At 39.9% G+C, this 112,105-nt stretch overlaps 1 protein-coding gene across 3 annotated transcripts; it reads left to right on the top strand.

Moving 5' to 3' along the window:
* The first annotated feature begins 16,074 nt into the window (after nt 1-16,074).
* SLC28A3 (solute carrier family 28 member 3) lies at nt 16,075-55,211 on the top strand. 3 transcript variants are annotated; one of them, XM_027670813.1, is made up of 19 exons: nt 16,075-16,315; nt 23,284-23,385; nt 26,754-26,906; nt 28,010-28,092; nt 30,659-30,750; nt 32,063-32,252; nt 34,156-34,300; nt 35,641-35,754; nt 37,198-37,275; nt 43,175-43,255; nt 44,199-44,279; nt 44,974-45,099; nt 45,396-45,526; nt 46,317-46,485; nt 48,109-48,306; nt 50,958-51,039; nt 51,867-51,965; nt 53,594-53,717; nt 55,019-55,211. In XM_027670813.1, the coding sequence occupies exons 1-19, from the start codon at nt 16,259-16,261 to the stop codon at nt 55,119-55,121; spliced, it is 2,208 nt and encodes a 735-aa protein (XP_027526614.1). In that variant the 5' UTR covers nt 16,075-16,258; the 3' UTR covers nt 55,122-55,211. The 3 variants fall into 3 exon arrangements, with proteins under 3 accessions (XP_027526614.1, XP_027526615.1, XP_027526616.1); XM_027670814.1 differs by lacking the exon at nt 26,754-26,906 and having other exon boundaries at nt 16,076-16,315; XM_027670815.1 differs by lacking the exons at nt 16,075-16,315; nt 23,284-23,385 and adding an exon at nt 26,355-26,461 and having other exon boundaries at nt 26,752-26,906.
* Nucleotides 55,212-112,105: the final 56,894 nt, after the last annotated feature.

The raw sequence follows: 112,105 nt of genomic DNA, 5'->3' as shown, positions 1-112,105 counted from the left end.
AACTCAGAAAGAAGGCAGTGGCCTTTCGACAAACCGCAGGCCCAACAACCCCCATAGCTGGAGGAGCCATAGGGAGCTGCTTTCCTCAAGTCCACCAGAAGAGAAGAAGAAGGATCCTCCTCCCTCTTTCTTATTTATACTCTTGCTTATGTAAAAAAATAGGATGGAATACTGGGAATGGCCACTTCCCTAGTTCTGACCTGGTTACCAGGAAGGCCTAAAAAAACCCAAACTACTGCATAAGGTCACGTTTTTATATTTTCCTTTCTCCTTTTTTTGGACAAGATTCTGACATAGCCAGGATTCTCTCAGAGACCAGTGAGCCACATGAATCCAGAAACTCAGTCGTTTTCTCAGTTTGGTTAGAATAATATGTTGTTGTACTCTCTGAGCTTGCAAGTGTTTTTACTTTGATCTTTCATATTTTGCCCTCCTGAGCTTCCAAATAAGACTTTAGAGGCCCATTTGCTCTGAGACATTTTAACAGATTATTGAACAGAGTATTATTTCCTCACAGAGAACTACTGCATAATATATTTATGGATTTAAAAACTGATATCAGCTCAGAGTGTATGGATTGATGTGCTTGAGAAAAGAAGGACCTAATGGATGTAATTTATAGTAAGTATGTGAGATTGATACTCTTGTTTATTGATGGCAATAATCTGTTAATATTTGAAATACAGTTGCATTCCTATTATTTATATGTGTTTTACAACATAATTCATTTTTATTCTGTGATGGTTTATCAGTAACATCTACAGATTTCTACTAATTACGTTTTTACAATGATACATTTTAAGGCTATACTGCATTTGTCTCCACCTTTGAAATCTATGGGTAACCATAAATTCAGAAGTTAATGCAGTATTTTAATTTTTTTTTAAGAGAGTAGAGTAGGTGTAGGTACAAAAAACCTACAATTCAAAAAAGCAAACAAATGTGAAGCAAGAAATCAAAGGATTTTAAAGCCACACTAGACTGTTCATGGTGGGAAAAAAGAGTAAAACATTACAATATACATTGTAGCTGCAAATATGTCTTTGAAACAAGATACCCACACTATGTTGTTCATCTTGCTCACCTCAAACTGTGTAACACTAGTATAGAATCAGAACTCCTTGCAAGATATCTGTCTTATGGATATACTTAAACAGGATTTATACCCAGAATCTGGAGTGAATGTATCCACATCTGAATTTCCATTTAGATGGGAAAATGAAGCTACAAAAGGTATATCAACTATCTTGTTTGACCTGAAACTTTTCAAGACCAGATCTGTTTCTGTTTCTAAACTTGACCAGAACTACTGTCTCTCTGCCGTAAAACGTTACAAGAAAGATACATCTTTGATACGTCTTGTCGTGTTGGATATTGCAAGTGCATTTCTTGCACACAGATTCTGACCAAAGTTAGTTGTTAACTGCTTTTTCTCAAAATGCAGCCAAATACAGTTCATTTTGAAACAATCCAGCAAATAAAGCAGTCACATAGGAGACAAGACTGAGTTTGTAAGGGATCTGATGGGATTCATGAAAACACTCAAACTACCATCATCAAAAATCATCATCAGAAAATGTGGGAGGCAATTGAGCTGTGGACAGCTTGGGCCCTGAACTTGAGTGGTTGCAGCTGTGAAGTTGTGAAGGAATGTAAACAACGAAGATGAGAAGGTGGACAGGGAAGACGGAGCTGCAGGGCACCTGCAGAAGCTATAGAGCAGCCAATCTTAAGATGTGTATGTAGTAAGGGCACCAATGGTGGTGAAACGCGCTGGCTAGGGGAGACTATAAATTGGCCATGTTTGTGTGAAATAAAGGCTTTTCTGCGTGAAACCCCAGTGTGGTGTCGGTCCCGACAACGACAAGAAAATGTACAGAGAAACTAGGAAAATGAACCGGCACTCCTTTCTCCTATCAACTTAACCATAAAGCTACCCTTTTCTGGTCCAAGACATTTTATGATTTTCTACCCAATCATGACATGTGCACAGGAGAAAAGAACTCATTGGAGACAATCACAAAGTTGAGGAGTACATTGTTGAGGACCTGTACAACCCAAGCCATCTACACTGGGGAGTCCTTTAACAGTAAGCACTGAGAGTAGTCTAATGTATTAAGATAGCCCCTACCAACTCCTCAACCCCTTCATAAAGGGATAAGATTTCACTACACCGCTGTTTTCAGGTATTTCCTATTGATTTGCTCAGACTTCTGGAGTACTGCTTTGAAATACGCATTGTCCTTACAGGCTATAAAATGAGTAAGGGCCTACAGCTCTAAGGTTTATATTCCAGTCCTGCACCACAACTTTGACTTCTAGGTGTTCATATTTATTGGTTTGAATTGTTAAGTGGCATCAGGTAAGCTTTTTACAGAACTCTCATAGAATACGCCAGAAAAGCACTGAAAAGTCTATCGTTCAAGAACAACCTGATATGAATATTACAGTAACTACTACTTTATTTCATATTGGTTCCATGTTTACCTGGCCTACAACTTGTTTTTAATGAGGTGATAAGTCTTTTAATTAAGGCAAATACTGCAGAGAGATCTCTGCTCTTCACAGATGTGCTACTTTAAGATTTCTATTTCTCCACAACCCAGCTGTTAGCAACTGCCTGATTGCTGGAGGTAGCCACTCTTGCAGAGCGATGTGTGTGAATGATTCCTAATTCACTGCCATCAAACCAGCTGCATTAATTTCAACAGTTCATATAATAGTTAGAATTAACTTTGTTTGTTTTCCCTGATCTGGATTAGGAAGTATTCCAGGATCACTTTAAGCAGTCACAACTGTGGGAGGTGGAAACTTCAAACCATCCAAGAAAGACACCCAGAGGGAGAGGGCAATGACATCTTCAGCTGATGCTGCTACACTAAAAAAGAAACATCTGTCTGTAAAATAAAATGCAGTTTCAGAGCCAGTAATGCTGGAGCTTTTCACTACTGAATTACCAGATATTATGAGTTTAATCTGAATCAGGTGTGTACACATAATTGCATTTTTATCAAATTAACCATAACAAGCAATCTCTGATCCAATAAAAAGTTATGACAAATTACATTTGATCCAAAACAAAATTGACCTGGAAAATCACAGGTAAAATACATTAAAAATACCTTGGGAGGGGAAAGTAAATCTATATTTCTTTGGTATATTGTATTATGGTAATGCAGTTCTTTTAATCCATATACAACTACCCCAAATCAAATTGACATCTTATGGAATCACAGTTTGACAGAAGCTTATTTTGACCTATTTTGTTTTGGTTTTTTGTTTGGTTGATTGGGGGTCTTCTATGGTGTGCTGTAGAAGAATTCATGCTTCCTGTGGTTTTGAAGAGTTCAAAGATCCCCTTGTATGGGAACAAGGGCAACTTCATAGAATAAAAAGAGGAGAGGTTGTCCCTGTGTGTCAATGAAGCTGTGGAGTCAGTAAAGCAGATTACATTACCAACTGAGATAAAGCTTTCTGCTTTCTGGCTGCTGGTTTATAGTCCTCTACCTCCGTGCAGATTCTAAAGCTAAAAGAAAAGAAAACCATCAATCAAACCAACACACACATAAAAGCCATAAAACAAACAAACAAACCCCACACAACAACAACAAAACCCCTCACAAAACAACAACAACAATAAAACAAACCAAACAAAAAATTCCAAACCACACATAAACACAAAAACGACTCGAAACCAAAATCTTAAACCCCACCCAATTTTAAATCTGTAGATTACCTTCTGTCTGTGAAAAGTGGGGAAAAAATAACTAGTTCATGACTGGTATTTGCACTGCAGATATTCCATCCTCCACTCCCTGAACTGTTTCAGTTTGGGGTTTTTTTTGTTTGTTTGTTTGTTTGGGGTTTGTTTTTATTTTTTGGTTGCATTTTTTTAAAATTATTTATTTTTAATATTATTTCTATATTTCTCAGAGGCACTAAACAGAATCTGGACTTGAGAAAATCAAGTTATTAAAATACAAAAGAAAATCTCAGAAGACACTTGCAAACTTGCAGCCATTTTCTATAGTTGGGTTTTGCACCTCTGCTTTTAACTACTGGGAGCTACGTATTGTGAACATCTTTGCAATTCAAGCATGATCATCTGCACACTCAAGGAGATAATGGGACACTCTCTGCAAGAATCCTTTTTTACCATAAAAATGCAACAGATATTTTTTCTCTTTGAGTATAGCAGAAAATAGCATTACATACTCTGGAGCACCACCTGCTGGTACCTGACCAACTCTTTATCTACTACAGTGATTTTTTTTTCAATGAGCAGCTTTGTATTTACTGTGATTTGGAGTCTTGGAGCGAGTGGGGGGGAGCAGAGCTGGGGGGAGAGTTCCTGTTTTAATAGAAAGTGAAGAAGCTAATTGAACTAAGAAAAAGTGCTGGTTTTTTACAGAAATCTTCATGTCACAGAATATGCATTACACAGCTATCTACTTTTTTTACAGCTCACCCTTACAGTGCACCAGTATCTTGGAATGCACAGCTCAGAAGCTGTAATAACCCAGCTTTTACCTCTGCAACCCAGGGCAACAGGGGCTTGGCTATGTAGACTCACTTGGGAGGACAGCAAGAAAAGATTACATGAGATACCGGAGTATAAATGTAGAATGGGGTGTTAATAAACTGTGTGGGTTTGTCTTACAGTGGCCATTCTCGTTATAGCTCCAGTATGAAGCAATAATCCACTCTTCTAAAGTGGTGCCTTGGGAGATGGCGGCAACCACTGTTAATATGTTGTCCTTCCAGCGTCTCCAATATGACTTGCCTATTGAAAACAGTTGGCTAGGAGTTTCTACAGGAAATGGCTCATCATAAAATATTTTAAAATGTAGTCTGTGAAAACTGAAATACTTCATCACCAGAGTCTAACAAAACAGGCATGTCTGTGTTCTCTCTGGAACCTACCAGCTAGCTCAGAGGACCGTCTAAGGCAGTGGGGGCACCATGGGCTGCAGTTCTGGGCTGGTACCATTTTCCTTCTGGGTGTCTGGGGCTGGAGAAAGCCTCAACTATAGGTTTCAATACAGCTAACCTTCTCTCTGGGAGATGCATAGCCAAGTCATTAAGTTCAGAACTCGGATTCCCAAGGAAATAATAAAAAACTATACCCTAAGTATCCCAAAACTATACCCTAAAAAAATTACTTTAATCACTGCTAACTAAAGGTCCTCAAATTCTTCATCCCACTGGAAATGCTGGAAAACTTATTTACCTTTTCCAAACACAGAGAATATTTTTTTTAAATTTCCATGGTGGGGAATTCCATTTTTCAAAGTGTTCTGAGCAAGATTACTTAGTGCATTGCTGTCTTCCTAAATCCTGCAATTGCTAGTCATTCCTTTGGGAAAGTAAAAGGGGCCAAGCTCTCCTCTCTCTCTCCCTGAATACACATATGCACGCATCTTAATATCTCCTGGAGCCATAGTGACTTCAGCAAATGTTTTCAATGGGTCCTGCAACTTTTGAATTCTGATTAGTTCGACTCCCAACTCCCAGCAGTATTGCTTCACTTAGCATAAATTATTAATTTATTACAGAACATTTCAAAGGGACAGAGGAATAATACTGCTTGATAAAGACAACTGCAAGAAGAGTGTACTTCCTATGTAGTAAGAGGGGGGAAATTTCTGTTAACAGCTTTTCAAATGAAAACAGATGGAAGGATGACTCAATTGGACATGAAAATTCCCCAGCTTCATCCCTAAAATTATTACTCAGTGGATCAGATCCGCAGTCAGTAAAACTAGGCAATACTAAATATATATTGCTTTATACCAGTTGAGGACGTCTCAGCATTTGAGGGAGACTGAGCTGTTTTCTAGTGTGATTCTTTTTTTAACATACTGACATCATTTTTTAGAACAAAAATCCAGAATTTTGAGCATCAAGAAGAGAGCCATATTACGACATGACCTTATTGAACACCCAAAGCTGTTAAAACCAACTCATGAGACCAACAGGGTCTCTCCTCTGAAACAAACAGGAAAAGCAGAATCAAAACTGGGAGGAGGGGAACCCTAAAATATTTTTGTTGGTTCTAATTCACTGTAAAAAGATGATTTCATTAAAGAAAGAAAATATCTACCCAAAATAAATGTCTGGCACGTCTCTGTTTTCCTGGAACATCAGAATGTTGCCTTTAGTCTTACCACAAACGCTTTAATCTGCTGTTCACATGTACCAAAAAAAAAATCCAGAGAAACTAAAGAAAAAACGAAAGCAACCAGTGAAAACCAAACCAAAACCCAAGCATTTACACAAATTTTGTTTGATAATAAGGAGGGTCTCATACAAGTTTCAGAACATAGAAGGGTTGAATTTAGTTTTGGTATACATGTGCCAAACTGGTTTATGCATTCTTGTTCGACACAGTCCTTGAATTAAGCTAGGGTGCAATTGCCAACACACCCCCGCCCCCGACGACTTTATACCTCTGCCATTTGTGTGCAGCATTAGCAGGAGATTACTCCTGTACAGGCTAGGTACTCTCAGATAACCACTTCCAAGGGTATCACCAGTGGCAGATAAGCAGGAAAGTATGTAGGAGGCTGCTCTGCATTACACTTGCAGACTGCTCTCAGCTACTCACCTCTTTAGAGATATTCTGCTGCACCAACAAGTTGCCAAGTGCTTCAGCTGCTGCTGAAGCGTTGTAGTCTCTTGAAGGTAACAATTATTGGAGGCTAATGCTGTCATAACAATCCTACCTTCACTTTTAATCAATAGAAACCACATCAATGTTATCAGCTGCACTGTGATAGATTTCAAATCTGTTCACTTAACTTTTGTTCTGAGATCAAGCAGACAGGGTCAGTGAGAGCTCCCAAGACAGAAAGGCAACAATAACCAGGAAAATGAAATAGAGAAAATTCGTTTTTGACAGCTATGCCAGTAAGACTGAAGAGACTAAATCATATTTACTGTCCTTCCACTCTTCTGCTGTGATTCTCTCCTCGCACCCCCTTCCCAATCAGCCTAAAATGCCCACAGCTCTTCAGAGACTGCACTGGCAGCAATAGAGCTAATGGAGTTACCGGGGCAAGAACCCGAAGCAAATACTGCCATCAAGTGTCCGGCAGACCTGTTCGCAGTGCAGACTCTTCCATCTACATCAGCGAGCAGAGATGTGGATGTTAATATGCCGCATACAACGATCGTGGCTGCTCATAGACAAGTTTCTCTGGTACAAGGTCAAGCAGTTAACAAATCTGAGCAGTTAACCATCCTCCTAGAGACAACAGAGCTTCATTAGCGTTTAAAAAGTGTAGCCAGGATGGGAAATCATTCTCACTGTGAATTGGCTTCTGTAATTGTAAGGCCTATTGCATTTCCTGGAATGCCTCAAAATTAAATTTAAATGCTCTGTCTTGATTCACCACTTAGGTGTGTTGGCAAGGGTCTTCAGGAGAAAGTACACTTTAACACATGGTATTGCTACCACAACCCTCGCGGGATGCCATTAATGTGGGTGTCTCAGTCTGTGTTACTGATGACAGTGCAACAATGCCCTACAACACCTGCAAGGATCCCTCCAGCCTGCTGGGGACCTCCAGGGCACCTCCCACGCAAAAACAGGGACTACCTCCTGGGCCTTATCCTTTCTTCTCTCCTGGTTACCTGGGAGGTGACACCATGCTGCCTGCCTGGCTCTCTGGCTCACTGGCACCAAACACCTTTCCCCTCCTTAACTCTTGATCTTACTGCTCAGTTTTAACTAAATCTAACTGAATGTTTAAAATTTTTGAAAATTGGTGACTTGCAATGAAAAAGAGAAACCTCAGGTGAGTTTGAATCTTATTAATCTTGTGAAATGGCGGATCCATAAAAGGGATAGCAAACAGATGCCTACTCATTAAAGATAATTATGCTTGAATTTTTCACATTTTATTTGTTACCTTAAGCAGGTAATGTACAAATAGACCATTGCGTCCTCTGGCCTTCCTTGCTAATTTTAGCTCTGTAAATTACAATATAAACAGTAAATCTAAGCTTTGAGGGAACTAAGTGCAAACAACAGTAATCAGTAAGAAAGCAGAAGCAGGAAGGTTTTCCAGCTAAACCATCTTCAGAGAGACTTGAAGGGAACTGATTGTGGATAGAAATTGTGCAATTTCTTGAAGCTTAGGAAGCACCAGGGCAATACATAGGAAGTTCAGAGATAGAGATGAAAAAAAGATCAAATTAAAAGGTTAGGAAAGCCAAGTGAACTTATGAGGAATTTACAGTAAATAAAGCTGGAGATTGAAGCAGAAACATGACTGTATGGGACAACCAAGGTAAAAACAAAGAAGAAATTAAATAGAATACATAGCTTCAATATTGTATAAGCCACAATGGTGAGAACTAAAAGCCTGAATATGACGTAAGAAGATATTAATATAATCAATGTGATGTTTCCAAATGAAATCAAAGACTCTGATCTAGAATATTATTTTATAGGTAGCAGTGGATTAGATTATTCTCTGTGTGTAAACTATCAGTGTATAGTAATTAGTATTACTGGCCATAGTTGAGCATAAGGGACCCTTATACTGACAAAGAGAGAAAATCCTTATTTGGGAAGACTAGGTGAAAACAAGCCAGGGAGTGATTTAATGTAAGTGTTGGAAAGAAGAAGATTACAACTAACTCAAGTAGGAGATACCACAGCAAAACAGAGGGAGGGATTTCGGTGTCACCAGAAGAGGAGGTGGGCAGGGAGCTGGCTGTTGCTGTGGCTCTATAGAGGATCTGGGCCCAGGGATGACCTCTCCATCTGGGAGCCCTCACAGGCAGTAGTGGAAGCTGGCACTGTCTTTCAAGTCAAACTTTGACTCTTGGCAGGAAAACTGTTATGAATGTACACTAAAGAATGCATCTGTCAGTAGGTATGGACCAGATACTTTTGTTCTGTTATTTCATCAGGCAATCAGGGCATATGTGTGAATAATTACATATGAGAAATAGGAAAAATAATGCTTATATTCACTTTTCAGACCTCAAAGACAGCTCAAAAGACCAGTGCTTACTAATACTGTCACTTTAGGATAAACAGAGACTTCCTGCTCTGACAGTCTGGTGTGCGGCCTATCTGGATAACACCACATATACTGAATTTCTGCTACAAACAAATGCCACTCCTCTGCTTAAAATTAGACAATTTATGGGAGCTTATTTCCTCTTTCCAAGAAAGAAAGAGGTCAGGGAGTGCACCCAGCATTTCATAGTTCTACACATCAATCACTACTAGGACTGTAATATGATTCTCACACAGTGTGGTTTGGTGCTGCCTAACAATTAATCTTATGTAGAGCTGATGCAAGGCAGCTCTGTGAGGTAATTTGCTTCCAGTGGAATTTTTGAATATGCTTTAAAATACTTAAGTGTAAAGCCTTGTAAAATGAATAATCCATCACAAATAATTAGAGCTGCCCCTGGAGGACTCGGCTAGTTAGTCAGAAACAGATGTGTCATGCGTTTAACTTACTAGTTAGGCGTGGCCTGAAGAGTCAGCTTTTCTAATAGGCTCTGACTTGTATGGTAGTTAGCAACTCCAGAGGGTGTCAACGGACAGTTTGTTCATGTGAAAAAAGGCCACAAAGGATGGCAAGAATTGAAAACGAAGTAGCAAGTACTTTTCCAGCGGTCAAAGAAAGATGTGACAAGTTATTTACTTTTTTTTTTCCCATGTGGCATTCACTATCCAACTGGGAATTGCTAGTTTTCTGACACATGATATCTTTTCTCTGATTATGTTCTGCACTCAGTTCTGTAATTAACTAGAACATCTTGCTCAGCTGCATGGTTGCAATTCCTTCCTACTTTTAAACTAATTATTTACTTTTTAGTCCAATGGTAAATAATTCCTTTTCCCCTTCACTACTTCTTTTAAGCAAGGTGCTACTTCTCATACATACTGAATTTGCCCCTGTCTCACCCTACTGTGATGTGTTTGGCCACACAGTTCATGTTTGGAAATGGAGCCTGGAAGGATTTGAGTTTGTCTTTCTTTATGGTATGCTCCTTTCTCACCTACTTTTTCAAAAAGTCTCATATTTATTCAGCAGTAACCCTCAAGGATGCTGTACACCCATACAGGATGAAACACGTGGAATTTAAAGATATGCAGAGAAATTGCAACCAGTAATGAGATCTGACAAAATTTAAAGGAATTACATGAGTATGGGGGATCAGAACACTGAAGGGAACAGGATTCTTTTTGTAGAAGTTTTGTGCATATCTACCCTCAAGTTTCAAGGGTGTTTCTAGTTCAAGCTATATCAAAGTAGCTAATTCTTCTGCAACAACATAGATGTCTGTCATCAGTCTTCGGATCTAGGTCACATAACTCTGCTAGGGAGACCTGTTGTTGAAAAAGCTGGGAAAAAATTATACTTGTGATATGGTGAAGTGAGATAGATGATGGCTTTGTCTGTCAGAAACACAGGTAAAAATTGTCTTTAGGATATGTTGTGACAGTTTTATGATCAGGTTGCTCTATCTAGCAGTATATTTAAAAAACTCCAAAATGTCTCTGGGTCAGCAAATATTTAGCTGAAAGGGTACTAATGAACCATCAAGTAGAGAAAGCCTGTGGTATAGAAACATTATAATAAACATTCAAGGCAGAAGCTTTGGATTTTTGTTTTGGTTTGATTTGTTTTTTTCTGAAGCATAGTCAAACAAGATCTGCAAAAAGGAGACTGCAAATATAAATTTCCCACTAACAGACTAGTTGTATGAACACGGGATCTGCTGGTGGAAGGAGAAGTCATTTATGGTACTGGTTGTTCAAATCCTCTCACACCCTGTTAAATCCTTTGCCTTAACAGACAAACTGTACTTTTGTGTCCCTTGGACCTTAAAGATATTTATGCCAAATTCCTAAGTGATGAGTGGGAGGTTGCAACTACTTGTACTAAACTGTGCTTAGAACACATATTTTTTATTCTTAGGCATAATTCTAGGCTCTTTGTCTTGCAAGATGAGTTTGACTGTTTCCCAGACAAAGTGAACAGTGCAGGGGATGGATGAAATGGTCCTGTTGGGATGACACAGGGTGCAAGCATCTCCAGGCTCCAGCACTAATTTAATTTCAGCTGGAAGAACCGGTCTGGGTAACACTACTGTGATGCTGGGAGCAACCTAGCCCCAAATTGTGCTCTAGGGCAAGCCCTCTCTGAAAGTGATCAGGATGATAACAGCTTTAGCTGTGTTAATAGCAGTATGTTGAGAGTGCCATTTAGCCACTGTTGACCTCTTCATCTCCTCAGCTGCTGCAAAGGCTTGAACTTCTAAATATCCATTAAAAATTCAAAAGAGCATTTTAAATAGTGCCTCTCCCTCCCCAGGAGGCAGCAGTTCTAAAAGAATGCCCTGGAATTCAAACCGAGTGCATATGTTGTCCTTGAGTGGTGTAATATTTCAGAACACAGGAAGGTATTTTCTCTTCTGAAGCATATTTTACTTCAACTTCTGTTTCTGGTCAATAAATGTAAAATGCACAGATAAAGAAAATACTAAAGGGTGCTTAAGCACATTTAAGTATTCCAAGGAACTAACTTTATAATATTCAAAGGGGAGGATTCTTTCTGTTTTAAAAAAGGCTTTTGTTATTTCTTTTAAATTGCATTCAGCACTCAAGTGATGACTTTTAATAGAATCATGCTGCATGATCCTATTGCATCGAGCAGAGAGATGCTATATCATCTCTAGTATACCTAGGGAACCAGCACGAAGAAGAGATTTAGCACAGCAACTTAGAGTTAATAGTTCATATTCAATCTCACTTGTCTTCAAGACTTTTTCCTCCATACTGGTCTCATTTCTGGCAATTTGTTATCACTGTAGACTTACGGAATATTTATTCAACACCACAGTATGTGCTGGGCCAGCTTCCAAGTCATCCATTCCACCAAAATTTATGTATATAATTAAAGTAGGATTGTTTAGTGGAAGTGTATGAGTAGTGTATTTGCCATTCTCTTAGAGGAAGTATCAGTATCACCCAAGCAAAAAAGCTAATCCCAAACCCAATCCATATCAATAGACCAACAAACAAAACAAAGCTAATGGGTAAGAAATTTGCCCCAATAGAGCTTGTATTAGTATAGTACTTCAGTCCGATAAAGTCCAAATTGTTTCTTTACTTCCTCTTGAAAATGCACGCACAGTTCATGTTCTTGGAGAGGGCTTGTTATCTGTACTAGATAAAAGGTACTTCTAGTACTAATAAACTAAATTAAAGGTACTCAGGCTAGAATGCACCCCAGTCCTCTTCCTCCTGCCGTATTTTTTGTGTTATTAAGGAGACTCTGATGCCAGAGGTGCAGTAAATTAGGACACAATACTTAGCTTTGTTATTGTGAAAATATAAGCCTGCTGAACTGACAGTGTGACTGAGTGATGGATTAAAAAAAAGGAAAGATAGGACCGCTTGCTGACAGATAAGACAATCTTACAGAGACTTCGAGGTTAAATCTCTCACCAGTGCTGCTTTTCAAATCTGGGTGACTTCGACTGCAGGTTATCAGGTAGTTTCCTTATTAGTATTCTTTAATGTAATCCTTTCTGTTACCTTTAAGTGTATACCTTTCTTCTTTTATATGCTTTTATTCGTTTGTTTGTTTTCATTCTGTGTTCACATGAACATGCTATGGAAGCATCTATGTAGTGTTATTTTCTTTTACTTAGCCCTAGTATCATACGATTAAGGAATGACATAAAATCCCTTTTCTATGTTTCTCAGAAAGACTGCTCCCTCTATGGTGGTCACTTTGAACTCTTCTGAATTTATTGCTACACTCTGAGAATCAATAGATGTAAGATTCCTTTTGTTTAGCCTTACATGGGTACTTGTCACAAGGTAAAACACAGTAGTTCTCAAAGGCCCTTGACTTTCGTCTAAAAAGTTTTTCTTCCTCCCTAATTCATTGCATTTGTCAAACATGCACTTTTTTACAGTGTTTCCTTTCGTGAAGGGGAACCTTAGGACAACTGGTAAGCATGAAACAGTTTCATTTCTACTGCCACAGAAAAACTAGAAAGTGAACAAGAAAAGATAAACAAGAAAGATAACAATTCTGCTCAAAATCATACAGATTTCAAAAGATCCCAGGATAGCTGGAAGCCAGAGTAGGGGCTGGAGATTTACTGGGCAAGAGGCTGTGAATAGTGAGGACCAAAAACTGAACTCATGGCCCAGCCTGGGAGGGAAGAAGGCCACTCAGCCATCTCATTTACAGTCACTTTGTACACAAATGCCCAGATTTCATCACACTTGACAGCATTCTGATTTTTTTATGGCTTTTTTTTATCTTCCAAAGAGCTTTTCACTGTCTTCTTTTCCCTAAGAATGCAGGACCGGGAAAACCTCCTGGAAAACTGGGAGGGGAAGTTTCCCTCTGCTAGAAATGAGTCCCAAAGACATATTTTCCAAGAAAAGTGTGTGTTGAGGGACAATTTTACACACATAAAATTATATTTCTTTCCCCCGAAACAGTATTTTCTTCCCTACGTCCTTCATTCTTGTGATAATGTGGAGGTTTAGAGTTTATCTTTTACATTAGTATCAAAATGAAAATATTTCTTAAAACTGAATAGGCCACACTGCAAACACTTGAGATTGGAGATTATAGATGTTAACAAAATATGGTGGTTTTGGTCCATGTATTTTCAAATATGGAAGGCATTTTTTTCACTCAGAGAAGTCAGTAGAGGGATAAGCAGGACTGGCGCAATAAATGTTAGGATATATAGCAAAATGTAAAGGAACTGATCTTCTACTTGCCAACCACTTCTCAGTGATAATCATGCTTTTCTTCCATTGACTTTTCCACTGAGGAGCAGTTTACTCAGGGTATGTAAGAGAGACAGATTGGTTTATCTCAAAGCTTTTGAAACTTTGAAATGAAATGTTCTTGAAACCACTGCTGAGTATTATTAGCACAACTATAGACAATTAATAGGATCAATTAAGTGTGTAAAAAATTTGATTTTTTGAACAACTTTACAAGTCCTAACTATGAAGTTGCTTCTCACAGTTCAACAATGAAAAAAACCAGAATGATCCTACTCTTTTTTGGATACTTTACTTGTTTTTAATACTCCTGCTCATCTTTTCTATGCATCTAGCAAATTAGCATGAATCATATTGCTATGCATTTGCCTGATATTTATACTGTAAGCAGTGCTGTTGATTAATATTTCTATACTACCCAAAAAAGCCTTTCTGGCCTAACCAAGCTGCACGAAATTTTTATAGTAGTTAGGGAGTTCACCCATGTGTTCATGTAAGTATTTAAACTAACTAGAAACAGGAAGGGGTTTTGCTGTTAGTCAAACATTAAATATATTTCTGACCAATATATTTTATATATATATATATATATATAAATATAAATAAAAATATATTCCTGTCCAAAAATATCAGTGAGTTTCCACCTTTCCTTTAACTGTATGGTCCTCTGTCCACAGGGAAATGGCACATTTAATTCTTTTTATAGTGATTTCAGGACTTGTCTTGGATATGTGGATTTTGTTTTCAATATCCTCTGAGTTTTTTAACACAACATATACTTCAGAGGAGGAAACTGCACTGAAATTATTGAGTCAGTGTTATTCTGAGATTTTTCAATGAGAAAATAAGTTTTGAAAATTATCTAATGGGTTGTCAGAAGAAGAGGAATAATAACAGAAAATACTCACATCTTGTAATAGTTAGCAGGGTACACCTTTCTTCGAACCATGCAAGTGAAGACTACATATTTTAAAACCGCATGGAGTAGATTTGAAAATAATTCATTGTCTTGTTTCCTCTGCCTGCTAATAGTAAAAACATGTTCAAAATTGGAAGGAAGAGAGAAGGAAGAAAGGAAGAGAAAAACAGCTGAGGTATGCAGTAATTAGCAGGCACTTATATTCAAACTTTAAAGATATTTTCAGCTATTTCTTGCTGGAGAGTATTGTGCAGAGAATCAATTAGTCAGAGAATTTCCTCTACTCAAAGGGAAAATACAAATAGCAACAAACATGCTGATTCCAAAACCTGGGGCACCAAAAATATTCTGAACATTGAAAACCATAGTAAATCATTAAAAGTCATGCACTTCTTACTGAAAAAAAACCCCAACTATCTCTCCCTCTTGAGCAATAGTTATGAGATTCATAAAATATATATTGCAACAGTATGATTTATAATGTTAGTAAAACATAGTTGGAAGATTCCTCAGAAAGATGCATCTTATTTTTCATGTAATTGTTCTTTATTCCAAATAATATATTCGGTCCTGCTAATCCGTTCCATCTTTAAACGTAAACCTGGGCATAATATTTTGCTTTTCACAGGATGAGGCATAACTCATGGCAGTTTCAATCTGTGTGTAGAAAGACATGAATGTTGGCACCTAATGAATACATAAATATACTTTGCTGTATTTCAAAGAAACAGAACACTATCATTTTTGTTGCTCTTAAAGGCAAAATTTATATTCACACAAATCCTATCTGACATCAGTGTCTGTAATAGTGCTACTGTTTTCAAGACTTAGAACAATCTGTATACACAAAGTCCATAGTCAACAAAAAACATAGGTAAGAGACCCAACTGATAGTTCTAAGAATGCATATTTGCAATACTGCAAATAGTAAGCCTGAAAAGTGTTAGAAAAACTCTCTGGTTAAAGAGAGTTATCTGCGGACAGATAACCAAATGACTCCATGCCATAAAATACAGGATGCCAGCTGAAAATGCGTAACCAGTATTTGTAAGAGTTTTGGGAGTTGTTCGCATTCTGATTTTTTCTCTTCCTGGGTGAACTCCTTAACTGCTATAAAAATAGAGCTACAATGATTTCACAAAAATACTTACTTGAGAATACCTGTAAAAAAGACTAAAACTGTGTTGACCTCTCAAAATCTGAGTGTGGAAGATTTTCCCCTACACAAGTGAGAAAAGCCAGAAGTCATATGAGTACACCCATTTGCCTTTGGACTCACCCAGACATATACCCGGTAAGATATATTTCTGGTGCCCCTAGGTATCCTCCCTTCTGAAAACACTGAATGCCATTTTTCATGCTGGCCAAAAGGGCTGTACCAGGGGAGCGAGAAGGTGGAGCTAAGAGTGATCAAGAGTAATCTGAGAGGGCCTCCAGCTAACTAGGCTTCAAGTGATACCTGTTCTGTGGATGGATTAACCAGGTTCTGGCTGTTGTTGTCCTGTGCTGCAAGTAGCTTTCAACATTCCCCCCAGATTAGGCCCATGGAGCTGACGGAGACCAACTGTGATCCCTCAGGAGTGCACAATTTGGCCTTCCAGGTAAGCACAGTTTCCTTTGTTTGTGGGGAAGAGGAAGGACTTAAAACCAATGAACAATGCTTAATTCAGTTCCTGAAAAAAGAAAAAGCAATTTCTTCTCTCTACCTGCAGATATTTTACAACACCTTACATGCTTTGCTCTGATATCCTGCTGAAGTACACGGCTCTTGTAAAAAAAGCTGGAGCACAAGTGACACATTCAGGAGCATGCTCCGCTCACTGCATTCATCTGCTGCCCGGTATGCAGCTATCTTTGAAAAGTCTCCTGACTCACTAATATTTCATAGGCTGATGGATCTCACTAGCTTATCCAGCTGCTATATCCTTTACTTGTTTTTCCTGAGGATAAGTGATTTACAGTTCTGTTGAAGAGAAGGGTCATCATTATGCAATGGATAAATAACTCATCAAAGCAATGTATATTAATAACATGAGAAAAATAATAATTTAATCGGTGGGGCATATCATTCTCCCAGGCATAAAAGAAGTGCAATTGTCTTGTTCTGCTCCCAAGAGAGAAGGTAAAGAGCCAACCCAAAAGATTCTGCATTTTATGTGCATAAAGTAATATTAAAAGCCATTTGAAAAATGCAGATTTCGAAAGCAGAAACACAAAAAAAACCCCAAAAAACAAACCCAAAGCAAAAAACCCAATCCCAAGAAAACTGAGGTAGTTATTGTTTCTCAGTGCCCAGCATCCGTGTGCTTTCACTGAAATTAGAGGAGGGACAAACAAAAATTTGCGACCCCACGGCCAAGCTGTGTCACTGCACTTGTTGCCAAAGGTGCAATAGGTCTAGAGGAGACAGTGCTTTTAAGTGTCCTGAAGAGTGCTGTGTTAGCAAAGCCACCCCTTGCTCTCCTCTGCAGCCTCTCATCCTTACCCTGCCCCTGAGCTCAGCTATCAGGAAGTGGGTAGTGGATTGGAATATCAGCCGACACTATTCAAATAACGCAGAAAGGTCTTCGTAGAAGCTAGGCATGTGGAATATTGCATAACATCAGTGACATCCAACCACTCTGTATATTTATTCATTGCGCTATAGAGACAGATAAGCAACAGACTGATGTGAGAGTCTGCTGGTCAGGGAATATTTGTGGAATGTAGGCGCGTCAGGGTGAAGTCCCTGCTTCAGTCAATAGTTAATAATCCATGCTCCAAGAGGAGACAGAGAGATAATTCCCTTAAAACATGATAGCCCACTGGTTAGGTCATTTTCCTGGGTAATCTGAGAAGGTGTCGTGTTTTCACATAAAATGTGTGCCTAGGCTAGTGCCATTGGCTTCCAAAGTCTGTGCGTATAAACCCAAAAAGGAGAGGAGCCCCTTCCTAGCTGGAAGCTCGTTGAATGCTCTTGAATAACATAAGCTGAAAATCACCTTTTTCCTTAGCAGTCTCTGTGGAGCACAGTAGAGTGATCTGGGTTAACCCTCTGCCTTGCACAGCCTAGCTCACCTGGACCGTGTGCAGGGAACCCAGGTTCTTCCTTTCCTGTCTGTTGCAGAGTTTTGCAAGAGCCTGCAAATCCTCTCTGATTTAAATAATTCAAATGCCAAATCACCGAGGCTATCCAACAATGAAACCTGGTCTGACCCTGGTGTTTTGGTTTTTTGGTTGGTTAGTTGGTTTGGGTTTTTTTCCTGGAACATCAGCGGGTGTTCACAATTACATTTACACTGTCTATCTCTGACTCAATATGTAAGCCACTCCTTAGAGAAAATAAGCCACAGAAGGAACTAAGTAAACTTCTGCATTTAGACAAATAAATCACTTCACAGTAGAAGCCACTGAGAAGTAATCAATCTCATAATTTTTTCCTATTTCTTGTATTTAAACTTTTCTTGCATAAAAAGTGAACACTTGAATTCCTTCAAGATAACAATGTCTTACAGTATTAAGCAATGAATATCTTACCTAAATCACAAAATATAAGTGTTCTGGAAAAGGGTTAATTGAAACCATTTTAAGTATCCTTGTAAGTATCATTTGAAGTATCCATAAGTGTCTCCAGATGTACCTGAACCACTTCATGATCAATGCACAAGGGGACGGAGTAAGAGAGGGACAAAGTAAATCCAACTTAGCTAATTTGTTTTAGAAAGTACCTAAGTTAACAAAACAGCTCTCAATGTAATACTAAGCAGCTCAAGGCTAACAAGCGATAAATGAAGGATCATATCAGAGGTTTATTAAGTCAAGAATGAGAAACATAGTGCTTTCTTTTGTAGAGGGATCCTTAACGGGATGTAGGGATTGTAATATAGAGCAATATGCCTTGTGATTTGTCATAGAAGTGGTCGAAGGCAGTATAACTATAAGGTCTTCTCAATTTCACGTTTGCTATTGATACAGCAAACACACACGTCCATCTCTACTCTGATAGGCTCTTGTATCACAGAAGCACTTCATGGCATCATCCTTTCCAATGGTACTCCCTCAGAAATTAACCAATGTTAATTCTCAGACAGGACATACAGACTGTAGAATAAAGTTATATTAATACCACTAATTACATTTTCAAAAATGCACAATCCTGCAAAATATCACCTACTTCTTTTGTACATTATGCAGTTTCCACTTGAACTAACATTGAAGTCTGTATGTCCTGCATTATTGCCTTGTGATAATGCCAGTACGTGGGAGACCCAGAAGTAAATTTTCATCCTATCAGCAGCTCAAAATTGTCTCAAAACAGAAAATAAAGCCTAAATGTACAGCTCTGCTGTACCTCTTGTTTTCTCTCTCTCTTTGATATTAGGGACATCTTAGTTACTAACAGAACAGCCGTTTGGGTGACTTACAACGAGTAAGCTTCTCGTATTGGTTTTAAGAGGATACATAGCTCTACCCACACTGCCAATCTTCCTAGCATGCTCCTATCCTTCAGTCCAACATAACATAATGCAATTGTTAAGACCTACATGCTAAAGTTACTTGCTTTGGATGCAACGTCATAACTAGAATCAATGGATCGCTGCAGTATTTGTAATGAGACATTCAGGTTGTTAATATTTTTCCCTTAAAAATGTCATGCAACTTAAGGAACCTAAATCATTATCCTCAATTCAGAAAATTGACCATGTTCAGCGTCTACCTGCTAATGTAGTACATTGTGCATCTATAGTTACCATAATGTCACACATAATGTATGGAAACACTATTGTGTCTCTTGCCTTCAACGTGGTTCAGTTAACTTCTCTCTGATGGCACTGGCTGGAGCACTGCTACAGTTGTCCACAGAATTCCTTCTCCGAAACCCCGTAACACTAACAATAACCCTAAAATTGAGATTGGATTCACCTAGCTTCTATTTAGTCCTCATTTAAAAGGGAAAAATTTTATATAATCAGTTCTGATGATTCAAATCTCTGGTAACTTTAAACATTAAATAACACTTACTCCTCAAGGAATGACAAAAGCTGCCTTATAAAAAGGAAAGGTAGGTGGGATGAATAAACTCCCCTACATTTAAAAACAATATGGAGGTAAACAGAATGAATACAATGCAAAGTAAAGGTAATAGGTAATAAATATTTATTTTTCACTGGCCTCCTATTGTCAGTGTTATGATGCAATAAGCAATCTGTACTAATGTCTATAGCTGAGCACACCATGCTCTTAAGAAGCTGACATAAGGAATGATCCTCTTTAAAATTCTGCCTTTTACTCATAGTGCATAGGACATTGTTATTGCCATAACACATGCAGTATTTGTACTCCATTTCATTCGAACAAGCTTAAAATGTATCCTAAAAATTGCCATTTGTTTCTGTGTTTGCACCATTCTCTACTACTTCCTAAATACTTCCTAAATATCTGGTTTGTTAATTAAGACTATAGGCACTATTAAGAATTTATGTTTCATGTAATTTTTGTAATTTCCCTTGGAAATGATGAAGGTGTTGCACTGCATTACTTCATCAGATCCAGACAGGAACTTATGCAGTCCTTTTCCATGTTTTCAAAACTTGCTTTTCAAAGCCATGCTTGTTTTTTAAGTAAACCTTGCATTTTAGGATACTATCCAACTCTCCTATCCAAGACTAACAACTTAAAATTTCTAAAAAAACACCAATGTGCTCAGAGGTGGGGAGTCTTATTTACAGCCCTTTTCAAAATACCCCATGAAGATTTAGCCTGCTAAATTTAAATCTGCCAGTACATGTTTCTTATCTCCTGTATCTGCAGCTCATTTGCTGTGGTTTAGCACATGGATAATGAACATTAATCATCCTGCCCTGTACACAGGTACAAAGAATTTTATCATTGGACAGGAAATTATGAATGCTATGATTATTGATTGAAAAAAATTGTTCCTCCACGTTTAAAATGCCTTGTAACTCCTTCGGAATCATGACACTGGCTAGCAAAAGATGGTACATGAAGAAAAGCTTAGATAAATGATCTTCAGTTCAGAGTACTTAAAGAAAAGCAAGTTTTGAACTGTAAATCAGATGGCTTCATTTCAGCTAACCGAATACAATTAAAAATCTAATGAAATGCAACAAACCCCAATATTAAACCATTTGCTTTTGTAGTGTCTGTTTTCCACCGAGTTCCATAAATATTCTGATTCTAATCTGCCCTTAAACCATAAACAGTTTAAGCACCTGCCTGCATGCACTGATGGCCAATCTGTTTTCATCACTAACTAGCATGAGAGAAAAAACACCTACTCTAGCGTGTTTTTTCACTCTAGAGTGAAACACCTACTCTAGAGTGGAAAAAAACCACCTACTCTAGAGTGTCTGTTCTTGTTAAAAGCACAACAATGAAAGTTATTACCTCTTTGCAGAACCCATCCTCCTTCGAAAGTTGGTGACTATGGCAGGGAAGGTCAATGAATGTGGTTATGCAAAAAGACTTGGCAAATGAACAGCTCAACATGAGGGAACTAAACAAACACTGAAAGAGTGCTTCACTTACACGGATGATGCTCTTGCTCTTTAATATTTTGCAAGAGGGGAATTCCAGTCAGGAAAAGTAAAGCAGCATGTAAAAGCAGAAGCACTTGCTTCATACCAATTTTCATATTGTAAAACTTTAAAATAACCAATTCTGTAATCCTTCAATTGTGGCCTAAAATATGAATGAAGCTGTTATGTAACTACTGCAGCTGAATGGTGCGTTGGACAAAATGACTTCTAGAGATTTCTCCAAATGAAAATTATTCTGTACTTTTGTAGTTTATAGACAGCAACTCGCATGCTTATTGTTTTTCACATGTTCACTGACAAAAGTCCTAAGAAATCTCTACTTTTTCTTGCTCAGCAAGAAGTGTAGAAATCTTTAGAGACTATTCCCAGAGGCACGTGTCAATTACAGAACCATACCACTTTGACTTCATTATGCTGTCCTGTAGTATTTTTAATATATTATTTCTCAATGCTACAGTTAATCACTACTTCTTTTGATTTTTTTTTTCCCCTTGTATGCAGTGTTCAGTAGACGCTTTCATTGTCAACTGCAGGGGCAGCTACAGAAAACTCCTGTGACAGCACGGTTAGAAGAAATACCTCCCTCTTAAGGGAATGAAAAGATACTCTTCTCTTAGAAGGAAGGAACTAATGTATCAAGGCCACAACACGTGAATAAACAGCTAATTGTGACTCCTCTCTCCCCCAGACACACAAGGTTACAGAACCACTTTTACTGAAACAGAGGTTTTTTTGTCAGGTTTAGAGTCAAAGTGTCTTTAAGGAAAATATGTTACTGAACAGTGTTGCAGTTGTTTCTAATGTCATGTGTCTGCTAAAAGGGAAAATTCTATTTATTTTTAGTAGTACTGCTTATTCCTGCCTTTATCATAATTTACTATGATTATGCTTATTTTGTGTTGTTCATTTGGAAGTGATTGTTTTATTAAAAGGCTAAATGCAAATAATGAGATAGTTAATGCAATAAAACCCAGTGACATGGCTGTACTGTAACTGCTGCCATAAGAAATCACTGAAATATAAAACATTCATAACAATTGCAGATATAAGCTACCTGATATTTCGTTTAAGCAGATTTCTTACAAAACCAAAATAAGAACTAGACCTTTAAAGACCATTAAACAGAGATAGTGGATCCTTCATAACATTAAGAAACAAGAAAAGTAATCTTCGGAATTTATTTTAAAAAAAAATTAGTAATAGTGGAACTGGTTATGGCTGTCTCAGTATACTCTGATAAAAGCTATACCTCAGAGGATTAATGCAGTAAAGCTAACTCTTCTCTTTAAAGTCACCCTGAGCGTTTTATTCCAAGAGCAATTTGGAATATTTGGCATATTTTTTTAAAAATACACATTTACTGCATGTGCATAAGGAGTACTGGAACAAAGGTACTAATAACCAGGAAAGTCCCAAACAGTCCATTTTGCCCTTGGTAAGAAGGAAGGTTGGATCTTTGTTAACTTGTTGAACCGATTCTGAGACGAAGGGCAGCAGCTCAAGGACATGTGAGTTTAGTCAAGAAAATAGCAGATACCCATTAGCTGAGCACCATCCATGGCTGATGCAGCTTTGGGCAATAGTGCAGGGACTGGAACAGTCAAGCTCTGTACACCGAGTTGGGCTCTCTGTATTAGTAAAGAAACAAACAGAATTGTAGAATCATTTAGATTGTAAAAGACCTCTGAGATTATCAAGTCCAACCATTAATCTAGCTCCACCCTTTTCACCACTTAACCACGACCCCAAAGTGCCACATCTACAGGTTTTTGGAACGCTTCAGGCCTGGTCATTCCACCACTTCCCTGGGCAACCTGTTCCAGTACCTGACCACCCTTTCAGCGAAGAAATATTTCCCAGTATTTAATCTAAACCTCTGCTGGTGCAACTTGAGGCCATTTACTGTCATCTATTCACTTATTCATTTGGAAGCACAGGCATCAGATCATAAATCAGTTCTTACCACATACGAGAAAGGCTTTCAGCTTCTGATTTGAACCAACACAATTTCTGGTCTTGTCATGTTCTAGAATGACAGTGAAAGTATGGATGCTACAAATCTGAAAGGCCTCGAAGACAGTTCACAGAAAATCAAGAATTCACAAAATAAGAGAACAGGACACACTAATCAGGTATGGTTTTTTCTTTTTTTCTTTTTTTTTTTTTTCAAAGAACTTTATGTAAGTTTGCAGACCTAAAATTCAATGTCAGTAATTGGCTGTGACAATACAACCAAGACAAATATTTTAACAAAATTTGAATTTCATTTAAAGTGTATAAACTGACAGAGAAGTGAGTTCTGTTCTCAAAATAATAATGGCCAGTCTTCGCGAACGAAGATTTTGGGAAAGGTCTTTTACCTTTCCAGCCTGCGCAATGGATTTTTTAGGTGAGACACAGCATGCGCTGAACTGAGCCCACCCTTTAATCCTAAGGTTCATCTGCCGGGGCCAAGCGAGCTTGGACAATGGCAGTGAGGTCCTCAGGACGTAGGTTTGTTTAGAGTGACCTTCTCATAGATGGATGGCCTCACAGGGCTAACGGGCTCCATCTGCCCGGGGGACTGGGATTTGAACCTGGGTCACAGCGGTGAGAGTGCCGCATGCTAACCACTAGGCCACCAGGGCTAGGTAAAAACGTGTTAAAATGTCAGGATGTATAGGGTTCAGAAAAAACGTATTCTTTTGTCATAATGGCTTCATACAAGATACAAAAGAGGCATGAGAAATGGCAGTCAGGGGGAATAGTGTGGACATGGAGTTGACATATGTAGTGTGCCACGTGGCCTCTGGCTTTATATAATAAAGAAATCATGGTACACTCCCTGTGAGATAGTGAACAAAGAGACTTTATTCGAAACTCCCGCTCCCTTTTATATCCCATAACCATGTGACCCCTTTATCCAATGGGTGTTGTAAACCTCGGCGCATGCTCTCTGGCCATCTCTGCCCTGGTACATCCCTTTGTACCTCAGACAGGCCCCTACAGACATAGAACCATTTTCTCATGAGAAGGTAGAAAAGGAGAATCTTTAAACATTGGGTTTAGTGATACAATCTTTCAGTCTAACAGAGAATACATATTATTAAATATTTAATAATAAATTAAGCAATATTTAATTATTAAATGAACATCCAAAATAGGGGAAATTTCAGACAAACATGAACTTGGGACAATAGCTCTGGTGTAAAACCGACCAGAGAAGGAAGAAAAAAACACATTACAGATTACTTTAATAATAAACATATTCATTTTGACTTCTTTTGACTGTATGTTTGTTTAAGCCCACACAGTGAGTAGCTCACTATGAAAACACGAGAGTCAGGTTAAAAAAATCCACAGGTGTTTCACCAGAGTCTAGTATTACCATTTTCACATCCACAGTCCAGAAATAAACTTCTGTTCTAAATGTTCCATTATGTTGTAATCATATCTACTTGCCAGTTTTGGTGACGGTACTTGAATGAGCACATAAGAAATATCTGATGCAGTGGTAGTCATTTCTATCTTCCCTTGGTTTTTTTGGCTATAATCAAAGGCAGCAAAGGCATGCTGCCAAAATAATGCTCCTGATTTCAAAGTTAAAGTAATTCCAGATATACAGTGGTAGAAAGGATCAGTTGGAGTGTTCCGATATGCAGTCCTGGGAACTAGACTGGGATCTGAGATCCTAGGAGAGAAAGGTTGTAGACGATGCTTATAATTTTCTCTTCAAAAAAAAGCCAGGAAAAAGGAAATTTTTAAAACAAAGAGGAAAAAAAAGGACTTTCAGAACTGATTGAAACTGTAGAAAATTGGAGAAAAGTAGTGGCAGTCAATGAAAGCTTGATTTTTATCAGAAAAAACAATTTCCCACTGAAAGACTCCATCTGAAAGCACTCAACCTCTACTTGGTGCAAGTTTAGCAGAGATGAGTATACCCACACTGACACTTCCCCAGGCATATTGTGACTGATGCATAAAAATTTATTTTGAGGGTCTGCAGCGGATGGATTTTGCTGTGGCCTAGCTGGCAGAAGTCCATAAGCTCCACACAGCCCTTGGGTTACCCTCAGCAAGGGCCAACACTCGCCAAGAGCCAGATCTGATATTATATTTGTTCGTGAGAAAAAACAAAAGAAGAAAAGGGGTTTGGATCCATTCTCCATTTTCCTTGTGTATCTGCCCAATTTCACACAAAGTGGTCTTTTATTTCAGATTTTCTGAACACCTTTTAATGTCAGTGTAGGAAAGTATTTGTGACAGTAAAATAGTGACATAATAATATTCTGAGCATATTTAAATACATTGTAAAAAATGTGAAAATATTTGGATTGATTTTTTTTTAATTGAAATACTCAAGAGGAAAAATAGGTTATATTCTCAAGACAAACCATATATTTCACAAAGTCAAAGAGCCAGAGCCCAGACTGTGGGTGATCCAAGCCCAGGGAGTATGCTGTGGCATGAAGGAAAGTGATGGGGGAGTATGGTCTGACCTTGAAGTAGGGGCACTGGGAATGGTGGTGGGGATGAAGGAAATACCTGTAGGACATGAGCTTCAGGCTGTGACTGGGAGAGTGGACATAGTGCCAAAAAGAGTATAGATGCCTGCAAATGTGAAAGCATGGCTCTTCAACACAGAGGGATGGGACTCTTCTGGTTTATAATGTAGGTTCAAAAATCTGTGAGAAACACTGCTATGCAACAAACCCCAAACTTAAGCCCAGGAATAAATGATATTTACATACTATCAACACTCTTTGTCCCTCAGGCGACAAGCCTAACTCCTGCAACCATTGAGAAGAGTTACTGCCACTTACTAAAAATAATAGCAACTTAGTAGGCATTTTTCAGGCTTGCCTTATCTCACAGTCAAGACGCAAGAGAGAAAGAAATTGAGTTTAGCAAAAATCAGCCATAGGTATTAGTGCAGCTTCACAGAGCTGCACAACTCCTCCACACACACCCCTCCAAAAACTGCAGTCAAGAGGAGCAAGAGACTCCTCTTCGTGTCAGGCTCAACTTTCCCTAGGGGAATGAACAGCAGCTTCCACATACGTACTGCTCCACTCTCTCCATGTTTCAGATCATTCAAAGTCTGAAGACAGGCTGACAGTGATGGGGTTGTTCAGCTGGGAGAAGAGAAGGCATTGGGAAGATCCCATTGTGGCCTTTCTGCACTTAAACGAGGCTTCTAAAAAAATGAGGGAGAACAACTGTTTATAAGGATAATGATAGGACAAGGAGGAATGGCTTTAAACTGAAGGAGGGTGGGTTTAGATGAGGTATCAGGAAGAAATTATTTACTGTGAGGGTGGTGAGGCACTGGAATGGTTTGCCCAGAGGAGTTGTGGATGCCCCATCCCCAGAGGTGTTCAAGGCCAAGCTGATTGAAACTTTGAGCAATCTGATCTAGTGGAAGGTGTCCCTGCCCATGACAGGGAGGTTGGAACTAGGTGATCTCACGGTCCCTTCTAACACAGGCTGTTCTAAGACTGTGGTTCAAATCTTTTCCTGGCAACTATCTGAGGGCTTTCCAGGACTTCCGGCAGCCCCTGCAGCAGGAAATCCAGACAGAATGCAGGGGCCAGGGCAAGGTCTGTGGTGGGCCTTGCTTTCCACAGCAGATTGGGGAATGGAATTAGAAACAACAGTGACAGAAAAAGAAAAGGTAAACCTACTTGCAGATTGCCACTGTTCCGAAAGTGGCTGGGGGTACTGTGGGCCACTCCTCTCAAGAGGGTAGAACATGTCCACTCGATCAGGTACCCTGGTGCTGGCCGGGCACTGTAGGGTAAGCAGCTGGTCTTGCTGCCCTACCACAGCGTTCAAAGGAGGAGGTGGGAGCGTGGCCCCCAGGGGCCCAGCTGGGTACACCGCTGTCTGAACGCAATGGTCACCTACTCTGGGTCATCAGCCCCTCCACAGGCCCCACCATGAACATGGAGGGACGTAGCCATGGGACAGGTGCTTTCCCTGTGCCCTGCTGGACAGGGATGGGGGAAGTAATGCAGTGTGGGTATGGCAGCCCCCACAGGTGTGCCAAGGAGCTTGGGGGGGTTGTGCTGCTCCCGGCCACCTCAAGACAGTCTTCACACAGAGTGGATGTCACTCAAAAGCTATAATGTGGCCAGATTTATGTGGATTCAGATAGCAAAAAGCTATTTTCCAGATGAAAGTGCACTATCTGGCCAAATTTTTTGTTCTGCTACAAAGCCTGTGGATGATAGCTCTCTTTAAAAGATTGTTAGTTGTTATCCTTTCAGAGCAGCTTTTCTTAAGAGTAAATTTCTTAGCTTCATTAAATTTTTTAAACAATAAGCCTCCCTCAATTTAACCATTATCTCTACGCAAAAGTTCCATCCATATTGAAGTTTGGAATGTCTACATGAGGTGCTGGGCAAGCTGGCTAAATAGCAGCTCTGCTGTCCCTACTTGCTGCTCTGCAGGTCTTGCTTTTTGCCTGTCTGCAGTGGTACTCTGTATGGGACCCCACCCTCTTTAGCTCTGAGTAACAGTGGTATGTCTTCCCACTTTTATTTCCCTTTTGAAAATGGTGCGGATGGCTTGAGAACGTTCACAGCTAGTCGAAACACTAGGTTTGCCTGATACTGGTCACAGAGTTGGTGGCAGACAGGAGAGCTGGAGCCATGCATGCAGTGCAGACTAGAAACTTGAAACTTCTTTCAGCAATGTGCCAGTTGGGATGTTTTTTATACTTTGTTTAACAAGAATACACCCCTCTCACAACCTCAACACCAATCTGTTTTCCAGGGGGATGAATACATCAATATTGAAAGTGACCTCCTTGAAAACAAACGTGCCTCAGCAGACGATGAGCAACCACGCTCGAAAGGGTATGTATTACAAATGAGTAAGTTTTGCACTCGCTTCATCCTGGCCTAAGCAAAAAGCTGCTAGTGTATCTGCTTCTGGAGTGACAGCTCTAAATTTCACTGCCATACCCCTGTGCTACATAGATGTTTGTATCACCTAACACTTTGTGTAATACAGGAACACAGTATGTTTAAAATTATTATACCTTACAACTGACGTGGGTGACTGTGGAACTATCCTTTTAAAGCTTTGTAAATTAAAGGAGCAGTATTTTTAATTTTTGTACAATAACTGCTTTTCCAGCATTTCCATGACAGTTTTTTTAAGTGAGGTCTCTTTAAAACACAGTTAAACAGTGGTCTCTTTCAGAAAGTTAAAGATTCATTATTGTCTTTCAGTTTGCATAGTCATTTACCCAGCTGTGGAAAAGCTATTTTGATGGAGCAAAATTATTACACTTCCTTTGCACTGTTTCCAAGTGACCATGGAGTGAAAACATACATCTACATTTTACTTGAGGATTAGGTTTTTTAGGTTTTTGCCTTTTTTTTGAGAAAACAACAAACCCTCTATAGAAGATACAATACTTAAAATTATATTTTAATGCAGTTTTCTTGTATTTTCTTTTTCTGTCATACTGAATCTTCATTTGTGTCCTTGACTTCTTTCAATGACAGATAGTACTGAATAGCCTGTGGTCTGAGACAGCCCCTTTGAAAGATCAGTCTATTGATAACAACGATTCACTACAAGTGCGAGGTGTTAACATTCACTTCTGGAGTACATGTGCAATAGAAAATAGATTTCTGAGTTGCAAAATGCAAACGAGAATAGTTTTGGCGTATACAAATATTTCATATTAATGCGCTTAAGTGAGATCTGTTTTTTCAACATCTTCAGTTAAGTAAAAGCCACCAGCAATGTGCTGCATTTCAAGCCTCTAGGACCAGCTTTTAGGAAATAATGTTTCCTTCGTAAATTAAGAAGATTTCATAAGGAAGATTTTTTTTCTGTCATCTTTCAGAAGGGAGCTGCGTATTTATGACATATGTCTGGATATTTAAGATCTTTTGGTACCAAAGTGATAATAGCCTAAATTAATAAAACAAAAAGTAGATATGTTAAAGCAAATAAGAGATTACAAGAAATTGTAATCTGAAAGTAACAATTTTAAATCCCAAAGGTCTCATAAGTAGCAGTAACAGATAGTAGATATTATTTTTTTCTTCTCTTGGTTGACAAATGAGCCATAAATTTCATAAAGTAATTGACTTTTTCATACATCTGTCTCTCATTTCTCCTTTTTTTCTTTTTCTGTTGTATCTAACCTCTCTGCTGAGATTGGGTAGGTAACCTAATGTTCTTATAAGTTAAAAAAAAAAAGATGCTGTGATTTGTGAAGCAACAGGAATTCTCAGAACTAAACTTGAAACATCAAAAGCAATCACGATTTCTGAGAGATCGTATAACACTTTTACTGCTGAAGGCAAGTGTTCCTGCTCTATTCTTTTGAGTGCTGATATGAATTAAATTAATATTACTTATTTCACCTGAATTTCATTTAAATTAAATCAATTTTTTTTAAGTGCAGAAAAGAAGGATATTTTTGAATTTTGGTATGTATCTAACTCTGGCTGCATTTAGTTTCCGAACAAGTAGAGTGTAGATAATCAGCATCTCTAAATATAATGTTGCTTTTATAGAATGAGGGTGTGAGCCACTGCTTCAGAGATGTGTCTTTCTCAAGCAGTGCCTCTGAGATGACAAAGGTACAGCTGTGATTTCTTTTTCAGTTTGCACAATATGAGGGTGTTTATGTAGCTACAGCTTTTGTAACTGAAATATGTCTGTATCACCAGCATACTTATAACTGGAAATCTGTGTTGAATTAACTCCATTTACTGCTATTTCTCTAGATTTCAATCTCCTTCATGAAATCACTCTGTGTTACCTTTATCAAGGTGAGGAGACAACGAAAGTGAAACACATATAGTTGGAAGAACTGATACTAGAGCAGGATGTTCAAATACAACATAATTTTAACTTCCATGAGCTGATGAGGTGAAAAGTTAATGTGATTCACAACCAAATTTTCAAAAATCCAGAAACATCTATGCCCACTGTAATAAGGTTTTAGGTGGATATCGGTTATTTTACACAAAAAATGCAGCCGTAGGCCTTCACAGTTGTAGCAACCCTACTGCTCCACATAGTAGTGCTGGGCTGGTTGTATTAACAGACTTCGTGGGTCTACTAATGGGCCCAAAATCTGTACCTACCTTAACAGACCCCTTTACAGAACTGCTGCACATCAGGGGCTAGTGGAACTTGCCTGCTGATTTTGACCTATTAGGTAATTAACGGATTGTCCAGTTAGATATCTGCCATATTTTCTTTTTTACTTGTCCAACATCAACCCAAAGAAGTCTTGCTCAAAGAGCACAATTTTATTTGGCACCTGGGAAGACAAATTTAAGCGTTAACAAGTTCCAACTGCAGTGGAGAAATTTTGACCAACTTAACCCAATTTTCTTCTGCAAAATCTTACATTTTCTGTTCTTCATTATTTTTTTCCTATTTTTCTAGGCATTTAGAAAAGAACTATGATAAAATCTGTGAATTTTACAAGAAACATAAAATCAGAATTCACTATGCGATCTGTGGAATTTTAATGACAGGTACAGTATATATTATACTCAGGATTGCTGAAGTTTGCATTTCAAAGGAATTAAAAGTGAATTTAGTACCAGAAAAAAACTCCAGATTGCAAAACTTCCTCTCATTTCGAAACAAAACCCACAAATCTTGCTAAACTGCTCCTCTGGCATGTTTCCACTCTGACTAACAATTACGTTTGTGATAGCAGGATAGTTCAGTCTTTATGTCTACTCCACTGCCAGCTGCCTCCAAAATTATAGTTTCAGGAACTTGCCCAAAACTATGAAACCACATTAAAAAAAAGAGTCAGGCACCAAATAGGACTAGACTTCAGTCAGTAGGAGTTTTCTTTTCTGACCCATATCACTCAATATCCACAAAAAATGTTTTTCAGAAGAAATGTGTTTATGACAGCACGCACTGAAGAATCATTCAGATATTCTTCTTTCTCCCTTTCCTAATTAACCAGTAGGTTGGTTTGTTTCACCAAGTTTGCTTTTGTGATTTTCTTACTAATACCACTGAGAACATATAGAACTGGAACACATTTGTGAGGTAGGCACCAGCATACCAGAAGGTGGTTATAAAAGTGCTGTTTGCATGCTGCCCTTGTAATGTCAGCTTTTCTTGCTTTGTCATAGTACAGGCATGTTATGGCTCAAGAGAACAAGTGAGTGCTAAGGATATGTCAGGGTTACATACAGTAATTACACAAAAAACCAATTTGCCATAAAAATCTGTAGTCTTTCTACCTTATTTGCCATAGACAAAATCAAATTATTATTTACAAGAACTGAATATTTCTTTGGCCAGCATATATCAGCAATGAGACTGCCAAATGACGAATAATTTCACAGCTTTTTTAAGAAGTAAACTACTTTTAAGCTTCACAATTAATTCAGAGGGCCATCAAATCAGTCAATTTACATATTTCTAGGTGTTTTTTTCCAGCTTTGTTGGATACACTCATTCTCTTATGAAAGAAGGAATGAGACTCACACTTTTACTTCACAGTTTTACACAGGAAAAAGAAGTTCCATGTTTTTCTTTGTATTTAATTTTGTCAAGTGGTTAATGTGTTTGATATGAACTTGGCCAAAGCATATAACCTTCTCTAACAGAATGAAAGCCATCTTTCATATTGTGAGCATATCACATCACCATTTACAAAAGCAAAGTTTTTCAGTATGTCGCCAAAGAGTCAGAAAAGCACTGAAAAGATCAACACGGGCCTGACTTTAATCACATTCTATAAATTTAAGATTTGATCCTTATGATTTGTTTTTAAAAAGACCAGCCTAACAGATATGTATATTCTTGTTTCTATGACAGCATACTTGGCAGTACTTATTGCAGCCTGCAGTTCAAATTTTCAGAGAGCCTTGCCGCTCTTTATCATCACTGTGGTGGCCACATTCTTCATCTGCTGGGATTTTTTAATAGCTAAGTATGAAGACAAAATTACTGCATTCTTTTCCCCTGGAGAAAGATATCTGAAAAAACAGTGGTTTTGGCTGAAATGGTAAATATTAATTACTTTCTATTTATGTAGAAGGACAACGCATTAGTCAAATTACTCCTATAGTTTTATTTCAACTTACACCCACAGGAAGATGGGTCAATCACACAAATTTCAATAAGATCACAGAATAATTCATATTTTCCAGTATATAGATATGAGAGACACCTTTAAGTTTGAAATGCAGTAACTAGATATCAAAACTCTTGACATAAAGTGTACAAAAATACCAAAGATTGAGATAGAACAAGTTTATAGTTGGAAGAGAATACATTCACAGAAGTTCAGGTGTGTTGCATTCACTCTGCAAACCAGAAAGTGCCTCACTGTCATTTGTTCAGAGAACTGTTAGGTTCACAAAAGCCTTAACTCTAACATATGCAGACTGCTAATGACTGGAGTGTGTTACCTAGACACTGTTTTTCCATGTATCCCCATAGCAATTTTTACTTGGCCTTCAAGAATCAAAACATGCCAGCCACAATCAGTGTCATAATAAGGTCATATAACCTTAATTTGAGATGGTAGACATTCATCTGGCAGATAAATGGTAGATAATTAAATCTGACAGATGCTTATTTCAAGTATTCCTGAGCATGTATCAGGAATGTTGAAATTATCCCTGGGAAAATGAGGAGCCAAAGGAGCCTTGTAGACTGGAGAAAAGACCACATGAAATATCATTAAAAAGGAAAAGCAAATTGACCAGCTGCATTCTGTTTCAGCAAGGTTACTTTCTAGCTGAGAGAGAAAGAACTCTAAGGTGGAGTCATTCTCAGTTCAGGAAAATGTCCCATTTTATTCTTAAGATTTAGAAATGGTTTTGCTAAGAAAGGTGCTATAAAGATTGTGATCCTTCTGCTCAGGAGCCACATTAGAGATCAGTCACAAAGACACATCTCCATTAGGCAATCTGGCAGCCTCTTCGGGAGAAGAAGCAAAAGGAACAGGAGAGCCCCAGGTAGCAGATGGAACAAACCGGGGGCAGTAAGTGCTGTATTACCTGGGCTGCAATCCACATCACAGATTAAGTGCTTAACCATATTCCTCCAAGAGACAGAAAATCTCCCAGGTGTAGAAAGTGCTATCCAGCTTTGCAATGGCCAAGCTATTTTGTGGAGTTTACCTGCAATGTTTTTTAATCCAGGTCTAAAAATGGAATTTGGGTGTCCGTTTCTGAAATCAGTGGAAGCTAACTGTTAGACACAAGTAGCACTAAAAACTTGTGTTTATTTTCCCTCTGTATATGGGATGATGTATTTTGCTGCCTTTCAGGCTGTTGTTGTGGTAATTACCTTCAATATGTAAGTTGAACATGGTTTTGTCATAGTGGGGACCATAGAAACACTGAAACACAGATGTACACATGGCTCTCATCAATGTTTCTGATATAGCTTAACAGATTACATGTGGTTATGGAAAAATAAACCATTTATAACTTACTCCTTGATAGAGTGTTCTTCATAGACCCACCAGTTAAATGGCACAGTGCAATTTGTAAAAACCACAGCCTGTCTTGCCCAGAGCTAAGGAAAGATTCAACAAAGGAAAGGAAGGAAGGGAAGAAAGCGGAGGATGGAGTGAGAAAGGAAGATATCACACTTCGTTTAATAGAAATAACACCCAGACAAGAGTCACTTATGCTTTATTGGGTTTTCTTCTGGGTTTTTACTCTGGCTTGAGGGACCCTGTTAGAGGACACTTCTTTGGAATGCTACCAAGTGATGTTGTTGTTAGAGGTGCATCAGCAAAGGCATATTCCTGCTTGTGTAGAACTATATGTTTCAGTCTACAACATTGCACAGAGAGTTCATTCACAAACAGAAATGTAAGTGTTGTGGGTAGGGGAAGGGAAAGGAATATCTGGTCTTTTTCAGGATGTCATGATGCTTTTTTTCCCCCCCAGGGTGTTGCGTTCAGCTCTTATTATGACTATCATCTGCTGGCTCATCTTTGACACAATGGAACAGGGATCCCGCCAGCTAATCTCCTTTGGTGGACTTGTGATGTATGTTCTCCTGATGCTTATCTTTTCCAAATATCCAACCAGAGTGAGTATTTAGTCCATGTTGGCTCTTCTGGGATTTTTTTATTCAATGTCTCAAAACCTGTTCCCCTACGCTACCACCAAGTTTAGTAAGAGTAACAGATGCTTACTAAAATTTAAGTAAAAATTTAAGGTTGCCCAATACCAAGTGATGTATTTAATTTCTGAGGTAAGTAATTTTGCTCTTATTGAGCATGTGTGGGGCTGTACCAGCACCTGCCTCTCATTATTTTGGGAAGCTGCTGCCCATCTTTTGTTCCAGCTCTGATGTGGGTTGGAACACATTTGCTCCTGGAGAGGTAGGCCTTCTCCATATTTTCACCCACAGGAGCCTCACCACAGTCCTCTGGACATGACAGGTACTTATTTCAGGACACTGTTATCACATTAACACAAATTGCATGGAACTGAAGATATGATTACCTTGTATAGCTCTTAATCCCTCACAAGTTTGCTTCCCACTGCAAACTCAGAAACTGAGGCCAAATGGAGGTTTTCACTTCTCACTCACCTATTCCCATAGGTTGGTCAACGCCATTTATTTTAATCTTCCATCAGAGATGACCACTCTGTTCTGCTGTGGTATTACAAAGGGCTTAGTTCAGCCGCCACAACTCCCACCTCGGCTTGTACTCCTGTGTGCATGCCTCACATACCAGTGCATGCTTTTGTTAGTCATATATCCACTGTCCAGGTCACGAAGTTTCACCAACACTTTCCACCCTTCTTGCATCAGTGCTGAGACTTCCTTAAAGGGTGAAGTCCTCTCAGCAAGGACTAATGAAACTGTCCTATTCTCTGCAACTGCTGCTATCTCCAGCTGAGGTGCAAACTACTCCAAAGGCATTGTACTCTCCCATGAGTCCTCATTGCACCTAATTGATTTGTATTATTCAATCTGAGCAAATTAGAATGCCATTTCAGCTCCTTGTCTTGTAAATAATTTGATCAAATTTTCACAAACCAAAGATGTTTTCTGAGACAGCAGGGCAGGAATCTTCAGTGTAGTGAAGAGGAACTCATCACAGGTAGCCACAGTTTTTCTTACAACTGCCTTATACGATGAATCACAATATATGACTGAATAGTTCTCAAGTATCAAAAGTCTTTTAAGCTGGGGAACAAAAACAGAGTTGAAATTACCCAAGGAGAAACCCCGTAACAAAATCTCCTTATTCTCTGTCCAGGTATGTGAAGATCCAAGTCCATTACAGCCTGGTTTGGCAGCTGCTTCTATCCTGCAGTATAGTCAGACAATCCCCTTGCCTTATTTTAATAAATGTCTGAAGCAAATTATTATTTATTTAAATAACAAACAGTTTCTTTATTTTTCTGTCTATCTAGGTTTCTTGGAGACCAGTACTTTCAGGAATAGGAATGCAGTTTATTCTTGGGCTTCTTATTCTGAGAACCAAAGTGGGTTTTGATGTATTTAACTGGCTAGGCATTCAGATCCAGGTAAGCTACTTGGCAAAATCCTTAATTTTTTTACTATAATTTTCTGTCTTGAGACTCTCATATAACAGTCAGTCTGTTCAAGGATCTGTTTCCTCCTGAATATTTTCTCCTCCTAAGGAAAACTGGGTTCTCAGAATGGTAATTGACTACCTGAATTCAATTTTCTCATTTTTTTTGTCCAGTTAATACAAGACTATGGGGGACAGACTGATGAGTAATGGCCAGAATGACCCCAATTCTTAATGGATTTACCATCCTTGGGCTGAAGTTAAAACTTGCATCCTTGAAACATAAAACCACTATTGTGCCAGGGCACAACTCTTAGATGTGGCCCAGCTCCAAAGCATCCTTGCAATTAAATATGACATGCTGAAAAGCCTTGAAGTTTAAGACGGAAACACTGTTGTCTCTAGAGTAGCAGCAGTCCTGGCATGAGGGACATTTCATAGTTCTCATGATATACAAGAAAATTAATTTAACTATGTACAGGTGGCAATAACCACATCTGCAAGCAGAAAAATATCTCTGGAGAGTGGATGGGATCTGTTTGTAGGTGTCCCTGCAGACAAAGTTTTTTTAAAAAACCCATTACTGTAAAGTAATGAATAAGCAATATCCAAAATGCAGATCAGAGAGTACCCACTGAAGGACATTCAGAATTTTCACCCCAGGGATACTATTCTCACAGCTGCTCTTCACAGGTAATTAAGCACATGTAAAACAAGACAGTGCAGAATGTACTGTCTCTGTGGAAGCAAAGGCACAGGTCTGACATCTGTCTAATCTGCAAGCAGTGAGAGTCATCTGGGTTTTGTCACCAGGTTCTCAGTCTCTAACTGAAGCAGTTCTGGTGCTCCCTTTCATTAATGTCATACGGCTTACGGTTGCTCCTGTTAGAACTCATTACTATAGCTGTTATAAACTGTACTTTAACTCCAGTTTAAACTGTATCATTAATGCATATGTTGGTATCAGGAGTATAAAAACGTACCACCAGATCTAAATTAAAAAGTAGATTTCTTTAGGTTAGCTTTTAGGTACTCCTTCCAAAACTCATTACTTCAGCCATTAAATCTCTATTTTAAACTACATCATATATTGCACTTACTTGCATGATGGTGCATAAAAATGCACCACAGTATTGGGATGAAAAAATAAATGTTTCTTTTAGTTTACCTTATGGCCTCTATGGTGTTGGATACTCAAGGAATTTGTGCCCTATGCCCTTGCCATTTCCCTACATACCCTGAAGGAGACTGCACTATTGCTAGAGCAGGGCAGGGATCCTCAGTTCAGCCAGACACAGTCAATGAGGCCTGGATTCATATAGACCCCAAGCTCCTTGGACTTCACCAGATCTCTGTAAGACAGCTAGCAATATCTGCTTAGTTTTTGGCAGGTTCCAAGAGCTTATGGCTAATTTCCTTTGCGTTCTGTCCCTAGACTTTTCTGGAGTACTCTGACACAGGTGCCAAGTTTGTGTTTGGTGAAAAATATAAGGATCATTTCTTCGCTTTTAAGGTGAGACAGTTTTTATACATGCTGCATGTGGCAGATAGACAACAGAAAAAGGAGCAGTACAGCTAGGACATAAATTTATTATATGTCTTGTGGTACCTGTGTAGTCACCAGAGAAATCAGCTAAGAGGAAAATTATTCCTTACTATTTGACATTCTGAATAGAAAATTTGGGAAGCTGACAGGAAGCCTTTCATTTACTGCTATACGCTGAGTTAGATTGCACTTATTTAGTCCAATTATAACAACATACGTTGCATGTAGACAGAACTTTGGGGTATCTTTCTACAAGGAACAGTTTAAAAGGCTTTACTTGGCCACTGACAGAAATATTACCTCCAGTCTATCTTTCCCACCTCTCCATGAGTAAAAGTGCTATACCATGCTATGTTGTCATATCCTCAAATGCTGTGTAGACCAATGCCTCACAGACATTGCCCCTGCAACAGCGGAAAGCCTTGATGTATATTTATATATACCTGGTAAAAGAGATAGAAGCTGCTCATGCATAACCAGGAAGAATTACATTACATTGTGTTATTATTACATTAGTAAGATCCCAGGGAGATTTCCCATTTCTCTCCCTTAGAAGACCTTGTTGGGAAACTGCTGGAATACAGTTTGTGTGCTCTGTGCTCTCTAATCTGCACCAGTATCCTTCCTGGTTTTGCTTCAAGAAGTAGCCCAGGCCATAATACCTGCTTAGGGTAGAATCAAAAACATATAAAGCAAAAAACCCTCAAACCAAACCCAATAAAAAAACAAGCAAAAAACCTCCCAAACAAACACAAGAAATTAATCAAGACTTACTCAGAGATCATTCTTTGGATGTTTCAGAGACCTGACCATGGGCTTACATGCCTTTCATCTTCTTTTTTTCTTGAGGTGATATTCCAAACTAGATAGTCTTCAAATGTAGCTCTTTCACTACATGAAAACTAAGGTGCTATCTGTAGAAACACTAAAGAAGGTGCTATCAGTAAAATAGGTTGCTACTAAGAATAGTTGGAACATCTTAGTGGTGAAAAAGAAATTAAGAATTTTATCAATAAATATAAATTATGTTTGAAGTTCAATATTTTTTGAAATACTAAACTGAAACCTTTCATTTCACTTTCTAGGCTCATCTCACCTTTACTCTATTGAGTACTCAAATAACAATTTGTGTTCCCAATTACATATTGGGAAATGATTTAATTCCCACCTCCCATGTTATTTTTCCTGTGGTTTTTGACAATGCCTTATGAATATGATTATTTCAAGGTGATTTTTAGTGCTTCAGTGGTGATGTAAAATACTTTGCTGACTAAAGCCATAACTAGGGACCAGACAGCCAAAAAGTTTGCTTCTGTGTATGCAAATATCCATCAGTCTTATTCTATGGTTCAAGCCAACAAAAGACGTGGAATATCTAGAAGAGGATAGCAGGAACAAGCAGGTTATTTTCACACTGGAAAAAACCAAGAAAACAAAACTCATGAGTTGATTTCCAGAGTTGCATATGCCTAGGAATACATATATGGTAAACAGAGTGGCAGACAAGTGCACAGCAATACCAAAACATCCTCCATCTGCTCCTTCTGTAGAAAGGGAATTCTCTCTTCCAGTGACAGTGAGTGACAGCCAGCCTATTCTCTCTTGAAACACTTGTCATTTATTTACACATTAAGGTGGTCCAAAGTGCTTTTTTTGTGTCTTTCAGATATTTTATGAGGTTTGCATGTTACTCTGAACTCTCCAAATCTTGCCACAAGTTATTTCAAAGCATCCTTCAAAAAAGGAATTTCTCAGTATTGGCTTAGCTCTTGAGAGAGTAGACAAGGGATAGGGCATGTCTTTGCAGAAAACCATCAGAGTCCAGTTGGATCCATACTGCATCCTCAGCAGTACGCAGGGACATATCAGTGTTTTGCTAACTTAGGCGGACATTGTTACCAGAGCAGACACAGCCCATAGATGCATATGCACACCCGTATGGGTGTTTGGGTCAGCCCCACTAGAATCTCTGAGCATATGGTTATGGAAGCACTAATTAGTCATAAATGCATGTATTCGCATGTATAAACTGGGTTATTTTAAGCAGGTGTTTGTGAATGCAGACACAGAGTTTCAGAGTTCCGAAAAAAAACCACTTGCCCACATAACCAAGCACACCCAAGTACTTAAGCAGTTGGAAAAAACCCTCTTAAGTCATCTATCTTGTTGACTATGAAAGGCAAAGTTTGCTTTGAGCAAGCAGGAAATAAACTTCCTTTCTGCACCAGGAAGATTATGGCTCCCTGAGAAAGGTTTTGCTTTGAAGGTCAAGTTTTAGGAGTGTCTGAAAGCAGGATGTTCCTTAAACAACACTAGTAACTTCTTCTTTTAAGGAAAATAGAAAAAAAGACAAACATCAAGCCACAAATGGGAGGGGGAGTTGAAAGTAGCCATCAGTTTTAACTCCCTGCTCTCCGTCTAACATTCATTATAATCATGATCTGGAAAGCAGCTCTTTAGTAAGGTCAAATCTTATTGCAGAATTGACAATAAAGGGGAAATAATCCAGTTCATAAAACATACCAATTAAAGAATTTATTTTCTTAAAGGTTGTATTTTGGAAAGCATACACTGCAACATTTGTGGGTCACATAAATGTAATTCTGAAGAGCTCTTTGATTACAATTCTCCATTGAAAGGCTGTGTGATTTTTCAGAGTGCTCATTAAATGTATTCATCCATTAAAACTTGACTAGTTAAAAGTATGTAGTACATATCAGGAGCTGTACATACTGAAGACTAAACTTCCACATGAGTTTGTTCACAGAGAAAAATGTAATTGTAACATTTCAAGCATGCAGTTATAACTAAACTACAGGACCCATACAGAAACATGCTAGACCTTTTGGAGGAGTCGGCTTCTGCCACAACTAAGGTCCATCTGACTTCCTGGTCATATTTTCTTTTTGCAGTTCTCTCCTCATTTTTTCTCAGAGTTGACAGCTCTCTCCACCTGCAGGTTGTAATGGTGTGTGTAGATGCAAATTAAATGTGAATTTTTTCATGGCAGAAGCACGTGGAAGACAACCCCATTGTGAGCCCCTGTTCAGAGTACTCATAACTTTGGTGTAGACTTCATGTTTTATAAAGACAAGTGCTTTATCCAGGAATGACTCCAACCACAAAACTGGAGAAGAGTGTTCTAATGTTACCTAAAATATTTTCAGAGGAATGTGGAGAAGGCCAAAGGATGCCAGCTGTCACCCAGCGTTGGCAGAACATTGTGTTCTCTCTCCTTCCACTGAAACAAAACCACAGCTCTCAAACTTGAGAGTTTTTGCTATCCATTTAGTGTGAAAGATGGGAGGTCACTCACAATTTTTGCTATCAATCAACTAGAGAGAGTTGACCTTTGCCTATCTGCCCACTGTTTCTCCAGACCCATTTCAGTACACACATTGCATCAGTCCCTTCTTGTGCCGGGATACGAATCTGGCTGGGAGCGAGATGCCTCTTTGGCTTGCACAGGCCTAGGAACAGTGAAGGGAAATGGCAGAAGAGAAAAGGCAGGAGAGAAAGATGTTACTTTTACTAAACTAAACTTTCTGCTGTTACTACATGACAAACTATCCTGAGAGGATCGCAAAAAGGATCAGAGAATCAAACTAGAGAAAGGAGCCTTTTATTAACTTATTGAAGAGCATAACGATAGTGGTTAATTGCACTCCATCCTTTCAATGAAAGGTTCTGATCATCTAAATTGAGTTTCCAGAAGTTTGTCAAGATTGTTGATAGTACCAACTCTCCTCTAGAAAGGCACAGCTTCTATTTACTGTGAAGTTCTGAAATAACAAAATGGTTTGCTCTTTTTCATTCTATTACTTGATTTTACGGAAAATGCATTATCTCATTAGTGAACAAAAATGAAAGCTTCTTAGTCCTAGTGGTACTGTTTTAACTGTAACTAATCTGTCTGACTAATTTTGGATCTTTTGGGGGGATTTTTCTTCCTGCTGTATAGCAGCATAGCAGTGGTGAGGTCCTGTAATGTGAGTTTTATTCAAAATGAAAACCCAACACATTTAATAACCCATCAGACCGTGGGTTAGGCATTCATATGATTCTTTTAAATTATATGTTGAAGGGAAACATTCTTCCTTCAGTCTCCACTGAAAGAGATTTATATTCACTTTTTGTATTTAGGAAGTATAGACCTTTAGCAGATTCTGTCTCTGTGTGGTCTAGTGGTTAGGTTGTGGCGCTCTCACCACCGCGGCCCGGGTTCGATTCCCTGTCAGGGATACTCCCCCGGGCAGATGGAGCTCGTCAGCCCTGTAAGGCCATCCATCTATGAGAAGGTCACTCTAAACAAACCTACGTCCTGAGGACCTCACTGCCATTGTCCATTTGACATGGACATTGTCCATGCCACTGCCATTGCTTGGCCCCAGCAGATGAACCTTAGGATTAAAGGGTGGGCTCAGTTCAGCGCATGCTGTGTCTCACCTAAAAAATCCATTGCGCAGGCTTGAAAGGTAAAAGACCTTTCCCAAAATCTTCGTTCGCGAAGACTGGCCATACTACTACAGTTAGAGAGTTCTCGAATATTCCACATTGGCATTATAACCAATAGTGTAAATACCACAGAATAAAAGAGGATTTTTCTATAATCTTTTATTGAAAGGCATCTACACAGGCTAAGGAAGCTTCCTTTGATTCTATGAAATCAACTCAATAACAATTCCAATTGAAACATCTTCAACTTTTGCTTACACAGCAATCTAAACTGTGATTTTTAAAACACAGACACAGAGATGATGGTTGGGGTGGGGTGGGGTGATGGTTGATGAAAAACTCAGCATGACCTGGCAATGTGCACTCACACCCCGGAAGGCCAACTGAATCCTTGGCTTCATCAAAAGGAGCATGGCCAGTGTGTGGAGGCAGGTGATTCTCCCCCTCTACTCTACTTTTGTGAGACCCCACTTGGAGTACTGCATTCATTTCTGGTGTCCCCAACATAAGAAGGACGTGAAACTGTTGGAGCCAGTGGAGGGGAAAGTCATGAAGTTGATAAAAGGACTGGAGCACCTTTCCTACAAAGATAGGCTGAGAAAGTTGGGGCTGTTCTACCTGGAGAAGAGAAGGTTACATGCAGATCTCATGGCAACCTTCCAGTATCTGAAGGCGGAAAACAAGGAAGCTGAAGAGAGACTCTTTGTCAGGAACTGCAGTAGTAGGACAAGGAGTAATGGGTACAATTTGAAAGAGGAGAAATTTAGGTTAGATAATATTAGGAAGAAATTTGTTACTGTGAGGGTAGTGAGATACTGGAACAGGTTGCTCAGGTAGGTTGCAAATATTTCAACCCTGGCAGTGCTCAAAGCCAGGTTAGATAAGACCTTGAGCAACTTGGTCTAGTGGGAGGTGTCCCTACCCATGGGAGGGATGGCTGGGACTAGATGATCTTTAAGTTACCTTCCAAATCTTAACATTCTATGATGCTATGAGAAGAAGAGCTCTGAATTCTACGGCACAATACCATTGTACATATTTCTGTTAATGGTTTTCAAAATTGAATTTTTATGTATCTAAGTCTTTGTAAATGCTATTGCCCACTAATGCTTGGACTGACTTAAACATGACTATAAACTAATGTATACCATGTTAAACCAAATAGTTTCAAAACTATTGCAGCACTGTTAGAAAACTATGTAGATAAATGAAAATTAGTTAATTCCAGCACAAACAACAAGTCTAGAAGGTTAACAATTTTATGGCATATGTGTAAACTAACTGATGAGTTTTCCATAACTGTAAGTACATTTCAAAAACATGACCATCTTTTTAAAAAATTAAATGGCCCACAGAATCAAGGAAAGGAAACCACTCTAAAAGTGTTAATGATTTTGTGTCTCCAAATCAGGTACTGCCTATTGTGGTTTTCTTCAGCACAGTAATGTCTATTCTTTACCACATTGGATTCATGCAGTGGCTCATTGGAAAGGTATGAATTATGCCAGTAGGTACTCATTTGGCTACTGTGGGACACTTTTTGAACACATGCAGAGGAACCGTAGCATTGACCCTGCTACTGTAGCATTGACCCCTGGCCAAGCTGCTCAGGGGTAGTGTGCTGGTTTAAAAGTTAACCAGCAAGGGAAAATGAACTCAATTCAAAAGAGAGATTTATAAGTCAGAATAACAATTTATTAAAATATTGCAATAAGTACAATTATACAGACAGACAATTGGTTTTAACCCACAAAGCCCAAATGTATACCCAGCACCCTAGGGTACGAACAAGAGTGGTGTACCTTGGCCCACTCCTGAGTCCAAAGCAAAGGGAGAGGGGATAAACCTGCTGGTGGGAGAGCTGCTGCAGTCTGGTCAGAAGTGGTGATTGCAGTCCAGTCAAGGGTGGTGGTCTCAGTCTGGTTGAACGCGGTGGTCTGCAGTCTTCCTCTGGATCCCACGAGAGGTGGCAAGGTTCTGAAAATCCCAGTTATATACTCTCCAGTTCAGGCGGGAGTGCTCAGTCCCTCCCTCAGAGTAGGGAATTCCATAAAAGGGCATGCGGATGCTCAGTCCCTCTTCCATAAAAGGGTATCAGAGCGGGGAATTCCATATAAGGGTATCAGAGCGGGGAATTCCATAAAAGGGTATCATAGAAGGGTACAGGAACATCTTCCCACCTTGCAGGCCTCTACTGACAACAGTTTTTGGGAAATGGCATGGAGGCTATAGAATACACAGTTTTGGGTTACACCCATCCAGGGATGAATTGGTCCCAGCCGCTCTAACCAGGACAGGTAGACATGAAAAACAGTTGTTATCTTTAACCTGGAAATATCATAACATGTCTCAGAAGTCTTAGATTGATATGATTAACTCTAGAAGTGCATGGAATAGACAGATTAAATTTTTGTTTCTTTTTTCAATCATTTTAGGTTGGTTGGATAATGCACATTTTCATGGGGACAACTCCTGTTGAGTCTCTGGTAGCTGCGGGTAACATATTTGTGGGACAGGTGAGTTGGAGTATAGAAAAAATATGATAACACAATATTATTGAAGGTAGTGAAATAGTGCTGCTCACTGAGCATCCCTGTATTTAAAAAAATTTCTTATAAAGCTTTGACTCCGCTACAGCAGTACTGACGGTTGATTTACAAAATTCCAATATGTTAGTATGTTGGCAGTAGTGCAAAATGGGGTGGAATTTGGAAACCACATATTTTCCCAACACAAAGTCAAGCATAAATGTAGGTGACAGATGTCCACTAAAATGACTGCCAGGCGTTGAAGGCTATGATAGCTCCAAGGCTATGAAGAAATAACAATTTCAGGTGGTTTTTTTTTAGTTCAGAAGGCAAGTGGGATGAAAAGAAGGCATGCAAGGCAGGCAAGGACAGGAGAGAAAGATGATGCAGAAAACCAAGATTTGGTGCTAGCAGTACGAGGCCTTAGCCACAAAAGCAGGAGGCAGTGTCTAACAGACCACTTAAATAGGAAATCCATTAAACCCACATTTACAACACTGTCTGTCCCAGGGTTCAAAGTGAAGTAGAAAGATCATCAAGTAGCATCCAAGCCCAAAAGCAATATTAGCATGATATTTAGCAGTGATATTCATCACTGCTTATTTTTCTGCCCTGATAATAAAATAAATTTATGGGTTTTTATTGGGAATTTCTGAATTTGGTGCTTGTTTTTCACTTCCAGACAGAGTCTCCTCTCCTAGTGCGGCCCTACTTACCATACATCACCAAATCCGAACTCCATGCAGTCATGACAGCAGGATTCTCAACTATTGCTGGAAGTGTCTTAGGAGCATATATTTCTTTTGGGGTAAGACAGAGGAAAAGAACTGGACAATATATGATTTATCTGAAATCTTCTAAGTATAGAAGTCCAGCTAAAATGCATTGAAAGTATCCCTGGGTCATTCCCATTGGGCTTTTTGTCCCTCTCTGAAGAAATTAACCACAAAAATCCCCTGTCTTCTTTTCCTTATGAGCAATGTGAACTTTTTAATCAACCCCGGTAGAAAAATCATCTGAATGTCTGAAAATTTTAATTGCTTTCCTTTGTGTTGGCACTTTATGTGGTTATCACAGAGTATTTTCTGTCACCTGGAATTCTAGGTTTCCTCCTCCCACTTACTGACTGCTTCTGTCATGTCAGCACCAGCATCATTAGCCACCTCCAAACTATTCTGGCCTGAAATTGAAAAGCCTCTGGTAACTCTGAGAAGTGGTCTACAAATGGCAAAAGGGTAAGCTGATCTAGGCTCTGGTTAATCCTAATATCACTGCAAAAATGAGATTTGGAAAAATCACTGTTCACGCATAAACTTTAGGGGGACTACATGGTAGGTCTGCAAACAATAAATTAATTACACACTAATATACTGCAAATGGTTGATTTGTGAATTCAGGTGCAGTGTGTCCAATTACAATGTAACGTATGGAGGTGTCACATCCTGTCGGGACAGACAGTAAACTCTCCAAAGAAAGAGGGAAATGCCTACCTGAGGTGACCCACCAAGAGGTTTTCCCACTTGTGACATTGTTGTCTTTCTTTTGTAATGAATCTCTAAGCGCAAACATGCAAAAGCAAAGGTGGAGCAATCATTTCCACAAAAGCAGCAAACTTGTTGCCAATCTGCAGGGAGACTTAACTGTCTTAAGAATAACAGACAAAGCAAAAAGGCTTGTAAGAAGCTGTTCCTGAACAGCCCATGCATCTCTGCAAGGGATGCATGTAAGAAGGGCAGTAACCACTCCCTCATCCTAGCAGTGTCACAGTATTGAGAGCTGATCCATATCTTGCCCAACCCTGACCATGTCAGAGAATTCATCCTCAAGGCACCACAAACATATACTTCAAGTGTCTGCTATGAAGATTATCAGCAAAAGCCTCCTCCATCTCATCATTATTTTCCCTATGAGTGAACAGATGCCTTTGGTGCTAGACTTCTAATCAAGTGCACATACCTTTTAGTTCTATTATTTATTCTTGAATTGAAAAATGTTCATACTCTTATTTTCTCTTCATTGACAAAGTGACTCAAAGAATCTGCTAGAAGCAGCCAGCCAGGGTGCCTCTACTTCCATCACACTGGTAGCAAACATCGCCGTGAATCTGATCTCCTTCCTTGCCTTGCTGACTTTTCTAGACTCAGTCCTTTCTTGGCTGGGCAGCTTGTTTGACTATCCACAGCTGAACTTTGAGGTATGGTCTCCAGGTTCTTCATGCAGCTCACATACACATATAATTTATCTTACTCAAATAGCCTGTGTGGTTTTGTGATAGTTATTTTTCATTGTTGTATTGCTTTTTAACATGATCTAAATCCGTATTTTATTTGCATGTACTGAAAGATGTCTTTACAGTCAAAGTAAAATTATTGCTATGTAAGTATTTCTGTAGCTATTACCCTATGTATAGTTTCCCTCTTTGGTGTTCTTGCTAACCCTCATGGTACGTTTACACAGAGTATGCTAACACCTGCCTCCTCTGACTTGACAGTGCAGCAAATCTGTCAGGTACACACTTGACAAGCCATTAACATCTTCAACTAAACATTGAAGTAACTTTAGCTTCAGAATCCCATCAAACCCTTAATCTCATCAGGTTCACTTAGATGGGGGCACTGGGACAAGGCTGGACTTGTCTGAACCCACAGACAATACCATTTAGTTTTCAACACAATCTAAAACTATACCCAAGTCGCTCAGCTGAGCAAACAGCTTTCAAACAAGATTTCTGTTTTAACCTAGGTCAATATGTCATTTTTGACTCAATGCAACCATCTTGTTCCAATGGTTTTGGGCTTTTTGTTTTGCAAGACTCTAATAGAAGCCCTGCATTAAACATGGATATAACCTGTGATAAAGGTGCTGCAGAAGTGAATAGGCACTCATAACAAATGTGGCTTCATTAACATTAAGATAGTACCCTGCAGAGCTTTCACAGATATCTCACTGCACAGACACTCCCAGTCAAGGAAAGGCTCTAGTATGCATGCCTCAGCCCTCGTGAAAGGGCTGATATTTTATTAACTGCTGGATAGTGTAAGATTTGGACGGGTAGATAGTCCACAAGGAGCTGAGTTGCACAGACATGATGCATTCAGCCATCCTTCCCTTTCAAGAGACATTAACCTCTAATCATTTGAGGGCACAGAAACCAGCCAGAAATAGGAACTGCTTAAAGACCTCTTTTACATTTGCTAAGGACTATCTGACCAAACCCTTTCACAGCTGGAGCTATTTTCACTTATATGAAAATAAGCTGTACTGTGAAATGGGATTTCTTTCTAAATTTGCATAAAATTTTTAATGCCAGGAAAAAAATGGTACAGATTTAATTGTGTCAGATGCACCGCTTTTATGCAGAGACAACTCTTCTGTTTACACCAGTTGGAGTCCTACAACCTGGTAATTAAGCATGTTCATTAACACTTTTGATTTAATCAGGAGAAGAATTAGACTTCTCAGTTTCCTTATCAGCTCCTTTAACTCAATATTTCTTCTTTGCTTCAAACACCATGCCCAATTTAAAGCCATTATTGGGAAAAAAAGGCACAGAAATGTTTGTTTTACTTTACATGTAAAATTAGGGACATACCTAATAACTTTTCTATATCTAGATTTTGGGTTAGTCTTTTAAAAATTACTCAAGTGTACCTTGTTATGAAATAGTCTTCCAGAGGTGTTGGCAGCAAGAATTCAAAGCCAATTCTTCTCTGCTGAAATAAAATCATCCTCACTGGAAGTTTAGAGAAGTTATTGCATGCCACCGTTCTTTGACCAGCCGTATCTTTTGACCTGGTTTGTTTTATATATTCCACAGAACATTTGTGCTTATGTCTTCATGCCATTCTCTTTCATGATGGGAGTAGACTGGGAAGACAGTTTTATTGTCGGTGGCCTACTAGGTTACAAAACTTTCTTCAATGAATTTTTGGCTTATGAGCGTCTTTCAAAACTGATTCACAACCGAGAAAAGGGTGGAAGCATGTACATTAATGGTGTGAAACAGTATATGACAGTAAGTAACATTTTCTGTTCTACAGATTTATTGGATCTAATACTTCAATGTTGAAACTCAACTTATTTTTTAATATAGGCATAAAATGGTTGCATATTACTCTAAAGTGTGTCCTTAAGTGACAGAGTTCAATTATGAAAGTGCACTATTGCTTTGTGAGGCTGCTAGGACTGTCATCACACTAGCTGTCTCAAACCAACATAGAAACAGAAGGCATAGTTTTGATGAACATGTGATGTCCCACAGACAGAGGCTGTCTTCAAGGTAAGCTTCTTACCTGATTCTTAGCTAGCACTTTCCTGTGAGCTACTGTCCTAAGAAAAACTTGGGCAAGAACTGGAGGATCCTCCTGCCTTCAGAGGTTTGCCCAAGCATTAAACTTGAAGAGAGACATCCAGCAAGCTTTAGCAGATGTCATTATTGGCACACCTTTGCTGGAGGCAATTGTCCCCTGTGCAGAGGGCAGTAATAAAAGATATGTATTACATGGCATACACTTCACTTGTCACACTGACTCCAACCAGTCTGTTTCAATTACCGCTGAAAGTTAGTTTGCATAAAAACTTCCAGCCAAAGCCTTGTCCCACCTCTCATTCACAGTCCACCCAACAGATACATAACTACAGTGCACTTAGGAAGGCTGTGCTAAGGGAATCCAAAGTGTGTGCACAGGGCCAAAGCTCATGCAGTGATCAAAGCTGATCAAATCTTTGCAGCCGTGACTGCTCCCATGCACCCACATGCACAGCCTGTGCTGAATTTGTCCTAAGCACAGGCAAAAAAACCCATAATATCCAACTCTACATCTGCATTGGCCTTCCTTCCTGAAATCAAGACAAATTGTCACTGTAGAAGAACCCTTAATTATAAAGCATTTTGTACAGCTTTCAATCTTTTAATCTGGTGCGATGCTGTGAATACCTCTCATATTAAAAACCAAAACCATGTTCTTGACCATTTGCATTCCTGATTACCAGGACATATTTCACACGTGGAGGTAGAAAGATAGAAAGACAGATGTTGTGATCAAATATTCACACCCTTGCCTGATCATTCATTACCAGTGTTCCCGAAATTCCTGCCAATAGAATCCTGGGCTGGAAGGATATTTGTTGTGCCCTGCTACAGTTGTGCTTCCTTCTGCTTGGGGAATATGGTTCTGAACTTCTGTATATGTGAATAAGGGGTTTTTTGGTCTGGAAGTCAGCCTTAGAATGCAGATCCCATGAATTCTATTTCACTTTTTTTTCTTTTTCTTTTTCTTTTTTTTTCTTTTCAGTAGGATGTCATATAGAACTTCCACATTCACTTTTTAGACCTGTAAAGAGCTGTATTAGCTTCCATGGTAAAAATGTCTGATATATACAAATAATTTTGATTTATAATGCTGGTAAAAATTTCCCAGTAACCATTATAATTACAGCACAATAGTTTAGGTGAGAGTGTGCTTGACTCCCATTTTTAATTTCACTTCAGCTTCAGAGCTCTCTAATACATCCCCACACATATAATCACTCAGAGTGAGCAAACAAGTGCCCTCACCTGAGTCAGTAATTACGTGGCTTCCTGTTTTCAGAGAAAATAAAGTGCAAACGAAAGCAGGGAAATCACAGTACACAAAGCTGTTTCTAGGAAAAGCTGGTAGAGTGGGTACTTGAAAAGCATTTTCCTGCATTTGTGCAGATTGATTGAAAGTATCTACAAATTGATGTTCATAAAAGAGGGATTAAAACAGAGAAACTTCTAATAAACAGGAAACCTGCTAGAATACTCACACATTTTCAGCTTTAGCTTAAAACCCTATTCCTATTTAGCTTAAACGGGAATTCAGAATTGCCGGGGGAACAAAACATTTGCTGAGATACGTTGCCTCCTTTCTCAAAATGATTGAACTACATTTATCTGAAGTTTTGCCAGGTTTGTAGCCTGATTTCACCTGAAGTCATTCTGTGTCATGTGAGGGGTCCCTCCATGGAAGCAAAGGCCATCCTAACCTTGTCTCTCGTTTGAGGTCCAGGTTGAACTGGTGTTACTCAAGGGGAGAAAGATGGTGGAAGACAGTAAGGAAATAAGCTGCTAAGGGGGATTCCAAAATCTTAATGTCCCTCTCTGCCTGTTAACACATCAAAGTATCCACTCTCTAGGAGACCAATTTCCCTTCTGTGCCCAGGGTGGAACATGCACAGAGCAGCTTTGTACATAGAGTCCTCTGCTTGTTCAGGGACAAAGAAGTCAGGAATGCATACCAAAACTTGAGATTTCAACAGAATATCATGGAGGCATCCAGCTATGAAGGAGCAGCTGAGTTATAGCTCTCTGACTCATACTTTCAGAAAGCAGCAGTTAAATTTCCACTAGTAAGATAAGGTTTTTTTTTGGTCTTTAATTGCTAGTACTAAATTCAAAAAGACACAACAATATACATGAAAAATAAAACCATACACGATTTGTGAGTTCTCACATGGGCGGTGGGTATAAAAGCCATCAACTGCCAGCAAGAGAATGAGCCTACCTTTCTGAAAGCCATTACTTGGGGCAGTAAACAATTGAGGATAGTACTTGGAACCCTGAGCCACAATGCCATATTTTCAGACCCTTGAATCAGCACGAGCTGTTTCAAACAACTGATAGGGTATGTGTTTGTTTTCCAGGTTCGCTCTGAAGTCATTGCCACCTATGCTCTTTGTGGGTTTGCCAACTTCGGCTCCCTGGGACTGGTAATAGGAGGCCTGAGTAAGAACCCCTCTAAAAGACAATTTTTTTGGCAAGCAAATCCCAAGGAAAACACCAGAAGGAACAGGCTGTGGGTGAAGCTTAGCAGCATTAGCAGACGAGGTGCTGCTCTGCTAGCACCTAACTGTGCATGGAAGGGGTCCCAGAGGGGCATAGGCTTTGGGGTGGAGGTACTGGGAGAGGTGCTGAGGGCAAGGGGAGGAGACTAAGCCTTGCTGATAGTCCTCCCTCTTTAGCCTCCAACCATCAGCCTGAGCTACTACAGCCCTTGAGCTTCAGAAGGAGCAAACTGTTTCAGTAGCATGCTGGTTTGAAACATGAAGTTGGCTGTTTCCTGTAAAAATGTTGCATATATGCAATAGGCTTATAGGGAAAGAGAAAAAAAAAAAGCTTTTCATATCTCAATGGAAAGAGAAAAATTAAAAAAAAAAAAATTTGAGGTCCTCACCAGGCAGCCGGAATTACCGGCAGCCTTCTTTTGCCCTGAAGCCCCAGAGGGCTCTATGGTGCCAGCAGTGGGGCAGCATGGAGGAGCAAGACCCAGACATGGGACCAGACCCCTCAGAAGGGCACCATCAGCAGCACAGAGGTACAAGCTCCCAAAGCAAACAGAAGTCACCATTTTATATACAAGCCACCTTCTTAACAGAAGAGCCAACACTGGCACTTGTCCTTCAAATAACCCACTAAAAAATGTCACACTTTTCCTCCTTGTTTCCCCTAGTTCAAACTGCAGGGTCAGAAATTCCTCTTGTAGTGAAAAAGCTGACAGCTTAATCTTCCTTACATATATTTCTGCTTGACACACACTTTATTTTTCTTCCTAGCAAGCATTGCTCCCTCAAAAAAGAAGGAAATTGTTGATGGTGCTTTCAGAGCAATGATTGCGGGAACTGTCGCCTGTTTCATGACAGCCTGTGTTGCAGGTAGAGTACCCAGGTTTGGTGTCCCCTACAATCAGTGACTACCATGTGGCAGTGCGTCAGTACCAGACTACACACAGCTGGGCAGCCCTTGTCACTCAAACACAAGTGTTTTTGGGCTTGGCAGGGTTAAAAGTCAATATGAGATGAAAGGTTCCTGAAAACTAGAATAGGAAAAGATTTTAGTTCTTCCATTATGTCTTTTTGCCTTTTTTTTTTTTAGTTAGTTTATGCGTAACACATGACTCATACACAAAGCTACAGAAATAGAGAAGTAATTTTGGAGCAGAAACAGAAGAATTGCAATGAAGGAAGAGTGTAAAAGAGAAAGAGTGAGGGGGAAGCTGAACAACTCTTTGTCTCAACATTAAATTGATATTTAGGTTGATATTATTTCCACAGAGCACTTAAGTTAATGAAACAGAAATGGGACTCAACAACAGATCCTTACTTTTTGAAGTCTCACCTCCAAGCTGAGGGAAGAGTCACAATGCAACAACCATTTTAGGGGTACATTATAAAGAACTTAATATTAATGATTCCAGAGATTTCCTTAATTGACCAGATATAATTCAATAGATAAAATTTATCTCCATCATTTAACAATCACTTTTCCAGCTCTCTTCCCTGAGTCTGTGATATACAAAACATAGCTGAAAACACCATGACTGTTTCTACCACAAATTCCCTATTCCTTTTTGATCACCGTATCAACAGAAACATACACATTTTAAGAACAAGCCCACACTATTTTCTGAAGGTTACAGAATTAGTACACTTGAAATGTCTTTAGTCTCACAGCCATCCATAGTATTTTAACACATGACACTGTTCTGCATATCTGAGGAATCAGGAAGACCTACTAAAATGTGTCATTTCATGATACTGATCTTAAGAATAATATTGTGAACAGCCACTGGGAAAATCTTTCCAAAATAATAAAATCTGCCTTAGAAAGAAAATTGTATTCCACCCACTCCTGCCATAGCAAATGCTTTCCTTATACCTAAGAGAAGGTAGAAGAGCCAAGCAACTTATATTAGCCCAGTTTTGACAAGAACATACTAAAAATGTGTCCGAGTTCCACAACACTACATACAGAATTAGTTGTCACTTTCATATCCTGTGTCTACATTACTGCAGTGAGTGCTGATACTATTATTTGCAGAAAAATTTCAGGAACATCTATGAAAACAAACTATCTCAATTTAAAACAAAATAAAAGGTTCTGTATTTACTTGCACTGCTAAAAATGCAACATAGCTCCATTTTAGTTAATGAAAGAACACTGATGCAGCAGTGAGAAAACCATTACCATAGCTTTTAGTGTAATTAAAAGGGGCAAAAAGCTAAAATGGTTGAAGCGTAACAAGTTACTGTAGTTTAATTTCTACATATAAAAAGTGAATATATTTTTGGGTTTGCTCCTTAATCCAGTTCTTTAAAATTATTCAGATTCTTTTGAAATCCCACAATTAGAGGTTTTTAATCTTGCACCTTTACAGAACGATCTCAGATGATGACTTTTTATCAAACAAAATGGTTCATTTGATCATGCCCCCATGACTCACATCCCTGTGTCTTATCTTCCTCTTCATTACTCATTAAGAAAATTGCTACTTACTTCACAGGAATGCTGACTGTCTCCAGTCTGGAAGTTCCATGCCATATCTTATTAGGAAATGCCTCCAACTTCACAGATTTCCCTGCCAAGAGCATAAAGCTAGTGGAATGTTGCCACCGTCTCTTCACCAGGTATTAAGGAACTCTTTATCCTCTGTCAGCATAATTTAGGGAGCTCATATATTCTCTGAAAACTCTTTTTTTATTTTTTTGGTATTTCACTTTTTTCCTTGGACACTTTGTTTTCTATGAACTCGCATCTTTTAAACAAATGAGTATTTTAATGCTGCTGAATTGTTCTTTTCTTGGGGCACTTTTCTGTTACATGAGAAGCACAGACAGAACCAACACACAACATAAAATATCTTTGTTCAAACTTGAGCTATCCAAAAGATTAAAGATACAAAGATTCAGGGGCCTAGTTCCGGTTCATCTCAAATATTGACAAAAAAGTAAATATTTGTACTAGCATAATGTTTTAGCTAGACATATCACCCTTACTGCCTGTTTGCCACAAGGGTTTTCTGTGGAAAGAGGTATCTTGTTTCATTTACTTGGTACCAAGACTAGTGGAAACTTGAAATTTCTTACATTGTTTAACTCCTTATGTTAGGAATCAAAATTCCGATTCTAATTTCAGGGGTTTTTTTTCTCTATTATTCTTTTGACAGGTATATTTCTTCCTTCCATGCCTTGACATAATATGTATCTTTGACCATGGGCATATACAATGTGTAAAGTCTCATCTTTATGGTAACATTTTTAGATTTCAACTATTCACAAAAATGTAATTTAAAAAAATTACTCATGTTAGTATCAAGATCACCAGCTTCTACCTGAACATTAGTACTTGAATATCACTTCAAAGAATTTCTGTTCTTGCAACCTGATGGTCCAAATGAGTTTATCATGACACTGAAACATTGTAAAAAATGATTACATAGTAGAAATCATCTGTAGGTACATTCCATCATTTTTATTTCTTCATTACTCCAACTTTTGGGCATCGCACTGATTTTAAGTCTAACAGGTGGCTACAAAAACAGGAACCTGCTCTATTTTCAGCATAATCAATGTTGAGCAGATGCAAAAACATTTAATGGAGGAGTGACACCCTCAATCATTTCAGTTATCTAGGAAGATATACCAGAGACATGAAGACTTTATACAGAAAACCATGCATTATCCTGATAAAAAGAGAGAATATCTGGTCATGGTACTTGGCTGGTGCGTGGAAAGTCTCCTCTGTTTAATTTCTCATGAAAATTTTAACACATTTAAAGTGCTTTGGAGAAAGTGTGTCTGCCTGTGTGTACGTGCATGTATGTGTATGCATATACTGCAGAGAAAAAGAGACAAAAATTCCCACTAGAATATTCTGTGATTCTGTGAAAAGGAGTTTATCTGATTTCTGCTTTTATCTCCTTCCCCAGTGCAGATCATTCAGAGAAGATCTTTCCTGAGGGAAACTACAGTTTGAGTTCCTGGAAAGTATGTTGCCAGATACTGGGTCAACCTGCTTTTAATTGTACTTAGATTAAGTTCCAATTGTTTGCGGGGGATAGATTTATTAAATAAGAGTTGTGTTCCTTAGCAGAAAGGAAATAAAAAATTTCCTTTGTAACAGTAAGTGTGAATTTCCCCCATATGGTCTTTATTTTCCATTTCTTACCAGCCCAGTTCCTCTGACTTGCTTGGTATTATTCATGAATTAAACTGGGATAAATGCAAGACATCTCTTCCTGCAGATCTCTTCTTCTTACAAATTAGAATAGAAGAACATTTCTGATTCTCCTGATTTCATTTCTACCCTGAAACCAATCAATCTGTCAGATTGAACTGCTGTAGGCATGAAGAAAATCAGATTCAGAGGATTTGGTAGCCACTTACAGACAGCTGTGAACTAGAAATAATATTCAGAATTGCCATCCATTCTAATAGTATTTCTGCTCTTTTTGATAGCATAGAAGTGTTTACTGTATGAAGATAAATGACTCTGTTCTCAAAAATCTCTGCACATTTGCAGAGATAACTATGGTTACGTATATATATGTATATAACTGCCGACTATAAGTAGGTAACTATGGCTGGATGTGAATTGAGCTGCTAACATGTGGTATGCCTCACCAGCTTGGCCATTGAAGCACCAAACTGGGGAGTAGCCACTCTATACCCTAGTTCCCCTTCTTTTGTCCACAAGAGAGTGCATGAGGTTGGTCTATGTTTAAAGTCAACTACATGAATGAAAATGTCCAAACTCGAAGTAAAGTTTCCTGTATTGATTCTTCTAAATCTTTGTTGTTAACCATTGTGAAAATTGATCCCAGAGTCATCAACCAGGAACTTTTACCCACATTTGAACATTATCAAATGTGGGTAAACTCAGGTCATAACATGACTATTCTCTGTGAAAGCAACATTAATGTAGAAGACTTCTAAAGAATCCTTTTGAGGAGGAAATTCTGTTATGGTTTTAAGCTTCAGACTTTTCATAGACTCCAAAACTGAGAAGTTCTTCGCAGATTGCGAGGGAGTGAGAGATATTCCTATCCTATGACGTTGTAAATGCTAAATACTTGGGAAGAAAGCAAAGAACTAAAGTAAAGGAACATCAGAAAATCCTGACATACCCTCCTAATAAAAATTGTGCAGAAGGTCTATTCTGATAAAACAATTACTAACTTTTCAATCTTTCCTTAGTTACTGCAGAGTCTATTCCAAGAAATCCAGATTCATAACTTTAGACAGTTGCCAGAACAACTATTTACAGAGGGGATTGATTTAAACTTACTTTAAAAGATGGTGGTTTCCTGTAAAACTCAGTTTATTAAACTTTTCTCTGAAAAAATTGTCAGTATTTTTACTACTTTTAATTTTTATCACTGATTTCATATTGTTAGGTGTTTTTCTTTGGCCTCATCCATCTAGGTGTAGCTGACTGCATGTCAACCTCAGTTTTCAGCGCTTTTTTTAAAGAGTGTCGATAATCCTGATTATGACATATATATGCTCATACATACTTAATGCAAACCCATCCTAAAGAAACTACATGGGGTTGATCCACAATTTTTATCCAGCTTGCTGGTTATAGCAGGATTTATCTTTCAATAAGTAAGTAAGTTTTGAGTCTGATATAAAGAAATACATTATTTCAAGGAAAATTAATCAGAAATCTCACTGTCAAGCAAAACATACTACATGTGCTCTGTTTACAAACCATCTCCCTCTTTGCTACTCCCTACCATGCTCTATTTAATATCAACCTTTTGAAATGACCACTCTTTCCATTCCCACTATTGTATGCTGCTTAAAAGAACTACTCAGGCTAGTAGATACAACCATATATGAACTTCTAGAAAATCCTCTCATATAGCTTAAGGTAACAATCTTCCTCCCACAGAAGAGGTGTGGTGTATTTCTTTTCCTTTTTAGGACTCCTCTATAGAAGGATTAGATGGAAGGCAATTTTTGCAGAGTATACATGACATTTCCCTATCTATACCTGGTCAAAGAGATTGCCCACCTACTTTGCTAATGGCTTAGTCAAAAGACAATATACATGGGACATTGCATCCTATATGTAGTGAAAAAAACAGTGAAAGCAGGAGGGGATTGCTAAGAAGTACCATTATGCATTCAGGTAACTGTTTTCCCTCTGTCCTTGTGATGGTGCTAGGAGCTCAGTGTAGAGCTCTTTGTGTTTGTTTTGACACAAAAAGGGAACAGTACATTTCACCAACCTGGAGTTAACCTGGCATCCTGGACCCTGAACACTCAGCACCCAGGAACACAATTCCGACAACACCAGAGACAATGAACTTGCATCACAGACCTGAAAAGAAACATATGATTTAATCAAATGCTCTCTACACGTGTGGTGGGTTGACATGGGTAAACACCAGGTGCCCACCAAAGCTGTTCTATCCCTCTCCTCCTCTGCTGAAGAGGTGAGAGAAAACTCAGCAAAAGGTTCATGGCCTAAGATAAGGACAGGGAGAGATCACTCACCAAGCCCCATCATAGGCTCAACTTGGGGAAAATTAGTTTAATTTGTTGCTGATCAACTCAGAATAGGATAAGGGGAAATAAACCCAAATCTTATAAATACTTTCCCCCCATACCTCCCTATGCCCTGGGATCAATTTTACTCCTGTTTTTCTCTACCTCTACACCCTCAGTAATGCAAGATGATGGGGAATTGGAGTTGTGGTGAGTCCATCACACGTTGTCCCTGCCGCTTCTTCCTCATCAGAGGGAGGACTCCTCACTCTCTTTCCTTGCTCCAGCATGGGGCCCCTTCAACAACAGTCAGTCTTCCACAAACTTATGCAATATGAGTCCTTCCATGGGTTGCATTTCTTCATGAACTGCTCCAGCATGGGTCTCTTCCGGAGGGTGCAGTCCTTCAGGAACAGACTGCTCCAGCGTGGCTCACCCACAGGGTCACAAGCTCTGTCAGCAGTACTTCAGTGCAGGCTTCCCATGGGGTCACAGCCTTCTTCAAGAAACCACCTACTCCAGTCTGGGTCCTCCAGGGGTTGCAGATGGATCTCTGATCCACCATGGCTCTCTGTGGCCTACAGGAGAACATCCTGTTTCATCATGGAACTGGCTCTGTTGGACATGGGGGAAGCTTCTGACAGCTTCTCACCGAAGCCACGCCTGTATCAGCCCTCCTGCTACCAAAACCCCTCCACGTGAACCAAAACGCTATACACCTGTAGATTCAAAGATCTAAATCAACACTTTGTAAATGATTCAAAAACAGATGAAGACTGTGTGGAGGTATCCCTGTTTCAAAGGTCTTGCAAAAAAGAGAATTTAACCAGCTTTGTTGTTATTGGCATTGTAGTGCACAATAAGTTGTAACTAACACAGATGAAAAGTGAATGAAGCATTGGTGGCACGACTCAATTTTTCACCCACTGGATCTCAGTACATATCTAATTGCTTTGTACTGTAGCTTTCGCAGAATGTCAGTCATTAGAAGTCACTGCTAATAATTCCAGGAAAACTTTTACACAGTTCTGTGTTCAACAGTTCCAGGAAATATACTGTGCAGCCTTTATCTCTCTCAGAACATGTACCATCAATGAAAACTATCCTTAATGTAAGACAAAGTTCTCTCTGGCCACAGTTTAGAAAAGTACTGAAATACGTAAATGAGGCAAGCCTGGTGGGTAACAGGAACATTTCTGTTTTAATTGGCTGAGAGGTAGATGGAAAAAACAAGGACCTTTTTGAAGGAAACTTCTGCTAATTCTACATACTACAGCGTCATTTGAAACCTATATACCTTTGTGAACATGTGAGTCATTGACTACGTGTTGTGATTTAACTTGACACATAGCTAAACACCATCCAGTCACTTGCTCACTCCCTGCCACTACTAACGGGATGGGGAAGAGAATTTGAAGAAAAAAAAAGTAAAACTTGTGAATTGAGGTAAGGATAGTTTAATAGAACAGAAAATGAGGGAATAATAATAATAATAATAATATTGAATAATAGAATATACAAAAGAAGTTATATACAAGGCAATTGCTCACCATCCACTGACTGTTGCCCACTCAGCCCCCAAACTGTGGCCCCCAGCCAGCCTTTCCCTCAGTTCATATAGCAAGCATGGCACCATATGGTATAGAATATCCTTTTAGATAGCTTGAGTCAGCTGTTCTGGCTGTGTTTTCTTCCAGCTTCTTGTGCTCCCCCTCTCCAGCCAATTCACTTGTGGGCTGGTATGAGAAGCTAAAACATCCTTGACTTATGGTAAGCACTAAATAACAAAAAACCATTGTGTTATCAACATGGTTTTCATCTTAAATCCAAACCACTGTACCAGCTACTAGGAAGACAAGTAACTCTATCCCAGCCAAAACAAGAACACTATATCAAAGGGTCAGGTTGTATACAGCAAGTTGTGGAGCCAAGTCAGTGTTCTCCAAAGCAAGTATCAGCTCTTTCTCCCAAAAGACATGAATAGAGAGGGGCAAGATGTCAACAATACAGTATATGAATACCAATTCTTTTCTTCTGCAGACTGAAACTGTTTTTGCTACTCAAAAAACATAGTGCTTCTCACTATGTAGTGCCATAAATCCATTGTTCCCAGAAGTTGTAAGTCTGTGGATCACTAACAGACTTCCAAATTCAACTAGATACAGGTAGCATTAAAGTCTCTTCAACAAGTTGCTCAGCAGTAACATATAGGTGGGAAGGTGTCTCTGAACCTCAGGCCTACTAGCAGTGGTAGAAGACTGTGTCAAGGGCATTGAGGAGTGCATGGGAAGCTCTTGGTCCTTGTGATGTACATGGCAATGGAAGCACAGCCCTGTTTGGCAGCCATCAGCACAGCAGAATATGCCCTGAGAGCAGCTAGTATGAAGCCTCAAGTTTGGAGTCTGTGGGCACAGTTCATCCATGTGGCACCATCCCAATTCTGTGAGAAGGCCTGCAGAATAAGTGGGCCTGCTGCAATCCTAAACTGTTATCTGATATCAAACATAAAAACAAGTGGCAGGTCACAAAACTTTGAGAGGCTGAATCAAAGTCTCTCATTTGCATCAGTCTAAACTTGGTGGATCTCCACTGAAGCTGGAGTTATCATACGCTTATATCAATATAAATCACACATTAATTGTTTCCTTGGATTTTATTCTAATTTCAAGCTGGTTTTTCAAGTCTTATAGGTGCACAGAAGCCAATGAAAGTACTTTATTTATTCCAATATTGTGTATTGGTTGGTACACATGCTTCTGTTTTGCCTTGTGGAGCTCTGAATCTGAAACATGAGAATATGAACCTGGAAAACAGACTGGGAAAAAGGGTTTCCTCTTTAGATCATGATGGTTTTATGGGGGTGGGGGGGGGAATCAAAGCATTTCTTGTTGCTATGGCATTGTGCAGCATAGGGATTCACTATAGCAACTAGTGCATTACCTCAAAAAACATTGATCAGAATGCATGTGTTGTCATGGTTGCCACAATGAATATTTTATTTTTGCTATATAGATTGATGTCTTTGATATCAGGTGGCTAGAAATGTGAGGGAGATGAGGACACCCCACACGGCATTGGTGTTTCTTCCCTGGTGGTAAATATAGATGGCAGTTTAGGACCAAAATTTTCTAGATGAAATGAGAAAATTTTGAATTTTTACATGCAAAATCTTGCATATTACCAGAATTAAATAAAGTAAGAAACATCATATTTGGATCTTCTTGCTTACTTTTTTTCCATGTGCTAGGGAAGTGTTCCTACCTCAGCAGAAAGTATATTGCACCAATTCCGTGACTTCCCACAGAATGTTCTGAGTTGGAAGGGACCCACAAAGATCATTAAGTCCAACTCTTAAGTGAATGGCCTGTACAGGGATCAAACTCACAACCTTGCTGTTATTAGGACCGTGCTTGTCCCCATATTAGGGAGAATGGCCCCATTCATAGGATAATAAACCCAGATTTGTGTCCACTTCTGAGTTTTGTAACAGGCCCTGTTTTCACTTGGGAAGCTTTCTCAGTTCTGCATCCGATCAGTGTGTGTTGTGAGAAGTTGTGTTACAGTAAAATTTTTCAGACAGCAAAAATGGGACAGCAGGACTTTCACAGTTGTAGGATTATACACCCAAGAAGTCTCTCCATCTGATTCTGTGCTGGGAAGTAAAAAGAAACTATACATTACATGCCTAATTTCTGTCAGAGGCTCTTACACATGGATCAAAACAGATATAACTCCACCAACCCAGTACTTTGCCTAAACTAGCAGCTCTGGTTCAACTAAAGAAAGAAGACTGTGGATAGGTTCGTAACAATGTTATTTCCCCTCTCTAAAGAAAAACTATTACACTGCTGTAGCATCTTAACTCAAACAACAGCAGGGACACAAAAATTTGGTGTCTATACCAAATGACTATTTTTACATCTCACAATCCCTTCTACCTTCCATAGTTACATGTCTTTAAAACCCCAGATAATCCAAGCATCATTAACTGCTGACTGAACTTGTGTCACAAAACTTTCACTTGACTGTAGTTGGCTATTTGGTCGTATTACCATAATTATTACATAGGGAAACACTCTGAAGTCTCTCACCTTTTTATTTTGAATAATCTTTGTGTGACATGTATTTCCCCAAGAAGCCACTGAAAAAAAAGTGTTTATCTATTTTCAGTTCAGAATACCACTTAAAGGACATCCACTCCCAAATTTTTTTGAATAATCATGTCCAGGCATTTCAAAATAGAAATTGATCTTTGCAGCTACATGTTATTTTTGCAGACAGCTCAGCTGAAGTCAGTTGATGTATTTTGTGAACTATACGTATTTACCTTGCTAAAGTGATTGTGGTATCTGGTTTCACCTGAAACCGCATAGGAGAATCTGCAGATCTTCCCTAGAACTCTCAATTCTCTCCATGTGCTACCTGATTACCATAATAAAACCACAGCAGAGCCCAGACTGAGGTTTCAGGTTAGGCTTCATTCAGTGTTGAATTCCCAAACCTCTTGCTTTCCTCCTTTCATCCTTTCTTCTTCTGACCATTCCATAACTTCACAGGAGCACTGTTCACATCTTGCTTTCTTTATCTGATAGTTTTGATCATCTTTGTTTTGATTTCATGCATCACCACAGGGTGCTGGAATTTTTCCTTTCTTGGATCACTAGGTGGCAGAACACAATCAGTAAAAGCTCTTCACAAGAAAATACATGGGGATACAAGTATCTAGCCTCTTTACTTATATATATGTGGCCCACCTGAGGTTTCTGTTGCTCAAAATTTCATGTTATGTACTTTGATTATCACGCTTTCAGGTAATGTAAAAATATCATATGCTTTGGCCAAGGTAGTTTGCTTTTAAGGGATCACTGTGGGTACTTTTTATAGCTCCATTTTTCAGAGTGCCACGCAAATTGTCTGTGCTCTGAAGATCATCTTTTCTAAAATTATGTCAGCTGATTCTCACAGATTTCTTATCACCTTCGTAGGTTGTATGCTGCAAAAACTTGCAGCAGATGGAGGTGCGGAGAGGATAGTTGCGCACACTGCTACAATATTCTCATTCTACTTAGCTGCAGATAATATGGGGCTAAAGATTTCTAAAACACATGAATGGCCCACAGCATTTTAGGCCACAGCAATAATAGTACCAAAGCCTGTTTTACTGTAATCTCCACCACCAATTCAGCTCTCAACATGCTCTCTACCTTGGGGCTTCCAGAATACAGTAAGACTTTTCACTAGCTGATATAGATTTTCTCAGTTTCCTTGTAGATGTAAGGGGGGAGCAGGAGGAATCAGCTCACTGTGGGAGAAAGGGTTAAGAAAGAACATATTAATAATGACATAACCATGTCCTAGAAAACAGTACCCTTGGAAAGCAGAGGGAAAAGTATTGTGCAGAAAACAAAGACGAGATCCTTATGAGATGCACTCATTTACTCAAGTAAATGGCTTGCTTCTGGAGAATTGATTGTTGCAGTCTGGCAAACTATTCACAGGAAAAAAGGAAGCACCAAGAACCTCCCTTGCCTTTCAGAGATACTAGAACCACTACTCAAGGGCTTAAATGCTTACTTCTAAATATGGCAAAGTAATCCACTCCACAGAACAGCAACCTGCTCACAGTGAGTGCAAGACTTTCAACAGAATTTAAAAGGCTCTTTAGAAGAGATTGGATTGGTATAGTATTCTCGACACCTAAATAAGGAGATATCTCCTTTACATTCACTCCAGTTGAGAAGTGTTTCATCTGATAATACGACACAGCAGCTACCTTATTTGGGCTGCTCTTCATCTCTTAGATCTATGATTGTGTTAATGGGAACTTCAGGAAAGGCATACACAAGATGTGAGCACCCATCCTTCAGAAATCTGTACTGGAACTATCCACAGAACACTCTCAAAAAACTTGAAGGGTTCAAAGCCAGAGACAGTGTGCTTAGATTTGACGTTCTTGCAATCAGCTTTTCTTCATATTTTCTTATGTCAGTCTATAAAGCCTGCTGTGTATGCTTGTCAACAGAATAAACTAAAACCCTTGTGAGCAATAGTGGGGTGGGTGGTGGTTGCTCTTACCAGCAATACCCAGCTTTGAAAAGGCTCCCTCTTCTGAGACATTGTTCGTAAAAACATTTTCACTTGGACATGAAAGGGAGCATATTCTCCAAAGACGCAGCTAGTTTCAAAAGGTATGTTTCTGTCCTGCAGACTTCAACCTGATTGGTTCCAATGAAAACTTTGCCAAATAATGACCAACAGCAGAAAACTAAAATGTTGGTTTAATTCATCATAGCATTTTCTCTATATTCTTCCTCTTTACAGGGAAATGCAAGACTTTAAATAGTGACTGCTTTATTTTCTGTAAAGCTTGCTGACTAAAGTTCCTTCAAAATATTAATACCAAGTGTAAGAACTTTCTTCTGTGTGCCTGTGCATATTGCAATAACTAGAAAAATATAACTCTATATCTAATCATTATTATTCTGATTTATAAAGACATTGTCCCTTGCAGACATTTGAGGATTGAATGGGAGCTAAAAGTGTACCAGATTTGTTCCTGCATTAGAAGTCATCCTTTCACCCGAAAATAGCATTAGAAGGTGCTTTCAGTTGCACCTAAATTATTTCTTCTCTGAGACAAGGTCTTTGGTCTGTGCAAACATCTCCCAAAATCCTACAACATAAACATGAGGCAAAAATGGCTTCTACACTATACATATGTTCACTTGCATGTGCTTAATTATGTGGCAAAAATATTTTTTGGTATATTTGACTCCCCTAAAACTATATGAGGTGTCAGCAGAAAGTGAACTGTATTCCTTTCATAGAATCATAGAATCATAGAATCCTAGAATCATAGAATCAAAGAATCATAGAATCATAGAATCATAGAATCATAGAATCATAGAATCATGGAATCATAGAATCAGCTGGGTTGGAAGAGACCTCCGAGATCATCAAGTCCAACCCTTGATTCACTACCGCTGCGGTTACTAGACCATGGCACTAAGTGCCACATCCAGTCTCTTTTAAAAATCTCCAGGGACAGAGAATCCACTACTTCCCTGGGCAGCCCATTCCAATGCCTGATCACCCTCTCCATAAAGAAATTCTTTCTAATATCTAACCTAAACCTCCCCTGGCACAACTTGAGACCATGCCCTCTTGTCTTGCTGATAGTTGCCTGGGAAAAGAGACCAACCCCCACCTGGCTACAACCTCCTTTCAGGGAGTTGTAGAGAGTGATGAGGTCTCCCCTGAGCCTCCTCTTCTCCAGGCTGAACAACCCCAGCTCCCTCAGCCTCTCCTCATAGGACTTGTGCTCGAGTTCCTTCACCAGCCTAGTTGCCCTCCTCTGGACCTGCTCCAGCACCTCAATGTCCTTCCTGAATTGAGGGGCCCAGAACTGGACACAGTACTCAAGATGTGGCCTCACCAGCACTGAGTACAGGGGAAGAATCACTTCCTTGGACCTGCTGGCCACGCTGTTCCTGATCCAGGCCAGGATGCCATTGGCCTTCTTGGCCACCTGGGCACACTGCTGGCTCATGTTCAGCTTCTTGTCAATCCAAACTCCCAGGTCCCTTTCTGCCTGGCTGCTCTCCAGACACTCTGTGCCCAGCCTGTAGCGCTGCAGGGGGTTGTTGTGGCCAAAGTGCAGGACCCGGCACTTGGCCTTGTTGGACCTCATCCCGTTGGAATCAGCCCAACTCTCCAACCTATTCAGGTCCCTCTGCAGAGCCCTCCTGCCTTCCAGCTGATCGACACTCCCCCCCAGCTTGGTGTCATCTTCAAATTTGCTGATGATGGACTCAATCCCCTCATCTAAATCATCAATAAAAATATTAAACAGAACTGGGCCCAACACTGATCCCTAGGGACACCACTGGTGACTGGCCGCCAACTGGGTGCAGCGCCATTCACCACCACTCTCTGGGCCCGGCCCTCCAGCCAGTTCCTAACCCAGCACAGAGTGCTCCTGTCCAAGCCATAGGCTGCAGCTTATCCAGGAGTGTGCTGTGGGAGACGGTGTCAAAGGCCCTCCTGAAGTCCACAGCCTTCCCCTCATCCACCAGGTGGGTCACCTGATTGTAAAAGGAGATCAGGTTGGTCAGACAGGACCTGCCCTTCTTAAACCTTTGCTGACTGGGTCTGATCCCTTGTCCATCCTGTAGGTGCTGTGTGATTGCACTTTCATGCTTTATGCTTTCTCAGATACAGCTGTTACAGCTCTGCACAAATCCAGTCAGGTAGCTTACTCATTAGCCATCAAAGAGAGGACTAGCCTAATTCCCGAGAATTACTTGACTTAGCAACAAGAGTAGTCAAGAAAAAAAATCATTATCCAATGAGCATGAATCTACCAAAGAAAGTTCCAGTTGAACCAGATCTGACAGTAATGGCCAAAGCAGAGGGGAATGGTAGTTCTTCCCCTGGTTTATTTTGGTAAGGGACACAGAAAAAAAAGAGTTTTCAAAAGACAAAAAATCTTCCATTTGCAGATTGTCTTTGCAAATACAGACATTGCAAAGAGATAAGGTTGAATCCCAAGGTGTTGGTACAAATGACCCTGTTCTTTCTGTAAAAGTGATCTCATTTATAATTCTCAGAAGACCATCCTATACTTACATGCCCAAGAAAAACTCAAACAAAAACAAAAACCAAAACACCTGGTGCTAAATGTCATTTTTCTGATTGTGACAAAAAAAGACTATGTTGATGAAACCTGTTTTGTTTGATGGCACTGCTTGTGGCAAACTATGTTCTAAAACACAGTAGGTATAATTCTAAGTGAATTACATTCACAGGGACCATGAGCAGGCACTAGCATCCTTTTCACTCTGCATTATGCAAGCAAATAGGCCAGAGAGCTTTTGATTCAATTTTTATGGCATAAACAGAAAAAGCATGTGTAGAGATCAAGGCAAAAACAGACTTGGGTTCATACAATGGTAATCACAGTAGTGCTATCATAGATTAATAAAAGGTAGTAAAAATTAAACAGCCATTAATGATACAGTATAGAGCACAATACAAGTATGATCAAGTCTTGTTTCCTAAGCAAGACTATGAATGTCTTACAGTTGTATTCTGTTTGTGTAGTATAGTCCTTGACTGCTGATAAAGCAATAAACTTCAACCTGTTAATCTCTTCCTTTCGACCCCGTTTAATGGCCCATTGCTGGGTCCACATTGATTGGTTCCATTGCTGACCATGCATAGGAGCCAAAGTTCTTATCAGAGATGGGCCTGTAGGGCTTTGTTTACACTACAGATAAAACACTGCCTCTCAGTGGGTTGGTACTTGAGTTTTATATACGTGTGTCTTCTGTATTGTTCTAACATCAGTGACATAATTCAGCGTGAGTATTTTGTTTTAAGTGTTTGCCATGGTCTCTTCATCACAAGTCTAGATAGACCAGGACTGAATATGTACACTCCATCTGATGCTGCTACTGGTAGCACCTGTGGAGCCGAAAAAGGGTCAACAAGGACAGACTTCACAAAAGTGTTTGTAAAGGGAGGGGGTGGGAGGCAATAGTTTTATTTGGAGTTTTTGTTTGTTTAGTTTATAAATAGTCTACTTGATAATGATTAAAAGTGAAAGAATATATTGGTTTTGCAGTATCTTATTCAGGTCTCTGCTCTACACTGAGTCTAGGACTGGCCTATGAGGCTCTGGTAGGTGGGTGGTGGCTCTATGCTGGATCTCCACCGTAAAGCAATGTAAGTGACTCCATTAGACTTTTCTGAAATCAGTGGCAGAACTGATTATGGAACTGCTGTTGCTGAAACACTTCAGCACATAAGTACACAGAACAGAGTCTGTTATCATGAAGTAGTATACTGGTTGTATGTGGCAAACTTTTGGTGGTGGGGAGCTGCAGGGCTGACCTCTGTGAGAAGAAACAAGGGCTGTCTCCATGTCAGACACAGCAAGTTCCAGCCAGCTCCAAAATGGAACCACCACTGAAGTCCCCATATTATGTGTATAGAAATACCTCCATGGACCATCTATGTGCAGCTACGGAAAAGGTTCAGGTTATGAAATTGTCTGGATGCCCCAACAGACTGGACATAAAAAAGAAAACAGTAAACAAATTCCAATTACACCTTCTTCTAGTCCCATCTAATTAGAAATACAGAACTACCCTATTGAACAATATTTTTTACAAGAATTGGACTACATGAAACAGTCTGAGCTTTTTAGTTAACCATAATCCATATTATTTTTCTCATACAAACTTTAAGATTAATTAAGGATGAAGTTCATTATTTTTCATTTTAGCTGCTTCAGTTGCAGTGTGTTCTTAAGTAGTTAAAACCTGCCTCAAAAAGTCTAAAGAAGGAAAAACTATCTGCAGTGGCAAGCTTTTTTCCCGTTCCTCTACTCATCAAAATTATTCAGAATCACAGAATAGCTATGGTTGGGAGGGACCTCTGGAGATCATCTGGTCCAACCACCCCCACCAAGAGAGCTCAGCCATGTAGGTACCACATCCTTCAGGCATATGCAGAAGTATCTAAAATTTCCCACCAGCCCAAAGGTAAAAGATGAAAACAAAACTATGAAAGCCTGGAAAGTGGAGCTGAAAAAGAAACTGCAAAACAGTGGGAAATTACAACCTCTGAGTGCTGCTTTTATATTTTCAATGGCTGGGAATGTTTTTCCGTGATGGAATTTATTTTTCCTCTGTCAACTCTTTTGCTTCATGAATGAGTGTTTGCATTTGGTTTTGGGGGTTTTGTTGGTTTTTTGGTTTTGGTGGGGTTTTTGTGTGGTTTTTTCTTTGGTTGGTTGGTTTTGTCTTTCTTTGTGGTGGGGGTGTCTGCTATATCTCATGCAGCTAGAGGTTACTTACTGTGATGAGGGACACCCTAGAAAGGCTTGACACTGGGTTGTATCTGTAGGCCACTGACTTTGTGGGACTGACTGAACTCTCTTTGCAAGGAACTGATGCAATGTTATTTCATTGTCAGTTTTCCAAGCTCAGGCTTTCATAGCATCAGAGAAGTGACAAACACAAGATTTGAGAGAGGATAATAGAATATTAAGTGCACCCATTTTTCATCAAGTAAGTTTTCTGCAGCAATCATTCTGAACCCAAAGAGGCCTATTACTTAAAACATCCATCTCTGGAAAACCCTACGCTTCAATGTGACAACGAGAAAGTCATTCCAACTTTTGTGTAGACTTTTGCAGAGGCATGCTTGCTCTATTATCACCTCGTCATCTCTGGCTGATTGAAAAGTCGTGTCCATACTCTTCATTCTCTCAGAACGATGGGAAATTCATCTACTTTAGAAACTCTTGCTACCTTCTAAAATTTCCTCTTTTTTTAACTATTGCCTCCTTGATCCTCTTCCCTGGTTTTAAGCTGATTTTGTTCCACACATGTCCTACTGGCTCAGTTGTGTGCTGTTTCTATGGTTTCTCACTTCTAAAAATATTTTTCTGAGCTCATCATCTACATTGCCTTCTATATTCTAGTCCCTTCTCACAAACCTGTTTGACAGTTCAGCACGTGTTATGGTCATCCAGCCACATTCATTCCTTGGCTCTGGGCTTTCCTCACTCACAACTGAATTTCTTTCTTCTCCTGTTTTTGTGCTCTTAAACCCAGAGTACCTTTGAATAGGGAGCACTTGTAAATATATATGATTGAATGTCTATATAACTAATACCTGCTGATAAAAGGGAGACCAGATCATGCCAAGTATTAGGAAGTTTGGCAGTCTACTGCTCTGTGAGAGAGTCACAGCAATGTAGGGCCTGTTTCAAATGCAAATAGAGTCAGGGGAAGTCACTCTGATTTAGAACTTTTAAGTTTGACAGTACCTGAGGTATGATGTGTTATTGTAAGATGATAAAGTAATAGATTTGTGTATGTAAAACATTGATTAAGTTACCTGTTATTTTATAACTCTGTAAGCATATGAATGGAAAAACATAATGTGTGCGTGTTCTTGAGATGTTAGTGTTGGGAAAAACTGGCAAGAAGGGGTTTGCATGTAGCAGATACAATGTAGGCTTAGACGTTTGACAGAGTCTTCGCAAGGTCACTCCGAAGTGAGATTTAAAATATCCACAGTAAACATGCATTTACACAGGACTAAGCAACTAACATATTCTCTTCTTTGATCCAGATCAAATTAATGAATAAAAGCTTTGGTTTTTTCCTCTTTTTTTTTCTGGGAGAAACTCAGAGAATGACATCAAGGCCTGAAAAAAGATTTCAAAGGTTAAGGAGACCCCTCTATTAGGATTTTTAAATGGAGTTTTTCAGAGTGTAAATTATATTTTATCAAAAGAGAAAAGTCATTACTGGGAACTGTAGCCATATGAAATTATAATGAGGAGTTGATGACTTGGTAACCAGAAGAATGACTCTCAAGTGGCTCACCAGACTGAGAGGCTGAATGGATGTTGCTATTCACGATGGCAGTACAGTTCATGGATTGGTAGGGTTTGTCATTCTTTAAGGAGAGATTCTTGTCCCGCTTCCTTCTAATGTGACCTGTAGATATAATTTCCACAGGCCAATTCAGTTGTGTTACTGTAATTTTCTTTAGCTTTTATTTTTAATTCTGCTTACCAAGAAAACTGAATGACCTGCTCTCATTTGGGAAGGAAAGGAAGGGAAGGAAGGGAAGGAAGGGAGGAAGGGAAGAAAGGAGGAAGGAAGGAAGGAATGTGGATAGAGTGACAGAAAGGTTGAAGAATTGAGTAGGAACATTAAATTTTATGACCAGGATGATGAGGCGGAAATAAAAATCAGAAAAGAAACTATTAGGACATGAAATAATTTTAAACCCCAGGAAAACGAATGCAAGCTGCAGTTATGGAAATGGATTTTTTTCCTATGCATTCAACCTTTTCTGAGGTTATATTTCCCCTTAGGAAAAAAAAATGACAGAAGGATAGCAGACACTCCAGAATAAGAAAATCTTAGGCCAATCCTGACCTACACAAAGTGGGAGGAAAACCTTCATTCTCTTGCTGTGAGCAATTCATAGCTCTGATTCTCAGTCCTAGTAAGAAGTTCAGAAGGAGTGGCTTCTCTCAAAGTAGCAGGAGTATCTTTCTACACTAGTAACTGGGAAATACAGTGAAAGGATTCAGTACGGATGACCTGCCCTTCAACTGGGTGAGAATTTGATTAATGTCAATTAAAGCATTTCTTTGCCATACTTCCACCAATCTATTAAAATTGCCATTATAACTACCTTGTGCTGTGCACATTAGAGAAAAAAGACTCAATTTTGCATTTTGAACAGACTATTTTTATAATTCTCAAATTTTTCAAAACGTTTTTCAAGCTCAACACTTTGTTGAAATGAATGTGTCCCCCAAAACAATTTTTGGTTGAAAGATTGGCATTTTATGGGAGATAAAGGATGCTTTGACCAATTCCAGGTGCTCTGGAGGAGAGAACGATATCTCAGGAACCTTATTTCCTTTTAGAAATCCAGTATGATTTGTTGATATAGATGTAAAAACCTGTTACCACTGTTTAAAAGCTAAGGCTTTGAAACCAAAACATTTTTGTACTTCATGAGTAATGATCCTTGTTACTTATTCTGATTAATACAAGAAGCCATAAATATGTTTACTATTAAGCATATAATCTCTATAAACAAAGTTTATCTAGTTGTGGTTTTCAGTAATGGGAAATATAGATTCAAGTCCTCTGGAAAGTCCTTTGCAGATAGGTAAAAGGATACTGGATATGTGCTATCTCAACCAGAATATCTTGGCTTGTCACCATGTTCAAAACCATGCTGAATGTTGCATAGGAAATGAACGTCCAAGTTTCCTTAAAGACTTTATGTTTTAAGTTATATGGGAAACCACCCAAGGATTTTCCATTATTTGCTGAATTAATGGTCTTCTCAACTATTGCTATTTTTAAGACATCCCTTTGTGTATGTAGGCCTGTGAGGCATTTAGAGGCTGTTAAGGAGTCCATTAATTTTTTTTATGTGCATCGGAATAGTAATTTTTTCAAGTGTATATCATCCAGACTTGCCTAGAAGCTTTATGTTTCTGTTTGGTTAAAGTTCTTTCACTTTATCTTGAATTTAAATGGACCTTGCTTTATTGTTGTTGCTTCATTTTCCAAGTTTTTGTTGCCTGTTGTCCATTTCCTGTACTGCTCCCTTAAATGCCAATGTACAGCATATTCTTCATTAGGGCTGGAGAAAATTTTTATCAGGAAAAGCTGTAAAATGAAAGATTCATCCCTCCACCACAATAATGTCTCTGATTTCATAATTTGAGATGGATCAATAATGCTTGGCATTTTTATAACAACCTGTATTTCAGGAACTAAAAGCACTTAAAAAAAATTGCCTGAGTTCTGAGAATGTCCTGAAAATTTTAGTAATACTGTGGTGTGTTATTTCTCCCACATGTTGAACTACTCAAACATGACACTTCTGAACAGAAAGTAGCAGCAGCAACTCCTCATACTTTGGCTGCAGTACTAAGTCTGAAGCAGAAAATGAAGACGTGGTTGTCAGTAGTCAATGTCCAGCACCGGAGAAGGAGACTGAAGAGGTTCATTGGTGGGATTTGTGGGGAGAAGGGCTTTGCCAGGATCAGATGTGGAACTGAGGGGTTGGACCAGGTTTATTACACAATAGTAGCAGAGTTAGGAAAATAAATTGTATAAAAAAGCTTTAGGTTACTTGACTGTCTTGGTTTAAAGACAAATATTGGGACTCAGGAACTCTAATAAGACGAATCATCCTCCCCTTTTATAAACACACAAAAAACCTGAGGAGGTTATAAGTGAAAAAATAACAATTTACTAGAAAGAAAATAGCAGTAACTACAAAAATACAGAGGAAAACAGTTTACCCACAAAGAAGGGAATCACCACCCAAGTGGCCCCCTGGGGACAACGGGGAAACAAAATGATAGAGGCTTTCCCCCAAACAAGCACCTCCCTTCAACTCTTAATTGCAGCAGTGCTACCAGTTTGAAGTCTCTTTGTTCCCTAGCTGTGGAGCTGCGACAAGGGCTATGGCATGGGGTATGCTTCCATGTGGCGAGCAGGTGGCAGCTGCGGGCAGGGGTGATGGCAGCGGCAGTCCATTGAAAGCTGTGGTGTAGGCATTGGCAGTGGTGGTGGCAGCGGGTGGTGGTGGAGGCACTTGGCAGCGGGCAAAGCAGAGCGGCCGGGGGTGCTGCCATCCCGCGGTGCGCGAAACGGAACGGCACCCGGCTGGCTCAGTCGTATCTCAGAGCTGTCCACTTCAGCACCACGCCTTAAAGCTGTGGCTCAAAGGACTGGAAAAGACACCAGCGGTGGCAGGGCGGGGCTGGGTCTGCCAGACTGATCCTGATGCCTTCTCCTTGAAGAGGGCCAGGCAAGATGGAGCCCTTCCGGTTACCAGAGTGGCTTTTTCCCTTTGTCCTGGCTAGGCAGGTACGGCTTCCAGCCACAGCAAAGCCACTCCCTTCCCCTCCAACTGCCCTCAAGGGGAGGGCAGGTCACCCCCCTTCAGATGACATAATGGTATGAATATTCATCTCTGTAACTCTGATTTCCCTGACTTGTAACCATTTTCCACTCTTTATTTCACATCATTCACATCATGCCTAGATTTGCACTTTCCAACTACCTACATACATAGATACTCACATCCCAACTATATAGAGATAAACAGGCTCCCCAGGGAAGTGGTCACAGTACCAAGCCTGAGGGAGTTCAAGAAGTGTTTGGATGATACTCTCAGGCACATGGTGTGATTCTTGGGGTGCCCTGTGCAGGTTCAGGAGTTGGACTCAAAGATTCTTCCCTTCCAACTTGGCATATTTTGTGATTCTGTGATAAATATATAATATATAGGTACAATGTTACAGATGACTTCACCCAAAAATCAGATCCCCTGCACTTCCCCACCTTTCTGGGTTGTAACCATAACATTGATATTTCTAATTAGCTTCTCAAGTTCCGAAGACTTTGTTGGAAACTTTCAAATGAGAGATGATCGACTGATAAAAAAAGGCATGGGGGAAAAAAAAAAAGGAAAAGGGTAGAGGGAGAAAAAAAAATCCTGATTTTTTTAGTTGCGATCTTTGTTTTGAAAACCACTTCTGAAAATATGAGTAACTATGCCCAGAGACCCCCAAAAAACAAAAATTCTTTTTTTTTTGCAGAGTTGAGAGACTTGGAAGATCCAGCTTAAATAATTTACTTCGCGGTCATATTTCTTTACCCTGAGTAATTTCACAGATCCGGAACAGAAAGCAGTGAAGAGTAATGTCTGCCCTATATATGGCATATGGAAGAAATGGCCCTGAGGAAGTTGGTGAACTTGGTGATTAAGTTCAGGAAATCCACACTTTTGCACCCAAACATGTTTGCTTCACCCTAACACAAACTATATTTTTAACATTTGTATCTGAGGTTTCTAGGGCAATAGTTTCTGTAGCCCTTATGCTGAATTTGTTTTTTTCCTGGTGAGTTTACTTGGTGTTGGTACTTGTGCTCCTGCAACTTTGCTTCAGGATGCACCTCACACAGAACAAAGAGCAAATCTCCAGCTATTTCCTGAGGGTCCAGTGTTTGAACACTCATTCATTTTCTGCTCTTTCAAATACTACTCTAAACAGCCTGCAGTATCAATTCACCATTGTTCATTCCCTGTTATGAGAACTGTAAGACTGACAGCTTATTTTTTGTGTATGTGTTCATTTGTCAAACAGGGGGAGCATTCTGTCTCACTATAAGTATATTGAAGCAATCATGGTGCAGGTGCAGTTCCATATATTTAACTTGCAAACCAAGGAGGGACTGAGAAATAGAGGGATTATTAAACAAATAGCTCCCAGACAAAAAAAACAAAAAAAGAGAGGGAGAAAAAAAGAGAGGAAGTTACTGCTTTTAATCACTCTTTGTCCACTGAAATCCATTTAATAGCAAGCTGAGCAAGAATCTCTTTGCATGTTGTGGCTGCCTATTCCAAATGGACGACTGCCAGCAGTTTTGCTGAGTGTGAGCCATCTGATATTACAGCACAGAGAAAGACAGCAAACACATCAGCAGAACATAGGGACCAGAGAACTGAATGGCATTTAGAGTGCAGCCTGTATTTTCTCTGCAGTTTAGAGGCAGCACAAGTTGAATAAAAGCATGATTTTGTTGGTACCCAGCTTTTATGCAATGTCTCTTTTAAGCTCTAAAGATGTAAAAGATGTGCTTGTTAGTTACAGCTTGTTAAATAAAGCTTGAACAGCTCCAGTCTGAGTCAAACTGTCCTTCAACAGAGAGTGAAAGAGGAAGACCTTACAGATCTTTTCAATGATGGGCTACAATATGCTGGAATATTTTGTGCTGTGTGTTTAGCTCCATGCTTGCACTTTTCCCAGAACCAGACTTAAACACAATGTGCTCACAATGCTTCACATTTTATGACCTAGGTGTACTTTCCAAGCTCACTTCTCTTTGCCTGAACAGTAACAAAACTTCTCACCAGGTAGTATACCTGCACATACATTTACTGTAGAGTTAAATTGGGCATTTACTACTACATGGTTGACATAAGTCTTCTTCCTGTTCACCAGCTAAAACCTTGCCCAACCTCACAGTGACTCTCAAGATGTGCTAGCTTGCTATCTAGGCTAGATGCTAACCCCTGAGCCAGGTTATGGGCTCTGTTTCCTTAGTCTTCCATGCTGCAGTGAAGTTGCAGCTGGTGTCACTCAGTTGTGGGTAGGTCTCCACTGCCTCCCATTTTATGCCCAAAGAAGCAGCATGCTCTTTTATGAGTCAGCATGGAGGAATCACAGAACATCTGAGTTTATTAAGGCATGAGGACTTGTCTGCGTCTACATCTGGCTGACAAACCCCAGTAACCACAATGCCAGCAAGGGCTTGCTGCTCACACACATGAGGATGACCTGCATGGTCAATTGAATTAGAAAATACTCTGATTTGACTCTACAACGAGGACACTCCACTTAACATTAAAGTCTATCAGGTTAGGACCCTCTACAAAGCTCTGTGCAATGGTAGTGAGCTCTCAGTCTTTTCCATTGCCAGAGAAACCCTTTCTGAAGGGGAAGAGTACCTTGGCTCCTCTGCAATCATCACTTGAAAATTAGGGTAATTAAAATCATTAAAGTCACATTAAAGTACACTCACATTGCAAGTATTTGTGAGAAAAATGTGATGATTTCTATATAATTAACAGAAAAAGCAAGATTTAAATACAATTACTCAATGTGAGTAAGATTGGTTTAAAGTGTATATTTCTCATAACACATGCTGTTAGTATACACTCTGCTCAGTAGTAATAGAAATTTCAGCCCTTTAATATCAAACATTAATGCGTTTCACTTAACTTTTATCATATGAGTTAACCCCAGTAGGCAGTTAAGTACCAGACAGCTGCTTGCTTGCCTTCCCCTCTCCTCCAGTGGGATGGGGGAGGAGCAAAGAAAGTGTAATAGCAAAAAACCTCTTGAATCCAGCTAAACATTGTTTAATAAGTGAAGGAGAAATGGAAGAAGAAAGAAATAGATTGAAACAAAACAAGAGGTGCAAAACCACTCACAACCTCTCACATGTAGACTGATGCCCAGCCACTTCTGAAGAAAACATGGCTAATCTCCATAAACCACCTCCTATTTGTTTTATTGCTGAGTGTGGCATGACATGATGTGGAATATCTCTAATTCAGCTCATTTGCCTTGATGTGTTCCCTCTCAACCTCTTGCCCATCCCCAGCTACCCCACTGGGGTGGCAGAGAAGGAAACAGAAACACTGGATGCTGGAAAAACACCATTCAGCAAGACAGTTGTGTTATCATTATTGTATTGGTCACAAATATAGGACACAATACTGTACAAGCTGCTATGAGAAAATGAACTCTGTCCCAGCCAGACTCAGTACTGTTCGTTTTGTTGATGATCTCCAGTGTAAAATTCCTTGACTGAGTTTCCACAGCTGAAGTCATGGTCCATATTTGAAAGGTAGACACTATCATCTTTTCTGTGACTAAGGGAAACATATTACTGTCCAAATGTGCTTTGGTCCCTCCAGGATTAATGACACAAGTCCTTCAATGGCCACAGGACCAAGCCCTTGCAAAGTAAAATCCATGCCACATTCATTTAGGACTACTAACAGTACCACAGAGGGTGAGGGTTTGGAGTGCAGTGCATGAACCCTCAGCTGGTCCTGATCAGGACAAAAAAATTAAACTGAAACATGCTTTCTGCTGATAATAGTTCCTCCAGAGTCAGAAAACACTATGTCATTCCCTGGAGGAGGTAGATGCTGACATAAGGCAGACATTGCTGAACAGTGTCTAATAGGTTGTAAACATATCAACTTTTTGTATAACCTAGTGTCTCTTCTGAGATGACCCCAAGCTGCCAATGTCAGCACGCTTTATCAATGTCATCTCCACAGCTGTTTTCCAAGCAAGACAAAAAGCAGAAAAGATCACAGTTGCTGACTGGAGGTCCTGCACAGCCAGGGGTGGGAGTGTGTGCTGAACCACGGGAACTCTTTCCCATGGGACCAGTGAGTAAGTATGGTTGCAAGAAGGGCCCTGATTACATAGGCTCTTGATGTGTTGTGGAAGAGCATTCAAAGACAAATTCTTGTGTCAAGGTACTAACCTGTATCCTCACTGTATTGTTTGTCTAATTTTGTTTTATTTTATATTTTTATATAAATTTGTGTTAATTTTAGTGGAGATATGATCTTTTGGGGAGTTTTTGGAATGAAATCTGAAATTACAGGTAACGAGGTGGCACTAATGAATAAAAGCCGACTAATGAATAAAAGCAATCACTGAAGCAATGCAATGCAGGAGAATTCTGGCTCAAGAAATGTGTACTGAGGTAATAATAAAATTAATAATACTAAGAGTTCAAGAACCTTTTACAACTTATATCTTGTCTGATTTATGTGTCTGTGTGAGTTAATAGGACATAAATACCTAAGAAGGTGCCATAATTTTCTATTCAAACTATTGGATTTTTGTACATGTGTTGAAAGAGACAGATGTCAACAGACTTTAAAAAAATGGGCCAGTTTAAATATCTATTTCAGATTCATTCAAATAACTCCCAGGCATCAATTATTTTATGTGACTGCCAGATAGGTGCTTATAGGCACTTTGGGACTGATTTCTCAATCATTGAAAAAGCATGTTAAAGGCAGAAGGGAGAGGGTAATTTCAATGTTTCTACTGATCTAAAAAGCTAGCACTGGATGACAACGGGAAAAAGTGGGAGTCTGATTTCTAAAGTACATCTAAATGGGGCCATCAAATGCCTTATCTAGTGTCCGCACTTCATCCTTATGAACATCATTGGTTGTTAATATGATATAAGGCATGTTGTTTAAAATTAGGAATTGGGGTAATTATGGCTGTTCAAGTTTGCAAAACAAATTGCTAACCTTAGCCAATCAAAATGTACAAGTGGTTTTAGGGTTTGGAAATTACATTGGGATTTGGGACTTCAAGATGACAGATAGATTTATCCACATAAATTATCCTATTTTCAAACATGGCTGAATGGCTAGATGCCTTGGTTAACTTTGGAAAACTTTTTGTCTTTTTAAATGAAAGCCTAATACTAACTTGTATTTGATCTCAGCTTAGTTTTTCTTGCAGATGTTTCAAATTGGCAATGAAAGGCAATAGTGCCTAACATTCTATTTAATTACTTTGCTTCTCCCCACTTGCCTATTCCAATTTATGCTAAAAAGCAGAATACTAATAATAGCTTTTTAAGCATTATTATATTCCTAAGAACCAAAGCAAGGTCTGTTTGAGTTTAGTTAATAAAACCCTCTTTATTCGGGAACACATGTACATGCTGCATAATTGTGTAACACAGCTACTGAAAGAAAAATCATCAACTAAACAAGTAAGGGGTTGAAGTGGTCTATAAACTCTGCTTTGTCCAAATTAGCAATGTGGTCAACAGTAGTATGTTGTATTTTCATCTTCATTTGCATCTACTAACAGCTACACACAAAAAATAAATTCAGCCTTGTGGAGAATGAATTATGTAAATATAACTTATAACTTTAATTTGCATTTGTAAATTTAATCCATTCAAATTTAAAAAGGTTTTCATGCACTGAATATTCCTGAGGTGGTTTAATATACTTAAAATAAATGTTGAACAGACAACAGAAAACATGTCCTCCATGTTATAAAAGTTGTTTTAAAACAATAATATAAGTGCCTAATCAATATTTACTATCCAGGGATTCTAAAATATTAATTGTGCAATCTATACAGGTGGCAGGCATTGATGAAAATAGATTGCAAATGGGAAAGGCAAAGGAACATTATAAATGCTACTGCATGAAAAAAAAATTTACCATGAAATAAGAGAAACTGATACAAAAGAGAGTTTGTTTCAGGTCTTAGATTCAGGTTTCCTGAAGGCAAGGGTCATGTAATTTCTCCAAAGAACTTTTTTTTTAAAGGATTTATATTAGTAGTACAGTCAAATGCTTGTTCACCAAAAGACAAACGCAGTGGGGCTGAGCCCCAAACTACACTAAGGTTGCCACACTGTAGCTGTTGGGCCACCCTGTACTTGTCTTTCTTTTGGCCATTAGCTGCTTCAGCTTCTGAGCCGACCCATACTTCAGAACTCGTTAAACTCTACCAGAGGAAACCAACTTGTCTTTCCTCTCGGTTCTAAAATTAAAAAAAGAAATTTGACTGGGTGAAATAAGGTAAACCTCTCAAATGAAAATTATACCAATTTTTTTCTGTGATAAACAAGGCTAAGAGAAGAAAGAAAAACATCTCTGTAATTGCGAATTCTCTGATTTCCCGAAGTGCACTTTCAAGTATCTCAGGAACTATATAAAATGTTCTTTTACAATCGATCATCTTGACTTGCTTTAGCCAAATCCTCCTTATCCTCAGTAATGGATTAGTTCACATTTACACAACAATCAAAAACCTCGTGCTTTTTTCTGAGCACTATCCTTATCAAAAAATTGTGTTTTGTGACTCCAGCTTAATGCAAAGCTAGTAGCTGAATAATGTTTAGCCTTTACTATGTGTCCAGCCAACTCAAGGTAAGTATGAGGAAATCAAACCTCTGAACAGACACGAGTTCCAGGCTTGATGAAATTAAGCTAAACTGCTTGTGGTAGGACTTTTGTAACTTGGTGAGGATACTTTTAACGTTGAAAGTGCTGGGTCTGCTCATAAAGGAAATTAATTAATTTTAAATGAGAGTTCCGTCATGACCACTGTAAACACTGAAATACGAAGAGCTAGGGTACAGGGTAGAAGGTCTGTTGTGTGTTTGGCAACTTGGCATTACAGTATAATGATGTCAGGGCTTGAAAAGAATGAAACAATGCTTTGGAAACCCCTTCTGACCTGAAGGAGTGGTAGCCAGGGAAAGCGGTGTAGTAGCATCAGTTTGTCTGTATTTATGTACATATTTGGTTCTTCAAGCTGGGCTGTGTGAGAGAGTGTACCATACACTAGTGAAAAACAAGAGAGTTTTCACACTTTGAAGGCATTGATTAGCAGCCTAACAGTCTATGACTATTTAGTCCACAAATCTGTTGAAGGCAATCAGTAATTTTAAAGTAAATCTCTAAGTAGTTATATGCTATATTTTTATACTACGTTGTATATATGCCTATTTACAATATATTCTCCCAAATATGAATTAATTTAAATCTTATATTGCACATTCTAAAAAAGGTAGGTGTATGTGATTTGAAGGTGCAGTCACTCATAGGCTCTTAATCTCTCTTATTTATAAAGACAGAAATTACCTGCAGATGATCATTGTACAATGGCTGCATGTTCATATCATTTGCATGCACTATTGCCAGGAGGCACAATATTCCTCTTTCCCTATTATGAAGTTTAGATGCAGACATAGAAGTTAAATAAGTAAACTGCAATGACAAACTACCTTGTTGTTGTTTAGCTTCTAGTACAAACAAATCCAATCCTGGAATTTATGTAATCTGTTAAAAAGAAAGAGAAGAAAGAGATTGTTTTTAGCACTAGGCTGTTCTGCTTTACTCACTGAAATCCTTTAAGGCTTACTAAATTACTCTTCTTCTAAAATTAAAGGAGAACTTTATGATTTCCCAAATCATATTAGGAGTTTGAACTGGAGCTATAGCAGATTTTGGAAGAGCCTTTAAGTGCTCCACCATATAATTAGTTCATGAATAATTTTGGAATAGGGAATCTGCATCATGCTCCTGAGTTTTTTTCTGAATCACTGTGGGCCATCTTTTAAGTGTGATTCATACAACCTTGTTGTATAGGTCACAATATTTAAGAAAGTTTTGAAAACTCTGGCAAAGAGCTTTTTCAAAGAATTCAATGACTTTATAAGTTTATTAACTCTAAACATTTTTAAACTGCTCTTGTGTTATGGTAACTGTATACTTCCTCTGTAGCAGGACTGTAGCATGGGAAAAATGAGGAAAATTAATTCTAGCAAAGTAGTGTGGTTTAGAGTGTGCAGCGCACCTTATTGCACTGGTGCAAAAAGAAATGGTAATAAAACAGTGGCAGTCAAGTGCACTGAAGGACAACACAGCAAATGTTGCCAGCTGGCTCTTGCAAGAGTTTCTGAGATATGCATTTCTCCATGTCTTTTTCTGTTTGTGACCTCAAAGCCCATTTTTTACAAAGGAGGTTGTATGTTGTAGCTCAGCAACATTTGACAGCTCAGCCTCTTTCTTCTCCAAAGAGCCTATGAAAGCTTCTGGCTGGTAATCAAGAAGACAGATATTTCCTTGTGGCTCTTTCAATTAAGCATGGTGATAATTGAGAATGACCTTAGAGATGCCTGGGACTTATTCTTTTAAGATAATAGACATGAAGAGATGCCATACATACAATTCTGTTATGTAATGATTCAGGGTGACTTAACAACCACCACAGAAGGCATCACATGGAGAGAAAGCTGGAGCAATAGCTGTCCTCAGTGACTGACCTCTAACTCTGCTAGGTCATTTCTGCTGGTGTGAGACATAAGACACAGATCACACAAGTCTGTGTCAACCAAGATGATCAACAGGAACCCTTGGGTGGCAGGAGAGCAGGATGGAATGGTGGATACCAAAGGGCAAGAACCTGCCTCCTAGTTACAACCTATCGTGGGGGAAGAGGCAGCTGAGGGTAGGACTGAGGATGAAAACCAGCTCAGTCACAGTGACTAAGTGGAGAGTGGGAGATTTTTCAAGGCTGAGGGCCCACACTATGCCCCAGGGAAATGGGCATGCTCTCAGAAGGAGCGTGTACACGGAGAAAGAAGGGATTCTCGTTACATTTCCTTTAGCTATTATAAAATTTGTAATTTTACTTGTGCAAGAAAGAAACACAGAATGGGACTCCTAAGAACTAAAAGCTGTTAAGAAAATTTTTGATGTGTTAGTTCTGCCACAGATCTCACATTTCTTGCTAAAAACCTGTCAGGAAATCTAATATTATTCTAGTGAACTATCCTAGTCACTCCTCTGTGGCATGACTGACCTAGTAAATTTGCTGTGCCCAGCAGTAAGTGGCTTAATGCCACTTTAACGTGGCTCCTCTGAAGTTGTTGAAAACTGAGACCATGCAGTTCTTCATTAGATGAACTGTGTGTAACTTACATTTTTCCTCTCCTCTCTTCACAAGGATCCTTGTCCCTCTTTGGCTATGCAGAACAGCCAGCTTTCTCCATCCCTACCTTCACTCACAGGACATGCCTATGATGTCCCTGCAAGTCACTCTGTGTATTGGGACTGTTGGAATCTAGCAGGATTACAGTTCATCTTCTAAAAGAAAACAACCCCAGAACCTCCAGAGACCCAAAACTGCAGCTCTGTATTGCAGCAGACAGTTTTGACATTGACTATTCTCAATTATTTTTTTATATGATAGATTGCTTTGGAAGATGATTAGAACAACTTCTTCTTCCCATAAGTAAGGTCTTCAGATGCAGGATTTGTAATTTTATTACAAAATTCTCACTTTTTTACTACGAGTGTGTCTGCCAGAATTAAAAATTCTCCTGCGTCTTTTACCTAATATATAAATTGTTCCTTGAGTATAGTAAGGATTCTGTTTTATTCTTGCAAATTCAAGCACAAGATACCCAACCAGTTTGATTTTCATTTCTTTTAGCTAACAAAAATATGGTACCTTTAAGAGAGATGGAAATGTAAGAGTCAGCAGAGTGGTCTTTCAGCATGAGTCACTATTAGAGATGAATTAGAGTTTTATCTGAAATAAAAAAGCCTCATATTTATTGCTGACAATGTTTAGTAACTTCATGTCTGTTAATCACAACAGCAACAAATGCCTTTTTTCTGCCTTGGAACATGGCACTGTGTTTCAGAATGTCTAAAAGTGTCATGGTATAGCTTTGGAATAAAAAATTAAGAATGTTTCTATCAATGATCACTTACCCATCAGGGAAAGCTTGATAACAGCAGGAAAGACAGAATCTACAATGCAGCTAAACCATTTTATCATTATTCCCAGAACTTTGAAGTTATAATACTGAAATAGAGGAACTACTTATTTTGGCAATTATCTAAACCTGTTTCCAGATAATTATATGGATAAATAACCTACTAAAATAAGTGTGCATCAAAGATCTTCTTTGGAAAAAAAACCTAGAATTGGAGGAAAATCATCTAAATCCTCCTCACCCCTAACTCTAAACAGTTTATTTATTTTTTTTTAAAGCTCTGTGTCCCTAGGAGAAGATTTGCCCAAGGAAACAAAAAATGCACTGTTTTCCTGCATCGTTATCAGCAGAGCTTTCACAGAATGAACTATATTATGTATACTAGTTCTAGTGCCCTTGAAACATGCCAAACTGTGAAATTTCATAGCCACAAATGAGACAGAAAAGGAGCATGTTACATACACATTATGAAATCTGTGCATCTTTGCAGGGGACAGTTTGTGCTTGTGCTGCTTGGTCTTTGGCTCTTGTGTTGATCCTGAACAGAAGCCTCTTGCATGGGAGCCAATGACCTACAGCACATAAAACTCAGTCAGGCCCTGCATACGCATCTCACACATAAATCCCTCAGGCTGGGCTGGGCTGGGCTGTGCTGTGCCACACACCTCTCTCAGCCACGGGACAGACCCAGCCCATTGCGAGGAGCCTGTAGGCACCTCCTGCTCAGCACTGCCATGACACTTTCTCTGTGGCCTTGCCCTTATGTAATAGTAAGGCTGGGAGTTCTTCTAAGGAAGTTATACTTGACCTTGAATGACTGAAATGGAAAGTTTCTCCCCATGGACAGGATCTGCCCCATGCAGCGTGCCATGGGAAAATCCACAGAGGCTCTGTCTTATGCTGCACAAACTTGGGGTGCCTAGCATCTCAGCTGATGTAAGATGCTACTCACTACTTATATTCCTCTTCTTATTCTGTCTTATTAAAGCAGATATCTTATTAAACCATTTGTTGTTGGGTCTTTCTTACTGAGATTCAGAAATATCCCTGCACTCCCTCTCATCTTAGTCTACTTCCCACCCCTGTGCAGAACAACTCTTAGGTTAACCAGCCAATAGCTCTAAAGAAGGTGGCTTGCTGCTTCTGAAAGGTGAATTTGTCATTAAAAATTTAAATAAAACTGCCTCAGTCTTTCCCATTAGGCCACCCACAGCTTCAGCTCCAGACCACCTGTACCAAATTCAGCACACAAGTGCAAATGAACAGCTTTGCATCCCATTACCAAGGCCTTAATCTATCCACTTTTTTTGCACATAAAAATTCATGAGTGTAACAAATCACCTTGCTAACAAAGTTCCCAGATGTGTTATATCCTCGCATATAATAGATGCTTGCAAAAGAGCTTAAAAATGGCCCAAAAAGGAGTGTTTGATTTTTCTGTTCACGGTTGCATTTTGGGGGCAGCAAATCTCTATGCTTTCAGATGTATGTAGAAACAAATTTTTATGTTTAGTAGTATGTTTAATTGTCAATATTGCAAGGCGACTTGAAATTAATTTTGTCTTCTGCATTATAATAGTCTCTCTTACTTTCCCACCTTTCATTTCAATAATTTTTGTTTTGGAAGGTGCCAGAGTAAGACAGAAACCAGCTCAGCAGTCATAGTTCAGGCAGTTTAGAATACTAAGTATAGAACTGAGCTCTGTTGCTCTGAAATCTCTGAGTGACAAGACTAACAATAATTTTCTTTAGGAACCTAGCATTTACATATGCAAAAAATAATGAGGAAATACCTCCCCCAAAACTGGTGAGGAATGCTGTCCTGACAGCATCTGATAAGCTGCTATTTTGAAGGTAGAAACCAGAAAGGAGAGTTTAGAGCTATTTGTTATTCTCATACTGCTCTCCAGCTGGCACCATTTTGGCATGATAGGATGGGAGAAAGCAGTCCAAAACAAAGCTAAATATAGGTGTATTGGATTCTGTCTTCCAAGAAAATATGGTTTCCTGTAAGGTAAGTATCTTTATATCAGGTCCTCAGAGCTACAGCAAGCTAGTACACTAAGAGTACACCAGTGTTGCAGATGCGACTTCCAAGATTGATGATCAAGCTGGAAAATCTGCTTAGTCTGAAATTTGAAGGCACAGGTCACTAACTGTCTTAGAGAATGTGTTTTACTAATTTTACAGGAACAAAAATCTGAGAATAGAATAGAATAGAATAGAATAGAATAGAATAGAATAGAATAGAATAGAATAGAATAGAATAGAATAGAATAGTTCTGTTGGAAGGGACCTGCAACGCTCATCTAGTCCCATTGCCTGACCACTTCAGGGGTGACCAAAAGTTAAAGCATGTTATTAAGGACATTGTCCAAATACCTCCTAACACTGACAGGTTTGGGGCATCAACCGCCTCTCTAGTAAGCCTGTTCCAATGTTTGGCCACCGTCTTGGTAAAGAAGTGCTTTCTAATGTCCAATCTGGACCTTACCTGACACAGCTTTGAACCATTCCCATGCATCTTGGCACTGGATCTCAGGCAGAAGAGATCAGCATCTCCCTCTCCACACTTCTGTGATTTTTGATGAATTATTAAATAAAAGGACAAGAAAATTAAAGGTAGGTTGAGTTTTATGTCACTCTTAAGATACTTGAATTTAAATACTGGGACACTATGATATTAAAAAAAAATTACAAACAAGGGAAAATAATATGCAGAAGTTTCAATTTAAACCAATATTTAATGGTGTAATTTTTTTGAGGCACTTTTAAGTATCAATTTATATTTTAGTTTTCAGGCTGTAAGTACAAAGTCTCATGTTGAACTGATATTATCTTTGGAAGTATTATTTTGAAGAGTTGACTATCTGAAGAACATCATCTTACATAGAAACTTACATTTTACATACAGAAGCTAATTATTTAACAATTAAGTAACATTAGAACTTGCTAACCATTGTGCTTCCATGAGCTCAGAAATACCATGGAAAAATCTGCAGTTATATAAGGGTATTACTCATTCTGACCACCTGCTTTGAAGATCCTTTGCCAAATCTCTTTGCCAAAACTGACCATTGTCAGTTTTCAGTCCTGAAATGAGCAAGAATTAGGAAGTATGATTTCTTCAAAGGATTTTCATTACAAAGATGGGGAAGAGTGTTTGTCACCTCATGTCTTGATTTTTTTCTGTTTAATAACGTTTAGTACTCGCAGCTCCCTTTCAGTTCACTCATAAAATACCTGCACATATTTAGGACTTCTTAAACCCAGGTCATCTTTACTTAGCCTCTTATAGGGGAAAAAAAAAAAAAAGAAGGATTTTAGTACTCTCCAGACAGCCAGATTTGAAGTCATTGAAGACACCAAGCAGATTATTTTAATAGCAGGATTGAAAACAGTTTAGAAACTTCAGCACTTATTGTTAAAATGATTGAAGAGTCTTTCATACCATAATGGCAATACTTTGCCCAAATGATCTATCTGCAGTATTTCATCAGAAAGAACATATCTGTATTTCCTTACACAGGTAGCTATAGCTCTAAAAAAACTACAGAAAAGAAAAAAAATGTAGTTTTATTCATTTGTGATTAACCTCTCTGCATATGACAGCAAGATAGATCCATTTTCAGTGCTTGACATCATCTTTAATAAACTGCTATCAACTGTGTTTCTGCTCTTATGATGAGGACAGAAAGATGATAGAGCTACAATCTACTATTCTGCTCAGCAAAATAAACTTCAGTTCTACCAGTTCTTTTTCTTGTGAAAGTTAGTATTATTATGTCAGGAACTGCAGTGATGACAATACTTTGGCCCTTGCAAAGAAAGTTGCTTCAAAGAAAGAAAGAAATCTGATCATGGAAAAGAACCAGAATCAATACATAATGATCAATTCTTTTACTTGATCAGCTATACAATATACCATATAAGGCTTTCCCTGCCCTTCCCAGTATGGTACATTAATAAACAGCCTTCCTTAAACAAATACAACTAAGATATACTTCAAGACTAACTGGATCTAGTTAGTGAAAGAGATTGTAATATAACATATATATGAGGAGGTTCTCTTTGCATCTTAGCAGTGGTTTGAAATTGTCTGGTTCACATGGGCGTGTGTTTACTTTAAATGTCATTGGCAAAAGAAAACAGATTAAATGTATTGCTATAGTAAGCAGGAGGCTGCAGCACATGGGTCCACAGTATAATAACAGATGGCACAGGTTAAATCTGTTTATTAGCAGTCACTTGGCAGGGAGACTGAAAAAGGAAAAGAGGCAAATAGATGCGAGGTGTAATATAATAACACTTGATGTAATAGTTCCTCTAAAATATGTTTCATTTTATTGCCTCTCTTGCTCAGATTTCCCTAAGTCTTCTACCAGAAATTTTTAAAAAATCTACTGTATCTGATTAGGAATTTTTAAAAGTCTGCACAACACTTACTCTAGGATGTGTTGAACAGCTCATTTTCCATTGCTGAAAAATAGGAGCCTTGTTATTACTCCAGCGGAAAATCAGGGAGTAGAAGTAGTGCAAAGTCATCAAACGGTGAGGGAGAGCTAGTTTGCCATGGCAAAGATGGGTAGTTTAACTTTCTGTTAACTGCTTTCACATTAAACTCCCTCCACTCTTTGTCTGATATACCACCGCACTGTAGTTCTTTCAGAATTAGGATTTCATTTTTCACAGGCATTATTCTAGTTTTCTCTGTGAAGTTTCTAAAGGGAATAAAAAATGGTTTTAGTTTTTTAACTTTAATTTTAACCTTAAAATTTTAGTGAGCAATACAGTGGTCTGTGTGTTCTGAAGATAATTATCCTATTATTGTTCCCTTAGAGCTCATCAGAATAGCAGTGCATTTTTTTTTCAGGGTACAAGTCTATTACTACCTCTGATGATAACAATATGGTGATCATCCCTCTGTTCTTTTCTCCCTCTTCTTTGGAGTTCATGGGAAACAGGTTAGTTTGGTCACCACTAAATCAATCTTACCTCATGTCCTTTCATAAGTGTGAATTTAATTCTGAGTGATACTGATTGTAGCAACTGTATCCTAGCCTTGGTCAAACTGAATTACTATTCCATGTAATGTTGCACTCCATCATTTTTTCCAGGTAATGTGAGCTTCCTTTACAGGAAGCTTCTTGTTAATGAATAGTAAGAGCTGAAAAAAACCTACAAAAGTCTCAGATGACCTCTTCTGCATTGTAAAAAAGATATGTGGATTGATAAATTCACTAGGATGTGTTATTATTCATTATTCAGTTTTACAATTAGTGAACACCCAGCATGGGGAAGGTGAGATGTTTGTTTACTAACCATCAGTACTAATGTTGATTTCCAGCAGGCAATGGAGAGAACAGCATTTTTATTCTTTTAAAGGAGATAAAAATGTGAAAGAACAGTATTTTAACTAATATTAAGAGATGCTGTTTTAAATATTACCTTCAGAGATTGTATATTACATATGTTTTCTTAGCGTATCCTTTACATGAGGCTTCCTTTCGGAGTTGAAACAGATTAACAAGGATTGTTAAATGTCAGTTTATTTCAAGCCTACAAAATAACAAGGAATTAGGTTGAGGAGATGTAACACTTGAGGTGGGTATAGTGTCCAGTAGAGCTGAATCAAGATGATTTTCAACTGTAACTTTAAAAAAAAAGAAACCCAAAAAAAACACAAAACAAAAACCAAAAAAAAACTTCTTCGGTAAATTGCAGATACGAAAGCCTGATAATGTTAGTTTGATCTCTGTTGGTTGTTGATTGGTTCTGTGTTTTTGTCTCCAATCTAACATTTTCTACTTTAACACATAAGCTACAAATTTCAAAGAAATGTAGCATGTAGGTGTTTATATGATAAAGATAAGCAGTTCGCTCTCTGATGAGGTGGAAATCAAAGAGGCTTTATTCAAATCTCGCACTCCTTTTTATCCCCTAAAACCATGTGACCTTAGAACCAATGAGGTTGTCTACTTAGGCGCATACTCCCTTGGGCTTCCCTGCCTCAGTATGACCCCCTGTATCTTTGGACATGCCTCCTACATCACCCCCTTCTCAATTATTTAAGAAGGTCATGAAAACAGTGCAAAAACAACAGTGCAAACAGTCACAACAGTACATTGTAAACTACCAAAGCTTGCAATGACCCAGCACATCTCTTGCCTTGGCCTCTTACACATCTATTGTAAACCTTTTAAAACTTTCTTATATTTCTAAAGGGTAGTGCAATTTGGAGAAATAACTTTATTAACCTAGGGACCTTAGCCCAACCGTGCATACTTATAATCTTTATTAATCTGAGGGTTTAAATAGCTGGGGCGTTCAACTTTATTTCAAAAACACAGGCTAAGCTTAGCAAAACTAAATTCTCTTAAAGTGACCATATGGTGGAGGTAGTGTTATTTTTGTGAGGTGTTTGGTGTTTAAGACACTTGTCCAGTCAAACAACTCTCTTATTCATTCACACGCGCATTCATTGATGGCCGTCATCCATTCATCATACACACATTCATGGATTTTTATAGACTGCTTTTTGCCACACTGGTTGTCCTTAAATGTAAATCTGAAACGTAAACATAACTCTTTTATAACTTCTGTGTCACTCTGGTTCTTGCTGCTGTGGTTGTGTACCTAGGTAGGGTCTAACACACCTGGGAGGAATCCATTTCAGCTCTTTTCCTGCAGCCACACAGGCGTAACGTCTTCCCCAAGTCACGAGATCTAATGGTCCCGTCCGCTGTCTTGAAATCAAATCTCTTACCATGACCGGTGGTTTGGGAGAGGCAAAAGCCTGAGGCCTGTGCTGCCTTTTGTACCTGCTTCTTTCAGCACTGTCACAATTTTAAAAATTGAAAACATACGTGGCTTTCCACAGACACTCTTGCAGGCTACAGACAGATTCCCCCTTTTTTTGTTTAGCTAACATGTCTTTCAGTGTGCGATGTGACCTTTCAACAACTGCCTGTCCGGTTGGTGAGTGCAGAATACCTGTGACATGTGAAATTCCCCAGTCTGACAGGAAATTTCTTACCTTTTCTGAGATGAATGCTGGTTCATTGTCGGTTCTGATCTGTTTTGGGATACCTAGTGTTGCTAAGCAACTGAGCCAGTGTTTTTTTACACTCTTGGCCTTTTCTTCAGTGGTTGCTGTGGCAGTTATGTATTGGGAATGTGTATCTATGGTTATGTGTAATGTGGCAGTTATATATTGGGAATGTGTATCTATGGTTATGTGTAATGTGCCAAATTCGGAGATGTGTGTGATGTCTGTTTGCCAAATCTCCTTTGCCATTAACCCTCTGGGGTTAACGTCTTCCTGAGATGGCATGAGTGTGATTTTCTGACAGTCTGGGCATGACAGGATGATGTCTCGAGCTTGATTGATTGTTATTTGAAATTGTCTCTTCAGAGAATGTGCGTTCTGGTGGAAAAATGAATGAGACAATTTCGCTTGCTCTAAGACTCTAGGTACGGTGTTAAACATTGCTGCTTTGTCAGCCTCTCGGTTCCCGTCAGCTATTGGCCCTGGCATGTCAGTGTGTGACCTTGTGTGCATTATGTAGAAATCATATTTTCTATGATTGACAAGAAACTATACAGAACACATTTCAAACAACAGGTGAGGGTTAGCAACATCTCAAAGAAACGAACTCTCGAGACGGGACACTAACCCTGCAGCATAACAGGAATCAGTAACAATATTAATAGGTTGTTCAGAAAATTTCCCCAAGGCAATACGAATGGCAGCCAGTTCCAGAACCTGCACAGAACCCTGGTTCATGGTCTGTACCTCTTGTTCTCATTGTCTTGTGTCAGGGTTTACCCAAGTCACTGCAGCTTTTTGTGTTTTTCCAGATGCATCTGTGAAGGCCCTGAGGCCTTTCACTGGTTCATGTTTGCATTGGTTGTGGCTTTTAAAGGTAAACTACGGATTTCTTCCCACAATTTGTGTTTAGGGAGATGAATTGAAATGTCACCATCAAAGCCTGCCAAGGCAGCCTGGAATCCTGTGTCCTCAGCTAGCATTCAGTCGAGATTGTCCTTTGTAGCTGGAATGTAGATGGCGGTAGGATCTCTCCCGTCCAGTTCTTGTAATTGTCCTCTGCCTTTAATGACAAGCTTGGCAAACATTTCATTAGTAGTTTGCACAGTTTTAGGTGGTGTGTGGGGCAGGAACAGCCACTCTAGAATTTGCAGTGGGTCTTTTTCAGTCTGATCCCACTGAAACAAAACTGCAAATGGCTGGTACCTGCTGGGAACACAGGTTAGGGAGATTTGCAGTTCAGGATTTCTCCTTCTGCCTTTTCTGCCCTCTATTGCCTTGGCACAAATGTCTGCAATCAGAGATCTGTTAGATGTTAGATCGGAGTCCCCCTTTAGCAGCTCAAATACAGGGTGTAGCTCTTCAGTGGTTGTGCTTAAAATAGGCCTTAACCAGTTGATGGTTCACAGAAGTTTTTGCAACTTGTGTAATGTTAAAGTGTTTTTTACCTCGAGCTGCAGTGGCTGTGGAAAAATTTCCTGCTGCGTGATTTCCCATCCAAGGTAGTCCAGGGTTGCGATCGCTGGATTTTTTCTGGAGCAGCCTGTAACCCTGCATCTTGGACAGCACTTTTTAGAGCAGTAATAACAATTTGCAGTTCATGTTCTGTGGCCACGGTTATTAGTATGTCATCTACATAATGGTGTGTGATGGCTGTTTAATATCTCGTCAGGCTATTTTGCATCCCCTGAGGAAGGACAACTCAGCAATAGCTTTGCATGGGCTGTGCATTGTTCAAGGCCGGGATAGAGAAAGCAAATCTTGGCACGTCCTCAGGGTGTAGGAAGATGGTAAAGAAACAGTCCTTTAAATCAATTACCACTAGTGGCTAATTTGCTGGGAGCATAGCAGGGGAGTGTGCTGGATAAGAAGACAGACTGGGAAAGATATGTTGCCTGGAAAAGCATAAATGGGATCTAAAGGGACCTGTTACTTACTGGATAATTCACCCACCAGACTGACAGTTTTTCCCCAGTCTATTGTTGTGTGTTTATGAATTCTTATGCACCTCAGTTTATTGTTAAATTTTATGAATTCTGTCATACCTCCATATTGTCTCCCTTTCTCCCTCAGATTTTCCCTCCAAAAGTTGTTTGTCACCCTGTCTCCCCAGTTTTCCCGCTCCTCTGCTGCTTATTGGTCACAGCCTGCCACCATGCAGGGAGAGCTGCCATTGGCCCATTCCCTCAGAGACCCGGGAGTTCCACCCACCTTTCCCCTATCCCCCTATCACACTTTTCCCTGAGTTGTCAATCTCTTGTGCCTCCCCAGGTAAGAATCCACCCCTCAAACCTACGTTATTTAAACCCTTGTTTCCCCTAAATAAAGTGGCATTGCTGCACGAGACCTCAACTGTGTCAGAACCCTTATTGCAGTGCCCGGTCCCATTTCCTTTTTCCCCACAGACTGTGACAGGGGAGGGCTGCAATGCTCACATCAGTTCTATGACTGCATTTACTGCTCTTAAGTCCTGCAGCATTATCCACTTTCCACTTTTCTTGGGGATGCAAAATACAGGAGTATTCTTGGGGCTGGTTGTTGGCACATTGTGGTTTGCCTCAAGCTGCTTCCTCTCTTGCTCGTGAAAGCAGGTGGCAAAGAGGAGGAGGATGGTGAGCAGCATGGCAGCAAGCAGTGCAGTGCTCATGGTGAGGCCCTTGCCCCGCCCACGGCACCCTTGGTACAACTCAGCCCGTTCCCTGCTGTTTAGGTACTTGTGGGATGTTGCTGCTGAGGGTCTCCAAGGGCAATCCCTTTGAAAGTGATCAGGGTCACCACATCTAACACAACTCGCTCTATGTCTGACCTCTTCTTGTACTCCTAGCTGGGCGTTTGGGGCCGCATCTAGAGAGGCAGACTGGTGCTCCACAGAACCAACTCTTTGGTAGGGTCAAACCAGCTCAGCAATGCTGCAGCTCTCCCTTTTAGGAAGGGCCTGCAAAGCTTTTTTACAGCCTGTGTTTGCCTTTTCAAAAGCCAATTGCCTATACAGCATCTCTCTGGCTTTATTGTACTCAACTTGCCTGTTTAAAGCAGATTGCAGCCGATCTAAGCATCATGAATTTGGTTCAGTAGAACCTTGTAACACTTTTGTGGAGGACAGGTTGCTATCTTGGTCTGTAGTGGGAAGCTTTCTCATGGCTTTCAGGGCCTGTCTGGCTATTACTTTGTACACCTCCCGGGGATAGGTTGATTGGGTATCTACTGTGGTGTAATTTCCCTCCCCGGTTAATTGGTTTGTTGTTATGCCTGCTTGAGTGTTGGTTGCATATTTAGCACAATTCTCCTGATAGTCAGTTAACCAGACTGTATATTGGGTGTTATTAAGAACTAATTTCATTAGATTCTTCCAGTCATGTGGGGTGAAAAAATAGATGGAACTCAATGTCTCCAAATACTTGAAAGTATTGGTTAAGGACATGCCAGCATCTCTTACCAATTGCCTCAATTTCTTTGTCACTTCACATGGCAGAGGCTGAAATTGAGGGGGCTGACGTTGGCTAGAATCGACTGGGCATGCATGCATAACCTGCAAGCCTCCCACTCAAAATGCCTCATTCTGACACTGCTCCCACTTGTCAACTGACCTTCCCCCGTTTGCCTCCTCCCTCTCTCCCGGTGGAACCATCCCTGGTCCCTCCTCCTCATCTCCCCATGCCTCCCCCCCTGTGGCTCCAGTAAACTCGGTTCCCTGTGGGGGGGTGGGTGGTGGAGGTGGCACGGGGGAGGGGCCTCCCTCCCCCTCATGCCTATGGGTTGGGCGGGGCAGCATTGGGGCTGGAAGAGACAGATCGTTTTCCGTTCCATGTGGCGGGAGAGATGTCTGCGCCCACCCCGAAACACGCGGTCGCTGGTCATCCACAGCGTGGGGTGGCAGATGGGCTGGGTTACCCCCCTCATTGCTGTAACAGAGTCCCGTGTGCCGATCCCATGGGCTGGGATCTTGCATATCAGGCTCTGTTCCCTCCCGGCAACTTGTGTTCCCATGGCCCTCGGCTCCCGACCCGTAACTTAATTCATGAATGGCTCCTTCCCTTCCCCCCGTTAAACCTCTTGCGTTTGTGTTTCTATGCCTAGGGGTTGTGCTGCGGCTAGCAGTGTGGATGGGAGGTGGGGTGAGGGTGTGGGATAATTGTTTCGTTCGCTCATGTGCCTTGTGGAGGGCAGACATTATCACTATGTAAGCTGGAATTACGTTATCGGCTCGGTGATCGCCTGCCTCGGTCCTTTGGTTCAGAATGTGTCCCAATCTTTCCCATATGTCTATATGTAACACTTCTGTTAGCGGTAGTGTAGGGTATACAGACCTAATAAATCTTACTAATTCTGGTAATTCTGCCTTTGTAGTTTGGATGTGGCAAGATCTTAGCAGTAGAGTTAATGTTCCAATGTTTTGTGAGGTTTCCATTGAGACAAAGCCTCGCATGTTTTTTTACCTTAGTCTCGTGCTGTAGACCCATGTGGCTGGGAGTTCTTTGTTTGGCTGCTGAGTTTACTTTCAGTTCCTGGATCGCTGTTTCTTTTTCTGTGGCTTTTTTTCTTTCGGCATTTCCGTCAGTGTCCGGTGGTCTCCGGGTCCCGGCCGCTACTCTGGCGGCTTGGGGACAGCGGCGGGGGATCTCTGAGTGTGGCATGGGCTCTGGCGCAGGCTCCAGCAGTGGCGGGAGCAGGAAGCGGCGGGAAGCGGCACGACGTTCCCCCATCGTCTGCGGTGGTCCTGGTGGTCCATTCCGCAGCGTGGAGGCTTCACACGGTGGCTATAGGCATGCATGGGTTGGCAGAAGGTGGCTGCAGGCTCCCCCAGTACGCTGGGCAGTGCGGGGGTTCCGGCGCTGTGGCGGGGGGTAATGGCATGGCAGCACAGGCAATGTTAAGGCAACGCTGGGCTCTGTTTGGCAGCTGTCCCAGTGGCACGCAGCGTGAGGTCCCAGTGGCGGCGGGGGGGGAGGAGGCGGCCGGCGGCACGCGCGTGGCTCGGCCGTTTCCCCTCGCTTGGAAACTGCGGCTTGTGCCAGGTTGCTAGCCAACAGTGCCGCGGCTGCTGCAGTGCCCTGCGGCGCGCAGGGGGGGGTCGGCGGGTTGGCACACGGGGTCCTGGGGTCCCCGGGGAGGCGGCACGGGACAGCTTAGCTGCCTCTGCACAGGGTCTCCATCGCTTTTTAGCTGCGGTGCTCCCGGCGGCAGCTCGCGAGACGAACACAACAGCTCTGAGCCCCCTCGGTGGGGGCTGGGGGCTGCAATGTTGGTAACTCACTCAGCTTCACTGTTTCACTGCCTGCTTCTGCCTGCAGTTCCGTTTTCTCGGCTTCTTCTTCTTCTTCTTTTCTTCTTTCTTCTCTGTTTCTGTGCACTTTTCCCTAATATTTTTGAGCTCACTATATTAACTTTCGTTTCTCAGATGCTACTGAGACAACGGTTTACAGACGTTTAGGTTTTTTTTCAGTAAAAAACTCCCATATCCAGAGAATTGATATGATAAACGGAGTTTACTGATATTTTTCCTGATTCAGGGTATGGTAAACTAACCTAATATAGGTTCTAAGTCCCAAGTTCGGGTGCCCCACATGTAGCGTGTAGGTCTTTATATGATAAAGATAAGCAGTTCACTCTCTGATGAGGTGGAAATCAAAGAGGCTTTATTCAAATCTCGCACTCCCTTTTATCCCCTAATACCATGTGACCTTAGAACCAATGGGATTGTCTATTTAGGCGCATGCTCCCTTGGGCTTCCCTGCCCCGGTATGTCCCCCTGTACCTTTGGATACACCTCCTACAAAGAAACATATGGATACAACATGTTTGCAAATCAACAGTATCTTATAAAAAATGAAAATTTGAACAAAATTCAGAGGAATAGATTATTTGTTTATAACAGCCATTTGAACCTCCAGAAATTCACTAAAAGCAACAGAACCTTTACATACCAATTAGTGTATTTACCAAGAACATTGATCTTTTGATCTATATATGTCAAAGTAACCCAGAATGCTTTTCTAGAAGGAATGGGCAGAAAGGGAAAGAAGAAATAAAGGTTTATTAAAGACTTACGAGGAAGAAAAGGAAAGACATCTAAAAGAATATGTTAAAAATACAAAAATAAAAAAGACTCAGTCGTTGGTAGTGCCAGTCCACATGAAGCCCAATATGTTCAATGAGTTAGTAAACAAGGAATAGTATTGAACGGAATACTAAGTCATAGAATGCTTTGCATAATTAGCATCTCTTAAAGTGACATTGTAAGAAGATAAACTGGAGTCTCTCAGTGCAAACTGCTGACTTTTGCACACCTGAAGATATTTCAGCTGACTTTTTCTTGTTCAGAGTTGCTGATATTTCTTGTTCAGAGTTGGAGGCAAAAAGAGCACTGGTCATTAAAAGTGGGGCAGGGTGACAGAGGATTTGTTGCTATTCCAGCTCCCAAAATGGACTGACTAAAGCCCAACAACACAGCACTGCCTTTATACCACCCTCTCATAGGAGAAAACATTCCTATTTCTACCTCCCACTGCACCCTGTCTGTAGGACCATAGACTACATGGAACCTGGCAGTCAAACACAACAAGGCAGGGCAGGAATCAATGTCAGTGCCTCTGGCTGGCCAGACTGCAGGACCCCACATCTCAACATGGGCAATATTGCTTTTTTCACCAAGTGAAATGTTGTTTAGATAAGGCTTCGAAAAAGTTGATGCTGTCTTATAAAGAACAAGAAGCAATAGCAGCTGTCTTCAGACATTGGATTTGGCATGCTGTTTTAATGTTAGGATAAAATAACTGATACAAAAATGTGAAGTTTCATTAACCATGAAAGTCACATTTCCCACTGACACCTCAAATGCATATGTGTTGTCATCTTTATGGCTTCAGTGTCAATCCCAGTTCACAAGAAAGTGAAGTTTTAATAAACCCTTTTAAGTAACATCTGTTCTACAGGTCACCTGGAGCCAATATATGTTTAGCAATGTTTCAGTATTTAAGTGGTATCAGAAGTCTTTTAGACCGACATTTCCCATCTGGAATTATATCTTTGGCAAGTACAGTCCCAGCTTTTCTTTCAAGGTATTTGTGTCAATGGAAGAAGTACATTGCTGCATCTCAAAGGTACTGAAAGGCTTCTATAAGGTCTCTCAGAAGCCTTCTCTTCTCCCGGCTGAACAGCCCCAGCTGTCTCAGCTTGTCTTCATAGGAGAGGTGCTCCAGCCTTCTCATCATCTTTTTGGCCCTCCTCTGGACTCCCTCCAAGAGGTCCTCATCCTTCTTATATTGGGGTCACCAGAGCCTGACATTCTCCTTGCGATCTCACAGGGGCAGAGTAGAGGGACTGAATCACCTCGCTCAACCTGCTGGCTGTGCCTCTTTTAATTGAGCCTGGGGTGCTGTTGGCTTTCGGTACTGCAAGCATGCATTGCTGGGTCATGTCAAGCTCCTCATCCACCAACACCCCCAAGTCCTTATCCTTGGGGCTACTCTCAATCAATTCTTCACCCTTCCTGTATTTGTGCTTGGCATTGCCCCGACCCAGGTGTAGGACCTCGTATTTGGCCTTGTTAACTTCATTAGGTTCACACAGGTCCACATCTCAAGTCTGTCTAGGTCCCTCTGGATGGCATCTCTTCCCTTTATCTCTTCCCTGTGGTGTTGAACACACCACACAGCTTGGTGACATTGGAAAACTTGTTGGGGATGCACTTAATTCTGTTGTCCATGTTGCTGACAGAGATGTTAAACAGTGCCCATCTGAGCATTCATCCCTGAGGAATGTTACTTGTCACTGGTCTCCACTTGAACATCAAGTTGTTGGTAAAGGTAAGCATAGCGAGACCTTGAAGGACTAATAAATTTAATCAGAATCTGAATTTTTTTGTCACAGGTCTGCCAGACACTTCTGCTGCCTGACCCTCTCCTGAATTATTTATCTTCTTTAGGGTATAAGAGTAGCTCACAGGAAAATCCAGAACTTTTTTCAGAAAAGTTTGTTGACTTAATTATTTGGAAAAATAATTTCCTGAGAGCAGATTCACCAATGTGCTCCTCCACTTCTCCTCTGCATGAGAGAGAGAGAGGCAGAGACAGAGAGAGACTGGAAAATATTTTCCTTTCTGATACCTACTTTTTCAGGGATCCCTAGGAAGATGTAAATCTGAGAAGAACTGCTATATTTCTGCCTGTGAGACCAGTGCAGAAGACTGGAAAAGCATGGCAGCTGTTCAACTGCCAACACCTGTAAGTTTGAATTTCCAGCCACGCCCTAGTTAGTTTTGGGGTTTGGGAAGAGAAAAGGAGTCACAGAATCACATGTGCAGCCACTTCTGAGTAGAAGCTACATGGGATGCAGCTTGGTTTCAGACTGTCCTACTTACAGGGGCGGAGACCAGCTTATCACTATGTGGGTATAACCAAAACTGTGTATTCTACACCGTCTGTGTCATTTCTGATGGACTAATAATAGATCATTTGCAGCAGCTGCCTGGGGCACACCTGACACCTCAGGCTACAAGCTGGGTGCTAAAGAAACTCTGAGTGTTTCTTTGTCTGCACACTAATAACTGTGATAACAGCTGTGATAACTGTGATAACAGCTGTGATAACTGTGATAACTATAATAACTGTGATAAGTTCATACCCAGCCTGAGGGGTCATCTCTGGTAATGGACCATACTGGACTGCCATAAGAGGCAGCTACCAGGACCTAGACCATCAAAGACTCCAAAAATATCCCATGACTCACAGAGTTAAATCACCCCCTGTGAAACTCCCTGCCCTAGGTGAGGTACTGGCCATTCCCCCCTGAACCTGACCATATATAATCTTGGAGTTTGGGGACTTCTGGTACCTCTCGTCGGACTCAGAGTAGGACCAGAACTTCAACAGGACTGCGACTCTCAACAAGACTGCAATCATCACCCAGAACAACAGGTTTTCCTTTCCTTTTACTTTGCGCCCAGGGGGTCTCGTGGTGCTCAGCAAGGGACCAACGAACGCCGTTCTGTTCTTGTCCCAGTGTGCTGGGTTATATATCTGTTCGTTGGGGGTGAAAACAGTTTTTCTCTATATCATTACATTTATTGTAATCTTTTTAGTAAATTGTAACTCTGACTTCAGAATATTGAAGTGCATGGAAAATAGGTGTTGATTTTATTTACAAGGTGATATTAACCTAGGTTTTTGGCTGCAATCTTTAAGAAACAGAATACGTCATGTTTCCCAGGTAAGTAATTCAGTTCCATACCTCTTCTGTTTTTCTGGAACAAATGAAAAATGTGCATATCTGTATTCATATAGAGATCTATACACCAATATATCCTCATGTTTTCATGTACAGAAATGCACACTTTCATGCTGATAAGCATAGTGGCAGCTAAGCTAAGTTCTCATCCCTATTGAACAGAAAGTTTCAAAAGATGTTGTAATATCCTTCAATGTTCCCATAATATTGGTACCAAGTCCTAATTTCTTCTACCTACCTACTTGCCTTTCCTAAGATAGTTTATAATAAGCAGTTCCAATATAATGTAAACTTGCAGTCTTCCACCCTGGTGCAAGTAATGGTGTTATCACCGTATTGTTTGTTTTCTAAATTTTGTTTCAGTTCCAGTCAACCATTTATCTACACTCAGAAGGACCAAACTTTTCCAAGTATTTCTGAAAAAATAGCTTCCCACGCTCATAAGCAATATGGTATCCTATACGGAGCTGCAGGTGCACTCATTAAAGGAAAGTAAGCAGTATTTCTCATCTGATGTTTGAGATCCAAATGCAGAGGCTGTGTGATACAGTAAAAAAGCACCATGAGCATTTTTTTTGCAACACAATCCACATCCCCAGACAGACACATTCACCGACCACAGCAATTTTTGGGAGTCCTGTTGAACACTAATAGAAAATGTCATCACTATTGGATGTGAGGTCTCCAGAGATTAGAATTTGTTTTCTTTTTTCCCAAGCCAGCTTTTGCTGGTGGTGAAGGTAAGTTTGGAAGCTTATAGAAATCCCTGGTGCTGTTCTTGCACATCTTTACCTAAAAAGATTAAATCATCCTTATGTCACATTCTAATGAGAAATTTACTATCTTTTTAATTTGATCCAAGAGACTTCCAGTATACATATTTTAGCCTTAAAACTTCGACCAGGAAGTTATGTATTTTAACTTTTTTTCCCTGTTGGCCAAGGAAACTCTGCACATGAAATGTGAATTCTGCTTACATGTATCCACCTTGAGGCAGAATAGAACCTGTTCAGTTGCTCACTGCTCAATTTTTTGGTGCCAGGTGCCATAATACGCTGTGGGCATTAAATGAATTTTCATATGCACTGTACAGAATGATTGCACTACTTTACTTTTTAAACAATTACAAAGGATATCTAGCTATCTTAATGGACTTTCAAGTATTATTATTGCATACCGATATGGAATATTATGACATTCTGAATATGATTTTTTTATTGTGCCAGCACTTGCAGCAAAATTAAAAATGGGTAAGGAAGTCACAGTTGAATAACCTTAGATCGTAACTTCTTTGGGAATGTGTACAGGTACATGACAAGTAGGATACAATTGATTGGTAAATATTTAAATCAGTAAATCTGGTCGCAGCATTTTCAAAACACATTTTTGTGAAAATATGCTAGTGTCCAAGCTGAAGTGTATGAAAGTCATTAAATTACATCTATGGAGTTTTTGTTGGAAAGGTTTTATAGCATCCTAGATCAGACAACTATTTCATATGAGAGAGGATGAAATTGAAGATCTCAATATTTTATGCAGAAATTGATATTACAATAAATTTTTCCTTGTGAAAATACTTTAGAAGTTTTGGGTATATTCCAGTGCAGAAGAAAAAAATTTCAGAAGCTTGACTGTTACAATGAAATTAAATTATTGCATTTTACCAGCTCTAATAATTTCATTGTTTTCCAGAGAATTACAGAACTAGACTCAAAATATTTATTCAGACAACAGTACTTTTTAGAGCCTCTTTCACCAGAGGATCTCAAGTGTAACTAATTAAGCCTTGCAGTACTCCAGCCATTAACATCATATCTACCCACTACAGAAAATACAACACAGTGATTTAAAAATTTCCCATCAAACTAGTAGCCCATTATGATTCTGTTCTTTTACCTGAACACAATGATTCCATCATATTGTAGGAGCTAATGACTATCAATAAACCGATCCAAAATATGTCCACAAAAGGACATTGTAAGTTTCAGAGGAAACAAAAGCTAAAAACAACCTTTATTTAGTAAGTGGCTTGCTATCTTTCAACAAGGAAAGTTCAGAATAATTAGGTTTCTTTTTCAAAAAATAAGCTAGTTCAGTATTGAATCATTGCCTTGGGATGATTGGTTTAAGGATCAGGAGCACAGCTAGTGTTTTCCTTGATCCTCCTAGTAACAAGGAAGAATATCAAAAGGAACAGGTAGACACATCAGATCAATACGTGGCTCCAAGGTCGGTGTCATTGGAAAAATTTTGGTTTTTTTGATCATGGGAAGGTCTATTCAACACCTGGTCTACTGACAGCTGATGGAATGCACCTTTCTCAGAGGGGGAAAAGGGTTCTAGCACAGGAGCTAGCAGGGCTCACTGACAGAGCTTTAAACTAGATTGAAAGGGGGAAAGGGACAAAACCAGGCTTGCCAGTGAAAAGCAATGGGATATCACAGCAAAGTTTGAGGAACTGGGTGCTGATGGGATCCTTCAATCTGCTCTAGATGTGTTGACTACAATGAACCGCACTTGAAATATTCCTACACCAACATGTGTAGCACAAGGAATGAGAAAGAGGAGCTCAAAGCCTTGGTCCAGGCCCAGAATTCTGCGATAATTGGCGTAAGTGAATTCTAGTGGGATAAGTCCTGTGAATGTTGTGCCATGCTGGTTACAGGCTCTCCAGGAGGGATAGGCAGGGCGGGTGAGGCAGGGGGGTGATGGATGTAGTGGAGGAGCTGGAATGTATGGAGCTTACAGTTGGCAATGGCACAGTTGAGAGTCTCTGGGTAAGGATTAAGGGACAAACAAATAACGTTTATGTTATTGTGGGAGTCTACTATAGATCAGGACAATTGCACCAATGAATTATTCTTTGAGGAACTAAGAGAAACCTCTAAATCAACTGTCTTTGTCCTTCAGCTTGCCAGATGGGAACAGCATACAGCTGAACAAACAGGTCCGGAAGATTCCTAAAACACCTGGACAACAACTTCATGTTATGGTACTAAGGGAGCCAGCTTGGAAAAATACCTTCCTTGATCTATTGCTCGTTAACTGAGAAGGTCTCAGGAATGAAGTGGTGATTGGTGCTTGCGAAGATCAATAAAGTGAAGATGATCCCAGGGAGGCAAGAAGCTGGAATGTTTATTAGACTTACAAGTTCATAATTAAAGGGTTTAGGGTCTACATATTCTACAGGGGGTTGTAACTATTACAATTTGTTACAAACAGGGGGTTTCAGGGAATGACATAAGGGAAAAACCCAGAATAACAAATTTGGGGCCTTAACAATTACCTCATGGGGAAAAAAACACTTTATCTTAGGATACAGGGGGGAACAGGTATTTGGGTCTATAGGATGCAAGGATTCAGGGAACACAAGGGGAGAGATGAGGTACAATAGGTCTTCCGCACAGGTTTGGTGAGATCAGGGTGCAGACTCTCCGACTTGGGCAGAGCATGTGATAACACCATGCAAAGAGTCTCTTCACATCCTGCTGCAGGAAAAATCCACAGGGATGAGGTCAATTGAGGGGGTTTTCCCAGCCTCTGTAGCCCATGGCCTTTTGCAAAGACCACTCAAATCTCTCTCTACAGATATTATATTTTGGGATCCAACAGGTGCTGTCTTGGCCACAGCAATCATGAAGTGATCAAGTTTATTATCTCTGTTCACAGGAGGAAAAGCGCCAGCAAAACTTCGATCCTGAACATGAGGAGATCAGACTTCAGGCTGCTTAGAGAAGTAGTGAGAAAAGTCCCACGGGAAAATGCTTTTGAAGGTGCTGGCATCCATCAGTGCTGATCGCTTTTTAGAGTACCACCCCTTAAGGGTACAGGAGCAGGCAATTCTAAAATGTTGGAAGTCGAGCAGGCAAGACAGAAGGCAGGCTTGGCTGATCAGGGATCTTTTGGAGCTAAGGTGAAAAAAGAAGGTGTATGCCCAGTGTCACGTGATGTGGGAGGATTTTAGAGATGCTATTTGCCATTGTAGAGAGAAAATTTGTGTGGCCAAAGCTCAGTTAGAGTTGAAGTTGGCCAGAAATGTGGGGGACAACAAAAGAACTTTTTCAAATATTTTAATAGCAAAAGGCAGTGCAGAAATTACATTGGCCCATTACAGGATGAGGATGGTCATCCTCACAAACAAGGGCAGAGATGAGGCAGAGGTGTTTAATACATCCTTTGCCTCTGTCTTCAACACGGATGATTGATCAAGGAGGTCTCAGTACCCCAGAACTGAAGAATTATGGATGTGAGAATGACAAACTCTCAGTTGTGTGGGACTTGCTGTGTGGGACTTGCTGTGTGGGACTTGCTGCTCCAGATGTATTCCTATTAGTCTATGGGCCTTTCTCAATGATTTTTGAACAGTTTTGGGAATCCAGAAAGGTCCCAGTTGACCGGAAGATGGTGAACATTGTCCCAGTTTTCAAGTACAGCAAGAAGGGTAACCCTGGTACCTACAGACCTGTCAGTCTCACTTCAGTGCCAGGTAAAATTGTGGAGAAGATTATTCTGGGAAATACTGAAAAACACTGAAGGGCAATGCAATCATTGGTAACAGCCAGTATGGGTTCATAAGGGGAAAGTCCTGCTTGTCAAACTTGATTTCCTTTTATGACAAAGTCATCCACCTAGATGATGAAGGGAAGCCAGTTGATGTAATCTTTTTAGATTTCAGTAAAGCTTTCAATACTGTCTCTCACAGGTTTTTTCTGGACAAAATATCCAGCACACAGCTGGACAAACACATCATGTGGTGGGTGAGCAGTTGGCTCACGAGATGTGTACAGAGCGTAACAATGAATGGGGTAACATCAGACTGGTGACCTGCCACTAGTGGGGTTCCACAGGGTTCTATCTTAGGCCCAGTGCTCTTCCACATCTTCATAAATGATTTGGATACAGGACTGGAAGGGATACTTCCAGTATCCTACTGCAAGTTTGCAGATGACACAAAACTGGGAGGAGCTGTTGACTCCCTCAAAGGCAGGGGGCCCTGCAGAGACACCTCGACAAAGCAGAGGACTGGGCAATCACCAAACAGATGAAGTTCAACAAGAAGTATTGGATTCTGCACCTGGGATGGGGCAACCCAGGATGTATCTACAGACTGGGGAATGACATGCTGGAAAGCAGTGCCACAGAAAGGGACCTCGGAGTCCTTGTCGATGACAAGTTGAATATGAGTCAGCAGTGCCCTGGCAGCTGGGGGGCCAACCGTGTCATGGGGGGCATCAGACAAAGCATCACCAGCCAGTCGAGGGAGGGGATTGTCCTGCTCTGCTCTGCACTGGTGAGGCCTCACCTTGAATATTGTGTGCAGTTTTGGGCACTGCAATATAAGAAAGATATTAAGCTCTTAGAAAGCTTAATATGGAGGGCAACAAAGAAGGTGAAGTGCCTTGAGGGGAAGCCGTATGAGGAGCAGCTGAGGTCACTTGGTGTGTTCAGCCTGGAGAAGAGGAGACTGAGGGGAGACCTCAATGCACGCACAACTTCCTTGCGAGGGGAAGAGGAGGGACAGGCATTGATCTCTTCTCTGTGGTGACCAGTGACAGGACCTGAGGGAATGGCCTGAAGTTGTGTCAGGAGAGATTTAGTTAGGATATTAGAGAGAGGTTTTTCACCCAGAGGGTGGCTGGGCACTGGAACAGGCTCCCCAGGGAAGTGGTCACAGCACCAAGCCTGACAGAGTTCAAGAAGCATTTGTACAATGCTCTCAGGTGCATGGTGTGACTCTTGGGGCTGTCCTGTCCAGGACTACGAGTTGGATTTCAATGAACCTTCTGGGTCCCTTCTAATTCAGCATATTCTATGTTTCTATTCTATGAGTCTATTATTGTAATCAAGTGATGCATCCTTTATTTGTTAAATAAGAGACCACTATTACATCTGAAATGTGGACTAATTATTCTAAAAGCATTAATCAATTTGTTAAGAACTCTTAGGTAATAATGTAGTCTCTTGTTGCTAACACAGTAAGATTTACCTCACAAAACCATAATCTGCTCACTGAAACAAGTACCACCTCCTTTTGGTTAATTTCAGGAAAACATTTTAGAAGTGCTCTAAGCCAAAAAAGGATGAGAAATGATTTTTAGATGGAAAATTGAAGTGGATTGATTAGGAGCAATTTTTTATGTTTTACACAATAAGAAGATGAACTACATGGTTCATGGAGGCAATTTGCAGAGCAATCTGTTCTCTCTAATTGCTGCTAGACTAATGTAGAAGCACACTCCTAGAAAGTAGAGAAATCCATTTACCCAATCACATAATTTAAGTAGTAAACAGAAGTAGTGGATTTTTCAATTACCTTTCATATTAGCCTTACTGCATTCCACCTGTGACCCCCATTTTAAGAGTGCTATACTCTTTTATACAATTTTGTAACCATGATAAACTTCCACTTCAAAATTTTTCAAACTAGACTAAGGACACTTAAAAACCCCACATAATTAGGGACATAACCAATCTCACTAATTCCTGGTAATGTACTGTAAAACCAAATTATTTGCTAAAAGGTCTAATAAATTCTCCTCTTCAGAAGCAGGAAAGAACATTTCTTCTGTTTCCTTTGAAACAAGAACTAGTGACTATTCTCTTCTGACTACTTAATCTGTGGTTGCCCAAGCATTTGCAAAATTTGTTTTTAGTATTTTTTGTAGGTTTTTTAACAGGAAATGGACAGAGTCCTATCGAAATCAAGATAGGATTTTTTTTTAGTATACTGTTCACATGATAATAGATAATTTATTTTTACTGGAGAGAATAAAAGCATATTGTTAGCTCCATCCATTGTAGCAAGTCACAGTACACAGAATAATTAGCTTTATATTCCAGATGTCTCTGCTCAGGACAATTTCTATTGATTGCTGGAACTCAATTGAAAAGAATAACATCAGTAAAAACAATCCTGGGAGCAGAAGTTGGTTCTGCGCAATGCTGTTAAGTTTCCTTTTTGAAAAAAGAGTTGGTTTTAAAAGTTATTTTCAAAAATACCTAGAAAGAAAATGCAAACATATTTGAAAGAAGTATTCTTCATAATTTCATAATAAAAATTAACAACATCAATGAAGTGTCAGGTTCCCCAGGAGGCTGGAATACTTTAATAAATTTTTTTCTGATCTTCAGATGAAATTTATTTGATGGGTGCAATGTGTTGTGACACTGCAAAATATTTTCTATGTTACAGTAAGACTAAATTATAGAACTTATTCAGGAGTAACTGCTCTAATTCTGCATTACACACACAAAGGCCACAATAAAATCTGAAAACCTGTTACAGCTTTTTCTGCAGGATAAATAAGATCTGTACAGGGAAAAATAGAAGTGAAAATAGAAGAAACTGGAAATGCTATCTTACTTTTTTTTAAATTACAGCAGCTCTACTTGTAATACATTAATACAGCTAACAATGTTCTCATTGCTTAAGGCTCTGTTTTAAAAGATAATTAGAGAAACCTACCACTTCCTGAAATCTGTATCAACCTTAATCACAGTAATACAAAAAAAAAAAAGTTAAATATCTGAATACCTGCTACTTGACTAAATACTTGTTTGAATGAATTATTTAGATACCAAAACAGCAAGGGTAGCATAGATACATTAGTGTTATCATATTCCCCAGCATTTTAGCAGTATCTGGGGTTTTAAAACAGGCCTCACAATGGGTTGGTTGACCTGGTTAGGATGTTTGGGAAAAATGGAGGAGTTAGTAAATACAAATTTTTTAAAGGCCAAATTTAATGTATCGTACATACATAAAGATAGAGCATAATGGTTTTAAAATAATTAGCATCTTGAAAAATTGTCAATAGTTTTGGTCTGCCTGTGTATACTGTGTATCAGCTGTGTGTGCTGATAATCCTACTACAGATAAAGGATTTACTGATGATTTGGATTAAATGAGCTAAGTAACTCTTCAAAGGAATATGACTTCTCCAAACCATTCATGACTCATTACTTATTCCAGGAAAACCAAAGAACAGTAAAAAATAGGCTATGATGTCCTATTTGAAGAACAGGAATTGAATTAGCAAAGGTTGTCAAGTAAGAACAAATTTGGCTTTTAATGTGCAAAAGGGATCCTGATAAGCAAGGTTGCAGATTTGTACAATGTAGATATATATAAATATAAATATACTGACTTTTAAAAACAATTTACTAAATAAGCAACTTCTGTAAACTAAGAGATACAGTGTTTTAAAAATAGATCGTGATTTTGAAGACTGGAAAACCTCCAGTTTTCTAGTACTGGAGTTAGTCATCAGCAGTTAATGTCTTGCAGATTAAGCGCTGGATATCACAAAGATTTCCCTTTCTGCTACAGTGACCATATTTTCTTTTCCATTTCTTGATAATGTATTGCACAGGTTGCAGTCCTAAAATTAAAACTACTCAAAGAACCCTGGTTTATATCAGAGATGCCTTAAGTAATACAATTGCTGAACAACAGGAGCTGTATCAGCAGAAGTCCTTGGCATAAATAGGACTCTACTGGCAAAAATGCGTTCATGATTCGAAGTGGTACATGCAGAAACTATACAGCAACTATAAGCAAAAATGGCACATTTGTAGATCATAGTCCACTTTTGTTAGGAAAAAACCCACCTTTCAAGTAGACCCGTTCTTTCTAGGTATAAATCCATCCACACCTGGGACAGCTTTAGGAATATCTGATGGTACTCTTCAAAAGGAAAGCATTCTGTATTTTGACCCTAAAATCGTTACAGCTACTTATAATTTTACAGTCATAGGAAAACACATTTGAAGAGATCTACCTGCCTTATTTCTTTATGATCCTAGGCACTACATCTCCAGCCTGGCAGCCTGTCCTTTTCTGACATACTATCAAGCTGCTTTTGTTTTCCTGCTCTGCAAGTTTCCAGTCTCCCAACCTTCATCATCTGCCAATCTACCGTCATCTTACAGTTCACTCTCAGACTCTTTCCCACATCTATTCATTTTTGTCACTTCAGCTGTTCTTTCCTTTTGCTTCTGCAGGCCTCCACATACCCAAATTTCCATTTTCTCCATCTGTCTGACTATTGGTAGAGGGACATGAACATAAATGCTCACAGACCAATTTGGTCGGCAATATGTCAGCTTTATTAGAGAAAAGACAGCTTATATACTACTCATGACACACAGACATGTGAATTCTTCTCCAGGTTAGATTGGATACATAAGGAAAATATACTGTGTTGTACAGTACTAATTGGCCCCCAGCAGGTGTCCATAAAACTTGTTTTCCTGCCAAAAGAACTCCTCCTTCACCTTGGCACAAGGCCTGCAGCCATATTAGTGGCGCAGTATTTTTTACTACCTGTACTCAGCTGTGCCAAGGCAAAGGTCGCAGAAACGCAATATAAATTGTTCACACAGTTTCTGTATCCTGACATCTGACCCTTGCATTCGTCTTACATGTATCTCCAGTTTTTGTTGCCCGTTCTTCTGTCTAGGTACTCTGAAACTCAGAACTGTCCTCTGTCCCTGGATAACCCTTTACAAAAATATGATTTGCTGTATCTTTCATGCTGTCTTTTCCTCTAACTTTTTCCTTTTCATTACTTTCTCTCTTCTGAAAACTCAGTCCTCTCCACTGCGTTGGTCCTTTCTCTCTCTCAGACATTGAGGTCCACAGTTCAGGAAAAACTCCTCTCTTCTTAGCTTTTGTGCTATGTACCAGAGTGCAACAGTTGCCAGTGACAGCAATCATAGGGAAAGTTCTTAACAGTCATTTCAGTTTTGATAAGTAGCACACAATGTGCAGCACGGTTAAAGCAGAAAGACTCTAAAGGGAGGCGTTTTGTGTGTAAAGTGGTGTCTCAGTCTGAAGAGACTGGAAGGTTTGCTAAAGAGAATGAGTTATGGGACAAAACAAAACTCCTCTCTCTCTGCAATTGTGGGTTTAAAATTTACGGGGCTTTACTCGAGGAAAGAGTGGAAAAACAGAGGAGATAACAACCCTTTATTAAAAGATATATGTAAGTTAGCAAAACAGTTAAAAACAACAGTAACAGAACACAACAAGACTATGCAGTAGTCCTAGAAAAAAACCAAAATCTGACAAATACTTCTCTGTCCTATTAGCGCAGTCCTAATCATGGCTTGCAGGGGGCGCTGTTGGATTGCAGAGGCGCAGAGCCTGCAGTTCGCTGGTGTGGTCAGTAGGGGGCGCTGTTGGATCGATGAAAGTGCAGGGCCTGCAGTTCGCTGATGTGGTCAGTAGGGGGCGCTGTCGAGTCGCGGCAGCCTCCACGGGGAAGAAAGGGCCTAGGGCCGATCCCAAGGTCACGGGAGTGGCCGAAAGGAGAAATGGGAAAACTCACTGTGGTCCTCCAGGTGGTAGCGTCGCAAGAAGCTCCCCTCTCCTCTCAGCGAGCACAAAGAAAAAAAAACAACTCTCCGATGAAACATAACAGAGTCGGGCCGGGGCCAGGGGGCAGCTCCCAAGCCGAAACCCTGCACCCAGACCCTGCCTCCGTCCCTCCCGGAGCGTCCCGCAACACTGCCCCCCTCCCCTCCGAGCAGAGCCAGCTTCTCCAATCGCCCATTAGCCAGGAATGCAACCAGGCTGGCTAAATCTAATGTTATGCTAATCGCCTTCTCCCCCTTCCCTGTTTCGTGCTCCTGTTTCTCTTACAGAGGGGGCAGGGAAGGAAAAAATTCCCCTCAGATTATAAACTATAACAAGTGGTCACCATCAGGGACTCTACTTTTATTGGGAGTATCTGTAAATATAGAATGTATATCAGAGTAAGATGACAGTGTTACCCCTCTTCCAGCTGTTATGTGGTTACCTGAAATCAAATAAAACACAGAATCCTTGACTTTGTAGGAAAGTGATTGTGGAGAAAAGTGTGAGAGGATGCATCCTCAGGCGTGAATATCAGTAAGTAAACAAAAAAACCTTAATATTTTTGAGGTGTAATATAAAAAATGCCAGTTTGCTGCTTCTTGGAGCAGAAATCCCTACTCTACTCCCACTATTGCTTTCCCATTGTATTCTTATTCATCACTCAAAATGCAGGAGCAAGGAGGGAACATGATGGAAAACTGCTGCATTCTGATAGTCTTCATCTGGTGAAATTAGCAGCCTCAACCGTCTTCAAGATTGTAAACCTGAACACAGAAAACCAGCTTTTGCTGAACAAAGCATTTATTCTACTGATTTCTGTGTCTGAAAGGGCTGATACCCAGCCCCTGAGCTGGAAAAGAGGGAAGGGAGCAGAATTAAGCTCCCATAGTCCAAGGGGAAATGGTCAGTGACTTACTGCATCACTTAGATACACATAAGTCTAAGGGGCCAGATGGAATACACATGAAGATATGAGGGAGGTGGTGAAAGTGCTCTCCAAGCCACTTTCCATCATTTATCATTAGTCCTGGCTGACTGGGGATGTCCCAGATGATTGGAGGCTGGCCAATGTGATGCCCATCTATAAGAAGGGCCAGAAGGAGGATCCAGGAAGTTGCAGGCCTGTCAGTTAAACCTCAGTGCCAGGAAAGGTCATGGAGCAAATCATCCTGAGTGTCACCATGTGGCGTGTACAGGACAACCAGGTCAGGTCCAGCCAGCGTGATTTAGGAAAGGCAAACCTGATCTCCTTCTATGACAAGGTGACTCACTTAGTGAATGAGAGAAAAGCTGTGGATATTGTCTATCTGGACTTTAATAAAGTTTTTGACACCATTTCCCACAGCATTCTTCTGGAGAAAGTGGTGGCTAGTGACTTCCATAGGTGCACTGTTTGGTGGGTTAAAAACTGGCTGCAGGTGGTGGCGAATGGAGTTACATCCAGTTGGTGGCTGGTCAAAAGTGGTGTTCCCCAGCGATCAGTGTTGGGGCCAGTCCTGTTTAACATCTTTATCAATGATCTGGACAAGGGGATTAAGTGCATTCAGTAGGTCTGCAGGTGACATCAAGTTGGATGGGAGTGTTGATTTACTGGAGGGAAGAAAGGCTCTGCAGAGGGACCAGGACAGGCTGGGTCAATGGGTTGGGGCCAGTATGACATTCAACAAGGCCAAGTGCTGGATCCTGCCCTTGGGTCACAACAGCCCCATTCAACACTACAGGCTTGGGGCAGAGAGACTGGAAAGCTGCCTGACAGGAAAGGACCTGGAGGTGTTGATTGACAGCAGCTGAACATGAGGCAACAGTGTGCTCAGGTGGCCAAGAAGGCCAATGGCACCTCAGCCTTTATCAGCAATAGTGTGGCCAGTAGGACCAGGGAAGGGATTGTCACCATGTACTCGGCACTGAGGCCACATCTTGAATCCTGTGTTCAGTTCTGGGCCTCTCATGACAAGAAAGACGTTGAGGGTTTGGAGCGTGTCCAGAGAAGGGCAATGAGGCTGGTCAAGGGACTTGAGCAAAAGTCCTGCGAGGAGCAGCTGAGGTAGATGGGGTTGTTTAGCCTGAAGAAGAGGAGGCCCAGGGGCGACCCTATCACTCTCTACAACTACCTCAAAGGAGGTTGTGGCGAGATGCAAACAGGGCTTTTCTCCAGGTAACAAGTGATAGGACAAGGACAATGGCCTCAAGCTGTGTCGGGGAAATTTGGATTGGATATTAGGAAATATTTCTTCACTGAATGGGTTGTCAAGCACTGGAACAGGCTACCCAGGTAAGTGGTTGAGTAACCGTCTCTGGAGGTATTTAAAAGATGTGTAGATGTGGAACTTACGGACATGGTTTAGTGTTGGACTTGGCAATGTGGTATTAGTGGTTGAATATGATGATTTTAAGGGTGTTTTCCAACCTAAATTGTTCTATGATTCTATTTTTATGTTTTATATTTACT

Source organism: Neopelma chrysocephalum, unplaced genomic scaffold (assembly GCF_003984885.1).
Source record: "Neopelma chrysocephalum unplaced genomic scaffold, ASM398488v2 Primary Assembly neopelma1_96936, whole genome shotgun sequence".
Taxonomy (NCBI): domain Eukaryota; kingdom Metazoa; phylum Chordata; class Aves; order Passeriformes; family Pipridae; genus Neopelma; species Neopelma chrysocephalum.
The sequence above is the reverse complement of the archived record's forward strand: the minus strand, read 5'-3'. Positions and strand labels throughout refer to the sequence as shown.

Excerpts from the sequence above, each read along its gene's own strand:
- SLC28A3 (XM_027670813.1), top strand. The coding sequence starts at position 16,259 with ATGGAGCTGACGGAGACCAACTGTGATCCCTCAGGAGTGCACAATTTG. Across the intron at positions 46,486-48,108 it reads ATCCACAGCTGAACTTTGAG|AACATTTGTGCTTATGTCTT; the intron begins GTATGGTCTCCA and ends TATATTCCACAG. Across the intron at positions 51,966-53,593 it reads CATGACAGCCTGTGTTGCAG|GAATGCTGACTGTCTCCAGT; the intron begins GTAGAGTACCCA and ends CTTACTTCACAG.